At 44.4% G+C, this 119,034-nt stretch overlaps 6 protein-coding genes across 7 annotated transcripts; 3 read left to right on the top strand and 3 right to left on the bottom strand.

Annotated features, from left to right (window-relative positions):
- Positions 1–33,390: 33,390 nt before the first annotated feature.
- On the bottom strand, positions 33,391–34,630 carry LOC139832709 (uncharacterized). The gene is made up of 2 exons (XM_071822530.1): positions 34,137–34,630; positions 33,391–33,400 (listed from the first exon to the last, which is right to left on the bottom strand). Exons 1-2 carry the CDS (start codon positions 34,628–34,630, stop codon positions 33,391–33,393), a joined length of 504 nt encoding a protein of 167 aa, XP_071678631.1.
- A 17,269-nt stretch (positions 34,631–51,899) lies between these two features.
- On the bottom strand, positions 51,900–53,514 carry LOC127305286 (uncharacterized). The gene is made up of 3 exons (XM_051335698.2): positions 53,170–53,514; positions 52,364–52,600; positions 51,900–52,259 (listed from the first exon to the last, which is right to left on the bottom strand). Exons 1-3 carry the CDS (start codon positions 53,338–53,340, stop codon positions 52,122–52,124), a joined length of 546 nt encoding a protein of 181 aa, XP_051191658.1. The 5' UTR covers positions 53,341–53,514; the 3' UTR covers positions 51,900–52,121.
- Positions 53,515–54,983: 1,469 nt separating this feature from the next.
- Positions 54,984–57,629, top strand: LOC127305284 (ATG8-interacting protein 1). Of its 2 annotated transcripts, none has more exons than XM_051335696.2 (3): positions 54,984–55,120; positions 55,948–56,776; positions 57,323–57,629. In XM_051335696.2, exons 2-3 carry the CDS (start codon positions 55,952–55,954, stop codon positions 57,422–57,424), a joined length of 927 nt encoding a protein of 308 aa, XP_051191656.1. In that variant the 5' UTR covers positions 54,984–55,120; positions 55,948–55,951; the 3' UTR covers positions 57,425–57,629. The 2 variants fall into 2 exon arrangements, with proteins under 2 accessions (XP_051191656.1, XP_051191657.1); XM_051335697.2 differs by having other exon boundaries at positions 55,948–56,855.
- A 12,552-nt stretch (positions 57,630–70,181) lies between these two features.
- Positions 70,182–71,312, bottom strand: LOC127305283 (fatty acid elongase 3-like). Its single transcript, XM_051335695.1, has one exon. The coding sequence runs from the start codon at positions 71,255–71,257 to the stop codon at positions 70,361–70,363; it is 897 nt and encodes a 298-aa protein (XP_051191655.1). The 5' UTR covers positions 71,258–71,312; the 3' UTR covers positions 70,182–70,360.
- Positions 71,313–77,717: 6,405 nt separating this feature from the next.
- On the top strand, positions 77,718–78,684 carry LOC127305282 (uncharacterized). Its single transcript, XM_051335694.2, has one exon. It carries the CDS (start codon positions 78,114–78,116, stop codon positions 78,495–78,497), a length of 384 nt encoding a protein of 127 aa, XP_051191654.1. The 5' UTR covers positions 77,718–78,113; the 3' UTR covers positions 78,498–78,684.
- Positions 78,685–87,105: 8,421 nt separating this feature from the next.
- Positions 87,106–88,471, top strand: LOC127305281 (uncharacterized). The gene has a single exon (XM_051335693.2). It carries the CDS (start codon positions 87,370–87,372, stop codon positions 87,754–87,756), a length of 387 nt encoding a protein of 128 aa, XP_051191653.1. The 5' UTR covers positions 87,106–87,369; the 3' UTR covers positions 87,757–88,471.
- The last annotated feature ends 30,563 nt before the right edge of the window (positions 88,472–119,034 follow it).

Below are 119,034 nucleotides of genomic sequence, written 5' to 3'. Positions count from 1 at the left end.
AGATGACGTCTCCCCCAAGCAACCTAGCGCCGCCGTCGCCCACCGCCGCCACTCCCGTGCATCCCAGCGCCGCCATCGCCCCGCCGTATCTCCCACATCAAACTATTCCCAGCTCTGATCACCACACCCTTGGAGATCCGGGGCCGCTAATCAAGCGCGCCGCAATTCTCCGTTTCGTTCGCGATGGCCTCATAATCCGCACTCCTGGATTCGCAACTTGGGATTCTTAGGTCTCTCGTTTCTTTGATCTAGATCGCAAGCTTATCTCTGAAACTGATTACAATGTTTTAGATCTCTGTGCCGGTTCCGCGCGGGAGATCGGAGGGATTCAAGTTTTGTTTGGCCCGAAGACTGGATGTGGGTTGGACCGATTTTTTTTGGGTCGAGCCCAACGTCCTCGGTCGCGCAACGCTCGGAGATGTGAGTTTGTTTCCTCTCGACATGGATCCGGAGTTCTCTCGGATTTATCCATGGCGGATTCTGCTGGGCCTCAGCCCAATACTGTTCATAGAGAGACCCCTTTAGCCTGCGCTGCGGAGAAGTTCCGCGTAAACCCTAATTCATTTGCTACCGGTGCGGTTGTCTTTGTCACATCGCCTCTCTCCCCCAGATCCGATCTCATATACCCACCTCCTCCGCGCCGTTGGTCAGGGACGGTTGCCGGTGATAACAGATCTTTCGCTCAGATCGCCGCCCTTCCGCGGATGGATCGGCGATTTGGTGGTGCGCGCAGATCTCCTCCCAGGAGGAACAATTACTTCGGCTACCGGCCAAGGGCTAGATCTGATGCTGATCGAAGTGATGAGCAGCGCCGTTGGGAAGACGAGCGCCGTCGTGATGAAGACTGGCGCCGTGAAGATGAGAATCGTCGCCGTGAAGAAGAGCGGCGTCATGCTGATCAGAAGCGTGTCCGCTTTGAAGAACACAGAAGGATTGATGAGCGCAGATGCCTTGATGAAGAGCGCCAACGCGAGGCAACGCGTATCTCGGAGAAAGCGGCGCGTGACCGCGCTCTTGCTGAGAGGATTCACAAGGAGGAAGAACAGCGAGCTCGTGATCGATGGGCTCATCGCTCCGAGATGGCTCCTGGAGCCACTTCCAACCCTACTCAGCCTCTGCTTAGATCTGCCACGGTTGCTGATAGTTCGCAGTCGCTGGCTTCTCTGCCGGAGTTGGCGGGGTCCTCTGTACCTCCGCCAGCTCCTGCCTCCCTGCCTCTTGCAAATAGAAGAATTGAGACTCCTTGTAGAGTTAATGGTAGTCTCTCCTGCTTTGTCTGTGGTGGTGATCATCAGATTTCTGTCTGTCAAGAGTGTGATCCGTGGGATTATAAGGCTCCGTTCTTCGGTAGCGAGGAATTTGGCTCTGGTTTTTATTCCATTCCTGTACCAGAGGAAGATAATTATCCTGTTGAGCAACTCAATTATGCTCACATCACTGTGGAAAAGGGGGAAGTGAATTGCAGGAACATCGAGCATGAGTTCAATGTTTGGGCAGAGTCAATGAAAATCAACTGGAGATTCTTTGCCAAGGAAGTTTCAGCTACTGAGTTCAGAACTAGATTCCCTTCGGCCAAAACCATTGAAGAACTCGCTCACTTCGGTAAATTGTTCATGAGAACTGTGCCTGGGGCTATCACCAGCTTAGAGAAATGGGCAGGCGACATTGAACCTATTTCCATTATGCAAGAAGCTTGGTTCAGGATAAAAGGCATTCCTATGAAATTTAGGAATAAATCTACAGTCTTCTATGTTGCAAGCCTTGTTGGCAAGCCGCTTGCTCTTGACAAGAACTATCTCAGACATTTTGCATATGTGAGGGTGAAGATTGGTAGCCAGGACCTGGCTCTGGTTCCTAATTCTAGGATTGCAGAAATCAAGAAAGGATTCATTGAATTTCAATATTCTAGAGACCTGTTTGATCCTGCTTCCAATGCTGGCAACAAGTCTGCTATCCCTGTTGACACTCAAGGCAATGAGGGTGACCATGGCACCCCAAAAAGAAAGAGAATGGGTCTTCAAGATTCTGATGCTGGCTCTCAGTCAGCCCCTCCCAAAGTTTCTGGTACTTACAATGGTTCTCATAGGCAGTCTTCCCTCCAAACTTCCCCCATGCCAAGGAACAAAGACACTGGTAAAAGGAAATTGTTTGAGATGGAGATGTCTTGTGCTTCTGACATATCTACTTCTCTTCCTGAGGTACATAAGGAGGTTGTTGATGCTCTTGCCTCTCTTCCATCACAATCTGGAGTGAGATCTTCCTCACAGAAGGCTGCTGATTCCTACAAACAGTTCCTCAACTCTCTAGCAAGATCTAACAGTGATAAAACTTTCACAATTCAGAAAGAATACAAAGGCCTTCTTGATCCCATAGTTGAAAAAGGAATGAAGATAATGACCCTTCTGATGAAATTGTTGACTATGGTAGCAGTGATAATTCACAAGCTTCTGATGTTCCATTCCTGTCTCAGGGACAAGGAATCCTTGCTCTGGCTGCTCCTTCTCTTCGTGATGAAAGAACTGCTGTTGTTATTCCTGTAGATGGCCCACAATCTGAACCTGATACACAAGAAGACCCTCTCTCTCAAGTTGATAACCCTCCTACTGATAATGAATTTCCAGGTGGTGATATTTCTCTCAGCTCTGGTGGAGGTCAACAGCAACAAGCTCCCAGGATGAGCTCCAGAATTGAATCTCTAGGCGTGCATAATTCAAGGATTGATGTCAGGGCTATGGAGAACACTGAAGCTAGGAACATCCCAGGTACAAACTTGAATACTCATAATTCTTTTGCCTTATTAGATGATGAGGAAATTCTAAATAGGGCCCTTGAAATGGGAGTTAGCTCTGCTTCTTTTAATCTTGAAAAAGTTAGCTATCTAAAAGATCTGGAAATTTCTAGACATAATATTGCCACAATGCATGATTCCTCTGTACATACCAGTAGTGATGATACAAATCAAATCCTCCTGTTGGGGCTTGGCAATGATCATAGTGAGAGTAATAGAGGTGAGGAAGGGGATGATTTCATTCCTGTTCTGTCTAGAAGGAAAAAAGAGCCAAGAAATCTGCTTGCAAGGTTGGGAGAAGTGGATCACAGTCAAAATCAGGTGATGGCACCTTGGGGGCACAATCAAAATCATGTGCTGCCTAGGTGAAAGCTTGCAATGACCACCCTTTGAGTGGCATTGCAGCTGGAACCAGGAGAAGGAAAAAAATCAAAAGTATTTATGATAGGTGCTTCTATGAATTGCAGAGGGGTGGGCAAGAAAGGGATGAGTGTCTTCTTGGCAGATTTGCTAAGAGATCAACAACTGGATTTCATTGGTCTACAGGAAACTATCAAAAAAGATTTTTCTCCTGCTTTTCTCAGGAGAATTGACCCTAGAGGGGATTTTGACTGGAAGTGGATCAGTTCAGTTGGCAGAAGTGGGGTATCCTGGGTGGTTTTAGGCTATCCAGGTTTACCATTTGTGATACCACAGCGGGCAGATTCCACATCAAAGTGACTCTGCTTGATTTAAAATTAAATGTGAAGTGGTGTCTGATCATTGTTTATCGAGCCGCCCAAATTTGTGACAAAGAAGAGTTTCTGGCGGAACTTGGTAACATTTGCAGTAATCAAACCCTACCAATTTTGGTAGGAGGAGATTTCAATTTGCTGAGGTTCTCCAATGAGAAAAATAAAGCCATGAGTCATAATAAATGGACTGATATTTTCAACTCCATCATTAACACATGTGCTTTGAGAGAGATTCATATGGCTGGTGGCCAATATACTTGTTCCAATAATCACACTGATCCCACTTTGGAGAAGTTGGATAGGTTTTTGATGAGCAGCTCTTGGGAAGCTCTTTCCCTCTTGTAACTGTTCACAAGTTGGTTAGAGAGGTGTCTGACCATAATCCTTTAATTCTTGATACTTTAGATATCAGGGTTAAAAATAGAGACTTCAGATTTGAGAAGAGATGGCTAACAGAGGACAATTTCCTTGATAGAGTTAAGAGATGCTGGTAGCAACAAGTGTTTGCCAAAGATAGTCTAGATAGGTTGATGAAAAAACTAAAAAATGTCAAGACAGCCTTAAAAGGTTGGGGTGCCAACTTGAGAGGTGCTGATATTAAAAATAAAAAAGACATCTCCAATGAATTAAAGGAGCTTGAAGATTTGGAGGAATTGGGGCCCTTGTCTTCAACTCAGAGAAAAAGAAAGGTTCTGCTTCAGCAAGAAAAGATGAAAATTTTGGATAATGAAGAATCCTTCTGGAGACAAAGATCAAGAGAAAACTGGCTTCTCCAGGGTGACAGTAATTCAGCCTTCTTTCATAGAGCAGCTAATGGTTGCAAAAGGAAAAGGACCATTTTCTCCTTGAGGATGGTGATGCTGCTCTTTTGGAACATGCTACTGCCTTCTATAAGGATTATTTGGTCCCGTGATTGACACAGGAATCAGGTTAAGGGAAGATGTTTGGGCAGATGATGAATAACTTGATACTCTTGATTGTGCTGACATGGATAAGAATTTTTCCTTGGAGGAAATTAAAGATACTATTGATCACATGGAGAAAAATAAGGCAGCAGGACCAGATGGCTTCCCCATTGAGTTTTATCAATCTTGCTGGGAAATTATCAAATTTGACATCATGCATGTCTTCAATGACTTGTTTGAACACATGATTGACCTAGAAAGAATCAATTATGGAATTATTACTTTAATTCCTAAAGCTGATGATGCTGAGAAATTCAGGCCAATCTGTTTGCTACAAGTTTTCTTCAAAATAATAACAAAAACCCTGACTGTTAGAGCAAACCCTGTCATGAATAAACTTTTACTCCCATGTCAAACTGCCTTCATCAAAGGGAGATACATCACATATGGTGTTATGTTGCTTCAGGAAATCTTGAGAGAGGATAAATTCAGAAAGAAACAAGGTGTGGTGCTGAAAATTGATTTTTAGAAAGCATATGATAAAGTAAATTGGGTTTTTTTGTTTGAATGCTGTAAACAAAAAGGGTTCAACAACAATTGGCTGACTTGGATCATAAAATCTGTTGCTAGTGGGACCCTCAGTGTCAAAGTTAATGACAAAGTGGGCCCATATTTTACTAGTCATAAGGGAGTTAGCAAGGTGATCCTTTTGCCTCTTCCTCTTTAATATGGCAGCTAACAGTTTGTCCAAAATGGTTCATTTGGCTCAATCCAATGGTTTGATCACAGGCCTGGCTGAGAATTTGGTTACCAAGGGTGTAGCAATTCTTCAGTATGCTGATGACACCATACTACTGCTTCAGGATGTTGCTCAACAAGCTGTGAATTTGAAACTGTTGCTGTATATTTTTGAATCCATGTCTGGTCTGAAAATCAATTTTGAAAAAAGTGAAGTGCTGATGATTCTGGAAGATGATGACAAACAGAACTTCTATGCTGAGCTGTTCAACTGTCAGAGAGGTTCATGGCCCATTAAGTACTTGGGAACTCCTGTTTGTGCCAGGAGAACCTCTGTTTCAGAAATGAAGTTTCTGGGAGAAAAAACTAAGAAGAAAATGAGTGGGTGGATTGGAAACTCTATGTCTATTGGTGGAAGGTTGATTAAGATAGATGCCTGTCTTTCCAGTACTGCTGTCTACTAGATGTCTCTGGACTTCTGCACAAGACAAATTTAGAACAGATTGATAAACCAATCAGATCCTTCTTTTGGGCTGGTAGTGCTGACAAAAGGAAATATCATTTTGTGAGATGGAGATGGATTCGTAAACCTAAAGAAAAAGGTGGTCTGGGGGTTAAGTGATGGGATTCGTAGCATAGAAAACAAAAATTTTCCTACCGCGAGAACGCAATCCAAGCCAAGATGCAATCTAGAAGATGGGAGCAACGAGGAGATGAACGAGACTAACCCTTGAAGATTTCCAAAGCCTACAAGAGGAGACTCTCGTTGCTGCGGTAGACGATCACTTGCCGCTTTCAAAAGCGCGTAGAAGATCTTGACGGTGCCACAGTCGGGCAGCACCTCCGTACTCGGTCACACGTTCGGTGTTGATGACGACGTCCTTCTCCCCATTCCAGCGGGCAGCGGAAGTAGTAGATCCTCCTTGGAATCCCGCCAGCACGACGGCGTGGTGGCGGTGGTGGTGAAGAAATCCTGCAGGGCTTCGCCGTAGCCGTGCAAGAGGGAGGAGGAGGAAGGGGCGGCTAGGGTTTGGGAGAGGGGGCAAGGGCTGCGACTTGTACACCTCTTGGGGCTCCCCTTGCCCTCCTTTTATAGGTGGAAAAGGTCCTTGGGTCGTCCAAGACCTGCCCCCAAAGTTTGGGAGAGTTTCGGTAGGTTTCTGTCAGCCGAAACCTACCAGAACTAGGACTCTTTTGCCAAATCCGAATCTGCTTTAGGGGAAACTTCTTAACCCTTAAGGAAAATATGGATACACCTATTATGGAACCCTACGGACTTCCTTAGACAGCCCGGGTCGTCCCGGACACTTCCGGAACCTTCCACAACATTCCGGACTATTCCGGTCCTTCCAAAACCTTCTAGAAGCTCCGGTCAAAACACCGGACTTTTTCCGAACCCCGGAAAATGACTTCCCATATATGAATCTTATTCTCCGGACCATTCCGGACCTCCTCGTGATGTCCTGGATCCCATCCGAGACTCCGAACAAACATTCGAACTCCATTCCATATTCCATATCTACTTAAAACAACATCAAACCTTAAGTGTGTCACCCTTCGGTTCGTGAACTATGCAGACATGGTAAAGACTCTTCTCCGACCAATAACCAATAGCGGGATCTGGAGATCCATAATGGCTCCCACATATTCAACGATAACTTAGTGATCGATTGAACCATTTACATACGATACCGATTCCTTTTGTCACACGATATTTTACTTGTCCGAGGTTTGATCATCGGTATCTCTACACCTCGTTCAACCTCATCTCCGACAAGTACTCTTTACTCGTACCATGGTATGTCATCTCTTATGAACCATTCATATTCTTGCAAGCTAATTAGACGGCATTCCACCGAGAGGGCCCAGAGTATATCTATCCGTCATCGGGATGGACAAAATCCCACTCTTGATCCATATGCCTCAACTCATACTTTCCGAATAATTAATCCCACCTTTATAACCACCCATTTACGCAGTGGCGTTTGATGTAATCAAAGTACCCTTCCGGCATAAGTGATTTACATGATCTCATGGTCGAATGACTAGGTAACTATGTATCGAAAGCTTATAGCAAATGAACTTAATGACGTGATCTTATGCTACGCTTAATTGGGTGTGTCCATTACATCGTTCATCAATGACATAACCTTGTTATTAATAACATCCAATGTTCATGATCACGAAACCATGATCATCTATTAATCAACAAGCTAGTTATACAAGAGGCTTACTAGGGACTCCTTGTTGTTCACATAACACACATGTATCAATGTTTCGGTTAATAAAATTATAGCATGGTATGTAAACATTATCATAAACACAAAGATATATTATAATAACCATTTTATTATTGCCTCTTGGGCATATCTCCAACAGTCTCCCACTTGCACTAGAATCAATAATCTAGTTTATATTTGTAAAGATATAACACCTTGGTCTTCCGGTGCTTTATCATGTTTTGCTCACGGGAGAGGTTTTAGTCAACGAATCTGACACGCTCAGAAACGTATGTATTTTGTAATTCATTTGCGCCTCAACGCATTACTCATTTTCCAAATGAGTCGGCATTAAATATGTTTGGTCTTCTGGTGGAACCTTAATTCCGCGGTCTGAAATATGTCACTAATATTGTCATACACAATATAGCTTCAAAGTTCTGACACTATCGGAACTACACCAAGTTCTCAAAGAACTCCTCGACTTAAAACATCCTCAGTCACTGTCAAAACAATGACATACTCCGCCTTCGTTTGTAGAATCCGTCACAATATTTAGAACTCAACTAAATCTAGCATAGACAACTTCTAGCTCATTGTGCTACCTTTTAAACAACACTTAGCCTAATTGAAATTGAAATTTTTATTTTTATATGTGACCAAACTAATATCGGTGCAACACCTTACAGTGATTTGTTTGTCATTTCCCACACAAAACTAATATCCTTTGTTCTTCTAAAGCACTCAGGGATATTTACTGTTTGATCAATGATCATCACATGAATCATTCTGGTACATGCTCATAACACTTTAGAGCACAGGATATCTGATTGTGTACATATTAATCGTGATCTGAAATCACTCATGTGTTTTTACTCATTGAGTGTCAGATACACTCAAGTCTTGTAAAACCTTCGCATGAAAAGAACACCTTCTTTAATATTTCTATATTGAACTACTTCAATATCCATTATATGTACTTTGACTTAAACTTATTATGTGTTTCAATCTATCTTCATAGATCTTGACACTAAATATGTTTCAGTTCATATCTTTTCATTGAAGTTAATTCTCAATGAAACCTTTTTAATCAGTTATATAATTACACTATTTATAATCAACGATATGTCATCTACATAAAGTATTACAAATATGTCTCAGCGCTCCCACTTAATTTCTTGCAAATGCAAGCATCTTCATAGTTTCTGATGAAATCAAAAAACTCTTTGACTATTTCATCTGGTGAAGATTCCAACTCCGCGATACTCACTTCATCCAATTGAAGTTTGTATACCTATCTAGTATTCCACGGACTAGCAAAACTCTTGGTTGTATCTTGTATATACCTTTAATACACACTTCTGTTAAGTAATGTATTTTGCCATCCTATTAGCATATCTCATAAAAGAAATATGTAGCGATTACTAGAATAATTCACATAGACTATACGTATTGCTACAGAAGATCTAATCTTATCGTAGTCAACTCTTTGAACTTTGTCATAAACAATATTTCGACAAGTCGAGCTTATTTAAGGATATTCCATCCAAGTCCATCAATTTTATAGATCCATTTACTTTCAAAAAGTATTCATCTATCTTGGATTTCATGGCGTATAGCCATTTTAACGGAGTCAGGGCCCATCATAAATTCTTTGTATGTAGTTGGTTTATCATTGTTCAAAATCAATCCTTTGTTCACAAATCATTTATTTGATCACAAATTAAACCATACCTACAAGGTTCAATAGGTACTTCGATCTCCATGGCTAAAACACTTTGTAGTCATGGGAGCCATGATCGTCGTGGCCGCTTCGGGAACCAATTTCCGATGATGCGCTACTCTGATCATTATGCTCAGGTTCATAAACCTTATCAATTTCTATTGTCCTCCCACTCAAATACTTCGCTAGAAAACAATTTCTTGGAAATAAGCAAGTAACATTAACAAACACGTTTGTCTTTTACTTCATAGTGGAAAGAATTCCCAATCAATTCTTTGGGATAACCAACAAAGACATTCATCCGATTTTGGTTGTAAACTTATTTACTTATGCTATGCATACCAAAATTTAAGAAAGGACTATTAGGGTTTATACCCAGGCCATCACTCGTATATGGTGTCATTTCAACGGATCATGATGATGCTATATTCAGTGTAAAAGCGGTAGTCACTAAAGCATAATCCACAAAAATATAATGGCGTCATAATATTTTATCTCATCATTAATCCAATAAGGTTTGGATACATCTCTCGGATACTGCATCATCATTATGATACTCCAAGAAACGTGAGTTGTTGAATAATTTCATAACTCTCTTAGATGTTCGCTAAAACTCATAATTCAAATATTTCCACCATGATCCAATCATAGATATTTGACTTTTCTATTACGATGATTTCTACTTCATGTTGAAATTTATTTGAATCCATTCAAATGTTTCAAACTTCTTCCTTATCGAATATATCTACATATATATACTCAATTCATTGTTGGAAGTTTTCGTGAAGTAGAAGAATCTCCCGCACACAACTATGCCCAGTGAACCACATACATCATCATGTATGTTTCCACTAAGTTAGCTGCCCGTTCAACTCTTGGCCTATGAACGGTATTTTAGTCATTCTTTTTAGAAGAGATTTTGCAAGCGCCAAATGATTCAAAAAATCAAATGACTCCAATAATCCATTTGCATGGAGTTTCTTCATGCGTTCCTTTCCAACATGACCTAAATGGCGGTTCCACAAATAAGTGGAATTCAAATCATTTGCCTTACGGCATATTAGCGTAAGTGTTTTGTATGTGTGTTTCACCATTAATATTTATAGTAACTTATCCATTGTACATGGAGTAAGGTCATAATTTGAACAACTCATCATTTGACCAGAGCAAAATAACAATTATTAAGTTCTTTATTGTAAATTCTAAGGGCTAGGTAGAATGCCAACGACAAACATAATAACACTTTATTATGTTCCAGACGTGCATTATTACCATATTTCTTATCAGTCACTTAGGCCATCGTATTCTTGTATTGCGTTTGTATTGTATGACATCTCATACCAACCAATCTGGTACAAATACCCAAGAATTTCTTTATGTGACCAAACAAGGAATACATCCATAACATGTATATCATTTATATACACCTGAGCTAGACTTTCTAATCTTCTATTTTTTTTGCCAAAATATCTTTTGTAGTTTCTCTTTTAGCTTTCCTCATTATTCAGAAAACAATTCATCTTTAATAATTTCTAGATTTGTTGCTCAAATACCAATAACCATGAAGTTCTTACTTTGAAGTTGATCATCATATGACAAATGTTCCAGATTTCACTATTAGTAACTTTGTAATATGATGAACAATTTCACTCATAATTTTATCCATCAATTCATGACGACTTTCCGAGACCATGTCTGTACATGCTAGGCTCGTAAAGTTTTAACCTCAGTATTCGCATGTGCAAATCTGGCTTGCACCCGTTGTATGAACACGTAGAATCTATAACACCCGATCATCACGAGATGCTTCGAAACGACGAGTCTTAGCAACGGTGCATACTAAGGACGATCACTTCATGGATATGCGAATATCGTTAGTGCCCCAATAGTTGGAGAATTGGGACGCCTTGCGTCTTCAACCTTCGTACATTCCCATAAAACTTATGAGTTTATGTAGTCTCACCAAATTATATTCTATCATCTTGCAATAAGGTCTTAGATATCACATATATCTCATACCTTGATTATTTCTGAAAACTAAATTTTCAGCTCCTTACTTTTCAAACAGATTTGAACTTCAAGTTTCACGGAGACAAGATAACTTTAGGTACTAATTGAAACTATAGCTCTTTGAATCAACAATGTGAGGTTTACTAAAAGTTTGCAATAGGACTTAATCTATTCTCGATTCTTTAACAATACGGTACCAATCCGCAAAGTTTCTTGTCAGATTTTAACAGTATTTCTATCTCAATTACAAGACTAGCGCATGGTAGAAAACGGATGCCAATACTACAAAATTAATTCAAAATACTACTCAGACTATGTTCATGATAATTAGTTCATGTTTTAATCTAATTACTAATGAACTCCCACTTAATACAACATCCCTCATAGTGGTTAAGTGGTAAACGATCCAAATCCACTACACCAAAACCGATCATCATGTGAGATGATGTAGCTTCAATGGTGAACATCAACATGTTGATCATATCATCCATATGACTCGTGTTCAACCTTTCGGTTTCCGTTGTCCCGAGGCCATGTCTGTACATGCTAGGCTCGTCAAGCAAACCCAAGTATTTCGCGTGTGCAACATGGCTTACACCCGTTGTATATGAACGTTGAATCTATCACATCCGATCATCACGAGATGCTTTGAAACGAAGAACTTTGGCAACGGTGCATACGAGGGGAGAACACTTTATTATCTTGATATTAATGTAAGGGATCATCTTATAATGCTACCGTCGCGTTCTAAGCAAAATAAGATGCATAAAGGATTAACATCACATGCAATTCATATGTGATATGATATGGCCCTTTAGTCTTTGCGCCTTCGATCTTCATCTCCAAAGCACGGACATGATCTCCATCATCAACGGGCATGATCTACATCATCGTCGGCGTAGCGTCAAGGTCCATGGCGCCGTCTTCATGGTTGTTCACCTCATGTAGCAACTATTACAACTATTTTGAAATACTACTCAACATGAAATTTAAAGACAACCATAAGGCTCCTGCCGGTTGCCACAATACAATAATGATCATCTCATACATATTCATCATCACATCATGGCCATATCACATCACCAAACCCTGCAAAAACAAGTTAGACGTCTCTAATTTGGTTTGCATATTTTACGTGGTTTAGGGTTTTCGAGTAAGATCCAATCTACCTACGAACATGAACCACAACGGTGATACTAGTGTTGTCAATAGAAAGAGTAAATTGGATCTTCACTATAGTGGGAGAGACAGACACCCGCAAAGTCACTTATGCAATACAAGTTGCATGTCGAGCGTGGAGCAAATCTCATGAACGTGGTCATGTAAAGTTAGCCCGAGCCGCTTCATCCCAATATGCCACAAAGATACAAAGTACACGAACTAAAGACAACAAAGCATCAACGCCCACAAAACAATTGTGTTCTACTCGTGCAACCAATCTATGCATAGACACGGCTCTGATACCACTGATGGGATTCGTAGCATAGAAAACAAAAAATTTCCTACCGCGAGAACGCAATGCAAGCCAAGATGAAATCTAGAAGATGGGAGCAACGAGGAGATGAACGAGACTAACCCTTAAAGATTTCCAAAGCCTACAAGAGGAGGCTCTCGTTGCTGCGGTAGACGATCACTTGCCGCTTTCAAAAGCGCGTAGAAGATCTTGACGGTGCCACAGTCGGGCAGCACCTCCGTACTCGATCACACGTTCGGTGTTGATGACGACGTCCTTCTCCCCATTCCAGTGGGCAGCGGAAGTAGTAGATCCTCCTCGGAATCCCGCCAGCACAACGGCGTGGTGGCGGTGGTGGTGGAGAAATCCTGCAGGGCTTCGCCGTAGCCGTGCAAGAGGGAGGAGGAGGAAGGGGCGGCTAGGGTTTGGGGAGAGGGGGCAAGGGCTGCGACTTGTACACCTCTTGGGGCTCCCCTTGCCCTCCTTTTATAGGTGGAAAAGGTCCTTGGGTCGTCCAAGACCTGCCCCCAAAGTTTGGGAGAGTTCCGGTAGGTTTCTGTCAGCCGAAACCTACCAGAACTAGGACTCTTTTGCCAAATCCGAATCTGCTTTAGGGGAAACTTCTTAACCCTTAAGGAAAACATGGATACACCTATTATGGAACCCTACAGACTTCCTTAGACAGCCCGGGTCGTCCCGGACACTTTCGGAACCTTCCACAACATTCCGGACTATTCCGGTCCTTCCAAAACCTTCTAGAAGCTCCGGTCAAAACACCGGACTTTTTCCGAACCCCGGAAAATGACTTCCCATATATGAATTTTATTCTCCGGACCATTCCGGACCTCCTCGTGATGTCCTGGATCCCATCCGAGACTCCAAACAAACATTCGAACTCCATTCCATATTCCATATCTACTTAAAACGACATCAAACCTTAAGTGTGTCACCCTACGGTTCATGAACTATGCAGACATGGTAGAGACTCTTCTCCGACCATTAACCAATAGCGGGATCTGGAGATCCATAATGGCTCCCACATATTCAACAATAACTTAGTGATCGATTGAACCATTTACATACGATACCGATTTCTTTTGTCACGCGATATTTTACTTGTCCGAGGTTTGATCATCGGTATCTCTATACTTCGTTCAACCTCGTCTCCGACAAGTACTCTTTACTCGTACCGTGGTATGTCATCTCTTATGAACCATTCATATTCTTGCAAGCTAATTAGACGACATTCCACCGAGAGGGCCCAGAGTATATCTATCCGTCATCGGGATGGACAAAATCCCACTCTTGATCCATATGCCTCAACTCATACTTTCCGAATACTTAATCCCACCTTTATAACCACCCATTTATGCAGTGGCGTTTGATGTAATCAAAGTACCCTTCCGGCATAAGTGATTTACATGATCTCATGGTCGAAGGACTAGGTAACTATGTATCGAAAGCTTATAGCAAATGAACTTAATGACGTGATCTTATGCTACGCTTAATTGGGTGTGTCCATTACATCATTCATCAATGACATAACCTTGTTATTAATAACATCCAATGTTCACGATCACGAAACCATGATCATCTTTTAATCAACAAGCTAGTTATACAAGAGGTTTACTAGGGACTCCTTGTTGTTCACATAACACACATGTATCAATGTTTCGGTTAATACAATTATAGCATGGTATGTAAACATTATCATAAACATAAAGATATATTATAATAACCATTTTATTATTGTCTCTTGGGCATATCTCCAACATTAAGGACTTATTCAAATTCAACATTAGTTTGATGTGCAAATGGTGGTGGAAATTGGAGCATGACAATGGCCCTTGGCAAGATTTCATGAGAGAAAAATACTTGAGAGGTAAAGGTATTTCTTATGCAAAACACAGACCTGGGGATTCCCCACTTTGGTCTGACATGTTGCAAGTTAGAGACATTTATCTCTGTGGCAGGAGGATGAAAGTTGGGAGTGGAGTTTTAACTAGCTTTTGGGGTGATTCCTGGTGCAACATTAGTCCTGTCAAAAACATGTTCCCTGTTCTATTTGATGTTTGCAACAATCAGAATGTTACTGTTGCTGAGGCAGCTGCTGATGTCTACGCCCCCTCCTTTTCCTGTAGACAGTGTTGGACCTCCAAGAGCAGAGGTTTGTAGAACAGCAGCAAGTTTTTCCCTTAAGTGGATCACCCAAGGTTTATCGAACTCAGGGAGGAAGAGGTCAAAGATATCCCTCTCAAGCAAGCCTGCAACCACAAAGCAAGAAGTCTCTTGTGTCCCCAACACACCAAATAGGTGCACTAGTTCGGTGAAGAGATAGTGAAATACAGGTGTTATGAATAAACAGTAGCAGTAGCAACAGCACCAGAAAAGTGCTTTGCCCAGGACAGTAAACAAGCAGTAGTAACGCAGTAAAACAGTAAACAAGCAGCGATAGCAGTATTTAGGAACAAGGCCTAGGGATCATACTTTCACTAGTGGACACTCTCAACTTTGATCACTTAACAGAATAGATAAATGCATACTCTACACTCTCTTGTTGGATGATGAACACCATTGCGTAGGATTACACGAACCCTCAATGCCGGAGTTAACAAGCTCCACAATTCAATGTTCATATTTAAATAACCTTAGAGTGCATGAAAGATCAACACGACTAAACCAAGTACTAACATAGCATGCACACTGTCACCTTCACACTATGTAGGAGGCATAGATCACATCAATACCATCATAGCAATAGTTAACTTCATAATCTACAAGAGATCACAATCATAGCCTACGCCAAGTACTAACACGGATGCATACACTGTCACCATTACACCGTGCAGGAGGAATAGAGTACTTTAATAACATCACTAGAGTAGCACATAGATAAATTGTGATACAAAACACATTGCAATCATAAAGAGATATAAATAAGCACTTCACTATGCCATTCATAATAGTGAATAAGTATTCTGTGAAATATAGCCTAAGAGACCCACACGGTGCACACACTGTCACCTTTACACACGTGGGACAAGGAGTCTCCGGAGATCACATAAGTAAAATTCGCTTGACTAGCATAACGACATCTAGATTACAAGCATCATCATATGAATCTCAATCATGTAAGGCAGCTCATGAGATTATTGTATTGAAGTACATAGGAGAGAGATGAATCACATAGCTACCGGTACAGCCCCGAGCCTCGATGGAGAACTACTCCCTCCTCATGGGAGACAGCAGCGTTGATGAAGATGGTGGTGGTGTCGATGGAGGAGCCTTCCGGGGGCACTTCCCCGTCCCGGCGGTGTGCCGGAACAGAGACTTCTGTCCCCCAGATCTTGGCTTCGCGATGGCGGCGGCTCTGGATGGTTTCTCGTACCGTGGCTTTTCCGTCTCGAGGTTTTAGGTCCAGGGGCTTTATATAGGCGAAGAGGCGGCGTCAGGAGGTCGAAGGGGCGACGACACTATAGGGGGGCGCGGGCCCCCCCTTGGCCGCGCCGGCCTAGGGTTTGGTGGGCCTGTGCCCCCTCTCTGGCGGCTCTCGTGTGTTCTGGATGCTTCTGGGCAAAATAGGAACCTGGGCGTTGATTTCGTCTGATTCCGAGAATATTTCGTTACTAGGATTTCTGAAACCAAAAACAGCAGAAAACAGCAACTGGCACTTCGGCATCTTGTTAATAGGTTAGTTCCAGAAAACGCATAATTATGACATAAAGTGTGCATAAAACATGTAGATATCATCAATAATGTGGCATGGAACATAAGAAATTATCGATACGTCGGAGACGTATCAGCATCCCCAAGCTTAGTTTCTGCTCGTCCCGAGCAGGTAAACGATAAACAAAGATAATTTCTGGAGTGACATGCCATCATAACCTTGATCATACTATTTGTAAGCATATGTAGTGAATGCAGCAATCCAAAACAATGGTAAATGTCATGAGTAAACAAATGAATCATATAGCAAAGACTTTTCATGAATAGTACTTCAAGACAAGCTTCAATAAGTCTTGCATAAGAGTTAACTCATAAAGCAATAATTCATAGTAAAAGCATTGAAACAACACAATGGAAGATTAAGTTTCAGCGGTTGCTTTCAACTTATAACATGTATATCTCATGGATATTGTCAACATAGAGTAATATAATAAGTGCAATATGCAAGTATGTAGGAATCAATGCACAGTTCACACAAGTGTTTGCTTCTTGAGATGGAGAGAAATAGGTGAACTGACTCAACAATAAAAGTAGAAGAAAGATCCTTCAAAGAGGAAAAGCATCGATTGCTATATTTGTGCTAGAGCTTTGATTTTGAAAACAAGAAACAATTTTGTCAACGGTTGTAATAAAGCATATGTATCATGTAAATTATATCTTACAAGTTGCAAGCCTCATGCATAGTATACTAATAGTGCCCGCACCTTGTCCTAATTAGCTTGGACTACCGGGATCATCGCAATGCACATGTTTTAACCAAGTGTCACAAAGGGGTACCTCTATGCCTTTGTACAAAGGTCTAAGGAGAAAGCTCGCATCGGATTTCTCGCTATTGATTATTCTCAACTTAGACATCCATACCGGGACAACATAGACAACAGATAATGGACTCCTCTTTTATGCATAAGCATGTAACAACAATTAATTTTCTCATATGAGATTGAGGATATTGTCCAAAACTGAAACTTCCACCATGGATCATGGCTTTAGTTAGCGGCCCAATGTTCTTCTCTAACAATATGCATGCTCTAACCATAAGGTGGTAGATCGCTCTTACTTCAGACAAGATGAACATGCATAGCAACTCACATGATATTCAACAAAGAGTAGTTGATGGCGTCCCCAGGAACATGGTTATCGCATAACGAGCAACTTAATAAGAGATAAAGTGCATAAGTACATATTCAATACCACAATAGTTTTTAGGCTATTTGTCCCATGAGCTATATATTGTAATGGTGAAGAATGGAAATTTTAAAGGTAGCACTCAAGCAATTTACTTTGGAATGGCGGAGAAATACCATGTAGTAGGTAGGTATGGTGGACACAAATGGCATAGTGGTTGGCTCAAGTATTTTGGATGCATGAGAAGTATTCCCTCTCGATACAAGGTTTAGGCTAGCAAGGCTATTTGAAACAAACACAAGGATGAACCGGTGCAGCAAAACTCACATAAAAGACATATTGAAAACATTATAAGACTCTACACCGTTTTCCTTGTTGCTCAAACTCAATACTAGAAATTATCTAGACTTTAGAGAAACCAAATATGCAAACCAAATTTTAGCATGCTCTATGTATTTCTTCATTAATAGGTGCAAAGTATATGATGCAAGAGCTTAAACATGAGCACAACAATTGCCAAGTATCACATTATCCAAGACATTATAGCAATTTACTACATGTATCATTTTCCAATTCCAACCATATAACAATTTAACGAAGAAGAAACTTCGCCATGAATACTATGAGTAAAGCCTAAGGACATACTTGTCCATATGCTACAGCGGAGCGTGTCTCTCTCCCACACAATGAATGCTAGGATCCATTTTATTCAAACAAAACAAAAAACAAAAACAAACCGACGCTCCAAGCAAAGCACATAAGATGTGATGGAATAAAAATATAGTTTCAAGAGAAGGAACCTGATAATTTGTCGATGAAGAAGGGGATGCCTTGGGCATCCCCAAGCTTAGATGCTTGAGTCTTCTTGAAATATGCAGGGGTGAACCACCGGGGCATCCCCAAGCTTAGACTTTTCACTCTTCTTGATCATAGTATATCATCCTCCTCTCTTGACCCTTGAAAACTTCCTCCACACCAAACTCGAAACAAACTCATTAGAGGGTTAGTGCATAATCAAAAATTCACATGTTCAGAGGTGACACAATCATTCTTAACACTTCTGGACATTTCCCAAAGCTACTGGAAGTCAATGGAACAAAGAAATCCATCCCACATAGCAAAAGAAGCAATGCGAAATAAAAGGCAGAATCTGTCAAAACAGAACAGTCCGTAAAGACGAATTTTATTGAGGCACCAGACTTGCTCAAATGAAAATGCTCAAATTGAATGAAAGTTGCGTACATATCTGAGGATCACTCACGTAAATTGGCATAATTTTCTGAGTTACCTACAGAGAATTTTTCCCAGATTCGTGACAGCAAAGAAATCTGTTTCTGCGCAGTAATCCAAATCTAGTATGAACTTTACTATCAACGACTTTACTTGGCATAACAAAACACTAAACTAAGATAAGGAGAGGTTGCTACAGTAGTAAACAACTTCCAAGACACAAATATAAAACAAAGTACTGTAGCAAAATAAACACATGGGTTATCTCCCAAGAAGTTCTTTCTTTATAGCCATTAAGATGGGCTCAGCAGTTTTAATGATGCACTCGCAAGAAATAGTATTTGAAGCAAAAGAGAGCATCAAGAGGCAAATTCAAAACACATTTAAGCCTAACATGCTTCCTATGAAAAGGAACCTTGTAAATAAACAAGTTCATGAAACATAATGCAACAAGCATAGAAAGATAAAACAAGTGTAGCTTCAAAAATTTCAGCACATAGAGAGGTGTTTTAGTAGCATGAAAATTTCTACAACCATATTTTCCTCTCTCATAATAACTTTCAGTAGTATCATGAGCAAACTCAACAATATAACTATCACATAAAGCATTCTTATCATGAGTCTCATGCATAAAATTATTACTCTCCACATAAGGATAATCAATTTTATTAGTTGTAGTGGGAGCAAATTCAACGAAGTAGCTATCATTATTATTCTCATCATCAAATATAGGAGGCATATTGTGATCATAATCAAATTTATCCTCCATAACAGGTGGCACCAAAAGACCATTATCATTATAATCATCATAAATAGGAGGCAAAGTATCATCAAAGTAAATTTTCTCCTCAATGCCCGGGGGACTAAAAAGATCATGCTCATCAAAACCAGCTTCCCCAAGCTTAGAATTTTCCATAGCATTAGCAACAATAGTGTTCAAAGCATTCATATTAATAACATTCCCATTAGCATGCATATAAAGTTCCATGGGTTTTTTAATTCTTTCTTCAAACACATCATGTCCTAATTCAAGATAAAGTTCATAAAGATCTCTCATATTTTTGTTGTTTTCCATTATGCCTTACTAGTGTAAACAAGAAACAAAAAGTTGCAATTGCAGGATCTAAAGGAAATAGCTTCGAGCACAAACACAATGGCACCAGAAAGCATGCGTTACACGGAACCGGAGTGTGAGTGCCTTTTACCTTTCCTCCCGGCAACGGCGCCTTAGAAAATAGCTTGATGTCTACGCCTCCTTTTCCTCAGAGATGTTGTTGGGCCTCCAAGAGCAGAGATTTGTAGAACAGCAGCAAGTTTTCCCTTAAGTGGATCACCCAAGGTTTATCGAACTCAGGGAGGAAGAGGCAAAGATATCCCTCTCAAGCAACCCTGCAACCACAAAGCAAGAAGTCTCTTGTGTCCCCAACACACCAAATAGGTGCACTAGTTCGGCGAAGAGATAGTGAAATACAGGTGGTATGAATAAATAGTAGCAGTAGCAACGGCACCAGAAAAGTGCTTTGCCCAGGACAGTAAACAAGCAGTAGTAACGCAGTAAAACAGTAAACAAGCAGTGATAGCAGTATTTAGGAACAAGGCCTAGGGATCATACTTCCACTAGTGGACACTCTCAACTTGATCACATAATAGAATAGATAAATGCATACTCTACACTCTCTTGTTGGATGATGAACACCATTGCGTAGGATTACACGAACCCTCAATGCCGGAGTTAACAAGCTCCACAATTCAATGTTCATATTTAAATAACCTTAGAGTGCATGAAAGATCAACACGACTAAACCAAGTACTAACATAGCATGCACACTGTCACCTTCACACTATGTAGGAGGCATAGATCACATCAATACCATCATAGCAATAGTTAACTTCATAATCTACAAGAGATCACAATCATAGCCTACGCCAAGTACTAACACGGATGCACACACTGTCACCATTACACCGTGCAGGAGGAATAGAGTACTTTAATAACATCACTAGAGTAGCACATAGATAAATTGTGATACAAAACACATTGCAATCATAAAGAGATATAAATAAGCACTTCACTATGCCATTCATAACAGTGAATAAGTATTCTGTGAAATATAGCCTAAGAGACCCACACGGTGCACACACTGTCACCTTTACACACGTGGGACAAGGAGTCTCCGGAGATCACATAAGTAAAATTCACTTGACTAGCATAACGACATCTAGATTACAAGCATCATCATATGAATCTCAATCATGTAAGGCAGCTCATGAGATTATTGTATTGAAGTACATAGGAGAGAGATGAACCACATAGCTACCGGTACAGCCCCGAGCCTCGATGGAGAACTACTCCCTCCTCATGGGAGACAGCAGCGTTGATGAAGATGGCGGTGGTGTCGATGGAGGAGCCTTCCGGGGGCACTTCCCCGTCCCGGCGGCGTGCCGGAACAGAGACTTCTGTCCCCCAGATCTTGGCTTCGCGATGGCGGCGGCTCTGGATGGTTTCTCGTACCGTGGCTTTTCCGTCTCGAGGTTTTAGGTCCAGGGGCTTTATATAGGCGAAGAGGCGGCGTCAGGAGGTCGAAGGGGCGACGACACTATAGGGGGGCACGGGCCCCCCCTTGGCCGCGCCGGCCTAGGGTTTGGTGGGCCTGTGCCCCCTCTCTGGCGGCTCTCGTGTGTTCTGGATGCTTCCGGGCAAAATAGGAACCTGGGCGTTGATTTCGTCCGATTCCGAGAATATTTCGTTACTAGGATTTCTGAAACCAAAAACAGCAGAAAACAGCAACTGGCACTTCGGCATCTTGTTAATAGGTTAGTTCCAGAAAATGCATAATTATGACATAAAGTGTGCATAAAACATGCAGATATCATCAATAATGTGGCATGGAACATAAGAAATTATCGATACGTCGGAGACGTATCAGCTGCTATGGGCTGGAGATTCACATATAGGAGATGGTTGACACCTGACCTTATCATCCAAGAGGCTGGCATGCTTCAACTGATTAACCAAGTCAACTTGTCACAGGGAAAAGACTCTCCAAGGTGGAAATGGTCAAAAAGTGGCAAATTTACTGTGAAATCTGTGTATAAACATATGTGTAGGAATGGGATGGACAGATCTTTTAAACATCTTTGGAAAAGTAAGATCCCTTTAAAAATCAAAGTCTGGCTTTGGTTAATTTGGCACAATGCTATTGCTACCAAAGATAATCTGCTCAAGCAAAATTGGTCTGGGGACTCAGTTTGTCAATTCTGCAATGAACAGGAAACCATCAATCATCTGTTCTTTGGCTGCTCTGCTGCCAAATTTGTTTGGAGTGATGTTGCTACTGCCATCAATTCTCCCACCCTCCATGGGAGCTTTTCCCAATTATTTTGGTGGTTTCCCCAATTTACTCCTGCAAGTCGCAATACTCAGATAGCTGGTTTGGCAGCTATTTGCTGGTCCATTTGGAAGCTTAGAAACAGAGCTTGTTTTGAAAAAAAGCTAATTAGTTTCCCTGCTGAATTAATCAGTTACGCTACGATTTTTATGAACTATTGGTCAGGTCTTCATGGTGATCAAGATGCTTTGGAGCTCCGTGCTGGCGCTGACGGCCTCCTGCGTTTAGCTGCGGCAGCTGGAACGGAAGGATCTTCCTCTGGAAATGCAGGGCGTGGGAATCTTCTTCGCCCGAGAACAAGAATCCTGATGATAAAAACGCTGTTGGAGATCATTGAAGGGTCCCTCTTGATAAAAAGAGTGTGGAGCTGCTGCCTGCCCTTGTTTTGCCAAATCCTTTGGTCCTATCTTGAAACTATCCCCTTTGCTGTAGGCAGGGGTTTTATGTCTGTGTTGTTCCTAAAAAACCCGGTTATGTTTTCGTCTGAACACTAGCATTAGGCGGCGATCTTTCACCTTTTTTTGCTTTGTCGTTCGCTCAGTACTATTGTATTTTCGTTATCTTCTGGTAATGAAAATTCGATCCCCCTAGTGGATCGTTTGGAAAAAAGAAAAAAAAACCCAGCTCGCGTACGCAACAAAAGGAAAGGGATCCAGCCTCGTACTAATTGCCTTGATTTATTGGTTATGGTTACCGATTGGGGATCATCTGCAGTTGGATTATTACTGTACCGGTACAGTAATAGCATTCATCTACTACCAATTTTTTTTTGAGGAACAAACACAGGCCTCCATATAAACGCACATACATTCACCCCATATGAACGCACACACGCACACCCTACCCCTATGAGCACCTCCAGAATACTGAGCTGAATGAATATTTCACCTTTATAAAACACACAAATGTCAAACCTGGAGTTTGAACTCTGGTGGACTGAGGGTACAGTCACTCTTCTAACCACCAACCTCAGATTGATTCTCATCTACAACCAATTTTCATCCAACGGTAGTCTCTGTCTTCTTTTTTCCTAGGACTAGAAGACTAGCTAATTCGTATACAACTCGGACAAACACAAGTTCGTGCATAATTCCAACCGAATGTTGTGATTACTTCTCCCCTCCTTCAAGCGCTACGGTCAGGGTTGTAAGTGGGATCCCACCTAAATCCCACTTTATATTTTGGCTTTTCCAGTAAATTTTGACAACCAAAATATATTATAAGTGGGATCTCACTTAACACCTTAATGGTGCCAGACATGTCCTCCTCGCACTTGATGGCTTTGCTCCGCCACCGTCCGCGTGTACATAGCTCCGCGTCCTTACCATGCTCGTGGTGCCTTTTTCAGTGCAGTCCTTCTCGCACTCGATGGTTTTGCTCATGTCGCCCAGCACATCAATTACTCCATTTAGGCATGTGATTTTCATCCTGTTATATACGTAACAAGGTCTGGCCATGAATTTGGCGAACGCCATGTGTCCCAACACGCAGTGGTATGGCCTTTTTAAGTGCACGATCTCCAAGGAGATCTCACTAGTACGAATATGGTCGTCACACACGGCTGAAATGGTCCGTCGCACACGATAAACCTATCCGTCACTATGCAAGGGTAGGCGATACGTCAAAAGAGCGCACACGGTTTATTTAACCATGTATGATGGGGCATCCTTTCGCACACACGTTTTTTTGATCCAACCATGTGCGAATATGACCGCCGTCGCAAATGACTTTTCTCTTCTAAACGTGTGCGTTTCGCACGGTCACAAACGTCTTGTATTTCTAGTCGTATGCGTTCATCTTTTTTTCGCAGACGAAATAGTAGTACCGCAACAGATGTGTGCTCAGCTTAACACTCATGGAAGTATGGTACAAAATATCAGTTATATTTCAGTACACGTCTGATACATCGTGAAAATACAATTCAAAACGTTCTTCAACGTGCGTATAGACAAATAGAAATGATTATCACATATGCCAATTAAAACAACTAGTCACTTATGTGCAACTTTAGATGGTATGTACAAGGCAGAAGGAAAGCTGTCAGTTTCAGCCTCCTTATTTTCTTACAGCCATGGTGTTTGCTAACACTGCATGATCAGACCGTGCATGTTTCTGCACATAATTATCATGAATGTGAGAAAACTATCCTATATTTTTCATATTGTAATATGCATTCATATGGTTAGGGAACATACCGGTATAACACGAGACTGTAAAAAGAACAGGGAGTAACGATACGACGCCGCATGCATCCACTTGCCTTGTTCATATACAGTGTTACCAAAATAAAATCCCTATTATATAAGTATAGAATGAACATACATTATTATAGATAGTACACAGTCGGCCTAATGCATATGTAGATCTAACACAACCATACAAGACTATACAAGTTCACTACTCCCATCCGTTCCCAAATAATATAGGCCATATATTTTATGAGAAAAAAATCCAAAATATAAGGTGTATTGCATTGCCCCACTTGTATGGACAATAGTTTTAGGGATTTGGTTAGGTTTTCTTATCTCACACAATGTTCTCTATTAGCTCACACCAATTTCCTAGGGTTAATCCTAGCCAAACATGGTGTAATTTTTCCTGAATATGCGCTTTTTAATTTTCTTGCCGAAAACTATATGGCTTATATCTAGGAACACGGAGGGAGTATTATACAAGTTCATTTAACAAATAATTCATAGATGTGAAGAAATTAAAAAATACCGTATTTAGCACATATACTACATAGCCAGATCTAAACTAGAACACTACCATAATAGCAAACTAAATAACAAATCAACCATGCATAGATAGATCTAACAAGTTAACTAAATAATAAATCAACGGTGCATAGATAGATCTAACAAGTTAACTAAATAACAAGTTAACAATTTGAAGGATTTAAGAAAAATAAATGATTTATTTAACAACCTGCTTTGCGAGGGAGCAGCGACGAAACCGATATCTACTGGGCCAGAAGGCCGTGCATCTCCACTCGCGTCGATGAAAAAGATGTGACAACGCAGATATAGCACGTCGCTAACATGGATGTACATCGCACCGGCGATGCAACACCTCGCCAACGTTAACTGTAATCAGATGCGCCTTTGGTATAGCTAGCAAGCACAAAAGAGGAAGTGGCTGTTATGGGGAGTGATGTGTGGTCTGGAGATAGCTGGTCCCCTTTTCTAAGGTAGGGTTCCACCAAATGGGCTGTGACGGGCCTGAACATCGTAAACGAGAATTTGGGAGAAAACCGCGTGCGACATTCACAAACGATGGACGCCGAAGAAACCGTTTGCGGTATTTTCGCACACATTTTTGACTATTGGAAACCATGTGCGATGTGATAATCTGATAATCTTCGCAAACGGTAAATAACAGGAAACTCGTGTGAGAAAGTACGCACACAATTGGGATATTCTTCTAAATATATATTTTACAAACTATAAGACACCAAAAGGACATTTGATACATTTACATATATATATATATATATATATATATATATATATATATATATATATATATATATATATTTAGATCCTAAATCTACTCGCCATCGTCGGGGATGACGGTGATATCGGTAGCGGCAGCAACGACTATCTCCGCACGTTCTCTTTCTTCCTCGCATTTGTACGCGAAGGACGCCAGGAGCACCTCCTCCTCTTCCTCGAGAAACTCCTACTCCTCCTACTTCGCCTGCCGCTCTAACATCTTCCACCGCTACGGCTGCGTTAACTCGTCTTCGTCGCTCGCAGTTGCCGCATCTTCATCATCTTCCAGATTTCTTCCGCCTTCATTGTAGGAGGAGGACCAGCCGAAGTGCTCCTCCTCCGCCACTGAAGGCGCCTGCTCCGCCAACGGAGCCTCCTTATTCGCCACCGGAGCCTCTTGCGTCGCCACCGGAGCCTCCTGCTCTACACTCCGCCTACGGGTACTATGCGATGCAGGAAAGCGGGGCGATCTTCTTGGTGCGAACCATGATGCAGTGAAGTGCTTGTCTACCGTAATGCTGGTGTGTGACGACACTGTAGCGGCAAGGCCTTTATGTAGGCCGACCAAGGAAGCCAAATTGTCGGCGACGGGTGGCATGCAGGAGGAAGGCGAAGAGGCTATCCGTTGATGGAATGAGAGGAGGCAACCTCGGGAAAGATCTACACACGACTTTGTCACGACCAACCGTTTGTGATAGGAAGAAGTAAAGAGACAAGCCAAAATAAAGGCTCGCTGCAAAGTAGTCGCACACGATTCTCCTTTCACAACCCGTTTGCGAAAAATTAGTGTAGTTTTTCCGAATCCTTCCGCTTGCTAACTTTTTTTTACACCACGCGAACATTTTCCATGTGCGTTGTGTCCGTCCATGGGATTGCCTGGATCCTGCGCACACGTTTCATGTTTTGGTGAGTCTATTGGGCCTCACTACACATGGAAATCGCTTTCCGTGTGCCACATGGCTCCTTAAAAGGCTCGATCTGTGCTAGTGTCCTTTCCTTGCGGAAGTTTTCCTCGCTTGAAAGTACATGGAGCCCCCATGCGTGGTGTTGGTAACCGGTGACAATCCATATGGATTGATGGTTGCATTGAGTTTCTCTTATAGGGATTGTCCATGGGCAATACTTGAACCATATGTTGGCTTCAAGGCTACAAGAAGAGGCACTCATTTTGCCACCTCATCGTTCCACTCCAGGGGCGACACGGGAGGCGACCAAACCCTAGTCCGCTGCCGTCCACCTTCCCCAGCTTCCCTCTCCACGCCTCCACGGGAGACAGCTCCTGGGAAAGCTCGTGATCTCGCCAAGGAAGGTGGCGGTGGGCATTTCGCCGCTTCTTTGCAAAGGGCACTAGATCTTCAAGAAGGCGGCCTCTTCTAGCAGGGTGACATCGGCTTGGCGGTGAGCGGTGTTCACGGGTGCGGCTGGCCCCTGCGGCCGTGTGGACGGCGTGGAGTCAGTGGGTGACTGCCATGGCTCGGGCCCCCCTCGATGGTTGCCGGTACCAGATCTGAAGACTCGAGCCTCTCCTCACCTCAGATGCGTCTCACCTCGCAAGATCTGGTCGGTGCGGCGGCTCTTGGACCGGCTGAGGTGTTGGTGGTGGGACTGCGACCGGGAGAAATCCCTGACCAGAGGTGTTGCTCTCGACGACGACAATGTCTAAGGGTGCCTCTTTCCTCGCTGGGCTGCCGTCGAGGTTCTGTCTCTCCCCTTCCTCCTAGCTCCCCAGGTGGAAACCTAATCATCGATTAGGCCGTGACAACGCTGTGGCGCCACTCCCCTTGCTGAAGGCGTGGTCTGGGGGAGCTTCAGGTGGTTTGTGTGCATGTGTGTGTTGTCCATGGACATGTGCTGGTGACTGGTGGGTGGCGGTGCTAGTGACTTATCAACTGGCTTCTACCTCCCGCCCTTCTTCCTCGGTGTCCCCTGCAGCTTTGTCTCCAACGTGGTCGTTCTCTGGTACGGTGCTGACCGCTGCTCCTCTTGGTGTGTGTGGTAGGGTGTTGTACTTGCTCGGAACCATTTCCCTCGGCCCTCGACTTCAGTGTTCATGCATCCAAGTTTATGGGAGCGATTCCATCGGTCGACGGTACATCGTCCTTCGAGCAAGGACGAGGAGGCAAGGGTGCCTTATTCGGCGATGGATTAGATGAGGCTGTTTCTTGGTTCCCATGTGCTTTCCAAGTCAAGTAACTCCTAGCGGCTACCTCAAGTGCCTCCGGCTCCGGTTTTCTGATCACGGAAGAGGATCTTGATGTTTCAAGCTATTCTTCAATGTCTTTGTGTTGTTGCTTGTAATATCGATGTGTTGTAAGCTATGCTCAACATCTTTGTACTAAATTTGGCCGTATGGGCTTTATTAATTTAAAGCTGGACACTGGTTGTGCCTTAACTCTAAAAAAAGGTTGCAAGAAGAAGAAAATAAAGAAGATTGACAAGTATGTTTTGACGTATAAGACGAAGTGAGTTCTCATGTGCATCTTTAAGATACCAATAATATGAAGAAATAAGATGGATGAAGACGGTGACATGAAATGAAGATGGATGAAGACAGTGGCGTGCACATGAAGATAGATCTTGCCATCCATATGGTGGTCATGGGTACATGAAGATATACCGAAGAAGAAGCTCTCCCATAATGGTATATGGGTGACCAATCCGCAAGAGTTCATCAAGCAAGCGCAAGCAAGAAAGACGTTTCATCGGTCAAGATCATCATCATCAATCTGGAGTGGAATACGCAAAGTCAAGGTTTGTTTTTGATAAGCTTTCTCTCGTACTGGTCTCTGTTGTTGGTAAGAGCAACTCTAGCAAATCCCCTGGTCAAACCTGCAAAATTATCAACTTTTATACTTTATAGTTCCATTTGAAAAATGTGCTTAGGTCAAATCCTATAAACTAGCCTGATCTGAAAATATTTTTACAAGGCACTGGGAAGCCACGCACACAAACTGTGTATATGCAGTTTGGGAGGCGAAACAAAAGAAATTGATAGGTCAGGGCCAGGCAGAGTTCGTCGGGGCGGAGCTCATCAGCCGGGGCCGAACAGAGCTCATCAGTGCAATTCGTTCAACATTCATTAGTCAGAACTAAGGTTCCAAATACTGAGCACCGAAACTAATAGAAATTAAACAAACACACAATCACACAGAAGGGAGAATTGATTTTTTCCGATAAAGGGAGCTTTATTACTCAAACGGTTTTTAAGTATTACACCCAGTCTCTGCATAACAAAATGCACACAACCGTTCACAAGTCCACAAGTTCATAGATAGACTCCTAGAAGGTAGGTAAAAAAGGTGACTATCCTGGCGGCTAAGCTACATGTGCCTCAATCCGCCTAAGATGCTGCCACCCATGTTGGGAAATAAAGTCCTTCGCCGTGTTCTCCAATCATGTAGACACCTCCGTAAAGAGGTCGCGATCCTCCAATCGTTGGAGTGGCGACCATGAACGGAGCAAAGCCGTAACACGGTAGACAACCTGCAAGAGGGAAGAATTTTTGTCATTAAAAACCTTGTCATTTCTACATAGCCAAAGTGACCATACAACAGCTATCATGTTGGAGATATGCCCAAGAGGCAATAATAAATTGGTTATTATTATATCTTTGTGTTTATGATAAATGTTTGCATCCCATGCTATAATTGTATTAACCGGAAATATTAATACTTGTGTGTTATGTAAACATAAAGAGTTCCTAGTAAGCCTCTTGTTAAGCTAGCTTGTTGATTAATAGATGATCATGGTTTCCTGATCATGAATATTGGATGTTGTTAATAACAAGGTTATGTCATTGGGAGAATGATATAATGGACACACACCCATAATAAGCGTAGCATAAGATCAAGGCATTAAGTTCGTCTTGCTATAAGCTTTGAAGACATAGTAACATAATCATTCGACCATGAGATCATGTAAATCACTTACACCGGATGGGTACTTTGATTACATCAAACACCACTGCGTAAATGGGTGGTTATAAAGGTGGGATTAAGTATTCGGAAAGTATAAGTTGAGGCATATGGATCAAGAGTGGGATTTGTCCATCCTGATGACTGATAGATATACTCCGGGCCCTCTCGGTGGAATGTCGTCTAATTGGCTTGCAAGCATGTGATAAGATCACAAGAGATGACATACCACGGTACGATTAAAGAGTACTTATCGGTAACGGGGTTGAACTAGGTATAGAGATACTGATGATCGAACCTCAGATAAGTAAAGTATCACGCGACAAAGGCAATTGGTATCGTATGTTAATGGTTCATTCAATCACTGAGTCATCGCTGAATGTGTGGGAGCCATTATGGATCCTCCAGGTCCCGCTATTGGTTATTGATCGGAGAGGAGTCTCGATCATGTTTGCATAGTTCACGAACCGTAGGGTGACACACTTAAGGTTCGATGTTGTTTAAGTAGATATGGAATATGAGATGGAGACCGAATGTTGTTCGGAGTATGGGATGGGATCCAGGACATTACGAGGAGGTCCGGAATGGTCCGGAGAATAAGATTCATATAACGGAAGTCATCTTCCGAGGTTCGGGAAAAATGTCGGTATTTTGACTGAAGCTTCTAGAAGGTTCTAGTGGGCCACCGGTGGGCCCACCACCTCGGGAGGGGACACATGGGCCAAAGAGGTGTTGCCTAGCCTCAAATGGCTGGGCGCACCATGCCAACCAGCCCAACCCCAAGCAAGCTTAAGGGACAAGTTTCCCATAGCTTACGGGACAAGTTTCCCAAGACTTAAGGGGTAAGCTTCCCCGAAACTTGAGGGTCAAGTTTGCCCTATTTTGTGGGCCAGCCCAAGGAGGAAAAGTAAGGCCCAAGGCATCCCATGGCTTCTCCCTCCCCTATATAAAGAGGGGAGGGGCAATGGTGCTCAGTAGGCTGGAAGTAAGAAACCCTAGCCGCCATCCTCTCTCTGTCCTTGCTCCTGTACCGGCTTGGCGAAGCCCTGCAGGAAATCTTCTCCACCACCATCATGCCATCGTGCTATTGAGATTCCGAGAAGGATCTACTACATCCTCTGCCCGCTGGAACGGGGAGAGGACGTCTTCATCGACACCGTACGTGCGACCGAGTACAGAGGTGCTGCCCGCTTGCAGCACTGGAAGGACTACATCTCGAACTTGAGTTCGGCAAGAGTACGACTACATCATCCACGCGATTTGATCTCGTTAACACTTTGGATCTTCGAGGGTACGTCTCTTATCTATCTCGTTGCTCAGATCTTGTAGATAAGATCTTGGTGGTATTCGTTCTTGCGGTAGAAATTTTTTGTTTTCTTTGCTACGAACCCCATCATATCGCTCCCACCCTGATAAGTATTTTATACCGAGCATCCACCCCATTTAGCTAATTGCAAAGTATATTTGCAATGCTTCTAGGAGGATATAAGGTAGAACCTATCTGAATGATTGACCATATAGACCTAACAACTCGACAACTGAAGAAAAGATGTTTTATTGTCTCTTGTTCATGACAGAAAACACATTTCATGGAGCCGTGCCATTTGCGTTTGGCAAGGTTATCCTTAGTAAGAATCACACCTCGACGAAGATACCATGCAAAGACCTTTGTTTTCAAAGGTATCTTCATCTTCCAGATGGATTTATTATTAACAACCGGTTGACTGGGTATAATTAAGGCCTTGGTACATGGAACTAACCATGAATTTACCATTTGGTGAGGTTCCAGCGGAATTCATCAGTCCCCCTGAACTAACTGGACTGAAGCTAACCTTTGTAGCAATTCATTCCATGAACTTAATCTTGGGCCAATGAGATCTCGCCTGAATGTCATAGAGGGAGGAGATGTTTCCAATACCTTCTGTAAGAGATTGCAGCACTAGAAGGACTACATCTCGAACTTGAGTTCGACAAGAGTACGACTACATCATCCACGAGATTTGATCTCGTTAACACTTTGGATCTTCAAGGGTAGGTATTTTATCTATCTCGTTGCTCAGATCTTGTAGGGAAGATCTTGGTGGTATTTGTTCTTGCGGTAGAATTTTTTTGTTTTCTATGCTACGAACCCCATCAGTGGTATCAGAGCCGTGTCTATGCATAGATCTGTTGCACGAGTAGAACACAATGGGTTTGTGGGCGTTGATGCTCTTGTTGTCGCTTGCTTTTCGTGTACTTTGCATCTTGCAGGATGGTGGGATGAAGCGGTCCGGGCTAACCTTACATGACCGCGTTCATGATACTTGCTCCACGCTTGACATGCAACTTGTATTGAATAAGTGGCTTTGCGGGTGTCAGTTTCTCCCATCATAGTTGAGATCCAATTTACAATCTACACTTGACAACACTTGTATCAGCGTTGTGGTTCTTGTTCGTAGGTAGATCAGATCTTAATCGAAAGCCCCAAACCATGTAAAACATGCAAACACTTTTTAGAGGCGTCTAACTTGTTTTTGCAGGGGCATGTGATGTGACATGGCTATATGATTGTGAATATATTTGATGTAAGAGATGATCATTATTGTATTATGACAACCGGAGGAGCCTAATGGTTGTCTTTAAATTTTTTAAGACCTACGTGTCTATTCATCATGTAATAGTTTTATTTCAAGTAGTTGTTACAGTTGCTATTAATGATGGACAACCATGAAGCGGCGCCACTGACCTTTACGCCATGCTGGTGATGACGGAGATCATGTTCGTGCTTTGGAGATGGAGATCAAAAGCACAAGAAGAAAGACCATAGTATATCACACATTATGAATTACATGTGATGTTAATGCATTTTTTTTGCTTATATTGCGATAGTAGCATTATAAGATGATCCCTCTCACTAAATATCAAGATAATAAAGTGTTCGTCCTTAGTATGCATCGTTGCTAAGACTCGTCGTTTCGAAACATCACGTGATGATCGAGTATGATAGATTCTACGTGTGCATACAACAGATGCAAGCCAGATTTGCACATGTAAATACTAAGGTTAACCTTGACGAGCCTAGCATGTACAGACATGGTCTCGGAACACGGGAGACCGAAAGGTAGAGCATGAGTCATATGAATAATATGATGAACATGTTGAATGTTTGCCTTTGAAGCTACACCTTCTCTCGTGATGATCGGACTTGGTGTAGTGGATTTGGTTCGTGTTATCACTAAGGCAACGTGAGGGATGTTGTTTTGAGTGGGAGTTCGCGTAGTTAATTTAAGAACCTATCTGAATGATTGACCATATAGACCTAACAACCCGACAACCGAAGAAAATATGTTTTATTGTCTCTTGTTCATGATAGAAAACACATTTCGTGCAGCCGTGCCAATTGCGTTTGGCAAGGTTATCCTTAGTAAGAATCACACCTCGACGAAGATACCATGCAAATACCTTTGTTTTCAAAGGTATCTTCATCTTCCAGATGGATTTATTATTAACAACCGGTTGACTAGGTATAATTAAGATCTTGTACATGGAACTAACCATGAATTTACCATTCTTGGTGAGGTTCCAGCGGAATTCATCAGCCCCCTGAACTAACTGGACTGAAGCTAACCTTTGAAGCAATTCATTCCATGAAGTTAATCTTGGGCCAATGAGATCTCGCCTGAATGTCATAGAGGGTGGAGATGTTTCCAATACCTTATGTAAGATATTCCAGCGGAATTCATCAGCCCCTAAACTAACTGGACTGAAGCTAACCTTGGTAGCAATTCATTCCATGAAGTTAATCTTGGCCCAATGAGATCTCGCCTGAACGTCATAGAGGGAGAATTGATTATTTACCCAAAACTTTAACAGCCTTGGATCAGGTTCACTGTACATTGGCAAAATAGTCGGTAGGGACTTGAGAGTAAAAAAGAACTACATCAGGACGCTAATTAGAGCTAGTCAAAGTAGACTGGATCAAAACCAGTTCACAGTAGGTGAGGTTAAAAAAAGTTCACACCTGACGCTCTTGTTCTCCTCCATCCTTTAAAAATACAATCTATAATAACGATCTACCTAACTATCTAGCTAAAGAAATTGTTCAGCTAGATGCTCCTTGGGGACGTGCATATAGCCCAGATCGATTGGACCTTGATTAACTAGCATGGATTTTGGTGGGCACGGTGCTTATGCAAACTAAATGTTTTTTGAGGAAGCTCAGGCGAGCTGCGATTTCATTGATAGAGGAAAGAGTTACAAGGAACTCAACAAAGCAAGGATCCGAACGAAAACGAAAAGAAAAAGAACCGCCAAGGCGGGAAGAACTACATGGCTACTCTGGCGCCCGCAGGTGTCGGCAGCCAGCCAACGCCCAACACGATCGTTCGTCCAAGACATCGCCGAGTACGTCGATCGGCTTGCGATCGCGGCCGCGGAAGATGCGATCGTTGCGCTCGCGCCAAATGGACCAGATGACCAGGAGGGCCATGGATCGACAGGATTTCGTGTCGGCCGGCGTTGACAGAGATGCCAGCCAGACAGGCAGATGGAGGGGTGGAAGCCAGCCCTCCGGCCGGAAGGAGCCTAGACCGACCCGCGTGGCGACTAAGCTCTAGAGCTCTCGCGACCAGGGACACTCGACGAGAAGGTGTTCTGCCGTTTCCAGGTTTCGCCGACATAGAGGGCAAAAGTAGGAGTTTGGCCATTGCCTTGCCATCAGACGGTCTGCTGTAAGGACGCGGTTTTGAACAAAGAGCCAAGCTAGCAACCTGCATTTGGCCGGCGCCCAAGCCTCCCAAATCGTGGTGACGAGGGGGGAGTTGGTGGAGCCCAAGAACTGTAGCCTATAAGCAGATGCCACGGAGAAGGAACCTGACTCTGAGAGCAACCAGGTGAAGGCGTCAGAGGAGCCGGTGGTGAGCTGAAGGCGGTCCGTCGCGAGCCAAAGGCGGACAAAGTCAGGCAGCAGCTCGGAGGAGACTCTACCGCGGAGGTCCTGCACCCAGCGACGGTTGAGAAGAGTCTCCCGAACACATCGGTTCTTGCGGCGCGAGGCGGCGAAGAGCTGCGGCATAACAGCAAAAGGGGCATGGCCGTCCATCCAGCTGTTGAACCAGAAGCTAGCAGTGCAGCCATCTCCAATAGCAACGGTCGTAGCCGCCGCGAAGATCTCTTTATCAGCTGCAGAACAAGGTACGGGCATGCCAGTCCATGGCTTGTTTGGTGAGACGCGCTCGAGCCAGAGCCACTTAAGGCGGAGCGCAATCCCAAAACGGTCAAGGTCGACGATACCAAGGCCGCCAAGGTCGCGAGGCCGGCAGATGCGACTCCAAGGCACTTTACAGTGACCACCATGGCAGGTATCCTCGCCCCGCCACAGCCAGACTCAGCGAATCCGATCAATCGCCTTGCGTACCCAGACCGGTAGCGAGTGGATGGAAATCCAAAAGGTGTACATCGCGGAGAGGACCGCGTTAAGGAGCACCAATCGACTAGCGGCAGATAGTAGCTTGGCTTTGCAAGGCGGCTGGCGATACGGTCAAGCAGGGGCTGGAAGTCGACCTTGCGAAGCTTGCGGAGGCTGAGGGGTAGGCCAAGAAACTTGCAGGGGAGGGAGGCGACCCTCGCTCCCAGATGAGAGACAATGTCAGCAACCTTGGATTGTCTACCCAAAGTTCATTTGTATAGAGTAATAATTCATTAAACGTTTAGATTTTTTAGGAGAAAAAAGAAACGCATCTAAATCCAATTCCAATCTTATTTTCCTAATATTCTAAAATAAGAAATCACATCATGTTTGGTTCGACAACCATTCCGTAGAGAAAGAACTTAGAATGAGTCTTTAGCTAAACATATCTCCGCGTCTATGAAAACACAACTTCCCGTATCCAAAAGATTCATGTTGAGTCATTTTCAGTTAATTGCCTTACTTCTGGTGATAATAGATGAATCAATTTCTTCCCTGTAATTATATATATCCTTTTCTTCTGCAAGAATAAAAGTGTGTTTATAAGAAATTATATTATTTGAATCTACAAAGAAAATGATGATGGAAAACTGACACTGCTAGGACATTAGTCAAGACGTTCACTGTACATGAACCGCCAGGTTTTCTTTTTCACTCTTCAAGTCTCCATATTTTCTGCATTAATTCGATGAAAGATCACGAGCGATTCAGATTTTGGTAGAAGCCCTAACCATATGTGGGGCATCAATCCATGATGAGAAGTGATGTTAGCCAGTTAATTAAGCCTAGATATCATGGTGTGAATCTAGGCAAGGCGCCGATTGTCAGGTGCAAAATGACTGGTGGTGAAACTAAAAAAAAAACAGCACAGCCGATCTAGGAAAAACTGCAAGGAACAAAAATATAAGTAGCAAATCAATAAATTGATGCAAGAAATGAGCTATAATGTTCAATAATATGGTTACGTACAGTCAAGGCCAAGGAAAAGGATAACTAAACTTTCCGTTCAAAGTTTTCATATAGAGGGCACATCTGGTGCCAGGCTGCGAGTAAAATCGAAGATACCTGCATACAAAAATCGATGATGTACTTCACATACGACGTGAACCGAAAGCACTTTGCATATGTAATAAATATTCAGTAGAGAGAAAGACACCATGTGAAAGTCAGCCTCTGTGAAGTTGTGCCGCCACGGTTGGATACTTGCACATCTTGCTAGCTCAAAAGTGTTCTTGGCAAGAAAACATTCCACAAATTTTATGTGGTCAAAATTTCGACCATACTACAAAAAGAAATTAGGGAAGAATGAGAAAATTAAAAAATAAAGAACAGAAAGTTGTGTGGGAGACTGGCTGAGCAAGGAAGCCAGCGCCATAACCCTGGTCCATGGTGGCGATCTAAGGGGGTTCATAAGACAGATCATGGCATCATGTAAAGTTCGTTGTGGTCTGCTGCAGGGGTCGCAATCAAGGGGCTTAAAAGGGTGACGAAGAACCAAACAGATTGATGGCCAGTGGATGCGTTACCAGAAGAAGAAAGGATCAGTGGGATCGTGATACGGGAGTGTAAATGCTGCAATGATGTGGATGCGAATCACGAGGGCTCAGCAGTGCATGGTTGGAAGGAGAAACGATGATACATGGGCACACGCTGGGATGAATCAACAAAATTAAGACTAATGCATGCACGTGATGAACCTGATGATGTGACTTAAGAAGATGGCAGGAAAATTAGGTAGTGCGCTGATGTGGCAAAATAATGAGGTGGATAGGCTGCATGTTGAGAGAAATACGTTAGTGGGGATGAACTTCTTAGTTATACTAGTTGATATCCCGCGCGTTGCTGTGGAATAATTTATTGAACATTCAACGTGCATTTCTTTCTGAATAAAATGACATGGTTTTGGTTGTGTTAACTTTTCTAACACACCTTCATATAGGAAAAATGAAAGAACAGGAAAGACTTGTGTTATTTGCTGTGTCCAAATAAGAAAATATCCCCTTAGGGATGCATGCGAGCTCATATCATAATTATTATTGTAGATATCTTCAGACGTTCTGCACTTTTGTCCCCCCTGTACTTTCAGACCCCATTACTCCAGAAGGAAATAGGGATTATGCCTATTTTGAGCTCAGATGTAACATTAGAGTGAGGAATGGGATGCCCAAAGAATATTTTAACATTTGGAAGGAAATTTTTACAGTCGCTGCTCCTAGCTTGAATCTTCAAGCTGCAAGAAAAAGGATCGATGGTATGAATCGTGTGCTGTGAACCAATGAATAAATAGACGCAAGACTCACCGACTGTCTTCCGATAAATATTACTCCGCAGCCATGTGCGTTCTGCACTTGCATTTTTTGCTGATTTGGAAATTTAAACCTTGGAGTGGCTCGTATAAGGCAGAGGAAGTGCCATCGGAAGCGAGTACTGAGAAGCGGTTGAGGATGTATCAGTGGCGCTGGCCTGCAATATTGAAGCAATGAAACTGGCCGGCAACACCTCATGCAATGTATACAGATTGAACCATATCAGTCTTATCAGAGGACAACCAAAACATAACAGACCACGTGCTAATTTGATTCTAGCCAGAACAGGCTTTATGCTACCTGACATGTACAGGGATGGAACTACCACCGTGGGAGCACAGAGACCAAGGTCATAGAGGCTTTGCTTAAATCCACTCCACCGCATGAACGGCTCGAATTGAGTAACAACAATTTTCCCTTTGCCGACGTCTTGCATCACACACATCGCGAAGGCTGCCTTGGTATGATTCGGTGTGCGCGGGTGGTATGAACCGGTGACCATGCATGGATTAAAGAAGGCCAGCGATGTGGTAGAGGCAAAACCTGGAAGATGGCGGCGATGCAAGGTGCAGTGAAGCTGATGGGGTGAGGCCCGAGGCCTGAATCAGTGGAGGACATGGCAGATCACTCTTAAATAAAAGTAGGCTTGTGGGGAGTGGGAAACATTAACTCCATCAAATATACAGAGAAGTGGAAAGGAGAAGTCGCATTAGAAAAGAGAATGAACTGATTCGTCGGAAGGGAAAAAGAAGTAAATACAGAGCGCCTTTCTATTTCCTCGTGAAGTAGCTGAAACCTCTGACGTGGCTTAAGATTATAGATTTGTGAAAAATATATGATGAATAATTATGTGGCAGACTATGATTGCTCAAAAATACTTGATGAGGTGGATACCTTGCATGTTGAGAGAATTCAACTTAGTGGGTTGCTCCTATTTAGATATTATAGATAGGATAACCAATCCCCCCCCCCCCCCCACACACACACAAAATGAGACATATCATGGAACATAGGAAAAAAATCCGATGTCTGACATGAAAATAATCAAACACACTAACACACAACATGCCTGAAAAGCATAAATCAAATTAAATGAACCCAAAGAACTAGTTAATAGAAGCAAGTCAATAGGCCTTCTGCCTTCATGACCATTTGAGGAATGTCTAAATAAACTAGATAGTACTCCCTCCGTCCCAAAATGTAAGCCGTCTAAGGATTAGTCAAAAGTCAACATTTTTTAAGTTTGACCAAATTTATACACAAAAATATAAACATTTGCAGTACTCAATCAACATGATTAGATTCACCATAAAGTATATTTTCTTAATATGTCCATTCGATATTGTAGATGTAAATACTCCCTCCGTTCCTTTCTATAGTGTTTATAGATTTTTTGCACGAAAATTAGCGCAAAAGTATTTTTTACACAAGACTCCCTGGCTGAACTATTTGAGATCAGACTAAAATTAGGAAAATTGATAACTTCCTAACTTACCGTAACAAATCCCACAAATCTGTCTGGTTGACTCTCCATATATGTGCAGCTAGGTTTAATTAAGGAAAGAAAAACATTGCTCCTAAATCTAAGCAATCCTTGGCCATGCATTAGGAATCTCAATTAGTTGTTTCCTATTTTGTATGGATTTTTTCATGCATGTCGTGTGTGAGTTGGCCAGTGGAGGGGGTAATTGAAAAAAAACCAAACTACAACCTTATATTGTGAAACAAATGCGAAAAATCTGTTAGAAGTAAAGTCGAGAGGCAAAGGAGAGAGACAACAAATGATTCAACTGTGGTGTTCCATTGATGATTCACAACTTATATACAAGGGAAAGGGATGCGAATATGGGTCACGTCCGTTGGAAGAGGTGTGAGGAAGAGTTGTGTCTCTTGACCAACCAATCAACATAGAGAATTACATGAGGGAGGATTACCCCTTTAATTAACCTATTAATTAAATCCTAACACTCCCCCTAATCCTTCTTGTCCTTATGCTTGGTCATCTCTAGAATCATCTTTGGAATCATCTCCTCTAAAAACCCTGTGGGAAAAATACGAGGAGAGTTGTGTGTATGTTATGTTGCTAAAACTCCTTGAAACCCAGTGGGAAAATAAGGAGAAAATGATGCAACATATAATGGTTAGATATACTGTTAAAACTCCTTCAAAACCCAGTGGGAAAATAAGGAGAAAATGACACAGCATATAATTGGTATTGTCTCTTTGTTAACTCAATATGAGAAAAACCTTGTAAAAAGGGAAAAACCCATAGAGTTTAGAGAACAATATATGTCGTATATACTTTCCTAAAAACCCCGTTGGGGAAAACAGAAAATATGACATATCATCTTGTGTTGATATTACCTCATTAAAAACCTTGATGAGAACCTGTGTAGTAAACTCATAAAGGGAAAAAGAGTGTAATATGATGCTTTGAACATGATTGATTCAGGAAGATACTCCCCCTGATTCTTGCAAATTTGGAAGCCGTCGCATACCGATTCCGTAAAATACTTCTGGAATGTTGAAGCTGGTAGAGACTTCATGAACAAATCAGCAACAGTATTGTGTGATTTGACTTGCTAGATGTTTATTCTCCAACTCTTCTGAAGTTCATGGAGATAAAACAATCTAGAGGCAATATGCTTAGTGATATTGCTCTTGATGTATCATGTTTGCATCCATGCAGCACAAGCAACATTATCTGTGTAGATAATGGTTGATGATTCAAGAGAACCAATACCACATGACTTATGTATGTGGTTTATCATTCCGCAAAGCTACACGTGTTGACGCGGCTTTGTATTTCAGAATGATTGGTAGGTGTAGTCACCGAAGTGTCAATTCTACCAAGTTGGTACACATTGTGGGGATCATTCAAGTAGCCAACATCAGTGTATCCTGATGATATTGGAGTTCAGATTGCTCTAAAATTATAAGAATATGTCAAGTAATGTGGGGTGCCTTGGAGATATCGAAAGATATTCTTGATTCCCAACCAACTGTTGTTGGTGGGTCCAATGGCACTGAGATATGGAACTTCAAGTCCCAACATCCGTTCTACATCATCGCGTGGTTTGAGTGAATCTTTCTCTACGTCTAGAGATCGAACAACCGGTATGGGAGATGGATATGACTTGTCCATTTTAAGTTTCTCCAATATTTATGATATAGGCAACTTGGTGTACCCTAATACTTGAGTGAAGTAGCTCGACTTGTAATATCAAGCACTGTTTGGGTTTCACCAAATCCTTCATCTCAAATTCCGTCTTTTAGATGATCACGTGCTTCGTCATTGCAAGAGTGATCCTTGTGTATGACAAACACACATGGGTAATCATCATTGTAGGAGTAATCCATGTCTATAAGGAACTCACTACATCGGTTGTACCAAAATATACCGACAATAATAAGCCATGTTGTGACTTATTAATTTTACACAATACATGTTGCATTTGCATTTCGATTCGGATTGAGATTCCATCGGGAACCATAGATGTCCAAATCTAGTGATCCACATGGATATGTAGTCACTACATCTATCAACTGCATAGATAGATGATTTTGTACTGCCAATGATATAATGTATCGAAAATAGGATTTCACTCGTATCTGGAGATTAGGTCTCGGATCTCTGCGTAAATCCGACCTTGTGCTACAAGCCTTGCTTTTTCACCACCTTGTTATCTCATTCCGTTGCTGGAAGAGAACATATTGAACCGCATAGGGAATTCATTTGGAGGAGCGAGGCTAATTCTGCTTGGATTGCATCCTTCGTTTGTTTCAGTCCGAGAAAGTGGTTTACACTCTGCCATGGCCATGGTCTTTGGATCTGAATCATTGTGAAAGATGTTTGCAATCATACAAGAGAAATATTGTCGACATTTGTAGGCTTTAGTCATATGATTCTCCAGAATCGATATAGTTGGAGGAAATCTCAAGCACCCATGATGACTCTTCGTGATTTCCCAATACGCGTGAGTCCGGGTGTTCCGATGTCCCAGCCAGTGTGTGCAAGCTGAAGCTGGGTTGTGGAGGTTTCCCTTCCACTGGGTGTATACTACCCATAAGGTGTTAGTCAACGCTAGGTTGATATGTATTTACCGATTCGGAGGATTTCTCCTCGTTTTACCTTGTTGCTTGTAGGAAGCTAGATCCTGGTTAGAGGCCGTACTACTCCTCCTCTTTTTCAGAGATACGAAGTTGAGTGGTTTTTATTGGTACCTCCACTCTTTCGGGTGCATTTCTAGCCGAATTAAAGGATTATATATCACCTTCTAATCAGTAAATAAATCTGGCAGGTTATTTGCAAAGTGTTGCAAATTTGTGAATCCTAGACGTATAGTCCATATTCTTGAGTACGTGGACATGAGGAGGAACGTGGAGTTCCAAATGATTTCCTGGCATTCTATTTGGTACTTGAAATCTCCCCCTAATGCCTGGAAATATCCATCCTTCAATATTTGCAATCAGCGTACGAGGCTATGAACGGATCCCTTATGAGGAGTTCAAGGTACTTAGTGATCGACGGAGATATGTACCCCACATAGATCCCTAATTTGTGGGCCTATGATGTACGTTGCGGTGGTGAGATCGGTACGCATGAAGCGATTCCGAACTTACGCAGATGGGAAATGCTTGGAGGATTTCCACGTATCAATTGCAGAGGGGAAGTTCTGCGATATGCAGTTAGTTAGTCAAGGGTGTGTAAAACCGCATGACTCCAATGTGAAGTTGGTAAAATTTCAACTCATTAACAAAGGTCGTGCAACGAGCCTGATCCTCTTGCTCAGATATTCAACCAAACTTTTTGTGTATGGACATATGTGACAAAGTGCTGAACTCCAATCTTCGAAAGCCATGCAATAATTATTGGAGGCACATAAAGAGAATTTTGCATAATTGTCCATTTGAATTGATTATAATTCATTTTCAGTCCACACTATGGTTGGAAGAGGCCACAAATATCACCTCGAATGCATTTGATCGAGGGACTTCAGTGATCCATCTTTGATATTGAGGTATACGAGAACCTCAAATTGAGCTACATAATATCAAATTATTAAGGAAACTTAGCTTCATGCAAATCATGACCAATGAAACTGATTTATGGGCAACATGTGCTACGGGTTGGATGTACGTGTAGTACAATCCAAACAATAGAGAGGGTACCTTTTGAAATACTTGTACCTCATCCATTGGATTGAATCCCGTAGAAATCTATATATCGAATTGGAGAGTTTCTATTGCAGAAACCTTTATCAAATATATAGAAGACATTCAATCATATTCATACCAGAGTGCTGATACAATATATTGTGAAATACAATATATATGTTCTATTACAACAACAAAAATGGACATGAATAAATCGATCACTAAGGAGATAATGAGACTAGTTAACGTCTCCAAACATGTCGGTTGAGGCATACTCAATGATCATGTTCTCCGTGCCCATAGGGTCTTGTGACCGCTAGAGAGTCATGGTGTTGCAATTTTGAAGAGAAACATCTCGCGAACAACCATCTCTATTAGTGCAATATGGATGAAGGTTGAAGTAAGCTTCAAACCTTTTTTCCTGAGGTCCTTTGCATGCTAGGGATTGTTAATACAGAATAACCAGATGTTGTTGGTGTGACATTCCTCTGTCATATGCGTATAGCATTCACACTCGATCTGGATGTATGTTGCCTTGTGATGTACATGACAACATACTTTTACTCTTCTGTCAGCGGCGTGGCTCCAGTCGGAGGTGAATTCCGTGGGGCTTGGATCGCACGCATTATCCCATGAAACGCAAGAGTGATCTTGATGGTCATGTTCCATGTAGTGTAGTTGTGGCCATTGAGGGCAAATGCCTCAAATCCTTTTTCGGCCAACATTTATTTACATGGGTGAACCAGAGATTATTAATTTACAATTGGTAAATCAAAAACCATCATGGTTATGTCGTAATGAACTTTGCAAAATTAATAAAGATTCAAGGCATTGGCTTGAAATCATTAGTGTGAACCTCAAATTGTTAAGTATGACACTTTGTAGATAATCTCCAAAAGAAATTTTGGAGTCCGTCTCTCAGCACTAGAGAGTATAATCTGATGAAATCAGTAGATACTCATAGTTCTAGTGCCTTATGTCATAACTTAATAAAATGTATGAGAGATTACTTGATAAAGTAATCATGGTAGTGAAGATAATCTGCAATGCAGTAGATCCACACACTACCTATGATCCCAAAACATCAATTTGAATAAGTCACTTAGAATTTTGCATTTATCAATTCCTGCTCGTATTAAGCCAAGGGCTTAATTAAGACGATGAACTGATTTTTTTTTATTTGCAAGAAATAAGGATCTCAATTGCAAATAATGGAGTAAACAATCTTAACATGTTTAGAACATAGAAATAATTTACACCACAATTTTATTCTGTAGTGTATACTACTCAACAGAAACATTATTATGATTCTATTTGCAAACTGATCTAGGACACTAGTTTCTAGCACTTTTAGGGCCACTTCTTTTGGGCTTAAGCTTATAGAGAAGCCGGTTTATGAATTTTGGTGGGGGAAAACTCCGGTGGAGAGAAGCTCCCAGAAACTGTTGTTTCACTTCTTTTGAGCTTCTGAAATATCAGCTTAATTTCTGTCCTGAGTTGTACAAAGTCTGTAATGCCCCTAAACTTTCTGTTGTTTAATAGATAGATATTGTTGCTATAGATAATTTGTTGGGCTGAATCAAGCACATTGTGAAAACTGCACCAGATCTGAATCTGAAGTTTGACAGTGGTGAATTTCGTTTGACGAAGGCCACAAAAAGAACTGAAGTAGCAAACAATAGCAGTAGCAACGACAGCTGAGCAGCATCAAGAAGATGCTAGCGATGCGGAGATGGAGCAGTACAACGACAGCACAATACCAGAAAATATCCAGAGAACAATTGATATCACAGATCGGGGCTGAGCTGGTTGGGAAGACGAGCTGGATGTCGCCGCTATGGGGAGGACGAGCTCGACGTGGCTGCTGCGAGAGGACGAGGTTGACGTCGACGGTTGGCAGGATGAGGCAGAGGTAGCAGGTTGGGGACAGGTAGTTCCCGAAGGACGAGGTCGGTGATGCCGGTTGGGGACGGGAGAGCTGCGGCGGCGGGTCAGCGGTGGCGTGAGCGGAGGCGGCGGGGTCAGCGGCTGGAGGAGCGGCGGGGGCAAAGGCTGGGGCGGCGGCGTGGTGAGCGGCGGCGAGCAAGGTGGAGGAAAGGAGATGCGAGCGATGTGTCGTTCTTTTTTTTTTCTTGATTGAATCCCCGGGTGTGACTTGGGCTGAGCAGATATTTCGGTGGAGTGGCATTCTTGCTGTGAAAAGAGCGAAAGTCAAGGGTAAGCCTGCGTACTTGTTCGCTCCGTATCGTAGAAGCTCGGGAAACGGCGGAGAAACACCTCACGAGCAGTTTCTGGCTATACACGTAAACTGGGCTTCTCGGTGGAAATAAGCCGGGCTGAAGCTAGAGACTTCTTTTGGGCTTCAGCGGTGTGCCACCTCGAAGCCGGCCAAAAAGCCCAAAAGAAGTCACCCTTAGTAATTTGCAAATGGAGGCACTTTGATGCAAAACTAGCAAAGGGATAAGGCTTATATCTTTATCCCGTGTTGTTCCCAATCGTGAGATTGGTTCGTCCGCTGGACACAGGGCAATCCGGCCGCTGCGCCGAGCACGCCGCAGATCGTGGCCGCCGCGACAGAGGGCGCGCCGCACGGGAAAGTTCCCGTCGGCTACCACTACTACGCCGCGCTTGGGGTTGACAGTCGCTCCGAGCCGGCAGCCGCGAAGCGCGCCGCTGGGACGATAGCCGGCGCCGTGGGAAGCTGCGCTAGGAGGTTGAGTGGCAGCATCGCGTCGGAAAGCCGTGGACGCGGGCGCCGGCGCACCGCAAGGATACGAGCCATGTGACGCCCCCGGTATGGAGGTCCCCGTCGGGCTGCTGGGAGGCGCGTCGGAGGGCGCCGTCGCACAGCAGGGGCTGTGCCGGATGGCGTTGCTGCACTCCGCGCTGGGCCTCCAGTGTGCCGGGGAGAGTCCTCCGCGCCGGCAAGGGTCAGCCGTGGAGCATGCTGCTTCGGCCATCGACATCACGATTCATGTTGCCGCTCAGTCGTGCCGGCCTTGAAGGACTAGTTTTGCCAAGTGCCGAAGGTACTAATTCCTGGAGTATGAACAAAATTGGAAAAGAGCACCTTGGTTCTCGTGATCTGGTAATCAGATTGATCCGGTCATCTGTAATAAGAAGCCACAGAATCGAGGCCGCGCATGGTCCGAGGACCGCTGTGCGCCATGCCGAAGGTTGCGTGGCTTCCATGGAAAATGATGACATCCGCCGTCTTGTTCCTGAAAACAACCGGCGTGTGCATGCTCGTCATTTTATTGACGTGATTGATGCCGCCGCGCCCGTTCATCCGTTCATCCGTTCCGATTAGGAGACAGCGTCAAACAGAGCAATAATTAGTTCACTCGTTTCAGTATAAACAGACGGTAAAGTAATTAATAGATGCGGTAATGATTGAATGGGGGCGAATGCAAGTGCATGCAAGCAATCATATTCTAATCGATCTATGTAGGACAATTTCCTTCTGCATGTCTACATGCAGTATGGATGTCCTGGTCATTTCTGCTCTGATGTATGAACGAGTGCATGATGTCAATGGATGTCTTGTTCCGCCGGACATCGTTTCTTAGATTAGGCCAAAACGAAATCGCCCATGTCCTGATTGGTTTCTGTTCCAAAGATTGAATGCGTTGATCAGGTAAGAACGATTAGCATGTGTGCATGCTATCGATCGTTGACATGTAGAGAGTTTCCATGGCATCTATGACTTTCCGATCCTTTGTTTCCCTTTCCATCTTGGCCAAACTCAGTAGTTTGAGCGTGCTGATAACGTGTTAGAAGTAAAGTCGAGAGGCAAAGGAGAGAGACAACAAATGATTCAACTGTGGTGTTCCATTGATGATTCACAACTTATATACAAGGGAAAGGGACGCGAATATGGGTCACGTCCGTTGGAAGAGGTGTGAGGAAGAGTTGTGTCTCTTGACCAACCAATCAACATAGAGAATTACATGAGGGAGGATTACCCCTTTAATTAACCTATTAATTAAATCCTAACAAAATCTATAGACACTATAGAAAAGAACGGAGGGAGTATATTTTTTGAAATATTTGATCAAAGTTAGTAAAGTTTGCCTTTTGACCAATCCTTAGACGCCTTACATTTTGGAACGGAGGGAGTAGATGGGTGAGTTCACAAATCGACTTCAAAACTCATTTCTGTATCTCAGAAACCAGACTGTAACACTAATATCTGTGGATCAAAAAGTACCACGGGTCAAAAAAAATCTGTAATGTTCATTCAAGAAAACCTTTCAGAAATTTCTCACAATCTTTCATGACCCAAACACTAAACATTAGGTTTCACTATTGTAGAAGTTATCCCAAAAGAACCAACACTGAATCATCTCAGCAATATAAAAGAAATCAATAATTTTTAATGGCAAATAACATTCATGTACATTGGCACATCAGCAGGTCATGGAGTAAAATAACAGAAACCTTCTTGAAATGCAAGAGCTAGCTAGTCACTAACAAATCAAATTTTATAAAATCCATACAGTTCAAGCGTTAACCAATGGATAATGGTGTGATGCATCATCTTATCATAATTCCTAAGTTTCAGCTAGCTGAGACATAGCTTATGTCTCATGCTTTAGCGCTGGATTTCGTTTCTGCTTGAAGATTCATGTTTGCCGCTCTTTGTACTTTGTTTAGACCCGCATCGAAACGCGCTAATGTAATTCGTTAAGTCTCAGTCAACTGAGACTTAGACACACCCTCATCTTATTACCTTATATTTCCATTTGACCTTAATGGCTGTCATCTTTTACTCTGCGCAGCACAAGTAATACTTTCAACAATATTACAATGGTAATAATCACGAATCAGCAAATGTCCCTCTCAGCATGCCTTTCGTATTAAGTATTGGACACCTTATGGAGGCAAAAATTGAAGAAACTGGAATAGACAAAACTCATATCTACACATATTTACAACCAGCCAAATCATATTAGTGTCTAATGGCCAGTTAGAGACATACGCTCGAGAAGTCATCAAGCAGCAAGATGAACAAGCGATACAAGGCTGGTTATTGTTAGCTTAACAAAAAAAAGATGTGAAAATCGTTTCATGTATGATGGATCAACGAATTATCGAAAAAATAATTTGGTTCTGTTACAGGCGGCACTGTAAATGAAGGCATGATATTACGTACCCACAGGCAGAGTTATCGCTTCTAGGCTCTGCCTGTCAACATACTCAAGGATACTCGGCGACTTACCACTTCCCAGTCACAGTGGGCAAAAAAACCGATGACCGAAGACCGAAACCGAAAAGATCGAGATCGAACCCGAAAAGATCGAGACCGAAATGACCGATAAAATATCGGGTAGAAAATTTTATAGACCGAATTAAGTTTGGTCAATTCGGTCATTTTGTTCTGAGTAACCGAATAGACCGAACTGACCGAATTTTACATAAGACTGTCCCAATCTTTAGACTTTTTGATATGCGTGAGATGTGATATTCTTGAATGTTCATAAACATCTCTAGCGTTGTTACGTTTTTATTTAGATTGTTGAATATTTATTCATGCCAATTGATAATAATATATGTAATGAAAAAACATCCAAAATACATCTAAAATGTTGCCAATCTTTTACTAAATAATGTCTAAGTTTTGCGTTGACAACGTCAGCCACACTATTCGGTCATGACCGAACCCGAACCCGAATTACAGGGTACCCGAATTTGTCGGGTAGTAAAAGTAACGAGTATATTTCGGTCTTCATTTTTTTCTGACCGAATTTGAAATAGATCGAAATACAAAAACGGAATTTTCGGTCATGACCGAATGCCCACCCCTACTTCCCAGTGAGAACCATGTAAAGGGAACCCCGACATCACGGTGGGGAGCATCTGCTCATGAGAATATTGGAACCTCAGATGGAAGCGGTGTTTAGATGAGATTACCCCATACGCCGGTCTCCGACGAGTAAGTGCTAAACAAGAGCACCTGAAAGTGGTGTATGGGGTAATCTCATCTCAACAACGCTCCCACCCCAAGATGTGTGGAGCATGAGATCCATGGCGGCATCCGAGGGGCAGGAAGCGGCGAACGCCGGCGTGAAGGAGGATCTGGGAGAGAGAGTCGTGGTGGCGGCTGCTCATCTCTAGCTCGCTAGGGTATTTGGTAGCGTCATAGCATTAGCCAATATATAGTGCAGAGGGTCGGCCCAAAGTTAGAGCAATTGAACGCGCTAATTAGGCCTAACACTATTCTTAAAAGAAGCCCAAAACGTCTTTTTCTTAGAAGCCCATGCTACCTGGGAATTCCTGATATAACCGACAAAAAATATTACTTGTATTCTTCCCTTTTGCTTAATTTTTTGTTCTTCCCGTAAAGATAGTATTCGTAAAATTCCATCACAAAGAAAATGCATTTCTTCCATGTTCTTGAAAAATAGGCCAAGTGTTCCCCTGCAGAGACTTAGGGCCACCATAATGGCTTGTATGTACAGACTCTGATATACACAACACTCCGTCAAAAATAGTTATACCACTCCATAAAAAAAAGTTATATGGCTTGTACGACACTACACAATCCTATCTTTCTATTTGTGTTCCAAAAATTCTGAAATAATTTGTGTGCATATTCAGTTTTCTTTTTACATCAACACAGGCAGCTTCATACGAGCTTGTCTACGGAAGAGGAACATTATCTGTATGTGCTTGTCTTTAATATCCAAGGTAATTTTTGTGTGTTTTCTATAGGTCAAACTCTTCTGGACGATGTAATTGTTATTTGATTTTAATAAAGCTAGATGACGTTCCCTAAAAAAGGTTTTTTCGCACATTAGGATTAGTTGTAGAAATACACAAAGCCCCTAATTTCAAGCGTGGAAAATAATATTATACCTTGATTTTCACAAAGCCCCGTCTTTCTACCGTGGCTGAACTGACTACAGGAGACTCTACATGAAACTATGGTCATTTGATCTGCTGGAAAATAATTAAATACTATGCTCGGCTACATTACAAATTATCCGGCTCAAATGTTGGCTTGGCCCTCGGAACTCAAATGCCTTGTAACAGCCTTCATGCTCCCACCTTAGTTTTGAAGAAGAGTGAGTTTTTTTTTCGAGCGATCCTAGCGGGATCGATTTTCATTGCCATGATGATAACGATAAATACATAAAAAAAGCATCCAGGTGCAAAAGCATAAATGAAGAACAGAAAACGCCGCCTACCGCTAGGGTTCGACAAGGCTACAAGCACAAGACAGAGCTCTCCTTTTTAATATGTACAAGTTCATAGGCACAAAGGGTCATCAAGAGCAAACAGTTGCAGAAGCAAACGCACTCTCTTTCATCCATCTCCATTTTAGCTTTTTTGCTTCCCCTTCATTTTTCTTCTTGAGAGAGGGAACCAGGGCAAGTCCATGCTCGAGTTGACAACTGCACTCCACACAAATTTAGCCGCGGAACATTCAAAAAACAGATGTGAGATGGTTTTTTTCTCATTACAGAACTGACAACTCGAGAGTTACCTGTCCAATTTCGTTTCAGCATGTTGTATTTGCATCCAATGTCATTGTGCTATATCAACCACAATCAAACCTTGTTTTTTAGCAGGATTTTGCTTTTCGAGAGATGCTTAAAGGACCTGTCAATGCAATTACTACACAAGTGTTTGTACCATGGTTTCATACTAAATTGGCCATTCTTCTTGTGAAGAAGAAGACTGTTTCCTTCTTGGAGGCGTCGCTTTTGGAGAGTCTGTTACTTCAGGTGTTGTCACGGTGGTGGTTGTATTGCTGTTGCTAGGTCTAGAAGGCTGTAGCAGGACTTTTATTTCTTAGTTTTCTTTTCTCTTTTTTGGCTGTGTGCATCCGTACTGCTATTAGGACGGGGCGTTGTTGCAGAGGCTGGATGTAATTGATATCTTTTGATATTAATATATTCCCTTTATCGAAAAAATTGCCGCACTGTGTATGCACGAAACAGTGCTACTGCGGCTGAATGCCGCTGTGGGCATGCATGCTACTCTGTAATCGAACTCGACTGCAGGCCCATCCAGATCCAGGATGGCGATGGCGACGACACCACGGGCAGGATAGCCTACAACCTGGACTTCCTCTACGGCTTTTCGTCTCAGCACGGTATTTGCACTGTTTATGTCTCTTCTTCTTGCGATGAACATTGCTGGAATCTATGCTCTTTATGTGGATGTCATCCTTGAATTTGAATAGAGACACATATCCATAACAATGATAATCTGGCTTCGATTTGGCCAATCGCTGGTTGGATCATAACTAAATTTATTTGTGTTTCTTGCGAGGAGAGAAATGAGAGATTGTGTTTCTCAAGGTTAGTAAAAGAAAGTTAAAATTCAAATGTATCATAAACCTAGGCCATATCAGAAAGAAATTTCTACCACAAAAGCTTAAGCTACGGCGGTTGTGTCAAAAGGTAAATCGAGGCTAATATTGCTTTGGCTTTGATTCACATATCCTTATCCTGATCAGAACGATTGAAACATTTTCTTTCTGCAGAAGCCAGCTCAAAAAATATATCAAATGTTAGCCAACTCAGAAAGGTAGAAATTGAACAAAAAAGAACATGCACAAAATGGGTCATTAAGGAACGTCAAAATCTCAACAGCTGATACAACTGACAGGTGAGCAAGATAATCAACCACACCTACACATATGCACACACTAAAAGGCAAACAAGATCAATTGACAGGTGAGCTCGTCCCAACACGTTTGAAAATTATAAAGCAAATTACATGAATCACAACGTAAGCACTAGTTAATCGAATGCCAATGTGCCTTCTACCTTTATGCCAGCTGAGGCACGTTTTCATAAATAAAATAGATAATAGACACAATTATTTCCTACAAGTTCACTCATAGTTGACTGGTGGATGCTACATAGAGGGTCCACGTCCAGCCAAATCCTAAGAAGAAGAGGAGCATACAAAATGGAAGAACCTAAACCCACAACTTATTTCTGCAACTGAAAATGTTTAATCAAACAGCCTAAACCTAGATTAATCATCCATAAACTACAATAGTGAAGGCACACAACACAATGATATTCCAAACAGAAAAGAGGAGGCATCGGCAAGATATTTAGATTAACTCATAGCTATATAATCTGAGGTACACAACTCGATCAGTTTTCAAACAACAATAGGAATAGATATACAAAACCTACCTACTGTCAAATTTACTGAATATCCGAAAACAGAAAATACTCATTAATATCATACAAGTGAAGGACATTCACACTTAAACTATTAGCTAGTCAGTTAAAGGCTTAAAGCTTGTTTCACATATTATTTGAAGAAAACAACTTGTACCAATAAATCCTGAAACATTCATGAATATTCATGATTTGTATTATCTGAATAAATTTAGCCCGCCAAGATGAAAACGGACATTTATCAGAGTGGTAGGCATCGGCTGAATAATATGAGGCTCGAGCTACAGACGTACATGAATTGGAAACAGATTATGCTACAGAATGCTTCACCACAGAGTTATCATAGAATCATAGATCTATAAGCATATTAAAATTTTGGCAGGCAAAATTGCAGATGTTCAAACATTAAACTCAATTCAAATAGAACAAAGCAACTGAATTTAACAGCTTCTGGAAGTCCACCAGAGGCTGTGCTGGGAGACACCTAGCATTTACTGGATTGACTGTCGATTAACAGTTTAGCGCAGTAATGCAATACAAAGAAAACCAAACAGGAAGTAAATACATGACAATATGATTTATTCTTTCTGGGAGGCTGACAACTTGTTTGACGCCTCAGGCCCTCTTTTCCTTGCGAGTCCTGCAGTTGGTCTTTGTCCTCTGGCCACGCACAGGGAGAGCAAGCTCGTGCCGGATGCCCTTGTAGCATTTAATCCCCTCCAGTCTCTCGATTGCCGCACGGTTAAACCGTTTCTGTAAAGCATGCCAAAGAACATTGGGGCACACTATTAAGTTTTTTTTTATTATTATTTCTAATGCACAGGACAATCACAACATCAAAAGGATCAGGGAATTACCAGGTCTCCTTCAATCATGTACTTGGCGATCTCCTCGCGGAGGGTGATGATCTCCAGCTTGGAGAGGTCCTTGGTGACTTTGTTCTCAACATTGAGTTCCGAAAGGATCTGACGGGCGCGTGCCCGCCCGATGCCGTGGATGGACTGTAGCGAGTATTCCAGCCTCTTGTGGTTCGGTAGCACAACACCGCCGATACGAATGGAGTCGATGAATCCACCATCACCAAAACCTCCATTCTGTCAAGTACCAAGATAAACCACAAGAATCGGAATCACAAAAGCAGTTGTCAACATATATGTGTAACATATAAAGGTACATTTTTTCAATGTGTGGAAACGTAGGAAAGAGAATAGCAAAGAATCACTCCTATAGCATCCACATAAGTATTTACAGTGGTCCGCCTGAAAAACACTACCCCGGTAACGTGCTAGGGACGGGAAACTCATGATTCGGAAGAAATCGTCCACGTGAGCACCAATCATTCAAGCATTCCCATCCCGCAGGATGCCCCCATCTTGTAACATCCGGAATTGAACAGCTGTGTTATGCGAACAACAGAAGCAGCAAACACGCCTAGATCCAGTGGGACAGTACATAGCACTAGCCCTTGTTTCAAAGATGGTAGAAATGCAAGAGCGGGTCAACTTCAAGAGAATCATATTCTTTTTCACCACAACAATCTAATTTGTTCCTCATGAACAGGGTTAATTTTGGGGGGTGCTCTACAAATACAAAGTGCCACCGCATTACTCAATTCCAAACAACACTGAAACAAGCAAGCTCAGTTAGGAATAAACGCAGGCACCTGGCGGGCGAGCATGCAGGCTGAGCCGGTGGAGATTCCAGCGGAATGAAGGGAAGGACCGAGGCCACCTAACTGGGCTGAGCCGACCCCGGACCCAGCCGGCGCTCCGGCGGCAGCACCGGCGCCGCGGCGCGCTAAGCCGCGCAGGATGGACCACGTGCGAGACTGCATGATCTCGACTGCGGCGCCGCTTGTCGCGCGCACGCGAGAAGAGGGAGAGGAACGCGACCGGGGTCCGGCGGTTGCTAGAGATGCGGCGGCGGGCACGCGTCGACGGGCGAAACGGCGGTGTGGCTAACCGGCGGCTGGGTTAAGGAACAGCGATCAGGGATTGGAGCCTGGGAGGAGTACCCGCCCTGTGATTATGGGTTGGGCCGGTGTGGAGACTAAAAATGGCGCACGGCCCAAGCCCATCGAGGCACCCGTTACCTTGGAAGAGCAAAAACTTGTCCGTTGGGCACCCGGCTAAGCACATCTCCATAAAGCCGGCCCAAAGTAGCGACCCAAAAGTTTCGTTTTTGTCCGTTTGAGTCGGCCTGTCGGATTGAATGCGTCTCACGGTTCGGTCGACACGGACATAGCACCCAGTAGCACCACCCCGCGGGCCACTCATTTGGTCTGGGCTGGTGTATTTTGACGATGTGGTAAACCCTACTGGCCCTCTGTCGTAGGTCGCGATGGCCCAACTTCGTCATTGTACTTCGCGGTGGTCGACGGTGCAGAGGCAGCTCCCTAGATCAAGGCGAACCGCCGCCTCATGGTGTACTCGTCGTTGAGGGCGAGCCGCGCATCTTCGCGGTGGCGTTCCTCGGCTAGCGTCTGAGCGTTTAGCTCAAGGATCCTCTATCGCTCGGCCTCCATGAGGAACCGTCCAGCCTCCTCAGTAGTCAACCGCTCACGGGAGATCACCATGGCGCGCTGGAGAAGCTGTTGGTCCGCCTGCTGTAGGATGCGGGCCGTGCGCCAACCGGTAAGACTTCGGTATCACCATCTGATGCGGGCCGGTGACTGGCTCCTGCTGCTCCTCTTCGGCTTCCTGTTCCGCGTCAACATCTTGTTGTTGTGCGTTCAGGAGGACAGACTCCACTATGTCGGCTTCGCTGAGGCCTGCGTCGACGATGTCCGACGGGCTCCAGCTCTGCGCCGAATGAGGAGGCGGAGATGGAGGGGGAGGCGTCGTGCGCCCGTTGCGACCCTTCATGGAGTAGGGTGGTGGCTTTTTTGTGAGGCATGGTAGCTACACGTCGGAGATGCTTGGTGGGTGGGACTTGGTGGTGATGCCCACGGCGGATGCAACGCTTAAATAGGCCAAGGGCATTGGATGCCGGCGCGGAGCTCGAGCGTCGGCATTGATGGAGCAGCCAGCGCAGGCGACCGTGGCAGTGACTTGTGGCCATGGCTGCAGCCGCCGGTCAGCCTTTTAGCCCTCGAGTCGCGTCCCTCGCTGCCGCCGGTTAGCCTTTCAACCGCCAGGTCGCGTTCGTCGCTGCCGCTAGCCAACCTTTCAGTCGTTGGGTCGCTTCCATGCACACGGGCAGACACGGGAGGACGACACGCTCGTTGTCCGCGCCGTGCGTCGGTTCCCCAAATTTAGTGAACGGACAAATCAGTCCGTTTGTGTCGCCTCGCTGGAGCGTGCTCGGGCTGTCTGCATGTCCACATGTCCACGCCGACCGTTTCAGACAGCCCAGTGCCGTTTGGGTCGGCCCGCTGGATATGCCCTAACCCAGCCCAGCCCAAGTGCCCAACTCAGTTGGCACGGTTAGAAAAAAATCCATCCACCTCCACTCACGACAAAAAAGAAAGAAGAAAAATCTGGGCACGCAACGTGACGCCACGTCTCTCCCCACTTCTTCGGTAGTTCGTCTTCCTCGTCTTCCTTTCCCCATCCTCGTTCGCTCGCTCGCTGCCGGAACCTGCGACTGGAGCCTGCTCTACTCTGCTCTCGCCGGTAAGTACTCCCCGAACCCCTTCCTCCTCCGATCCCCCAACCCCGACTGCCCGATGCCCCGATCGGATGCCTCTTTTCCGGCTGCTGGATGGGTTTCGCGCGCTGCTGCGGCACCCTAGCGGTCTAATCGATCCGAGTGGACCGGGCCGGCTCATCTGTCGATATACTTCCTTCCAGTTCCAGTTAGTTGGTTAATCAGGTTCATTTCATACATGCCAGTCCGGATTTGGATTTCTCTCTTAGTTCGTCAGGTTCGCTGCTTGCTAGACCGTGTCAGTTTCTCTAGTAAACATAACGGGATGCACTAGTTTCAGTAATGAAATTCCTCATGCCTCTGGCACTGGTGGATGGATGTTTCGACTGCTGGTTCTGGCACAAAAGGCCTATGGGAGCCTGCCTGCCTGAATCAGCAAAAACTGGCTACTCAACCTACGACTAGGCCCTGCTTGCACTTACTCTGCTTCTTTTTTTTTTTTTTTTTTTGCGGGGCACTTACTCTGCTTCTGAACCATAGCTGTTTCATGTTCATCTCACAAGCATAATCTTTTTTCTACGCAACTACGGCGGTCATTCATTAGCCAGACTGAATCTTCAGCATAGGCTCAGCCCGCTACTTTTATCTAGTTTTTTTATTCTCTCATGTTTGCATCTCACTACTTACAAAATCACGCATTATGCAATAAAGCCAAACTGCTTGTCAATGTATAGCCTTTTCTGACTTGAACAGATCGCACTAGTTACAAAACCATGCATTATGCAATGCCAAACTGATTGTGACGCATAGCCTTGCACGCACGGTTGGGTTTTCTGACTTGAATGGATCGCAGGAAGATGGAGCCTGGAGGAAACGGTGGCACCGGGCAGACCTCTCCCCGTGGGAATGACTGGGAGGTTGTGCAACTGACTGCATCAAACTACGCATCCACACCTGGTCCGGCACGATCCGAACCTTCCGACGAGGAGTCTGCGGGCCATGTGTATGGCACAAAGGGGGATGATTCAGCAGCTGCGGCACTGATGATGTCTGGCCATTTCTCGGTGCCTAAGAATGAGGCTGAGAATCTTCTGGTGAAAGCTGATAGCACACAGCGCGAGGAGGCGCGTGACAGCCAGTATGCAGTTTCTGACACTGGTGACGATGAGGGGGTCGAGGAGAAATTGAAGGGTGATGATGTTGATAGGATCTCATCCCTCGACAAAGGGAAAAGCCTTTCGTCGGTTGATATGAAGCCTGATGATGGCAACACATCCCGTGGGTTGAGTTTGGCCGCAGAAGACGCTGTTATGTTCTCGTCATCCGGTCAGACTGCAATGGTTGACGCTGAGAAAGAATTGAGCTTGTCAGCTACTGAGAGTAAAACAACTGAGGAGAAAAGTGAAGATCCAACCCTGCAAAATGTGGACACTGTCACCGGTTCATCCAAGGTTGTTGCTTCTGGTGAAGAGAGCAGGCCTGATGGTTCTCGAGGCCCACCCGGTGCTTGGTGGCAGAAGCAGATTATATCGCTGTACAAGAGTGCTAGGGAAAGTAACAAATTCTGGCCGATTATTGTGGCCGGTGCTGCTTTGATGGGGATGGCGTATTTCCGGCGGCGCTGGCTCAAGGGCAAGCTGCATCTTCAGCAGGTCAAACTGCAACCTGCTAGCAGCAAGGAGGTAATCGTGGGACACCTCCCTTTCCAACATACTAGCCAAAATTTCCAAACTGAACAGACTAGTTGGGCCTGAAATCCAGGTAGGTGATAGCATGCATATGTCTTATCTGAAAAGTATTACTCATGTGCTTTAATGAAAGTTACCTATATAATTCGGAGGAAAATCAGATTGTTTGCCTTTGCTATTCTTGTAGTATATTGCTGATTGATGTATCATGCATGCTCTTATGATACTACTCAATTGATAAACACATTGTTAAGGAACACTGTTTTATTTTTTCATTTAATAGTTTATTTTCCGTAAGAATTTAATTTCCTATAACCTACTATGCTTAAAAGTTCTCGCCTGTAATGCTTTGTTAATCGTCATATAGTGCTAGAATTTCCCAGGTACTTTGATTTTAGAATCTCCTGTAGCATGTTAGAAATTCCCTGACATTTATATTGCTGCAACTTCTGTTCGTGTCTCTTTTGTAGCGTGCTTAGATTTACAGTCCCAACTGGAAGCCAAGTTCGAATAACCACCAAACTCTTATTTACTTTTCAGAGGATCAACCACGCTGTCGCACCGTTAAACCGGATTAAGGACATTCTTGCTGCGGGCAATCACCCAAGTCCAGCTCCCCATGGGCACGCTCGATCGAGTTGATTGCCCTTCCTGTTGACGTAAGATGTATCCTGAAACTACTGTGTGCCATGGAGACATCGACAGTACTGGATATCAAGGCGATGTGCATCATCGTCTACCCTGATGCCCCAGAACTTGTGGACGTTTATGCGTGCTGGCCGTGTAATTAAATCTCAAACTCCTCCTTGGATATGTAAATATGTGTGAGTTTTGTGTGGTTGCTTTCCCTCTTTTGGAGGAACTGCCCCTGGCCAGTTCAACTACCTCTATGAATGGTTAACCAAATCGGTCGACCAACTGCATGGTCAACTACAAGAACTACCTCTCCATGTGCCGAGGGCCGAGGATCCCTGTGATGAGGTGGTTTCTGTATTGGTGTTCTCGTCGCGTACTGGCCAGTGGGCGAGGCGAGAGTTTGTGCCTGGGCGTTGCGCCCCTAGACACCTCTATGATGCGGTGATTGCGCCACACGGCCAGTGGGAGCAAATATGGAAGTCAGCTGAGTACTGGCGGGGGTCAATGTATGTGCACTGCACTAATGATATCCTTATGATCCTTCGCACTTCAGAGGGAGTGTACGACATGGTCCAACTTCCCCAGAAAGGTTATAATGAGAGAAAATATAGGTGTAGCTACTGGGAAAATCTGCCACAAGCGTCCGTCTTAGCCAGCTACGAGAGAGGGTTTCACTATGTGGTACTCAACAAATATCAACTGCAGGTATGGACACTAACTGAACCGGCCAATGGTGAGCTAGGGTGGAAGATGGAACATGTGGATGACCTTAAGACGTATGATCCCAAAATAAACGACCCACCTTTCGATGATGAAAAGAAAGTCATGTCATGGGGGATGGTCCCAAACAAGAAATCAACACTCAGCTTGTTTGAACATCGTAATATTCAAAACGACATCTACGATGCGAAGGTCGAAATAGGCGAAATAGTCGATGACCTAGGTAATTCTTCAGAAGAATGCATCCACGAGGAGGATAGCCTAGACGACACTACCGATGATGATGACAATAACACAGTGAAGGAGATACATACGAGGATGAAGATGTCGAAAGCATAGGGAGTTCAGAGTGCTCTTGGAACTCCAACGAGTACAACTTCTTGAAGGAAAACTACCTCGGCTATCGAGACCCACCGCATTTGCAGAACAGCTATATCATAGGGTTGCATCCTTATAAGCACGTGCTCTTCCTTCATCACGATGGTGAGGTCGTGGCATACCATCTCAATACCTCGAGAATGCAAAATCTAAGTTGGTGGTATGCTTGCGGCATCACTCGTACATTTCCTTACAGTCCGTGCTACATCGATGCGCTCCCCACAACGAAAATGCCATATCCCGATGGTTATATGCACGACTTGTAAAACCTCAACTCTCTAGATAAAAGAACATTATTGTGAATATAGACCACATTATCTTTGTCGTGACCGTGATATGCACGAACGATCTGAGTCGATGGTCGGAGGAACTATTTTTCTTTGTTTTATACCATTCTAATAGATACTTGTTGGTACTGTGATATGCACGGTTGATCTGAGTCGATGGTCGGAGGAACTATTTTCCTTGGTTTACCATTCTAAAATCTAGTTGTTGGTCAGCTGGATGCATATATCAATTTTTTAGGAAACAATATTACGGATGCATGCCTCTGATGGGACCTAAAAATTTGTACTTATGGCTGATTAGTACTCCGTGCAGCTAGTAAAAGCTCTGCCTGATAGGCTTTGTCTGCTGTCCCACAGTGCTAGAATTTACCACATATTTCGATTTCAGGAACTCCTTCCTCATCATCATGTAGCATGTTACACTATGCTGGCATTTATACTATTTTAACAACTTCTTTTAGTCTCAGTTTTGTAGCATGTTTAGTTTTCACAGTGGCAACTAGAATCTGAGTTCTACTTCTAATTAACACCAATCAGCCTTTTACTTTTATGAGAAATCAACCAGGCCAGTGTACCGTTAAACCGGATCAAGGACAATCTTTTCGAGGGCAATCGCCCGAATCCAGCTCCCCATGGGCACGCTCGATTGTGTTGATTATCCTTCCTGTCGACGTACGATGTATCCTGAAACTAATGTTTGCCATGGAGAGATCGACAGTTAGGGGTGTTGAAAATTCAAACCGGTGGAAACCGTTTTAAACCGTTTCCTGATGGTAGTTCACTTCCCTTCACAACTCTAATCTCCACTTCCAGTTTAATGTACAAAAATGAACTAAGCTAAAACCGGTCAAACCATGAAACCGTGTTTGCCCACCCCTATCAACAGTACTGAATATCAAGGCGATGTCCATCGTCGTCTATCCTGATGCCGCAGAACTTGGGGACGTTTGTGTGTGCTGGCTTTGTAATTAAATCTCAAACTCCTCCTTAGATATGTTAATACGTGTAAGTTTTGTGTCGTTGCTTTCCCTCTTTTGGAAGGACTGCCCATGTGGCTAGTTTCACAGTGTTGCTACTGCAGCAATTTGTTAGCCAGGGCATATATATTGATCTCGTGATTTTTATCCAGCTTGCATTCTGTAATATACACGTGATGTTTTTTCTGGATGTGTAATATCTATTTTGAAGGGAATATTGGTTTATTGGGACACACTTGGTACTAGCTGGGTGGTCCAGCAGGTCTGATCTCCTCCAAGCTTTACCCGGCGACGCGCGTAACATGTCGGCCCAGCGCCTACACCAGATCAACCACAGGCAGTTTCCGATCGGTACGCGGTTGGAATAGGACACCATCATGGACACGCACACACCACTAAAATTTACAAATAACTCCTTTTGGAAGCTACAAGAATAATATGATATATCTAATACCATATTTCTTAGCAATTCATGTTATTAAAAAACCATCAAGAAGTAAAAGTTTACACAGGCAGAATGTTTCTTTGTGTGGTTACCATTGGTGGATCGTTTGAACATGAGGGATATAAGCGTTAGTGATATTTGGATACATGAGTTGACTATGCAATAGGTGATAGCAATTGAAGAGAGGTGAGAGATCACCTCTTTTTTTTTTGACATGGAGATCACCTCTTTCTAATTGTGAGAACAGGGCAGGAGGCCAGTCGCCGTAGGGCACGTAATAGCACCCCTACAGACCAGGGTTCGGATCTCGTTGAGGTTGAATTCAGGATGCTCACATTTCCTCTTCATATAAAAAATTCAGCTGGGTTCCTCCGTAGCTAAACTTTTTTTCTTTTTCCAGTTGCATGTTTCTTCAGGCTCGGTAAAATTTCTTGAGATTTGTCACTTGCACTTTGTGGGGGATTTGGAAATTTAGGACCAGGAAAGATCGCTGAAGGGAAGAATTCATCATTGCAGACTTGCAAGGGAGAGTTTAGGCAGGATCCGGCTCTTATTATCCACAGGGTTAAGCCTGCTCGAAAGTTCCTCTCTCTGAATTGCTGAACACATTTCAACTGTTTCATTGTGTAATTTATCTTTTCTTGGGTCTCCCCTTTCCTTGTATAGCCCCATGTAATTATTTTCTGGCCCATCTCAGGCCATTTATAAATTTATAAAAAATACACCATAGGGGATTTCTCATCGATTTCATGGTAAAAACATCTTTCAATTCCCACTACTTAACCTCTTCTGGAGACAATCCTCGATGTGTTTTTTCTTTTTTCCTTTTTAGTCTCTGGTATTGGATCAAAATACCGAAATACCTAATTGGAAACTTTTCATGCTCACATCCGAATAATTTGTCATATTGATCGGTTGCAGCTTGGGCACCCTTATAGCTTCCGATTCTTAGCCTTTTCAAGGTCATGATCCATAAAAAGAATTATGTTGCTGGTGTAGTGAAATATAGGTAGTTCACCATCAACTAGATGTGGAACAACCCCTCAATTTGGCAATTCAGTTTTGCACACTCAGTCATGAAAACAAATAAATATTTCATAATATTGGATAGTATGATTTATAATGGGCGGTCTAGCTTGAGCTCTTAGATTGTTTAGAAATAGTGACCAACATTGTCATTTTGTTTAATGTCCACACTACCTTCAATGATACTTCTGCTAGATAGAAGGGCGAAGGCCCAACTACCTCTAGCTTGTCATTCTCAAGGTCTATTGAAAAGACAATTTTATGTTATCAAACATCTTTTTAAATTAAATTTAAAATATAGCTCTGTTTTTTTTCTGGTGTAGTTCGTGGACAATCTAATAAAGGATCACCACCACTTCGAGGATGTTCCTCCCTTGCGTAAAGGTTGTCTGAGTCAGTCATACCACATGGCCCACAACCAAATTAAGCATGAGATTTGTATAAATTTTGAATCTAAGTTTAATAAAGCAGATCAACCTATATTGTTGGATTCGCTATACGTAAATAATCGTAGGCAACAAAATGTTGTCAACAAAATTATGCCAAAACGAGTCCAATTTTCAGGAACGAAGAATGGCTAATGAATCTAGAAGGCACCACTTAATGATATCTCAAAAGTTTCGGTAGCCTAGGGACTTATTGTGCTCCATTTGGAGGACCACTTTTCTCACTTCACCGTAAGTGCTAGTCTGAGCAATTGAGACAAGATAAACTATCAGAATCCTGACCATTATGAAACGACCTTCGGTATTATATGGGTACATTTGTTCAGTGTCCGTCCAGACTCATATGACTCTTCTCCCCTGAAAATAAAGAACACTCATATGACTCTTAGTTGGAGGTTGGGGCATCCTGCTTTATTCTTGTGCTTGTTGAACAATTCTTGTAAAGCTATGACGAATTGTTCATGAACTTGATTTATCTGCAATTACCACGTACACATGTGTCATTACATATACTCAGTATAAACTAGCACGGTGTCCCGCCTGAAATGCTTATAATTGTCCGTCGGTTATTATACTCACATAAGTATATATAATTTATTCTACTATAATAGGTATCTTGATCTTTGGTCAAAATATTGTAGAAATAGTAAAATATCTTGATTGCTGAAATTCTGCAGAAGTGCTGGTGGAAGCACTATTCAAGTAACGCAAAAGTGTTACTGTAGTGTCATATTTTAGAACTTTTTTTCAGCACCCATAGGTTATTGTGAAGCGATGAAAAATAGGGTAGTAAGGATAAAAATCACCAACTTATTATAGGGTGATAGAAACACTAAATTGAACGGGGACAATGCGTCGCGATTGAAAAAGATGACGGAGGACAGAGCAATTTTTTTTCCAGAGATACCATAGAGAAGGTAATAGTATTTTTGACGATTACAAGAGGCGGATGGTTATTTTTGTTTAGGGTCTATATCCTTGTATTTTTTACTTTCTAACTCAACTCATTCACTGCAAGAAGTTTATCTTCATAGAATTGCTTATTAGGGTGTTTATAGGAAAATCTTACAAAAACAATTCACTAAAATTTTGCAACTTTCGTTATTTTAATTTTAGTCACCATATGCACCACCTCTTGTTCATATCACGATCTTTCAAATGTCTCACTTATCACTGTGATTTGAGCAAATCTTTGTACATTAAAGAATAATAAACAAACCCATGTTTAACTGTTTCTTTTCATTTTTTATATTTTTTGTTACTTATACTTGCAAAATTATTAGGGTTTTATGGCTTTGTGGGATAGTGTAAGGAATACGTTATGTGCAGAAAAACACTTTTGAAAGTGTATGAAAGGTTCACCTCATCCATGGTAGGTTGTTCATTTTTCTGGACTTCAATTGGTCTTCCAACAAACACATCCATAGGTGATTTGAAAGGGATATGTGTCCTGCATAAAATAGTACAAGTTTGGTCATGCAAATTTGTTTATTTATCTTCAATATAATTTAAAGAACAAATCGGAATAATAAAACACTTAAATAGTCAACTATAAGGAAAAGTGCATGAGACTTGCATGCATATATTTTAAGACAAGATGTGCGAGTGTGTGCTTTCATGTTGCTGTTTCAAGTTATGGTTCTATGTATCGGGATTTTTTTCTTTTTAATTTCTTTTTTGTTGTGTGCATCCTTTATACCATTAGTGTATGATACTATTGTAGACTGTGTGTAATTGGTATCTCCGCATATTAATATATGCTTTTTATCAAAAAATAACTGGGACTGTGTAGGACGCTAGGACAGTACGGGATGAAGCACACGAGGGCGTTTGCAAACATGTGCAACGCCCGCGTTGGGGCCGAGGCCATGTCCAAGCTAGCATCCCAGGCCTGCTCGACCTCGGAGTACTGATTGATCCTTCTCGATGCAGTTGATTCATGTCGTAATAAGAAAAGCATACAGCGAGCAGGCATGCTAGTACTATCTACTAGTGACAAATAAAAAAATCACGTCTGTAAGCACCAAAAGTTGTACGTACTGGTGGCACCATAGACTTGAGGCTCATTTCAGTGTGTAATTGTGTATGATGTGTGCACAGGATTTGTAAATGAGGTTCATATCAAGTTTATGTCCCTGGGATCAACTTAGTAGCAATTACCTGCAAAACAACTAAGTTTTTTTTTAGATAAAAAGAATATATTAATATTAAAAGATACCAGTTACACTCAACCTCTGTAACAACGCCTCATTTTAGTGGTAGGACGGGTGCACACAGTCAAAAAAGAGTAAATAAAACTAAGAAATAAAAGTCTCGCTACAGCATTCCGGACCTAAGAGCATCACTAGTAGAGCCCTAAACCCTCAAATCTTCAAAGCAGCTTAAGGGTTGAGAATGGGTATTTTTTTTGGCACTTTTGAGGGGTGAAAAACAGGGGTAAAGACTAGAACCTCAAACCCTTAAAAGTGAGGATTGAGGGCAAAGACTAGAACCCTCAAACCCTTAAAACACTCATTTGATATATCACAATTATCATCATCTCAATAACGGTTTGAAGCACATAATAATCATTCTAGTTATTATTACAACACCAAATAGTACTTTGAAGCACATAATAATCATTTAAGTTATTACAATAATTGTTCAAATCAAATACGACATAGAAAAGTAAAACAAAGATAGATCATGGGCTTTGGCGCCGCCCATCCAACTGCCAATGGTGCTCTACAAGATCACCCCGGAGCTGACCGAGTCTTTGCATCCTCAATCGCACGATGTGCTTCAAGAACTCTTGTATGCGACAAGGGTTTCTTTCCGGTTGCACACGGGTATCAACGTTGTCATAGAAACAAGGAAGGTTTAACCCTCTCTCATCCTCGAGTATCATGTTGTGTAGAATCACACAACATTTCATGATGTTGATCAAGGTTTTTTTGTCCCAAAAACGAGCTGCACCCCGAACTATAGGAAACCTTGCTTGCAAAACACCAAAAGTTCTCTCAATATCCTTGCGTGCTGAAAACAAATCGTGGACTCCTGTGCTATTGTAGCTTTCCTTCTCTAATACGAAGAAGGTTTTCAATACGGGTGCACTTATAAAATTGCCCGGTTGCCTTACTACTACTGTTTCACATGACTACATGAGGCAGACTTAGAAACCGGCGGCTTTTCTCTTGTTTCCTTATACAATCCGGAATTGACTCCGTTCATATTGAATTAATGCCTAGTTGCACAAATCTATAATATCTATAAAGTTCATCCCCACTAAAATGCATTTAATGTTTGCAAGCTGAAACATTATGCAGCCACATCACCCCGATTATTTCTGTCCGTCGGATATTTAGATGTGTGGTCTTCAATTATCTAACATAGTGCTGACTCAGTCTCATGTCATGCGGTACCTGTGTATCAGTTATTAAAAGGAAAAACTGAAGGGTCTTTCCATCTGGTCGATTACTTCTCCCGTCTGGAGTCTGACCATGTTCTCACTTCGTATTCTGATTGGTCGCCTCTTAATGGTGATCCTTTTTGGATTCCATCATCTTGAAACGGCATCACTTATTATTCATTTGTTTCATCAAATAAATACTGCATCTCTCTCATGTTTCGACATACCGGACGAGCGACTGGAAGAGAGCGTCGTTTACATGGATTGCCTCCACATTCGCCTCAGTAGCGTTGGATGCTGCATCGACCTGGACCTACATTCAACAAATTCAACTCCCACATCTGCTTCAATAAGGTCTCTACGTTACCCGTCAAGCTTCCAGAGCAGTCTGCAGTTGCGAGCTCGCAGGTGGTGGCTTAAAGACGTAATCCGGGCAATCCCGATTTATCTATTTTGATGGGTTTTTTTACTGGCTTCTGATCTTCATTCATCTACCTGCAGGACTACCACAAGGTTTGGGATTTTTCCCTGTCGAGAGAGGAGATTTTGCAGACTTGGCATGCATCTTCGGTGGTTTCATGCCTGCAGAAGTGCCGTGCATTTTGGCTTATTTGGGTTACGTTTGTTTGAGCGCGCAAGGAGTCATCAGCAAGTAGTTCTTCTATGAAGGTTAGCTTTCTGCAAATCACGTTTCTACAAGAGACCCCTTCAAATTCTGTTCACCAGGTGAAGCTTCTTCAGATTAACATTTATGTAGTTATTGGACGAGCCAGTACTGTAAGGTAAGAAAGCATTTTCTTCAGGAAAAAAAACCGGTTTGATAGCATAGATAGACAATGAAAATATTGTGAAATTCCTATATTTTCTTCATTGACATACGCAAGAGTTTTATACCCAGCAGTCTATAAATGAATGAGTACTCAGTTCTGTCATTCTTAAGATTCATTATTGTACCATTGCAGCACATTTTTCTATCTAATTGAACATTTCTCGGTCCAAAATAATATATTGATGTGTTATGTCTACTTATTTTTTTTCCTTACTACTCCCTCTGTTCCATTCTATAGTGCCTATGGTTTTTTGGCATGGAAATTAGCGCAAGAGTATTTTTTCACAAGACCCCTAGCTGAACGATTTGAGATCAACGTAAAATTTGGGAAATCCATATCTTACTAGCTTACCATAACAAATTTGGGAGCTGAACGATTTGGGAGCTGAACGGGGAGGGGTTATTGGAAAAAAGCTAATCTACAACCTTATATTCCGAAACAAATGCCAAAAATCTATAGGCACTATAAAAAGGAACGGAGGGAGTATTATTTAGACCTCCAAGAAGGTTTTTTCAACCCAAACTTTACCTTATACCATCCACGTAATTTTGTTTTCTTTTCTGCGGCAACACACAGATTCGTGCTATTTTGCATGTATGGCAATCATCTTTAATTCCCGCAGCAACGCGCGGATATAAGATGTTTTAGATAATGTTTGTTGTTTAATAGTAGTGGAGATAAAAATGGCAAAGTTTTTCCTTTTCAAAGAAAAATGTAGTTTTAAATTTACGAATAAAAGGGGATATATGGTATGCTAAATTAGTGATCGTTGTGTGGGCAATTACGAGCATATAGCAATATATGTTTCAGGAGACAGGGCACGTGCTTGCGATAAGACAAGTTTTTCTTTTCAAAAATTCCACCGATCTATTAATAATCATCAAGATTAGTACAAAGAGGTTCGAAATAATACAAAAAACAAATAGATCATTGGACCACCTAACGACAACTACAAACACTAGCGCGAGTCGAATGCACGCCGCCGTCCTCACCCCTCCATTACCGAGCCAGGCAAATCTTATCGTAGTAGAGGTTGTGCTAAGGCCACGAAGGTAGAATGCGCCAGTACAACAACCATTGCCAATGATGAGAACTGTATATCGAAAGAGACTGATCTAAAACCAAACCAACGATCACAAAAACCGACTGGATCCCAGAAGATCCGCGGGACACGACTCCACGTGCCCTCCGCCGACGCTACACGCACCAACGGAGCGAGGATAGGGCGGGGAGGACCTTATTCTGACTTCAGGATGTAGCCGCCGTCTCACCATCCCGAAGAAGACATAGAAAACAACTACACGAAGAACTGAAACCTTCCCGCCGGCGAGAGGCCACGGTCCGCCACGCCTCCAAGGCCCAAAGGCCACCAGAGACGGAGCGGACCAGCAACATCGCCGGCGAGAGGGACGAAGCCCTATATGGGTTTTAGATGCGCCTCAACAATCGCCTCCTTTGTCCTGCCCCGTAAGATAAGTTCTGTGTGAAGACTAAACGATTAAATCAGCCAACCTCTTTGTTTAATGACTGGAAAATCTATATGGCTAGGATCTCTCACCCATCTGCAACCAGCTAAAACCGCACCTTGGACCGGTTCCTCCCTTTATAGTAGAGAGAGGAGATTTTTGACACCGCCCGTCGATCCAGCTCACTCGCCGGCGATTCGAGGGTTTCCTCCTCCCCCCGGCGACCGCTGTGGCGGTGAGAGGTCCAAAAGATGGGTGATTGTTGACAGAAAAAGTGACATAGGCCACAGCCGTTCCAACAACAACCCCGGAGCCACTTCTGTAGTTGTAGTAGTAATAGTTGACAGAAAAAGTGACGTTGATGTGCTATGACTGATGTGAGAGCTCATGTTCATCTCCCAGCCTCTCACGGTAGCTTATGGCGCCGTAGCCTATGTACCACGTACTCGTTGATCTCGTAACCGACGCTAATTCGCGGACGTCGACCTGCTAGCTTTTCTCCTCCGATCCACTGATCTACACCATTCGTCTCGTGCGGTGCTTGATTTTCTTGGACAATCGACGACGACGGTTTGATGTCGATCGGTACGTACTGGGGAAGGGAAGCCGATGGATGGATTTTTCTAACCGCGCGACAGTGTGCTGCCAATGATGTCTTGTCACAGAAACATGCACGTTTCCGTCAATCTGGATGACGACCTGATGAGCGGGGATACTCTTGTCTGTTTTCTAGTATCTCAAATCAGTTTTAATCGATGCGGATACCACGTACTACATACTCGTGATCTTCACAACTCGGATCGGAGGAAGTATGTAGCTAGCTACAAGCTCAACTGCTCAAGAACATTAACACAAAAGATGTACGCATGCTTTAATACAAAATGCTCCCTCCCTCCGCATCGCAAGCTAACGAAATTCCATGCTTGCAATAGATTAGTACCCTGGCCTGTTTTCACATGATAGACACGCTGCATATGCTTTAAGCACTAAGCAGCAACCTAACTTAAATATTCCTGTTCTTCTTCAGTCATGGTCCGCGCCTTTTCGGGTGCACTGCCTAGCTAGTTCCTTTCTCAAAAGACAGACGTGAATAAAGCAATATCTGTTGGTAGAGCAGCATGCATTTGTTAACTGCTACCTCCATTCCAGTGCCTGGGTAAATCTTATACTGTTTGCGACAGTTAAATTACCTTGAATTTGATCAAGATTTTAGAAAAAAAATCATTAAGATGTACAATTCAAAATCAACACCGTTGTGTACATTATGACATATATTTTTTCATGTGATATCTATTAAAATATCATAGTTCTTGATAGTATATTTCTAAAAGTTCGATCAAACTTTGCTCAGCTTGATTTGTTTTTTTAAATAATCCTTATTTATTGGAACGGAGGGAGTAACCATCATCTTTTAGGCCTCAAACAGAATTTTTTTATGCCAGCAAAACAGAGCAAACATACTACCTATATATGAGTCGTAATATTCCATATATAGAGTATAAATGGAATAAATCATATGACATGATCCAAGAAATTTCTAGGTCTCAACTTTACGACATGAGATGACAAAGACTAGAATTGAAATATATAAAACAAGAACCTTTTTAAAGCATACAAGCCAAACCCGGCTTATGAATTTATATACAGATGGCTGACCTTTTGATGCCTGCATAGAAAAGGCCATTCCATTCTGAAGACCTGTCGGAGAAAAATACACACAAGTGGCACAGTTGCAGTAAAGTTAGATGCATGTATTCCACTTTTCTCCAATGGAGTATCTAGAAACCACACTCATCGTCTTGTTCTAGACCACAAAGGTTTCTGGAAGAACCGACCTGATGCATCCATAGACCGGACTGGCTTGTGGGTTTCGCCGGTGAGCACGTCATCAGGCACTGATCGGTATGGGAACCCACGGCCCTGGGCCTGGCTGAGCCCACACGTACACAATCAGGTTTGAACAGGAGCCTGAAACACGGTTGCGACGCCTCATTATCGTCTACTACCTGCAGCATTAAGCATCGTGTCGCTACATAGCAACGAGTGACTAGGTGTATGCAGACAGGTTCAGACAACGCGGCGCCCAGTTTAATTTCAGATCGCTCCAGGTCCCGGAAACAGGATTACAGGAACATACAGTATCGAATATCGATGAAGACCTGGTGGTTTTGGATTTCTTCTCGTCTAGCTGCGGCTGTTGCCGCCATCTCCTCTTTTCTCTGTTCATCGGGGACTGTTAACCATGTGGCCACAAACAGAGATCACGCAGGGAGCCTGTGTGTTCTTGGACACTGAAGATATCATACACAAGAAATCGAGGCAGGCACAGATTCCTGTGTTCCATCCGGTTGTGATTCTCTACTAAACTTCCCCATGCCATCGCTTTTGTTTTGAGTTTTCATCTTGTTCGCTTCTGCGATGTCTGTCCACTTCACAAGACAACATGACAAAACAACAGGATATGGGGACTTTGGCATAAGCCATTCTAATCTCAACTCCTCCCAGGTGTGCTTGCACGTCTCTGTATCATGCATTAGGTGCACCGGCTGGTCAGTCAGTTGCCCTTATCAGTAACTGGCAGGCAGACAACACCAATCGCGTGCGTGTCTACTTACTATCAATCAAGCTTTCTTCAGAATCGCATATGGCACCTCAGATCTTCTGGATGAGCTGCGATTTCAGCTCAGATCACAGGCACACAACCAACAAGAAAGAAATTCGCAGCTCAAGCCTTCTGATCTCAACTCAGATGGAATGGAAGAATAACTCGAATCACATGGAGACATGCTACGCCGATCCATCTCTATAATTAAATTTCTATAATTTTGTTGTTTATATCAGCGCGCCTCCTCCGCATCTCATTGGGACGCAAAATTTCAGCCTACATATATATGTACACGAAAGATCGATGATCGATGATATGTTACATATGTTTTGGGGGGCGGGATCAATGGAATCAATCACCTCGCACCTCGCAAATCACAGCGCTTTCTTGCTTCCGGCGGCGGTGGCTCCCCCGTCGTCGTCGCAGACGCCGCGCTTGCCGTAGCAATGCAGGAAGACCCAGAGGAGCGCGGCGTTGAGCAGGGTGTTGAACCCCCAGGCCCCGATGCCGCTGCACCCGCCGGCGACCGCCCCGCCGAAGTGCATCCACACGAACCCGGCGTGGCACGCCAGGTTGCACCCGAGCAGCCCCACCTGGCAGGCCAGCGCGACGGGCGCGCCCCTGGCGGCGCGCGCGGCCGGCAGCCCGGCGCCGACCCAGAACCGGAACCCGAAGGCGACGGCGTGGGCCAGCGTGGAGGCGAGGATGGCGAGCACCTGGAAGGACTGCGAGAACTCGAGCCAGAGAAACGCCATGGCGACCGCCGCGGCGTGCGCGAAGACGCGCGCCGCGGCGCCGCGCCGGCGCTGGAGCACGGCGAGCAGGCCGCGCAAGGCGTGGAGGTAGCGGGAGAGGTAGTAGGCGTAGGACCAGAAGAAGACGCGGCCGGAGGAGCGGGTGCCCGGCGGGAAGCAGAGGAGCCAGCGGAGCGGCGTGGTGCGGCTCCTGCCCCGCCAGGACCAGCGCGTGTCCCGTATCTCGGCGACCGCCGAGAGGAGCGTGCCGGTGAAGATGGCGGCGGACACGGCGGCCATGAGGAGCGCGTGCGCCGGGGGCAGGGGGCCGAGTGGGAGGGGGCGTTTGCGGCGGAAGGCGGCGAGGAGCGCGTCGATGGAGAGGCAGAGGGGGATGTAGGCGGCGAGGAAGCCGAGGAGGAAGGCCCAGGTGGAGAACCAGAGGCCGCCCGAGGGGCTCCACCGGAAGCCGACGATCGCCGGGTGCTCCGCCAGCCAGTACCTGGCCACGTCGCCGGCGCTGGCGGCGGCGGCCATGGTCGGATGGACGGTGCGCAGGATGGAAACGGATTTGGGGAAAGAGATGACAAATATATATATACCCGTCTAGCCTTTGATTTCGTTTGTCGGTCATATGCTTTGTGGACCCGGTCAAGGACCTACCTATGTGTGGCTCTACGCCGTCCAGACAAGAAATTTTATTTGATTTATTTTTTGGTGGAAAAAATATTGATGTTTTTTTCTTAAAATGGCATAACAGTTCGCCGTCTTGTCTCGCTATCGATTATAGTTTTTTTACAGTTAAAAAATTAGATGTCTGCATCATGGTTCGAAAAAAGGGTCGTGCTTTCATTTTTCTGTTGCCGCAGGAGTTCATTTCGCATGTATAATGTATCGCCAAATAACTGGTTTGACTGGAGGTTTGATTTATTTAATATGGTCCGTTAGACTTGTGTAGCCAATTGAGCATTTCTTTTTGTTGCAACGCTCAATACAAAATTGCCCATGACCAAAAGCTGCAACTCTCAATACAAAATTGCCCATGACCAAAAGCTGCATATACAATGGTCGGCCCTTATTTGGATTTGTTAAATTCTCCCCTTCGATCTTTATTCCAAAAATCCCATAGCATTCGTCAGCTGCACTTCTCATTTGTGATATAGATCGTCGGTGTTTTATTTACTCTATCTAAATTCATCTTGAAGGGGGTGATCTATTATATACATCAAATGTATTCGTTCCGATTCATTTAAATTGATCCGCGCACAAAAAGTAAAACTCTTGTCCTCATTTAATCCATTTCAGGCAGTCGTGGCACACGATGAGGTGACACACATAAGGGAATCGGCGGCGGCAATGTGGGTGGTGGCGTTAACGGTGACACGTGAGCCCGCGGCCAAGGCGGCAGACGTGGACAGCCGAGCGATAATGCGCCCTACTACAATACGCATGTGTTGCTGCATTTTCGACCCAAATTTATGTCAGAATGCCTCGATCCATGTCTGTGGGGGAACTAAGGGTGTGTTCTCTTCCAGAACCAAGTGGAATGGAATAGAATCATTCCGCACTTAGAGCCAATTCTTGTGTTCGGTTGTGAAATGGAATGGAACCAAGTGGCTCCTCAAAAGAGAATATTCTCTCCATATACGGAATGCACCCATTCTACCGAATCAGTGGATATGGTGCAACGGTTGTTAACTAGCCGCTGTTAATTACTAAGCACTCCACTAATCCAGCTAAAAACTAATTAGCCATTGTTAATTACGATTTTGAGATTAAAAGGATCATTTGCCATTGTTAATTACGATTTCGAGCCAAAAAACTAAAGGTTAACCTCATTTCGTCCTGCTCTCAAATTCCTCCGAGTCAAAAAAATATTGTTAATTATGATTTCGAGATTAAAAAGGTCATTAGACATTATTAATTACGATTTTGAGATTTAAAAATCCATTTGCCATTATTAATTACGATTTTGAGACAAAAGATTAGTTTAACCTCACTCTGTTTTGCTCTCCAATTCCTCCAACCGAACAAAAAAGGTACCATTTTGTTCCTCCTTTTTTTCCGGAATCGAACGCGGAGATGGAACCATTCCATTCCTCTCGAACGGAACCATTTCATTTCATTCCACATCGTTCTAGAACCGAACACATCCTAACATACCTGGAGCCTGGGCACTTGCTCGGGCTTCCGACCAAATGCGCAGCTTAATTTCATGGAAATTAGAGCAACAAAAAACTATTACTTAGATTTTAAAAACTTCTTTAAGTCCATCGCCATAGGCGGATCTACCATCCCTTTTGCCCGGGCAGTCGCCCAGGCTTCGGGCCGGCCGGCAAGCCTATTTTCCCTCCAATTTCATATGTATTTGATAAAAATTTAACACATCAAGCTTGTTTGCCCAGGCTTTAAAAATTTTCTAGGTCCGCCTATGTCCATCACTAATCCACACCTTCATATCTATTTTAGTCGTGCCGGTCGAACATGTTTTATGTTTCCTCTGTATCCTCGCGAAGAGAACCACAGCATGGGTACATAGCAAAGTAGCAAAACAGGATCGATTGCAGCCTACGTAGCTCGAGTTGCGCACTTGCGCACATGCGTACAACTACGTTGTTGTTGTTGAGGTGGGAATGTACTAGTGTACTACTCTATCCAGATAAGCTAGAGAGGCCAAACAAGTGACGCGCCGAAGATAAGCAACGCATACGTACGCAAAGGCAGCGTGTTAGATCAGTTGTGGATGTCTTGTGCGTACACCGTGGGACCCTACGCTCGCTCGTGTCGTTATTACAAGCACGGAGCTTTTGACCTGTGACTTTGATCCAACATTCCAGCCTGAACGAACGAACATATGGATCCATAACCTGTGACGTCACCCACACCTGTCAAATTGTTATAATATACGTATGTCAAATCATGCATGCACGTGTAATGCCATTTGGAAAAAATAAACACGTGGCTGGTTTTATTCGCCACAGCATGCACCAAAGCTGTGTGCCCCTTTCTTTCTTTCTTGAGATTTATTAAAGTTCCTCTCCATCTAAGATTGCAACTTATGGTCATTTTGTGTAAGCTTGCACTGGTATTTTGTATTCTCCTCTGAGAAAACGGCAGAACTGCTGCCTTTGTTTATGTACAAAGTGAAAAAGCAATTTAAGTGCATTCGTTCGAAAAAAACCCTACAGGTCAGGGGTTGAACCCCGCAACCCAACACACTTTACCTAATTCCCACGGTTGTCGTGGCAGCCCCAAATGCTAGGTCCGCTGTTTTATGTCCTCAAAGGCCAAGGCGGCAAGTCGACAACGTCGCTATGTGTGAGGCGAGTGCTTTAGATTATGCGTATGTTCATTTCTTTCCATATATGTTTCAAATGGTGTACATGAATTTTTCACCAATGCACCGTCGTTCTTCCTTAGAGACTTCTGAGATCATTTTATCCCACCAGTTGGATACCCCATATGCGGAGGCGTCGTCCAGGTTAATTTGCCGGCATGGCCTGGCCAGTCCGGGTATTCACGTTATGACACACTGCTTTCAAGAAAGGGCAATCATTGCATAGCTGAATGTCCATTTCCGGAGCCTGGAGATGGGGTTGTAGGGCATTCTCTTAGGGCGAGCCTTTCAATTGTGAGAATTCTCCCATGTAACACCAGCCATGAGAAGAACTAGCACTTGGCCTGGCGCGGAGAATCTAGGAACGGAGCCTTAGAACTATGCTAAGAAATCCATGGAAGAAGAGTAGATCCCATTAGCCGTCCAGCTGGAGGAGATGGAGTCACGTCTGTTCGCATGCAACTGAATTTGAGACAAAAATTCCCAAAGCTTGACAAACTCAAACAATTGCATCGGAGAGTTGATGCGAGCGGCGGATCTTATCCATTTGTTATCTTGAAACTCCCTTTTGACCGCCTTGCCACCATTGCATAGGGATATAATTGTGGATGCACGGAAAAGATCCATGTCGGGTTCGTCAAAGAGCAATTGCATCCCCACCCATTGCCTTTCATGGCCAGTCCATTGATACGACGACCACTCATATTTTGTGTCTCTCAATATATTTGTCTCTTGAGATTTATTCATTTCCTCTCTCTTGAGATTTATTCATTTCCTCTCCATCTAAGATTAAATTGAAGTTTTCGAAGGTTCCAAATCCTTTGGAAGTTTTTCCATGGATTTTTTTGATTTCTAAGATTGAATCCTATAGAATTTTATTCTAAACAATAATTTGTTCGACATTCCATGAGAAATCTAACGTTCACCCTAGCCTCGTTGTAAGAATTTTTACTTTTCCTCCGGTTAAATCAGGTAAACTTTGATGAATATAAAAGCCTATAGAATTTAAATGTGAGCGACACATCAATCCTCCATTTTTATGTTACTTCATTTTTTGAAATCCTGCGAATGAAAGAGGCCCTGAAATATGTTGGCGCAATCCTATGATCGAAACGATAGCAATGCTAATATTTCCTTTGGAACGCACCCACTCATGTCATTTCCTAAAAGTCCTTTGATAAAATCTACTACTCCCTCAGTTTCGTAGTTCTTGACGTGCTATTCAAAATTTGAACCAAAACAAGACATGAATTAGGTAACGGAGGGAGCGAAAGAAAATAAAAGTGCTAGTAGAATTTATCTCTTGAGGGGATCCTGTGTTACAATGTTAGTAATGTTAAAAACACTAGTCGCCCCCATCCCTCCTCTCTGCCGCTACAGTAACTAGACATGCTTTCGCGAGATCTGGCCCGATCCCGAGCCCCTTCGGCGGCGATGCCGGCCGGAGGTGGCGGAGGAAAGGCGCCAGCCTTAGTTTTCTAGGCTAGGTTTAGTCTCCCGGCGTTTTGCCGGTTAGGTTAGGAGTAGAAGCTCTGGTTCTTGGCTTCTTCCAGAGCGGGCCGAGCGTTGGCGGCTCCCCTCTCTGCTCCGGTGGCCGGAGTCCAGGGGGTCCTCCTCGACCGATCTCTTCAATAAGGCCGGCGTCATCTTCTTCAAGCTCTTCCTCATGCCTCTTCTTCCGCTCCTGGCCGGCCTCGGTGGTGAGGGGGAGGGGTCGAGGAGGTTGTTAGAGGCTTGATCTGGAGGTGACTCGGGCTGTTTGCCTCTCCGGTGCTCTGGCACGGCACCGGGTGGCCCGTCGCTGGCGGCCTTCTTCCAGATCCGTGGTGGATCTGGGTTTGGAGCTCATTGGTGGCACAATCCTTCGATAAGGTGCCTAGGAATCATCAGTCGAAGAAGAAGGTGGCCTCTCTGCTCCCTTGGTCGGCCATGGTGGCGGGAGAGGAGCGTGGAGGTAAGCTGAGGTGTGGCTTTCCGACCTGACCGGCCGTGGTGGCAAGGGGGACGGAGTTGCAGATCAGTTCTTGCTCTTTCTTTCTTCCTGATGATGCTGTACTCGTCGCTGCTGGTCCCTCTCTCGATTCCTCATACTCCATGGTGGTGGCGTGAGCTCGGGATGGGTGTGCTGGCGGTGATGGTTTCTCTGTGGAGCTCATCTCCGACGTTCTTAGGCGGATTCCGTCTTCACGTCGGACTCAACGGCAGTAGGGCTGCCGCTCCGATGCTGGTTGCTCTGGCTGTCGGTGTTCTCCTCGGCTTCGTCTCCAAGTGGCTTGTTCCTCGGAGATGCGGCCGCAGACCGTCGCCGGAGCTGGAACTGGAGGTAGAAGACGACGGAGGACTTGACCGCGTGTCGAGTTTTATATAGGGTCTTCTTTGCTATTTGTCTTGGATCCCTGTGTAATTCTCTGTATTCATAGGATCTGCTTGTACTCCAGCTTTTTTTTTTTTTTTTTTTTGAGAAACTGTACTCCAGCTTTTAATATAGCAGCTTTGATCGGGTGTGTTTCACCCGGCGACTTGTTCAAAAAACAAGTGTTAGTAATGTTCGTGGGCTGGAGTGGCGTATGCCATCTTTACGTATTGGGGGACTTGTGCTCAAATGTATCAAGCATAACGGGCCCGTTTTGATTGTGCTAGTTGATTCGAGTCAAAGCAATGAAAGCCGTGTTGCTACGGGAGGGCTGGGTGACTCCTATATTCCATTCCTTCTTTCCTTCTTCTCGGTCGTCAGAATGAGTTGAACTGCCGCCGACGACTTGACTCCCATTTTTTTCCATTAGCACCAAAAGATTATCTGTCTGCTTATTTGGCTGACTTGGAAAGAGAGAACTTGTCTCATTTGTTTGATTGAAAGTACTCCGGCCCAAAGTAAATAACTAATACTCCCTCCGTTTCTAGATATAAGTTGTACTCCATCCGGTCCTATTTAATTGACTCAGATTTAGAATAAAGTTGTAGTCAATTAAATAAGACCGGAGGGAGTATAATTTTTTGAGAAAAGTTTTCAAAATATGAGGAATATTGTGCTGGACAACCTGTGTGGATTTTTTTTTGGAAAGTTTCCTTGTCTTTTCAAAACTCCTCTATTTTCTCATGTTAATTGTACATGATCAATCCCGCCAAGTCCTTGCATGATTTTTCCTCCTCGTGCATTTTTTAATTTTCGTACCAAAACCTATACACCTAGTAACGGAGGGAAGATTTGCATGTATCTATAATTATACACACCAAAATATGTGTAGACACATTCGAATATAGACCGGAAGAAGTTCCTTAAGAATATGACTGAGGGTAGGGGCAAGAAAGTACAAAGCAGGCAAGCAGACAGATACCTCTTCGGTCTTCACCAGTGTCGACGAAATACGGAGTATGCCACAAGTAGTCGTGGCGTCGTGCGTACAAGTTTGACCGGCATACGTACGTACCGGCCGTATGCGCTTTGTTTCTTTGTCGCGTGGTTGGTTGGACGTAGTCCTGGACTCGTGGTCATGGTCATGGTCGCCTCGGCAGTCGGCATGGATCGCTCACGCACTTGCCAGTAAATTCCACGCGATATTGTGTACGTTGAAGTGTTGAACTCGTACGAACAGCCGGTCAGTGTTACTTTGCAGATAGGAACAAGGAGAGATCGATACATCAACGGCAACAGGCTTGTAATTGGGCGGCACCGTCGTCGATCGATCCGAGGTGTCCGTCCAGGTGTTGGGAGCCCGTCGATGCGCCCAACAAGCAGCTTTAGCTGGCAGTAGCAGCCACGGGCACGGCAAGGCGCCGCGATTGGCCGGACCGGCCACGTATTGGGCTGCGCCGCCATCCCTACCTCACTCACGCCCATCTTCTCCTTCCCTTCCATTCCGTTCTAGAAGGCTCGCACCGCCCCACTCATACGCGCGTGCCGCTCCACTATATAAACCTCTGCTCCCGCCGGCCTCTTCTCCCTACTCCATACTCTGCTTTACTCTGCATTTCCTCTGCTTCTTCGTCCTCCTCGTCTTGCAACACATCCACGTCTACCGTTGGGCGAGAGCGCTGAGATTCGGCCGGGATCCATCCATGGAGCACGCACACCACGAGCTGATGCTGAGGCGGCCGGCCTCGGGCCACGAGGCGGCGCTCCGGTCCGTCCAGAAGCCGCCGTCCAAGCCGTGGCGCACCGGAGGCCTGGCACCGGCACCGACGCCGCCCAAGGTGTACCGCGTGGAGCCCAGGGAGTTCAGGGACCTGGTGCAGAGGCTCACGGGCGCGCCCGCCGCGAGACTGCAGCAGCAGCGCGCGGCGGTGGCGCCGACGCAGCCCGTGGTCGTGCGCGTTGGCACCGGCGCCACCGGAGTGGAGACGGTCGGGCCGATGCACGCCGCTGCGCCGTGGTTATCGTTCCCGATCCTGGCCCCGGTGGCGGCCATGCACCCCCGCCTCGACGGCAACCAGCTGATCTGAATGTCAACTGAAGCTGTGTCCACTGCTGATGATCTTGTACATCCTTTTTTCTCCCCTTTTTTTTTTCTAATTCTAGGACAATGAAGCTAGCGTGTAAATTTTAAAGGAGCAGCCTAGTAGAAATAGAAAAATTATTTGTAATCTTGTATGAACTGTGTTTTAAGTCTTTTTTCTCTTTCGGTTTTCAGCAATACCAGTCAAATGCAGCCGGAGATTTCTCAAATGAATTCATATTTTTTCCCTAAATTTATTAATTATGTTCAAATTTAAACAAATTATTTAAATACTGGTAAATTTGACCCGATGAAAATATTTTTAAGTGGCAACCGAAATAATCGGTTTTCAGCGAGATTTTGGTAACCTTGGCCGAGAAAAAAAGAACTGAGATAGACACACCCGTTGTCATCTTGATGCGTTGCTCTCTTTATGCCTTATAATTTGCTCTCGCCCTTTATAAATCGTTACATGCTATCACTTGTTTCATAATATAATCTTTCTTTTAGCAATATTTTGATGTTAGCATCTTTTGAGAGAATTCTGGGAACATATACAATATGATTTATAGTAAGAAAATCGGTTTTGCTAGTTGTTAATTCTCAGTCGAGTCCTAACCATTAGATTTGCATCTTCATTCATGCATTTTATTTGTAAATTGGGTCGCAAATGAACTTTTCTTGTTGCGTGTGAGGTTGCTAATAAAAAGTACTCCAGAACCATTAGATTTAATTCCTGATTCATGCTAATCATAAGTTATAACTGAGGACATTATTTGACTGAGCACTTAGTGAAACTACACCCATATTTTTATTTGACAAGGTAGTTAGCTCCTAAATTTCGGTGGGAGAGATTATTTTAATATTGCACTATTCAAAATCGAAGTACACACTCACACTCGTTTACCTCTCTTTAGTACTTCCTCCGTCTCAAAATATTATGCCTATAATTTTTGGTCAAAGTCAAAACTTTTAAAGTTTGACCAGCTCTATAGAATAAGTGTCAATATTTAAGAACTCAAATAAGCATGGTTAAAACTATCATGACATATATTTTAATATCGCGTGGATTCGGTATTGCAGATGTTGATATGTTTTTCTGCACCATATAACTGACAACCTTTTTTTTATTTTGACTAAAAGACTTGAAAGGGGAGTACTCCGTTGTCATCCCTTGCCCTAAAACTTTGCTGGATAAATTTTCTTGCTGAAGGCATTATTTTGGAAGCTAAAACTTTCTCGAGGGTAAAACCCAGGATCTACGATTGAACGATGACATCGCTTGTGGATTGTTTCTTTCTTGGTGGTATTGCTTTTGGAGAATCTCGTTTATAGCTTAGGTGTTGTCTTTGGTGGTGGTTAGAGTGCTACTTTTGCGAGTTGTTCGTCAGCATGACGAGGTCTTTTTTTTCTTCTTAATTGTGTGCATATGTGATGTCTTTCGGCATCTTATTGGTGCAGAGGTAGAATGTAATTGGTATTTTCATGATATTAATGTATTTATTTTATAAAATATGTGTACAAATTGGAAATGAGATTTATTTCCAACAATGGTAAATAAGTAGTAGACTATGTCATTGTAAGTTCATTTGTGTTTTTGGGTAACTGTACACCCTTTCTTTGCATATGTGAGAGCTTTCTAAATGTCACGATTCTTGCAAAGTAAAAAATAATGGCTTCTAAAATAGCTCAACATTCGAAGGTCGGCCAATTGTTTCTTAATTCAGTTACAAATATGTGGCAATTATGGATTCTACATTGTCATTTAATAATGTATTCCCCATTGAATGTAGCTCTATATAGAGCAACTGGTTTAGTTAAACACCCCACTGCAACGGGGGAGGTATCCACTAGTTATACTAAACTTGTATACTTGTTTGTAACCCATTTTAGTCAACTCACGGGTATACTAATATGTTTTGCTGAATTGAAACCATTTATTTTATAATAGAATGTTTTTTACATTTCAAAGTCCTAATTTAGTAAAATGTTTGCAAAATAAATAAATATGAAAATACTTATCTTCTTGCATTAATTTGTGCCACTTGCTTGAATATAATGTATATGCCCGTGTTTGTATCCTTACATATCTTGAAAGTGCTCTCTAACTTGTATCCTGCACGAATATCTTGAAAGAAGTTTCTACTAGGATGATTATTTTGTAAGGAAAAAAGAGATAGTAAAGGATGAACTTTCATGAAGGTAACGTTACACAACATTTTACACGCATGATTATTAATATTCACACGCATAAATGGGTAGCACCAGTGCCCTGTCAATGTGGAGTCCACTTGAGCATGCATGTGGGGTAAACCTAATTAGAGCCCACAATGGGGACGGAGACCAACTCCGAATATAATTTTAAAGATAATTTGTTTGAACTTCTACAGAAAATTACTTAAGTTTGTTAAATCCACCCCTAGATAAGGCATACACCAAATCACTGTAAGTGTAATTCACAAGGTGACGTGGAAGATAAGAAACGCACATATATCAGATCTTCACCTCTTAGGGTGAAAATGCTTCGTGCGGTTGAATTGCATGCATCTGGATGCTCATTTGCGGGTTGGCCAGACCGCTCGCTCAGTTTAAAGATTACCTTTTTCAAATACACCATTAGTTCTAAAACGAGTATAACTTCTGCACAATAAATGCAAATGAAATTTTGTTTGCATATTTGATTTCCTTGTGACGATCTCTTCAAAATGAGTCTAATATTAGATATTTTAAAATTTATTTCAAAAAAATTGTTAACCGGATCTACTGAGTTTTTTTTATTGTTTGGGTATGTAGTCCGGACTACATGTCCATGTAGTTTTGCAATATATCGTGCATGATTTATAAAGTTCTTCCAAATTTATTTAAATAGTACATTTAGTACTATTACACAAATAACAGCTGTAGAATCTCTTTTCACGTGAAGTACCATTAGCCCAAATCTTGAGGAACGTGGATTTCAAGTAACGTCTATGACATTAACTTCGCCCTATTTTAACTTCACAAACTACGTGTCGCTCGTAGGTACATTTCTATGTCTTTATATCAGGCATGCACACTGCTATATTGTTGATGTGGCTTTTCTTTTAGCGAATTTGTTGACCTGAGACTCTGAAGGCTTCCAGATTAATTGGATGGAACAACTAGGGCGTGTTTGGTAGGCTGTGCGGCTCTTGGCTCGCATCGACCTAGCAAAACTTGGCTCATTTGGTTGCCTGTAAGCCCTCCGCGTTGTGGCAGAATCGGTTCTCAAAGTACCCCTGGGACATGCCCTGGAGGAACGCCCGAAATGGCAGTTTTCAGTAGGCATGTTCCGTTGTCGTGCCATTTTCCACGCCCTCGTGCAACGGTTGCACGCGTGGAGAAGCGCGGGAGACACCGCGCTGTCTTGGCCCTCGCTCCCCACTTCCAGTCACCGGTTCCCTCCTTCTCTGTCCCTCCATTTACTCCTCTCACTAACACTCACTGCCCTGTCGCATCAACCACCGCCCATGGCCTACTCGCCTCCTCCTCCTCCTTCCGCTCCAGCGCTGATGGATCCCACCGTCTGGCCGATGGTCACGAGGTCGAACGAGGCGCTCCTGCGTATCATCCGCGAGTACGAGGCCGTCGGCCGCGATTCGGTGGCGCAGATCAATTACGGTCGCGTACCCATGCTGAATCGGCTGTCGCCATTCATGAGTACGAGGCCATCCGGCATCACAACTCGCAGTACGGGCGTCGCCGCTCTTCAAGCCGTCGGGATTCCACCGGCGGATCCCTCGGCTCCGGTTTTTTTTTTTTTGACCCTTGCCCCCTAGGGTTTCCGTCGGCGAGGGCGGCGGCAATGGCGGCAGGTGCACCGGGCTCCAGCAGGGAGATGGAGCCCCCGCCGGGGTTCGCGTCGACCCCGATGCACGCGCCGATGCCATGGGGCATGCCGTGTCCGGCTGCTCTGAATGGCGCGCCACACATCGCATCACCGCCGTTCGGCCGACCACGTGCTCGTCGACAACTCCATCGGCACCCCGCTTCTCGACCACGTCACCGGCGCCCTACCAGACGACCTACGCTCCGGCTCCGGCTCCGCCTCCTCCTCCACCCGGATTTGGACTGCGACCACCTCGAGGACCTGCCGGCGTCTGTGCTCGTCCTCCTCCTCCTCAGACTAGGCCGATGTCACTCCACCCCATCGTAAGTACTCTCACACGCTCCCTCATCTGATCGATGCTAGTGTAGATCGATTTGATTACATTGTAGATCAGATAGTTGTCCGATAGATGTGAACGTAGATATGATTGATGTCAATGTGCGTTGCATGTCATGGCCATGCCAAGCTCAAGGTCCATCTTGTCCATGACATTGCTTGACATTGCCAAGCTCCATGATGGACTTGACAATGTCAAGCCCATGACATTGCTTGACAATGGCATGCACTACATCATGGACTTGTCATTGCCATGCCGTATGATGGAGCTTCACATTGCCATTGCCATTGGCATTGGCATGCCCTTTGATAGAGCTCCATCATGGACATTGGCATTGGCATGATGATCTTGTTGTGATTGTCATGGCCATCATGGAGTTGATATGCAGAACTGGCTAACACTTTGCATTGTCATTGCATCTGCAGAACTGGCCATTCCTGGAAACCTTCCCGAAAGGACTCATACTGGACGCAAGGGACATGGCCGTTCGAGTGCATCTTCGTGACCCCAATGTAGGGTTCATGCAAGCGAACTAGCAGATCACCGCGCCAAGGGTTCACGCCGGCCGTCCTGCTGACCTGGCCACGCTCCTAGGTAGCGGGTGCCGGCGTTCTTCGTGTAGGTGGAGCGCACGGACCTCCTTGCCCTCGCCGTGCCTCCCTACATGGAGCATCTCCTGATCACCAAGTACAAGCTGAAAAACAATGGCCCACCGGTGAAGGTGTACTTGTACATGGGCGAGCGCTGCGAGTGGATGGTGCAGCTCCAGTGGACGGGCCAGCGCGTCGGCTTCATCAAGTCCTGGAGCGAGTTCGCCGCCAGGCTTCGCCTCCACGTCTATGACACGATCGTCTTCACACCCAAGGACGACGACTTCAAGGTTAATGTCTACAGGAAGGCGACTTCGTGCTCCAGCATCTTCAGCTGCAGGAGGCATCGGGAGGGCCCTTATGCTGGTCCTCGTCGTTAAGGTGCAGGTGCTTGATCCCTGTCTCTGCTGCTGTTTGATCGTTTACTTGTGCTCGCCTCTAGGAGGCTGTTAAACACTTGCTTTTGTGCATATGTGACTGTTATGTTGGCCGGTAGAGGCTGTTGAACATTGCTTTTGGACCTGGGTAGTCTGCCCCTGGTTTTATGTAGGCGTCTTACAACTCTGACGCTAGGATTAGGTACCAAGTACTATGTTCCGTGGCCCGTGGCCCGTTCACGACGCGTAGGGGCGCCCGTCTCACTGCGCCAGTGGTGCAGAAATCCGACCCAGCCTACCAAACGCGCCTCGAATGTACTACTTCCCCTGTCCGTTTTAATCGGCGCAACATAGGTACATAAGAGCACCTCCAGCCGTCTCCCTGACGAGGCCCCCGGCAACCCTTTTTTTCATCCGGGCGGCGAAAAATGGCCCAGTTGCGCCCCCGGATCCTCGTTTTTGACCGAATTTAGGATTTCATCGATCTGACGAGCCCATGTCATCCCCGCCCCCCTAGGCGCGCTCGGGGAATCCGGAGGAAACAAAAGCGTGGGAGACGTCTGTAATATCCTAGGTTTAGAGGCTACAAAATGAGAGAACACCAAAGTGTGCATTGCCAGCTCACCTTCCTCTACGAGGGGGACGGAGAGATGATAGTCAAGGTGTTCGATGACACAGCGTGCCGCAGACACTACCACACCGGCGAATCCGTCTCGGACACCGATAATTAGAACTTAGAGTGTTATTTTTTTGCAGCGAATATAGCTACGGGCCAGTTGAAGCCAGTAGTGAATGTTTCTGGTTGTTCTTCCTCGAAAGAACCAACAGGGGTACCGTCACCAGCTGAATTTTCCAGTTTGGGTGACTGGGAGTGCCTGAGAGTGTTCTTTCTTGGCAGCGAACATACGGAATTAACACAACTGGTTTTTCCTTTTTTGCAATGTTTTTATTTGTGTCAACCATGGTTCAAACTATGTATTAGTTTGTGTAAACCATGTTCTCAATTATGTATTAGTTTGCGTAAAACCATGTTCCAATATGTAATGTTTGGAACTATGTTTAAATGGAGAAGAGGGAAAAAACAAGTACAAAAAATGCATCGCCCCGCTGGAGCCACTCCCAGACGTAAACGGACGCGTGGACACCATGACTTGGTTCGTGAAGAAGCGCGCCAAAATCCGTGCGCGAGACGCCTGATCTGCGCCGTAAATGTCTAGCATCATGGCCTCCTTTTGGACTTTATTTGCTATTCTGGCCATGTTGTGCACCTTTTGGACTCCATTTTTCACATACCATGTGCAAAATATGATGAACTTATTTGAGACCTCAATTCGAGCTAATTGGAGGCTATAATTTTGTGCAATTTGATTGTTTAACCTGTTTTCTGAATATTCCGAACCTAAAATGGCTAGCACCGGAAATGCGTCGGCCCGCTAGAGCCACCCTGACGCAAACCGACGCATGACAATTTTCGCGTCCGTAGGCCGATGAAAACGGACGCACGCGAATATTTTAGACGTCCAAAATGCGTCGGCCCGCTGGAGATGCTCTTAGCTAGCAGTAGCAGCCCACGGAAAGGCGCCGCGATTGACTGGCCACGTATTGGGCTGCACCTCCACCCCTACCTCACTCACGGCTATCTCCTCCTTCCTTTCTAGATGCTCAAAGGAGGGCTTAGTTTTATGGATATCAAAACTTGTTAAACTATTTATAAGCTTGATTTGCAGAATTTATTGAAGTATGTGGGCCGAATGGCTGTTTTGGGAGGCCGTTTGGGGGACACGGTTGCAAAAAACCGCCGCCCTCATACAAATCTCCTCCGCACCGCGACCCCTCCCCCCCCTATTTGGCCGAAAATGGCTCTGCTGAAAGTCAAATTAGGGGGAGGGGGGAGTGGAGATGCTCTTAGACATCTTTTTATTTTAGAGTCGTCCTGATACTTCGAATCACACCATACAACTGAATTTTCAAGAGCATGTACCATGATAAAAATATAAAGATGAATCCACAAATATTAAGAAATAACGAATTGAATAGTTTGATGAACAATATCCAAAGTATTGTTCACAATAGTCTTTTTTTTCACTGTATAATAAATTTGAACTTGATTTTTTTTGCATTATAAGGGTATATCATGTTAATTTACTGCACTTTTTTTCAAGCAATTTTTATATTGACACCCTTGAGAAAATTGGACCACCAGAACTTTCTTTATGCTTGAAATACACGTTTCTCACAATAAACAACATGACCGGTGACCGATGAAGCAATAAATGTTTGGGGATACACTAAAACCCGAGAGACTCGAGTGGTTGAGTCATGTCTTTCTATATATGACAAGGGTCAAGGGCGCATGATTCGTCTATAAATTAAAAGCTTTCTCCATGAAAACCAACACAATGTAGAACAACAGAATTTTAATGTGAAGATATGTGAGAAGAGTTGCAGGCTTGATTGAGAGAGCGGGTAATAAACCTTACTCTAAGTGGAAAGCAGACAACACATGGTGATTTGATGGGAATAGGATGTGCTGGGAATCCCGTTAAAACTATTAGCCCCTTGAATTTACGATCCTTCATTGATCGGTGTACTCACGTAGCACCCAGTTGTACCGCGATGCTTCAACTATCTAGTTTAGACTTGCTTGGGTCGGGGCTATAGTTCATTGGGTGTATCTATCAATGTGGTTTTTTGTTCATATGTGATATAGTGGTAAGACTGGTAGTTTAGTTACATCTAGCGGAAAGGAAAAGGCACCACAGAGAAGGCTTCCTAGCTCTTCTAGTTTACATGTCCTTTCTTGGAACAGATAAACGAGGTGGCGCAAGGGATTAGAGGCTTGGACACGTGGGGAATCAGGCCAGGGATCACTGCGCAACTGTCGAAAGATCTGTTCCTGCTCTTTTTAATCAAGCTTCAATTAGTCTCCTCGATAGATATCATAAAGCTCAGCGTGAATTTTGTAGTAAACAAAACGTTACAAAAAGATTTAATTTTTTTATTCAATTGATATTCTTTTAAAACACTATAGGCTACCTAGAATTGATTCGCCATGCTTGGCCCTCTCAGCCAGTTCTGATCAGCTAGGACGGTATATATACGAAATATAGACAGAAAGGAGTGTCTTAAGAATATGACTGAGGTGCACACTTCGGTTTTCACCATTGTCGACGAATACGAAGTGTGCAGCCAGTACTCCTGGTCATGGTCATGGTCGCCTCGGCAGTCGGCATGGATCGCTCACGCACTTGCCAGTAAATTCCACGCGATATTGTGTACGTTGAACTCGTACGAACAGCCGGTCAGTGTTACTTTGCAGATAGGAACAAGGAGAGATCGATACATCAACGGCAACAGCCTTGTAATTGGGCGGCACCGTCGTCGATCGATCCGAGGTGTTGGGAGCCCGTCGATGCGCCCAACAAGCAGCTTTAGCTGGCAGTAGCAGCCACGGGCACGGCAAGGCGCCTCGATTGACCGGCCACGTATTGGGCTGCGCCGCCACCCCTACCTCACTCACGCCCATCTCCTCCTTCCCTTCCATTCCGTTCTAGAAGGCTCGCACCGCCGCACACGCGCGCGCCCCTCCACTATATAAACCTCTGCTCCCGCCGGCATCATCTCCACACTCCACACTCTGCTGTGCTCTGACTTCTTCCTCTGCTTCTTGCAAACACATCCACGTCTACTGTCGGGCGAGAGCGCTGAGATCCGCCCGGGATCCATCCATGGACCACGTGCACCACGAGACGATGCTGAGGCGGCCGGCATCGGGCCACGAGGCGGCGCTCCGGTCCATCAAGAAGCCGCCGTCCAAGCCGTGGCGCGCCGGAGGCCTGGCACCGTCGCCGACGCCGCCCAAGGTGTACCGCGTGGAGCCCAGGGAGTTCAGGGACCTTGTGCAGAGGCTCACGGGCGCGCCCGCCGCGGGACTGCAGCAGCACCAGCACGCCGCGGTGGCGCCTACGCTGCCCGTGGCCGTCCGCGTTGGCACCGGCGCCACCGGACAGGAGACGGTCGGGCCGATGCACGCCGCTGCGCCGTGGCTGTCGTTCCCGCTCGTTGCCCCGGCGGCGGCCATGCACCCCCGCCTCGACGGCAACCAGCTCATGTAATAACTTTCAACTGTACGACTGCATCCGCTGCTGATGCTCTTGTACATCCTTCTTTATTTCTTTCTCTAGGACTAGGTTGCTAGCGCGTTAATTTTGAGGGATGAGCCTAGTAAAAAAAAATACTTTTAATCTTGTTACCTCGAAGAGTAAGGTAGACACACTAGTTTCCTCTGATGCATTGCTCTCCTCATTTCAAATACTACGCCCTGTTAACTATCTGACCTCGCCCTTAATAAATTACACTATGTAATTACTATATCAGTTATTTATGAATTCTGATTCGCCATCGAAGACTTTCAAACGTTGAAATAAAACAGGTGGAGGAGAGATTTCAAAATAGGTTAAGTAGTTGTAAAGTAAAATTACTAACTTTTTGCGGAAGATTAGTTCTTATCAATTAGCTACTAAGTAATATGGTGATGTATTAGATCTCACTATCCTGTAGTTGGACTAAGTTGGACCAATGGTTGATCGCGGCGGCGGCTTGTATAGTGTGTGCATGAGGTGGTCGCTAAAAAGTCTGATAAACCAGACGAGCGCTTCGGTTTTCTCTAGAGGGTTTGGTATGCAATTTTACGGTTTTTAGTTGGTGAGAGGTTTTCGCGGTTTCCGGGTTTTCGTGTCACGTTGTGGCTTTGGATTTTTAATGTACGATTTTGTGTCATAATTTCGTTAAATAATATAATAAAAAATACCTTATGATGCAGAGGTTGCACCATATTCTCCCTTTTGAAAAAGATATATGATTTCTTTCTTCCGAAGACTTAAAGAAGTCTTGCAGCGATTGAATTATATTAGGTTATAAGATTATTGCCGTCTTAAAGATCATCTTAAAGATCAAGGATGTCCGAATTCATAATCTTGAAGTCAAAATTAAAGATCTTCTAGGTCAATGGTTTTTTAACCTTCTTACCAAAAATGAGGTATGGCAAGCTATTCCAAAAAGGAATATATCGATTCTGTGCATGATCCCAAGTTTATTGAAAACTTGGTGACTCACACTTCTGTATTGGCTTTATGGCACCAAAAAAATAATTCTTTCCATGTGGTTCCTCCAAATTGAAGAACATGTACAACGAGCTAGAGCTAGCGTGTATATTTTTCAATGAGTTGGCGTGTGTGGCCGATTGTTGGTATTTGGCCAGGTAGGTCGGCGGTTGTGTCCAATGTGATCGTGTTCCAGGACGATATTGATGCACTTCTATCTCGGTTTTTGCCGTTTTTCCTGCTAATAAATTAGCCGTCTTTTTCTTTATCAATTGTTTCAAAGAATAAACCTTGCCACAGATGTAAGCTACGATTTTGAACGGATCCGGATAGACAAGAAACACGATGGTTAATTTGTACAGCAAAAAAAACTTGATTCGGTCAGGGACTCTCGATCGATCGGCTGATATTTGTACATCTACTGTTCCGATCCAGCCATCGATCGATCGCGTACCTGCCTTTGCTCTCCCTACCCCCGGCACCTCGCACCTGTTGGCGTGCACCCACCTGCAAATCCAGCCGCCGCCGATGGACGCGACGGACAGCGACAGCGAGGGGCCGTGCTTCTCCTTATTACCCTACGACGTGCTCCTTGACATCCTCCGCCGCCTCCGTTGCCGGGCGCTCGCGGAGTCGCGGCGCGTCTGCCGCGCCTGGCGCGACGCCGTCGACGCCCACGATCTTCTGTTCCCCCACTCCTTTCCCAGGGGAGTCTTCCCTGGCATCTTCACGCAGAACTTCGGAGGCTACGACAATTCGTCTTTCTTCGCGCCACCGGCGCCGCGCTTCGGACGGACTCACGACGGACCTGTCTTCCGGCATCCTGTCTTTCGGTACGACTGGGCTTCCGTTGTCCACCATTGCAACGGTCTCCTTCTCCTCAAGGAACAAATGTCTGATTGTCATTACGTCTGCAACCCGGTGACGGTGCGATGCGCTCATCTGCCGGTACTACCCGAGACGTACCAGTACTACCCCAGGGACCTGTTCCTCGCCTTCGATCCGGCTGCGTCGTTGCACTACGAGGTCTTCCTCCTTCCAGAAATAAAGACACAACCAGACGTCAAGGAAAAGATTCAACCGTGCAAGCAAGTGCAAAATATCCAACAAAAAACCGAGCAGCTATCGGAAGTAGGCCAAGAGGAGGTACATATCAAAGTGCATTCTGGCTATATGGGGCAATTCCATGCATTGTCGCCAACAGAATCAGATGTGAGGACCAAGAAATTGCAGTCACTAGAGAAACAAGAAGAGATACATGACCATGTGCCAGGTGATGTGGAATCCAAGGATTCAGTGATATCCGTATTGGTGTTCTCGTCACAAGCCGGACAATGGGTGAATCGAGAGTTTGTGCCGGGGTGTTGTGCCCCTAGGAATCTTTACGACATGGTTAATGCGCCAAATCCAAGGCATGTAAAGGTGTGGAAGACAGCCGAGTACTGGCAGGGGTCCCTTTATGTACATTGTTGGAACAACATAATTATGATCCTGCGCAACTCTGAAGGGGTGTACGACATGGCCCAATTGCCCGGAAAAGCTTACGACGATAGCGAATATGGAGGTATGTCTAAGCTTCCCAAGAGGTCCATCTTAGCGAGCTATGAGAAAGGGGTTCACTATGTGGCACTCGACAAATTCCAACTACATGTATGGAAATTAATAGAATCAGATGATGGCCAGGTGGAGTGGATGCTAGCACATCAGGATGACCTTACTCCTTATAATCGCGCAATGCAGCAGTGCATAGAGCCTAGAGTGTGGTGGGAGGCGGTCGATAACAACAAAGCAATAGTTAGCTTGTTCAAACCTCGTATCACCGAGGCAATTATATATGACGAGGAGAATAGCCAGAGAAAAATAGCCAATGAAGATGACAAAGACCGTGATGATGTCGATGAGCATGATGATTACGAGGATGATGATAATGATGATGATGATGATGATGATGATGACGACGAAGAAGAAGAATTCAAAAGCGAAGAGGGTTCTGTGTGCTCCTGGGACTCACAAGAGGACAACTTCATTGACCTAGATGAAAGTATGGCACACCTTGAAGATGAAGAATATGGGTGTTACAGGATCATGGGACTACATCCGCACAAGGAAGTGTTGCTCCTCCTAACTGGCAGTGGCGTTGCGACATACCATTTTAGGACCTCGAGAATGCAATATTTAGGCTCGCGACTTTTGAGAAAACCATGCCAACATGCCCGAGGCATCGACGCTGCGTTTCCTTACCGGCCATGCTACGTGGATGCGCTTCCAACAACTAAGTTATCCTACCGTGGTTTGTAAATGTGGTGAATAAAGAGCTATTCAATGACTCGTCGCAACTCTGCTATTAAGTTCACACTATGCTTGATCATGAGATGCCGCACCAATCTCGGTTGATAGTTTCGTTTTTCTTTTACCAACCCACCCACTGATTTTTTTTAGCAACTTGGTGCTTGCTTGAGGGTCCCAAAAAAATCTTGTTGAGCTAGTGAATTCTTCAAAAGAATATGTTCCAGGTTGCACCAGATAATCAAGTATACATACAAGCACCCATATTGATAGTATTTATGCAAGCATAATATGACTTATGTATAGTTATTGTGATCACTGTTGGTGCGTTCATCTAGTGGTGGTTAATAGAGCGAGTTGACTTCCATCTAATATAGACTGCAGATTAGTTTCTCGGCAAAGAAAATATATTGTTATCGTGAAGATACCAATTACACCAAACTTTTTTAACAATGCAATGTCTTAATATCAATACAGATGACCACAACAAAAAGAGAGTAATAACAGAAAGAAAAAAAAAACTTATGATGCAGAGGCTGCACCATATTCTCCCTTTTGAAAAAGATATATGATTTCTTTTTTCCAAAGACTTAAAGAAGTCTTGCAGCGATTGAATTATATTAGGTTATAAGATTATTGCCGTCTTAAAGATCATCTTAAAGATCAAGGATGTCCGAATTCATAATCTTGAGGTCAAAATTAAAGATCTTCTAGGTCAATGGCTTTTTAACCTTCTTACCAAAAATGAGGTATGGCAAGCTATCCCAAAAAGGAAATATATCGATTCTCGTGCATGATCCCAAGTTGATTGAAAACTTGGTGACTCACACTTCTTGCCCTTATGGCAGTGCAATCTTGCATTTCTGTGATAGCCATCCTTTTTCTCCGTAGGTGTTGGAGGCTGTTTTTTTCTCCGTGGGATGCCACTCATTATTGCTTTGTCAAGCGTTGATTTGCTTTGCGTCTTTCCGTGTCTTTGTAGCATGTGGCGTTCAGTATTTTTTTTTTGCCTTTTTACTTTCTTTTGTGCTTTGTTGTTGTTTTTTGCAAAAAAGAAATTGCAACTGCGAAAATTATCCTAGGCTATTGGATTACGTTTTTATTCATGCCACTTTAGATATGCATTGGCTGAGATTTTTCTCAGTTATATGTGGGTAGTAACTAAGATTTTACTAGTTGCACGTGGGACGAAAGTGAGATTTTTCCAGTTACGTAGGGGGTCGTAACCGAGATTTTTTTCCGATTGCATGTAGGTCGCAACTGAGATTTTTTTTTTCCGATTGCATGTGGGTCGTAACTAAGATTTCTTTTCCAGTTCCATGGGTCACAACTGAGATTTTCCCATTTGCACGTGAGTCGCAACAGAGATTTTTTTTCAGTTTCATGTGGGTCTCAACTGAGATTATTTCCCGGTTTCATGTGGGTTGCAACTAAGATTTTTCCACTTTTCAGTTTCATGTGGGTCGCAACTGAGATTATTTCCCGGTTTCATGTGGGTTGCAACTAAGATTTTTCCACTTGCACGTGGGTCATCACTGAGATTTTTTTCCCGGTTTCATGTGGGTCGCACCTAAAATTTTCCAATTGCATATGGCTTGGAACTGAGATTTTCCAGTTGCATGTGGGTCGCAACTTGAGATTTATTTTTTCACTTGCATGTGTGTCGCAAGTGAGATTTTCTCAGTTGCATATGGATCGCAACTAAGATTTTTCCAGCTGTACGTGGGTCACAATTGATTATTTTGCCCCGGCCCTCCTCTGGCGGTTCGGGGAAACCCTTGCGCCCCCCGCCGCCGGCCTCTCTGCCCATCCTCCCTGCCGCCGCTGCCGCCGGCCCTTGCCGCGGTGGCGGCGGGCCCCGTTCCCAAAGGGTGGCGGGGTTCCTCCGGTCGCAGCGTGCGGCGGAGCTCGGACGCCGGGGCGGCGGCCCCGGACAGAACGGTGGTGGGCGCTTGTCGAGGCGGCCGTTTGGACGGCGCAGCGCAGCGCAGGAGGCGGCCTCGGCGGCTGGGCGCGGCGGGCTGCAGCGGCGCGGTCGTGGCGCAGCCGAAGGGGCCGGCGGGCGGAGCGGCCCATCCGGGCCCGATCTGGGCTGCTAGGGGCGGCGCGGCTGTGCAGCCGAGGGCGGGCGTGACGGGCAGGGCGCCGTGTCCGGGGCACGGTGGACGGCCTCGCGACGTCGAGGTGCTGCCTCCGGGCCGCGAGGGCGCGTTGCTGCTCGGCCGCGCGTGTTGGCCGGCTGGCGGTGCTGCCCAGCGCCGGGATGGATGTGGCGGCCGTGTTGAAGACGGGGGGTTGAGGGATGGAGGATGTCCGGCCTTGAGCACGATGCAGGATGTCGCGACAGGTTCCGGGCTAATGCCTTGTCCTCGGTGGCTGGCCGGCCGGCAGCTGGCCGAGGCCGGCGATGGCGACGGCTTCGGACGCCGCTCCCTTCTTGAAGGCATCGCCGAGGTGCTGTTTGTCATCCTGTCTGGGAATGCTTCGGGGTAATCCCTAGATCCGACGTGATCGGTCGATGGCGGCGCTCTTGCGTCGTCTTCCCTCTTGAGGGCATCGATTTGGAGCTGCTTAGATCGGAGGGACCAGTGGAAGATGGTTGGTGTTGGCGTCGTGGGCTGCGTGGCAACGATGACAATGGTGAGCGGATCGGAGTTGTGGTATGTCCTTCGTCACCCCTGCCATGATGGTGAAGTCGGAGCTGCGAGGCGACTTGTGGCGACGATGCCACTTGATTGGTGCTTGCGTCGGTGCAAGGCGTGCAACTCTCCTATGAAGGTCACAGTTGGAGTCGGAGCTGCCTCCTCCCCGATGTACTTGGGGGTCGATTGTTTGGCATAGACTCACTTGGGCTTCGACGTCATTTGCAGCGAAGGTCTCGGTGGTGGTCGTCTAAGGTGAAGTCGGAATCGCTGGCTCGTGGAGGAGTGACGACGATGACGCTCGATGGCATCCTCAACGATGGCTTTCTTCTCGATGGCGTGTGTGCTTTGTGTGGGTAGCCAGGTTGGCCGGGGTGCTCAGTGTGTGTTGTTGGTTTTCGCCCGATTTTCTCCTAAAAATTGGGCACTTTCTTCTTAATTAATGGATGAGGCAAAGCTTTTGCCTCCGTTTCAAAAAAATAAATGTATTTTGCCCGTTGCATGTGAATTGAAATAGAGATTTTCCCAGTTGCATGTGGGTTATAACTGAGATATTCTTGTTACATAAGTGTGTAATGGGTATTTTTTCAGTTACACGTAGGTTGTAACTAAGATTTTTCCAGTTTGACGTGGATTGCAACTTAGAGTTTTTCCAGGATAACGGATATTCTTGCCATAGATGTAAGCTACGATTTTGAACGGGTCCGAACAGACAGGAAACACGATGCTCAATTTGTACAGCAAAAGAAACTTGACTCGGTCACGGACTCTCGATCGATCAGCTGCTATTTGTATATCTAGGGTGTGTTTGGTAGCCCGTGTCACTTCAGATTCGCTCTCCTAGTTGAGATATCTCACCTCATACAAGCTAATTTGAGATTTTGTGGCGTGTTTGGTAGTCTAGTTGTGTTGAGAGAATCTGAGCCAATACATTGTTTGACAACATCTCTGGGTTGAGATTGGCCCAAAACATAAGATATTACATAGCAGTCCTAATTCTTACACAAAGACCTTAAATAAAATTTAAAAAAATCAATCGGGTCCATGTCCCTGGAACAACATGGCTGTGAGTGGTGGACCGCCGGCGGCAGGCGGTGGAGCGCCGGTGGCGCAGGTGGTAGGCGTTGGGTGGCGCGCCGATGATCCGTGGTGCGCCGGCGGGCGGTTGTGCTCCCGCTGCTGCTGCTCGGCGGGAGATCAAGAGGGCAGCCGGCGCGACATGGGGAGGGCGGCGCCGCGGCCGTTGCTGTTGCTCAGCGGCGGCGCGGGTGGCTGGGGACGCGGCAGGAGGGCGGCCGACGGGAGGAGCGCGGCCGTTGCTGCCGCTCGGCGGCGGCGCGGGAGCCTGGGCCTCGGGCTCGGCCGAAGCGAGAAAGGGAGGTCGCCCGTCGAGGTCGCCCGTCGCGAGAACGGCGGCGCGGCACTTGCTCCTGCTCGGCGGCGGCGCGGTACTTGCTCCTGCTCGTGGGCGGCGCGGGACTTGCTTTGGGGACGCGCGACGAGGGTGGCGATGGGAGAGGCGGGGGTGGCCGACGGAGGAGCCGGGCTCGGGGAGCGGTAGTTGCAAATGAATGGGAAAGAGGTGGGGGTTGGGGGTGCAGGGGGCCGCGGTGCGAATTTGCGGGATGGACTCAGCTAGGCTGAGTTGTGAAGCTCGATTTGAGCTTCACAACCGGGCCTGGCTGAGGAGTCTTTCCGTATCATGTGAGCATAGCTGAGATGGGTTGACCCGGCCTAACAAACACATGTTTCTCCAAAAATCTCGGTTGGGATGGAAAATTCTGGGTTGACACGACCTACCAAACACACCCCTATTGTTCCGATCCAACCATCGATCGAGCGCGTACCCCCGGCGCCTCGCACCTGTTAGCCTGCGCCCACCTGCGAATCCCGCTGCCGCCGATGGACGCGACGGACGGCGACAGCGAGGGGCCGTGCTTCCCCTTACCCTACGACCTGCTCCTTGACATCCTCCGCCGCCTCCGTTGCCGGGCGCTCGCGGAGTCGCGGCGCGTCTGCCGCGCTGGCGCGACGCCGTCGACGCCCACGATCTTCTGTTCCCCCACTCCTTTCCCGGGGAGTCTTCCACGGCATCTTCACGCAGAACTTTGGAGGCTACGACAATTCGTCTTTCTTCGCGCCACCAACGCCGCGCGTCGAGCGGGCTCACGACGGACCTGTCTTCCGGCATCCTGTCTTTCGGTACGGCGGGCTTCCGTTGTCCACCATTGCAACGGTCTCCTTCTCCTCAAGGAAGAAATGTCTGATCGCCATTACGTACGCAACCCGGCAACCGTGCGATGCGCTCATCTGCCGGTACTGCCCGAGACGTACCAGTACTACCCCATGGACCTGTTCCTCGCCTTCGATCCGGCTGCGTCGTTGCACTACGAGGTCTTCCTCCTTCCAGAAATAAAGACACAACCAGACGTCAAGGAAAAGAGTCAACCGTGCAAGCAAGTGCAAAATATCAAACAAAAAACCGAGCAGCTATCGGAAGTAGGCCAAGAGGAGGTACATATCAAAGTGCATTCTGGCTATGTGGGGCAATTCCATGCATTGTTGCCAACAAAATCAGATGTGACGACCAAGAAATTGCAGTCACTAGAGAAACATGAAGAGATACATGACCATGTGCCAGGTAATGTGGAATCCAAGGATAAAGTGATATCTATATTGGTGTTCTCGTCACAAACTGAACAATGGGTGAACCGAGAGTTTGTGCCAGGGTGTTGTGCCCCTAGCCATCTTTACGACATGGTTACTGCGCCAAAGCCAAGGCATGTAAAGGCATGGAAGACAGCCGAGTACTGGCAGGGGTCTCTTTATGTACATTGTTGGAACAACATAATTATGATCCTGCGCAACTCTGAAGGGGCGTACGACATGGCCCAACTGCCCGGAAAAGCTTACGACGATAGCGAATATGGAGGTATGTCTAAGCTTCCCAAGAGGTCCATCTTAGCGAGCTATGAGAAAGGGGTTCACTATGTGGCACTCGACAAATTCCAACTACATGTATGGAAATTAATAGAATCAAATGATGGGCAGGTGGAGTGGATGCTAGCACATCAGGCTGACCTTACTCCTTATAATCGCGCAATGCAGCGGTGCATAGAGCCTAGAGTGTGGTGGGAGGGGGTCGATAACAACAAAGCAATAGTTAGCTTGTTCAAACCTCGTATCACCGAGGCAATTATATATGACGAGGAGAATAGCCAGAGAAAAATAGCCAATGAAGATGACAAAGACCGTGATGATGTCGATGAGCATGATGATTACGAGGATGATGATAATGATGATGATGATGATGATGATGACGACGAAGAAGAAGAATTCAAAAGCGAAGAGGGTTCTGTGTGCTCCTGGGACTCACAAGAGGACAACTTCATTGACCTAGATGAAAGTATGGCACACCTTGAAGATGAAGAATATGGGTGTTACAGGATCATGGGACTACATCCGCACAAGGAAGTGTTGCTCCTCCTAACCGGCAGTGGCGTTGCGACATACCATTTTAGGACCTCGAGAATGCAATATTTAGGCTCGCGACTTTTGAGAAAACCATGCCAACATGCCCGAGGCATCGACGCTGCGTTTCCTTACCGGCCATGCTACGTGGATGCGCTTCCAACAACTAAGTTATCCTACCGTGGTTTGTAAATGTGGTGAATAAAGAGCTATTCAATGACTCGTCGCAACTCTGCTATTAAGTTCACACTATGCTTGATCATGAGATGCCGCACCAATCTCGGTTGATAGTTTCGTTTTTCTTTTACCAACCCACCCACTGATTTTTTTTAGCAACTTGGTGCTTGCTTGAGGGTCCCAAAAAAATCTTGTTGAGCTAGTGAATTCTTCAAAAGAATATGTTCCAGGTTGCACCAGATAATCAAGTATACATACAAGCACCCATATTGATAGTATTTATGCAAGCATAATATGACTTATGTATAGTTATTGTGATCACTGTTGGTGCGTTCATCTAGTGGTGGTTAATAGAGCGAGTTGACTTCCATCTAATATAGACTGCAGATTAGTTTCTCGGCAAAGAAAATATATTGTTATCGTGAAGATACCAATTACACCAAACTTTTTTAACAATGCAATGTCTTAATATCAATACAGATGACCACAACAAAAAGAGAGTAATAAGAGAAAGAAAAAAAAAACTTATGATGCAGAGGCTGCACCATATTCTCCCTTTTGAAAAAGATATATGATTTCTTTTTTCCAAAGACTTAAAGAAGTCTTGCAGCGATTGAATTATATTAGGTTATAAGATTATTGCCGTCTTAAAGATCATCTTAAAGATCAAGGATGTCCGAATTCATAATCTTGAGGTCAAAATTAAAGATCTTCTAGGTCAATGGCTTTTTAACCTTCTTACCAAAAATGAGGTATGGCAAGCTATCCCAAAAAGGAAATATATCGATTCTCGTGCATGATCTCAAGTTGATTGAAAACTTGGTGACTCACACTTCTTGCCCTTATGGCAGTGCAATCTTGCATTTCTGTGATAGCCATCCTTTTTCTCCGTAGGTGTTGGAGGCTGTTTTTTTCTCCGTGGGATGCCACTCATTATTGCTTTGTCAAGCGTTGATTTGCTTTGCGTCTTTCCGTGTCTTTGTAGCATGTGGCGTTCAGTATTTTTTTTTTTGCCTTTTTACTTTCTTTTGTGCTTTGTTGTTGTTTTTTGCAAAAAAGAAATTGCAACTGCGAAAATTATCCTAGGCTATTGGATTACGTTTTTATTCATGCCACTTTAGATATGCATTGGCTGAGATTTTTCTCAGTTATATGTGGGTAGTAACTAAGATTTTACTAGTTGCACGTGGGACGAAAGTGAGATTTTTCCAGTTACGTATGGGGTCGTAACCGAGATTTTTTTTCCAGTTGCATGTAGGTCGCAACTGAGATTTTTTTTTTCCAGTTGCATGTGGGTCGTAACTAAGATTTCTTTTCCAGTTCCATGGGCCACAACTGAGATTTTCCCATTTGCACGTGAGTCGCAACAGAGATTTTTTTTCAGTTTCATGTGGGTCTCAACTGAGATTATTTCCCGGTTTCATGTGGGTTGCAACTAAGATTTTTCCACTTTTCAGTTTCATGTGGGTCGCAACTGAGATTATTTCCCGGTTTCATGTGGGTTGCAACTAAGATTTTTCCACTTGCACGTGGGTCATCACTGAGATTTTTTTCCCGGTTTCATGTGGGTCGCACCTAAAATTTTCCAATTGCATATGGCTTGGAACTGAGATTTTCCAGTTGCATGTGGGTCGCAACTTGAGATTTATTTTTTCACTTGCATGTGTGTCGCAAGTGAGATTTTCTCAGTTGCATATGGATCGCAACTAAGATTTTTCCAGCTGTACGTGGGTCACAATTGATTATTTTGCCCCGGCCCTCCTCTGGCGGTTCGGGGAAACCCTTGCGCCCCCCGCCGCCGGCCTCTCTGCCCATCCTCCCTGCCGCCGCTGCCGCCGGCCCTTGCCGCGGTGGCGGCGGGCCCCGTTCCCAAAGGGTGGCGGGGTTCCTCCGGTCGCAGCGTGCGGCGGAGCTCGGGCGCGGGCGGCGGCCCCGGACAGACGGTGGTGGGCGCTTGTCGGCGGCCGTTTGGACGGCGCAGCGCAGCGCAGAGGCGGCCTCGGCGGCTGGGCGCGGCGGGCTGCAGCGGCGCGGTCGTGGCGCAGCCGAAGGGGCCGGCGGGCGGGCGGCCCATCCGGGCCCGATCTGGGCTGCTAGGGGCGGCGCGGCTGTGCAGGCGAGGGCGGGCGTGACGGCAGGGCGCCGTGTCCGGGGCACGGTGGACGGCCTCGCGACGTCGAGGTGCTGCCTCCGGGCCGCGAGGCGCGTTGCTGCTACGGCCGCGCGTGTTGGCCGGGTGGCGGTGCTGCCCAGCGCTGGGATGGATGTGGCGGCCGTGTTGAAGACGGGGGTTGAGGGATGGAGGATGTCCGGCCTTGAGCACGATGCAGGATGTCGCGACAGGTTCCGGGCTAATGCCTTGTCCTCGGTGGCTGGCCGGCCGGCAGCTGGCCGAGGCCGGCGATGGCGGCGGCCGGGCGCCGCTCCTTTTGAAGGCATCGCCGAGGTGCTGTTTGTCATCCTGTGCGGGAATGCTTCGGGGTAATCCCTAGATCCGACGTGATCGGTCGATGGCGAGCGCTCTTGCGTCGTCTTCCCTCTTGAGGGCATCGATTTGGAGCTGCTTAGATCGGAGGGACCAGTGGAAGATGGTTGGTGTTGGCGTCGTGGGCTGCGTGGCAACGATGACAATGGTGAGCGGATCGGAGTTGTGGTATGTCCTTCGTCACCCCTGCCATGATGGTGAAGTCGGAGCTGCGAGGCGACTTGTGGCGACGATGCCACTTGATTGGTGCTTGCGTCGGTGCAAGGCGTGCAACTCTCCTATGAAGGTCACAGTTGGAGTCGGAGCTGCCTCCTCCCCGATGTACTTGGGGGTCGATTGTTTGGCATAGACTCACTTGGGCTTCGACGTCATTTGCAGCGAAGGTCTCGGTGGTGGTCGTCTAAGGTGAAGTCGGAATCGCTGGCTCGTGGAGGAGTGACGACGATGACGCTCGATGGCATCCTCAACGATGGCTTTCTTCTCGATGGCGTGTGTGCTTTGTGTGGATAGCCAGGTTGGCCGGGGTGCTCAGTGTGTGTTGTTGGTTTTCGCCCGATTTTCTCCTAAAAATTGGGCACTTTCTTCTTAATTAATGGATGAGGCAAAGCTTTTGCCTCCGTTTCAAAAAAATAAATGTATTTTGCCCGTTGCATGTGAATTGAAATAGAGATTTTCCCAGTTGCATGTGGGTTATAACTGAGATATTCTTGTTACATAAGTGTGTAACGGGTATTTTTTCAGTTACACGTAGGTTGTAACTAAGATTTTTCCAGTTTGACGTGGATTGCAACTTAGAGTTTTTCCAGGATAACGGATATTCTTGCCATAGATGTAAGCTACGATTTTGAACGGGTCCGAACAGACAGGAAACACGATGCTCAATTTGTACAGCAAAAGAAACTTGACTCGGTCACGGACTCTCGATCGATCAGCTGCTATTTGTATATCTAGGGTGTGTTTGGTAGCCCGTGTCACTTCAGATTCGCTCTCCTAGTTGAGATATCTCACCTCATACAAGCTAATTTGAGATTTTGTGGCGTGTTTGGTAGTCTAGTTGTGTTGAGAGAATCTGAGCCAATACATTGTTTGACAACATCTCTGGGTTGAGATTGGCCCAAAACATAAGATATTACATAGCAGTCCTAATTCTTACACAAAGACCTTAAATAAAATTTAAAAAAATCAATCGGGTCCATGTCCCTGGAACAACATGGCTGTGAGTGGTGGACCGCCGGCGGCAGGCGGTGGAGCGCAGGTGGTAGGCGTTGGGTGGCGCGCCGATGATCCGTGGTGCGCCGGCGGGCGGTTGTGCTCCCGCTGCTGCTGCTCGGCGGGAGATCAAGAGGGCAGCCGGCGCGACATGGGGAGGGCGGCGCCGCGGCCGTTGCTGTTGCTCAGCGGCGGCGCGGGTGGCTGGGGACGCGGCAGGAGGGCGGCCGACGGGAGGAGCGCGGCCGTTGCTGCCGCTCGGCGGCGGCGCGGGAGCCTGGGCCTCGGGCTCGGCCGAAGCGAGAAAGGGAGGTCGCCCGTCGAGGTCGCCCGTCGCGAGAACGGCGGCGCGGCACTTGCTCCTGCTCGGCGGCGGCGCGGTACTTGCTCCTGCTCGTGGGCGGCGCGGGACTTGCTGGGGACGCGCGACGAGGGTGGCGATGGGAGAGGCGGGGGGTGGCCGACGGAGGAGCCGGGCTCGGGGGGAACGGTAGTTGCAAATGAATGGGAAAGAGGTGGGGGGTTGGGGGTCTGGGGGGGGGCCGCGGTGCGAATTTGCGGGATGGACTCAGCTAGGCTGAGTTGTGAAGCTCGATTTGAGCTTCACAACCGGGCCTGGCTGAGGAGTCTTTTCCGTATCATGTGAGCATAGCTGAGATGGGTTGACCCGGCCTAACAAACACATGTTTCTCCAAAAATCTCGGTTGGGATGGAAAATTCTGGGTTGACACGACCTACCAAACACACCCCTATTGTTCCGATCCAACCATCGATCGAGCGCGTACCCCCGGCGCCTCGCACCTGTTAGCCTGCGCCCACCTGCGAATCCCGCTGCCGCCGATGGACGCGACGGACGGCGACAGCGAGGGGCCGTGCTTCTCCTTACCCTACGACCTGCTCCTTGACATCCTCCGCCGCCTCCGTTGCCGGGCGCTCGCGGAGTCGCGGCGCGTCTGCCGCGCCTGGCGCGACGCCGTCGACGCCCACGATCTTGTTCCCCACTCCTTTCCCGGGGAGTCTTCCACGGCATCTTCACGCAGAACTTTGGAGGCTACGACAATTTGTCTTTCTTCGCGCCACCAACGCCGCGCGTCAGGCGGGCTCACGACGGACCTGTCTTCCGGCATCCTGTCTTTCGGTACGACTGGGCTTCCGTTGTCCACCATTGCAACGGTCTCCTTCTCCTCAAGGAAGAAATGTCTGATCGTCATTATGTCTGCAACCCGGCGACGGTGCGATGCGCTCATCTGCCGGTACTACCCGAGACGTACCAGTACTACCCCATGGACCTGTTCCTCGCCTTCGATCCGGCTGCGTCGCTGCACTATGAGGTCTTCCTCCTTCCAGAAATAAAGACACAACCAGACGTCAAGGAAAAGAGTCAACCGTGCAAGCAAGTGCAAAATATCAAACAAAAAACCGAGCAGCTATCGGAAGTAGGCCAAGAGGAGGTACATATCAAAGTGCATTCTGGCTATGTGGGGCAATTCCATGCATTGTTGCCAACAAAATCAGATGTGACGACCAAGAAATTGCAGTCACTAGAGAAACATGAAGAGATACATGACCATGTGCCAGGTAATGTGGAATCCAAGGATAAAGTGATATCTATATTGGTGTTCTCGTCACAAACTGAACAATGGGTGAACCGAGAGTTTGTGCCAGGGTGTTGTGCCCCTAGCCATCTTTACGACATGGTTACTGCGCCAAAGCCAAGGCATGTAAAGGCATGGAAGACAGCCGAGTGCGGCAGGGGTCTCTTTATGTACATTGTTGGAACAACATAATTATGATCCTGCGCAACTCTGAAGGGGCGTACGACATGGCCCAACTGCCCGGAAAAGCTTACGACGATAGCGAATATGGAGGTATGTCTAAGCTTCCCAAGAGGTCCATCTTAGCGAGCTATGAGAAAGGGGTTCACTATGTGGCACTCGACAAATTCCAACTACATGTATGGAAATTAATAGAATCAAATGATGGGCAGGTGGAGTGGATGCTAGCACATCAGGCTGACCTTACTCCTTATAATCGTGCAATGCAACAGTGCATAGAGCCTAGAGTGTGGTGGGAGGCGGTCGAAAACAACAAAGCAATAGTTAGCTTGTTCAAACCTCGTATCACTGAGGCAATCATATATGCCGAGGAGAATAGCCAGAGCAAAACAACTGATGAAGATGACAAAGACCGTGATGATGCCGAAGATGGTGATGGTGATGGTGATGATGATGATGATGGTGATGATGATGATGACGACGACGAAGAAGAAGAATTCAAAAGCGAAGAGGGTTACGTGTGCTCCTGGGACTCACAAGAGGACAACTTCATTGACCTAGATGAAAGTATGGCACACCTCGAAGACGAAGAATATGGGTGTTACAGGATCATGGGACTACATCCGCACAAGGAAGTGTTGCTCCTCCTAACCGGCAGTGGCGTTGCGGCATACCATTTTAGGACCTCGAGAATGCAATATTTAGGCTCGCGACTTTTGAGAAAACCATGCCAACATGCCCGAGGCATCGACGCTGCGTTTCCTTACCGGCCATGCTACGTGGATGCGCTTCCAACAACTAAGTTATCCTACCGTGGTTTGTAAATGTGGTGAATAAAGAGCTATTCAATAACTCGTCGCAACTCTGCTATTAAGTTCACACTATGCTTGATCATGAGATGCCGCACCAATCTCGGTTGATAGTTTCGTTTTTCTTTTACCAATCCACCCAATGATTTTTTTAGCAACTTGGTGCTTGCTTGAGGGTCCCAAAAAAATCTTGTTAAGCTAGTGAATTCTTCAAAAGAATATGTTCCAGGTTGCACTAGATAATCAAGTATACATACAAGCACCCATATTGATAGTATTTATGCAAGCATAATATGATTTATGTATAGTTATTGTGATCACTGTTGGTGCGTTCATCTAGTGGTGGTTAATAGAGCGAGTTGACTTCCATCTAATATAGACTGCAGATTAGTTTCTCGGTGATACGCGTACAACACGTGTCCGTTGGGAACCCCAAGAGGAAGGTGTGATGCGTACAGCAGCAAGTTTTCTCTCAGTAAGAAACCAAGGTTATCGAACCAGTAGGAGTCAAGAAGTACGTGAAGGTTGATGGTAGCGGAGTGTAGTGCGGCGCAACACCAGGGATTCCGGCGCCAACGTGGAACCTGCACAATACAATCAAAGTACTTTGCCCCAATGTAACAGTGAGGTTGTCAATCTCACCGGCTTGCTGTAACAAAGGATTAGATGTATAGTGTGGAAGATGATGTTTGCGAAGAACAGTAAAGAACAATGTTTGCAGTAGATTGTATTCGATGTAAAAGAATGGACCGGGGTCCACAGTTCACTAGTGGTGTCTCTCCAATATGATAAAACATGTTGGGTGAACAAATTACAGTTGGGCAATTTATAAATAAAGAGGGCATGACAATGCACATACATATCATGATGAGTAGTGTGAAATCCAATTGGGCATTACGACAAAGTACATATACCGCTATCCAGCATGCATCTATGCCTAAAAAGTCCACCTTCAGGTTAGCATCCGCACCCCTTCCAGTATTAAGTTGCAAACAACAGACAATTGCATTAAGTATGGTGCATAATGTAATCAACACAAATATCCTTAGACAAAGCATTGATGTTTTATCCCTAGTGGCAACAGCACATCCACAACCTTAGAACTTTCTGTCACTGTCCCAGATTAAATGGAGGCATGAACCCACTATCGAGCATAAATACTCCCTCTTGGAGTTACAAGTATCAACTTGGCCAGAGCCTCTACTAGCAACGGAGAGCATGCAAGATCTTAAACAAAACATATATGATAGATTGATAATCAACATAACATAGTATTCCATATTCATCGGATCCCAACAAACGCAACATGTAGCATTACAAATAGATGATCTTGATCATGATAGGCAGCTCACAAGATCCAACAATGATAGCACATGAGGAGAAGACGACCATCTAGCTACTACTATGGACCCATAGTCCAGGGGTGAACTACTCACACATCAATCCGGAGGCGATCATGGTGATGAAGAGTCCTCCGAGAGATGATTCCCCTCTCCGGCAGGGTGCCGGAGGCGATCTCCTGAATCCCCGAGATGGGATTGGAGGCGGCGGCGTCTCTGGAAGGTTTTCCGTATCGTGGCTCTCGGTACTTGGGTATTCGCGACGAAGACTTTTTATAGGCGGAAGGGTGGGTTTTGGGGCGACACGAGGGCCCCACACGCCAGGGCGGCGTGGCCCCACTCTTGGCCGCGCGGCCCTGTTGTGGCGGCGCCTCGTCGCCCCACTTCGTATCTCTTTCGGTCTTCTGGAAGCTTCGTGGAAAAATAAGACCCTGGGCATTGATTTCGTCCAATTCCGAGAATATTTCCTTTGTAGGATTTCTGAAACAAAAAACAGCAGAAAACATCAACTGGCTCTTCGGCATCTTGTCAATAGGTTAGTGCCGGAAAATGCATAAATATGACATAAAGTGTGTATAAAACATGTGAGTATCATCATAAAAGTAGCTTGGAACATAAGAAATTATAGATACGTTTGGGACGTATCAAGCATCCCCAAGCTTAGTTCCTACTCGTCCTCGAGTAGGTAAACGATAACAAAGATAATTTCTGAAGTGACATGCAATCATAATCTTGATCAATACTATTGTAAAGTATATGTAATGAATGAAGTGATTCGAAGCAATGGTAAAGACAATGATTAAATAACTGAATCATATAGCAATGACTTTTCATGAATAGTACTTTCAAGACAAGCATCAATAAGACTTGCATAGGAGTTAACTCATAAAGCAATAGATTCTTAGTAGAAAGTTTTGAAGCAACACAAAGAAAGATATAAGTTTCGGCAGTTGCTTTCAACTTCAACATGTTTATCTCATGGATAATTGTCAACACAAAGTAATATGATGAATGCAAATAAGCAAGTATGTAAGAATCAATGCACAGTTAACACAAGTGTTTGCTTCTAAGATAGAAAGAAATAGGTAAACTGACTCATTATAAAAGTAAAAGAATGGCCCTTCGCAGAGGAAAGCAGGGATAAAATCATGTGCTAGAGCTTTTCAAGTTTTAAAATCATATGGAGAGCATAAAAGTAAATTTTGAGAGGTGTTTGTTGTTGCCAACGAATGGTAGTGGGCACTCTAACCCCCTTGCCAGACAGACTTTCAAAGAGCGGCTCCCATGATTATTTTTATTTTTGGGTGACACTCCTTCCAACCTTTGCTTTCACAAACCATGGCTAACCGAATCCTCGGGTGCCTTCCATCAATCACATACCATGAAGGAGTGTCTTTTTATTTTAGTTTTATTTAGAGATGACACTCCTCCCCACCTTTGCTTTCTCAAGCCATGGCTAACCGAATCATCGGGTGCCTACCATCAATCACATATCATGGAGGAGTGTCTATTAAGGTTAATTAATTTTGGGCTAGGAACCCCAAGAGGAAGGTGTGATGCGTACAGCAGCAATTTTTTTCTCAGTAAGAAACCAAGGTTTATCGAACCAGTAGGAGCCAAGAAGCACGTTGAAGGTTGATGGCGGTGGAGTGTAGTGCGGCGCAACACCAGGGATTCCGGCGCCAACGTGAAACCTGCACAACACAACCAAATTACTTTGCCCCAACGTGACAGTGAGGTTGTCAATCTCACCGGCTTGCTGTAACAAAGGATTAGATGTATAGTGTGGATGATGATGTTTGCAGAGAACAGTAAGAACAAGTATTGCAGTAGATTGTATTCGATGTAAAAGAATTGACCGGGGTCCACAGTTCACTAGTGGTGTCTCTCCCATAAGAATAAGCATGTTGGGTGAACAAATTACAGTTGGTCAATTGACAAATAAAGATGGCATGACAATGCACATACATGTTATGATGAGTAGTGTGAGATTTAATTGGGCATTACGACAAAGTACATAGACCGCTATCCAGCATGCATCTATGACTAAAAAGTCCACCTTCAGGTTATCATCCGAACCCCTTCCAGTATTAAGTTGCAAACAACAGACAATTGCATTAAGTATGGTGCGTAATGTAATCAACAAATATATCCTTAGAAATAGCATTGATGTTTTATCCCTAGTGGCAACAGCATATCCTCAACCTTAGAACTTTATGTCACTGTCCCAGATTTAATGAAGGCATGAACCCACTATCGAGTATAAATACTCCCTCTTGGAGTTACAAGTAACGACTTGGCCAGAGCCTCTACTAATAACGGAGAGCATGCAAGATTATAAACAACACATAGATGATAGATTGATAATCAACATAACATAGCATTCCATATTCATTGGATCCCAACAAACACAACATGTAGCATTACAGATAGATGATCTTGATCATGTTAGGCAGCTCACAAGATCCGACAATGATTGCACAATGAGGAGAAGACGACCATCTAGCTACTGCTATGGACCCATAGTCCATGGTTGAACTACTCACACATCAATCCGGAGGCGACCATGGCGGTGAAGAGTCCTCCGGGAGATGATTCCCCTCTCCGGCAGGGTGCCGGAGGCGATCTCCTGAATCCCCCGAGATGGGATTGGTGGCGGTGGCGTCTCTGGAAGGTTTTCCGTATCGTGGCTCTCGGTACTGGAGTTATTATCGATGAAGGCTTAAGTAGACGGAAGGGTAGGTTTAGGGGCGACACGAGGGGCACACACAACAGGGCCGCGCGGCCAGGGGGTGGGCCGCGCCGCCCTGGCGTGTCGCCGCCTCGTCGCCACACTTCGTTTCCCTTTCGGACTTCTGGAAGCTTCGTGGAAAAATAAGATCCTGGGCGTTGATTTCGTCCAATTCCGAGAATATTTCCTTACTAGGATTTCTGAAACCAAAAATAGCAGAAAACAGCAACTGGCTCTTCGGCATCTCGTTAATAGGTTAGTGCCGGAAAATGCATAAATATGACATAAAGTATGTATAAAACATGTAGGTATTGTCATAAAACAAGCATGGAACATAAGAAATTATCGATACGTTGGAGACGTATCAGCATCCCCAAGCTTAGTTCCTACTCGTCCCGAGTAGGTAAATGATAACAAAGATAATTTCTGAAGTGACATGCCATCATAATCTTGATCAATACTATTGTAAGCACATGTAATGAATGCAGCGATCCAAAGCAATGGTAAAGACAATGGTTAAACAATTGAATCATATAGCAAATACTTTTCATGAATAGTACTTTCAAGACAAGCATCAATAAGTCTTGCATAAGAGTTAACTCATAAAGCAATAAATTCATACTAAAGGCATTGAAGCAACACAAAGGAAGATTAAGTTTCAGCGGTTGCTTTCAACTTGTAAAATGTATATCTCATGGATAGTTGTCAACATAAATCAATATAACAAGTGCAATAGGTAAACATGTAAGAATCAATGCACAGTTAACACAAGTGTTTGCTTCTAAGATAGAAGGAAATGGGTAAACTGACTCAACATAAAAGTAAAAGAAAGGCCCTTCGAAAAGGGAAGCATGGATTGCTATATTTGTGCTAGAGCTTTTATTTTGAAAACAAGAAACAATTTTGTCAACGGTAGTAATAAAGCATATGCGTTATGTATAAGATATCTTATAAGTTGCAAGCCTCATGCATAGTATACCAATAGTGCCCGCACATTGTCCTAATTAGCTCGGATTACCTGGATTATCACTGCAATACATATGTTTTAACCAAGTATCACAAAGGGGTACCTCTATGCCGCCTGTACAAAGGTCTAAGGAGAAAGCTCGCATTGGATTTCTCGCTTTTGATTATTCTCAACTTAGACATCCATACCGGGACAACATAGACAACGAGATAATGGACTCCTCTTTAATGCATAAGCATTCAACAACAGATAATATTCTCATAAGAGATTGATGATTGTTGTCCAAACTGAAACTTCCACCATGGATCATGGCTTTAGTTAGCGGCCCAATGTTCTTCTCTAACAATATGCATGCTCAAACCATTCAACTCATGGTAAATCGCCCTTACTTCAGACAAGACGAACATGCATAGCAACTCACATGATATTCAACAAAGGGTAGTTGATGGCGTCCCCATGAACATGGTTATCGCACAACAAGCAACTTAATAAGAAATAAGATACATAAGTACATATTCAATACCACAATAGTTTTTAGGCTATTTTTCCCATGAGCTATATATTGCAAAGACAAAGGATGGAAATTTAAAGATAGCACTCAAGCAATTAACTTTGGAATGGCAGAGAAGTACCATGTAGTAGATAGGTATGATGGACACAAATGGCATAGTTTTTGGCTCAAGGATTTTGGATGCACGAGAAGTAATCCCTCTCAATACAAGGCTTAGGCTAGCAAGGTTATTTGAAGCAAACACAAGTATGAACCGGTACAGCAAAACTCACATAAAAACATATTGCAAGCATTATAAGACTCTACACTGTCATCCTTGTTGCTCAAACCCTTACTAGAAAATATCTAGACTTTAGAGAGACCAATCATGCAAACCAAATTTCAACAAGCTCTATGTATTTCTTCACTAATAGGTGCAAAGTATATGATGCAAGAGATTAAACATGATCCTTATGAGCACAACAATTGCCAAGTATCAAATTATTCAAGACATTCTACCAATTACCACATGTAGCATTTCCCGTTTCCAACCATATAACAATTAACGAAGTAGTTTCAACCTTCGCCATGAACATTATGAGTTAAGCCAAGGACACATTTGTCCATATGCAACAGCGGAGCGTGTCTCTCTCCCACACAATGAATGCTAGGATCCAACTTATTCAAACAAAAATAAAAACAAAAACAAACAGACGCTCCAAGTAAAGCACATAAGATGTGATGGAATAAAAATATAGTTTCACTAGAGGAACCTGATAATGTCGTCGATGAAGAAGGGGATGCCTTTGGCATCCCCAAGCTTAGATGCTTGAGTCTTCTTGAAATATGCAGGGATGAACCACCGGGGCATCCCCAAGCTTAGAGCTTTCACTCTCCTTGATCATATTGTATCATGCTCCTCTCTTGATCCTTGAAAACTTCCTCCACACCAAACTCAAAACAAACCATTAGAGGGTTAGTGCATAATCAAAATTCACATGTTCAGAGGTGACATAATCATTCTTAACACTTCTGGACATTGCACACAGCTACTGAAAGTTAATGGAATAAAGAAATCCATCAAACATAGCAAAACAGGCAATGCGAAATAAAAGGCAGAATCTGTCAAAACAGAACAGTCTGTAAGACAAAATTTTTAGGTGCACCAGACTTGCTCAAATGAAAATTCTCAAATGTAATGAAAGTTGCGTACATATCTGAGGATCACTCACGTAAATTGGCAGATTTTTCTGAGTTACCTACAGAGAATTCAACCCAAATTCGTTACAGCAAGAAATCTGTTTCTGCGCAGTAATCCAAATCTAGTATGAATCATACTATCAAAGACTTTACTTGGCACAACAATGCAAAAAAATTAAGATAAGGAGAGGTTGCTACAGTAGTAACAACTTCCAAGACTCAATATAAAACAAAAGTGCAGAAGTAAAATCATGGGTTGCCTCCCATAAGCGCTTTTCTTTAGCGCCTTTCAGCTAGGCGCAGAAAGTGTGAATCAAGTAACATCACGAGATGAAGCATCAACATCGGGGTTTGGAGTTTTCTCCACTATGCATTGTATCTTATCTATGTAGGTTTCAGAGGCTCCTTTTTCATTAATTTTAGGCTTGCTATTCTCATCAAACAAATTTTCAGGAACAATCCAATCATAATTCTTTTCTAGTGCCTCGCACATTCCTAAGAGCTTGCAAGGTATTGATGTTTCAATATCCCCCTCATAATTGACTTGATTAGTATACTTTTGTCTATCTTTTTCCATATTTCCAAGGATACTAGCAAAGTTGGTATAAGAGCCAAGCATATTATATTTAGCAAAGACTTTTCTAGCTTCTCTTGCTACCCCAACAAATTCTTTAAGAAGGGTTTCTAATACAAAATATTTTTTCTCCCCTTCTTCCATATCACTGAGTGTAAGAAACATATGTTGAATCACAGGATTGAGGTTAACAAATCTAGCTTCTAGCGTGTGTACTAAGGAAGCAACAACAATTTCATAAGTAGGAGCAAGTTCTACCAAGTGTTTATCTTCAAAATCTTCAACCGTACTAATATGAGTGAAAAAATCTTCTATATTATCTTTCCCAAGGATAGACCCTCGGCCTACCGGTACATCTTTAAGAATAAACTTAGGAGGAAACATGATGAAATAAGTAAAGTAAATCGAAGTAACTATTTTTTTGTGTTTTTAATATGGAGAACGCAAACAAGATAATAAATAAAGTAAAGCTAGCAACTAATTTTTTTTGTATTTTAATATAATGCAGCAAACAAAGTAGTAAATAAAAATAAAGCAAGACAAAAAACAAAGTAAAGAGATTGGAAGCGGAGACTCCCCTTGCAGCGTGTGTTGATCTCCCCGGCAACGGCGCCAGAAAAAGAGCTTGATACGCGTACAACACGCGTCCGTTGGGAACCCCAAGAGGAAAGTGTGATGCTGTTGGCGTCCGAAACCCACCGGCGAGTAGCGACGGGCAACACGTAGAGCCGGGAGGCTCCCAGAACTGCGGCTGGCCCTGGTCCCTCGAGCGACAGCCCGCAAAGCCTCTGGTACGCACGTCCCGATGCTGGTGCAAGGGCGTGCCACCTGACCTATACCTGGTCAGGAATGTGATGGATTTGCTTCGCTTAGTTTCCTGCATGGCATACACGTAAACATTAAATACGAGCCTCGATCGGCTCTTAGGTTGTCCTGTGAATCGGCTCAAGGAGCCGATCCACCCATGGTTCGTATGAGGTCTACGATCACATGGTGGTCCTGCTTGATCAATATAAAGCTAAAACGACCTACGACGATTTAGGGTTTTCACCACATAATCGGAACATCCTACACGTGATTGAGCCTGGCAGCCACGTAAGGTGATAATAAACCAACCCTAGATAAGGCCTAAAAACCAACATGAAGTTGATCCCTGCAACATCTTATCTAGGGCTAGCAAACCACACCCTATGTGCTACTGGATCCTTCAACCCGTTTGTAAGGCCTAACTATGTAGATATTAAACTAATCCTTGAAGAACAAGGAGCAATCATAACGGATCGGATCTACTAAACAATGATCAAGCACGGTGCCGCCCTTACACCTAAGATAGGTGTAAAGGCGGCTAGATGTCTAAGGGTTGCATGGATAGAAGCATATAACACGGTAAAACAATGCTAACCCTAACACATCTATGATAACTACGTTGCTCGCCATCAACAAGGCTTCAGCACGAGCAACGCATGAACAACGAATAAACGTATACTGCCTGCGATCTAGGCAGCATGATGCTTACCCGGAAAAAACCCTCGAAACAAGGGGTTGGCGATGCGCCTAGATTGTTTTGTGGTGAACATGATTGTTGTTTATCTCAATAACCCTAGATACATATTTATAGTTCGTAGACTTTCTAACGTGGGAATAATCCCAACCGTGTACGAGCCAAATTCTACCTAACCGACACGTATCCTACTATATTTACAGATACACGGGCAAACTAGCCCGAACTTCGTGTGCAAGGCCGATTCATGTATATCTTCCGTGTATATTCTTCAAGCCCATCTTTAATTACGGCCCACCTCTGATCTGGTCAAATTCTGGTGATAACACATGCCCCCCTGGTTTTGGAAACGATAATTCCAAAACCACTCTGCTTTTTCTTCGTCGGGTCATGTCGTGGCAGGGCAAAACTGCCGCAGTATCCTTCATCATGATGCCTTGCCTTCTCAACTTCTCCGCGTGATTTGACCGTTGTTTTTTTTCTTTTAGGTTTTTTTACTGGCCGATTTTATACATCGGCCCCCATGTTTCACTGTCCATCGTCCCACATGCTTGGGAAATATTTCTTGAGGTGTTGACCATTGACGGCTGCTGGGAACTTAACACCATTCAGCTGTTCAAGCATGTATGCATTACCCTTCAAAACCTGGACAACTTTGTATGGACCGTGCCAATTAGGAGACCATTTGCCATATGCTTTATCCTTGGTTCCTAATGGCAACACAGCTTCCCATACTAGATCACCAACTTGAAACTCCTTTGGTCTCACCTTCTTATTGTATGCACGAGCCACCCTGGCTTTGTTCTCTTTAATCTTCTCCAAGGACCAAAGTCTAAGTTCTGTTGCATCCTCAATAGTATCACTCATCAGGGCTGCATATTCTTCAGCTGTCAGATCATTCTGAAACGTGACACGTCTCGATTCAGCCGTAATTTCCCAAGGCAATACGGCTTCCACCCATAAACGAGCTGGTATGGCGAAGTTTTTATAGCTCCATGGCATGACATACGATAGGCCCACAAAGCTTCTGACAATGTTTCATGCCACACCCTAGGGTTCTCATCAATCTTCCTCTTAATCAGCTTGATCAGGCTCTGATTGGACGCTTCAGCTTGCCCGTTGGCTTGAGCATAGTATGGAGATGATCGGATCAGCTTAATTCCCATGTCATCGCAGAACTTTCTGAATTCTTTAGAGATGAAGACCGAACCTCCATCGGTCGTGATGGTTTGAGGAATCCCGAACCTATGAATGACGTGTTCCTTCACAAATTTGATAACATCTTCCGATTTTACCTTCTTCATAGGGACGGCCTCCACCCATTTGGTGAAGTAATCTGTAATGGCCAGAATCCACTCGTGGCCTTTGCTCGACGCAGGATGGATTTTGCCGATCATATCCATGCCCCAACCTCGAAATGGCCAAGGCTTGATGATGGGGTTCATCGCTGATGCGGGTACCATCTGAATCTTCCCAAACATCTAACACGCTTGGCATCCCTTGTAGTACTTGAAGCAATCCTCAAGCATAGTGGGCCAATAAAACCCTGATCGCCTGATCAGCCACTTCATCTTATGAGCCGATTGGTGAGTTCCACAGGCGCCTTCATGCACCTCATGTAAGAGCCGATTAGACTATGTTGGTCCCAGGCATTTGAGTAATAACCCTTCCAACGTCCTTGATACGTCTCCGACGTATCAATAATTTCTTATGTTCCATGCCACATTATTGATGTTATCTACATGTTTTATGCACACTTTATGTCATATTCGTGCATTTTCTGGAACTAACCTATTAACAAGATGCCGAAGTGCCAGTTCCTGTTTTCTGCTGTTTTTGGTTTCAGAAATCCTAGTAACGAAATATTCTCGGAATCGGACGAAATCAACGCCCAAGTTCCTATTTTCACCGGAAGCATCCAGAACACCCGGGAAGGACCGAGAGGGGAGCCGGCCCCCAGACCATAGGCCGGCGCGGCCCAGGCCCTGGCCGCGCCGCCCTATGGTGTCTTCGCCCCTTCGACCCTCCTGTGCCGCCTCTTCGCCTATTTAAAGCCCCTGGATCGAAAACCCTGATACGTTCGGCGAAAACCACAGAAACCTTCCAGAGCCTCCGCCATCGCGACGCCAAGATCTGGGGGACAGGAGTCTCTGTTCCGGCACGCTGCCGGAGCGGGGAAGTGCCCCCGGAAGGCTTCTCCATCGACACCGCTGCCATCTCCACCGCCATCTTCATCACCGCTGCTGCTCCCATGAGGAGGGAGTAGTTCTCCATCGAGGCTCGGGGCTGTACCGGTAGCTATGTGGTTCATCTCTCTCCTATGTACTTCAATACAATAATCTCATGAGCTGCCTTACATGATTGAGATTCATATGATGATGCTTGTAATCTAGATGTCATTATGCTAGTCAAGTGAGTTTTACTTATGTGATCTCCGGAGACTCCTTGTCCCACGTGTGTAAAGGTGACAGTGTGTGCACCGTGTGGGTCTCTTAGGCTATATTTCACAGAATACTTATTCACTGTTGAATGGCATAGTGAGGTGCTTATTTATATCTCTTTATGATTGCAATGTGTTTGTATCACAATTTATCTATGTGCCACTCTAGCAATGTTATTAAAGTAGTTCTATTCCTCCTGCACGATGTAATGGTGACAGTGTGTGCATCCGTGTTAGTACTTGGTTTATGCTATGATCATGATCTCTTGTAGATTATGAAGTTAACTATTGCTATGATAGTATTGATGTGATCTATTCCTCCTACATATGCATGAAGGTGACAGTGTGCATGCTATGTTAGTACTTGGTTTAGTCTTTTGATCTATCTTACACTATAAGGTTACTAAAATATGAACATTAATTGTGGAGCTTGTTAACTCCGGCATTGAGGGTTCGTGTAATCCTACGCAATGTGTTCATCATCCAACAAGAGTGTAGAGTATGCATTTATCTATTCTGTTATGTGATCAATGTTGAGAGTGTCCACTAGTGAAAGTGTAATCCCTAGGCCTTGTTCCTAAATCTGCTGCGTTACTACGCTTGTTTCTTGTTTCTTGTGTTACTACTGCTTTGCAATACTACCACCATCAACTACACGCCCGGCAAGCTATTTTCTCGGCACCGTTGCTACTGCTCATATATATTCATACCACCTGTATTTCACTATCTCTTCGCCGAACTAGTGCACCTATTAGGTGTGTTGGGGACACAAGAGACTTCTTGCTTTGTGGTTGCAGGGTTGCATGAGAGGGATATCTTTGACCTCTTCCTCCCTGAGTTCGATAAACCTTGGGTGATCCACTTAAGGGAAAACTTGCTGCTGTTCTACAAACCTCTGCTCTTGGAGGCCCAACAACATCTACGAGGAAAAGGAGGAAGTAGACATCAAGCTTATTTTCTGGCGCCGTTGCCGGGGAGGAAAGGTAAAAGGTACTCACACTCCGGATCTCGGCTACTAAGCTATTTTCGCCGTTGTAAGTACTCGAAGCTATTTCCTTTAGATTCTGCAATTGCATCTTTTTGTTTCTTGTTTTTATTTTCACTAGTTAGGCATAATGGAAAACAACAACAAAATTGGTGAGCTTTTTAATCTATTTCCTGATTTAGAATTGTTTAATGCGAAAATTAAAAAACCTATGGAACCTTATTTGCATGCTAGTAGTGATGTTATTAGTATGAATGCAATTACTGCTAATACTATGGATAAGTCTAAGCTTGGGGAAGCTAGTTTGTATAAGAATAATCTTTTTTGCTCCTCAGCTTTGGAAGAAATATTTTGCTCTGATAATGCTTTATCTCCCATATGCGATAACTCTAATGATGCTTGATATTTTAAATCCACGATGAAAGTATTCCGTATAAAATACCTATGAAAATTATCGCCCATGTTATGGACAACCACTATAAAGGGGATGGAACTGTCCATCCTAGAGATCATTCTTGTTTTTGCACGAATTATGCGGGTTATTCAAGTGTGCAGGTATCTCTATGGATGAAGTGAGGAAGAAGCTATTCTCTGTTTATTTGTACGGTAAAGCAGCGCATTGGTATAAATTGTTGGAGAATAGACATTCTCTTGGTTGGGAGGAAATTGCATCTCTCTTTTATTCTAAATTTTATCCTCCTCATGAAGTGCATATTGATAGGAATTATATTTATAACTTTTATCCTCGTGATGGAGAGAGTATTTCTCAAGCGTGGGGGAGACTGAAGTCACTTATGCTCAAATGTCCCATTCATGAGCTCCCCGTAATGTTATTGTTAACAATTTTTATGCGAGGCTTTTAGGACAACACAAGGACTATGCGGACGCGTGTTCGGAGGGATCTTTCACAAGCAAGGAGGTTGAAGCTAGGTGGGATCTTCTTGATCGGATTAAGGAGAACGGCTGAAGGATGGGAGAACAATGAAGGTAAAGAGTCGGGTATAAATTATGATTATGAATGCATTGAAGCCTTTATGGATACCGATAAATTTCGAAATATGAGTGCTACTTATGGCCTTGACTCTCAAGTTGCTGCAAATCTTTATAAATCCTTTGCTTCTCATTTTGAATTGCCTAAGAAGAATTTTGATAAGTATCATGAACCTTTTAAAGAGGCTTGCATGAAGAATCAAATTGTTGTTAATTATTGCAATAAGCATGCTCAAACTCCTAAGAATGCTATTTCTTACAAGCATGTTAATTTTTGTGGAATGCATAGACCTTGTGGAATTAATCAAGTCAAAGATGAATATTGCATCCATCATATTAATGAAAAAACTAGAAAGTGGTTTAGGGCTCTAGATGATCTTGGTAAAAAAGTTTGTGCCCTCTATCCTTTTATTTGTGAAGTTTGCCATGAAGTGGGTCATTTTAATTTTCAATGCTCCTCCGATGATAATTTGAACCCAATGAGTGCTGCAAATTTGTATTGTGATGGTGAAATTACTCCCAATCAGCATGATGAACTTACTTTATTTTTGGGGTGTGAAGAACTGTCGAGAAAAATCTCTTTGTTACATATGAGTGATCTTGATATTGATGATGTCCTGCATGGGTGTTTTTCTTATTGCATTGATAATAGCCATACAAATACTTACATACAAAATATTTTAGAAGATGACACCTTGCCAAAATATGATAGGACATTTGTGTGTTTTCAACTAATTAATGAAAAGGAGGGATCCTCCCAAGTATCTTCTATTGTTTCTGAAAGTAAATCAGGTTATGCGGACAAGCCACCCTTCAAGCCTCTTCCTCCTAAAGAAGGGAACGAGGAGAAGGAAGAGAAGAAGAGGAAGAAGGGAACGAAGAAGAAGAAGAAGAAGAAGAAGAAGGAGAATAAAAAGAAAGAGGTAACGGCGTATCCCCGCGTGAATGAGATAACGCTAAGTAACCGTAAGTATGTTGCTCCTAATGATTATTGTGACAATGAATCTGAATATGATGATCTTCCTATGCCCTTTACATACATTAGCGATCATGATTTGAATGAGCACACTACTTTTGATATTGCAAATCTCTGGGAAACTAATTCTGAAAATGATGATAATAATTGCCATAGTGTCAGTGCTATCCATGCTTCCTCCCATAATGACATAGAAAGCTCTAAGCTTGGGGAAGAGGTGTTTGAAAATCCTTTTGCTACTGATCATTATGTGTTTGATACATCTCCTTCTAATAACAATGATGGTATGGACACAGATAAACCAACTGTGAAAGATAACTATTCTATTTCTTATGATGACACTGTGCCTCCGACCTTTGATGATTATTATAAAGAATGCTATGATATAGGTTATAACTATCCTTATGAAACTTGTCATAGTCATGATTGGATTACCAAGAACAATTCCCTTAGTATGCAACTTGTTTACCATGTTCAAATTCTTCATAATAATCTTGCTCCAATTACTATTAATGAGAATAACTTTTCTTATGCCAAATTTAATGATACTTCTATGCATATGAACCATGATAAGAATGTTTTAAGTGATGAGTATATTGTGGATTTCATCAATGATGCTACTGAAAGTTATTATGAGAGAGGGAAATATGGTTGTATGCATCTTAATAATATTAAGTTTCCCCTATTTATGTTGAGAATCTTGAAGTTACTCGTGTTTTATCCTCTTATGCTTGTCACTTTGTTCTTCATGAATTCATTTGTGTACAAGATTCCTCTGCATAGGAAGCATGTTAGGCTTAAATGTGTTTTGAATTTGCCTCTTGAAGCTCTCTTTTGCTTCAAATACTATTTCTTGCGAGTGCATCATTAAAACTGCTGAGCCCATCTTAATGGCTATAAAGAAAAGAACTTCTTGGGAGATAACCCATGTATTATTTTGCTACAGTACTTTGTTTTATATTTGCGTCTTGGAAGTTGTTTACTACTGTAGCAACCTCTCCTTATCTTAGTTTTGTGTTTTGTTGTGCCAAGTGAAGCCTCTAATCGAAGGTTGATACTAGATTTGGATTTCTGCGTAGAAACAGATTTCTATCTGTCACGAATCTGGGCTGTTTTCTCTGTAGAAAAATCAGAAAAATATGCCAATTTACGTGCGTGTTCCTAAGATATGTACACAACTTTCATTAGTTTTGAGTTTTCTGATCTGAGCAACGGAAGTATTTATTAAAAATTCGTCTTTACG

This window comes from Lolium perenne, chromosome 6 (genome assembly GCF_019359855.2).
Source record: "Lolium perenne isolate Kyuss_39 chromosome 6, Kyuss_2.0, whole genome shotgun sequence".
NCBI lineage: Eukaryota > Viridiplantae > Streptophyta > Magnoliopsida > Poales > Poaceae > Lolium > Lolium perenne.
This window is presented reverse-complemented; position numbering and strand designations above follow the sequence as displayed.

Bases quoted from the DNA above. Each gene is read 5' to 3' on its own strand.
- LOC127305282 (XM_051335694.2), top strand. From the start codon at position 78,114: ATGGAGCACGCACACCACGAGCTGATGCTGAGGCGGCCGGCCTCGGGC.
- LOC127305281 (XM_051335693.2), top strand. From the start codon at position 87,370: ATGGACCACGTGCACCACGAGACGATGCTGAGGCGGCCGGCATCGGGC.
- LOC127305286 (XM_051335698.2), bottom strand. From the start codon at position 53,340: ATGCAGTCTCGCACGTGGTCCATCCTGCGCGGCTTAGCGCGCCGCGGC. The intron at 52,601-53,169 runs GTGCCTGCGTTT...GGTACTTGACAG, and splicing joins CCTGCATGCTCGCCCGCCAG to AATGGAGGTTTTGGTGATGG. The intron at 52,260-52,363 runs GTAATTCCCTGA...CATGCTTTACAG, and splicing joins ACATGATTGAAGGAGACCTG to AAACGGTTTAACCGTGCGGC.
- LOC139832709 (XM_071822530.1), bottom strand. From the start codon at position 34,630: ATGCCCGTACCTTGTTCTGCAGCTGATAAAGAGATCTTCGCGGCGGCT.
- LOC127305283 (XM_051335695.1), bottom strand. From the start codon at position 71,257: ATGGCCGCCGCCGCCAGCGCCGGCGACGTGGCCAGGTACTGGCTGGCG.
- LOC127305284 (XM_051335696.2), top strand. From the start codon at position 55,952: ATGGAGCCTGGAGGAAACGGTGGCACCGGGCAGACCTCTCCCCGTGGG. The intron at 56,777-57,322 runs GTAATCGTGGGA...TTTACTTTTCAG, and splicing joins AACCTGCTAGCAGCAAGGAG to AGGATCAACCACGCTGTCGC.